Raw genomic sequence first — 116064 nt, 5'->3', positions numbered from 1 at the left:
GATCATTGAGTCAATGATATTGGATAATGTAATATAGACATATGATTCATTTCTTCCTTGATCATAGATTTTTGACATTTGCTGAGAGATTGGATCCAATACGGCCATAGAAATAGGTGTTGCCAGTTATTTAATATAAAAAAAGAGTTTTTAATTTCTTGTTCGTTAATATGTTTCAAATAATGTAATGTAATTATTTTTCTAATTATATACTTGGATAATCTTGCTGAAATAACAAAAAACAAGCCATATTAAAAATGACGATGTCTTTTGACAAATCGAATTCTCTGAGATCTAGTAACCCTGACGTCAATACCTGTCAGCGTTAGCGCTCTCCATTGGCTATTGAAACCACATATGACGTAAAATAGGATCAATGAAATATGATAATGTAATACGCAGATATGATCAAATGATCATATATATTGGATCCTATATATGATCATAGAAATGATCATATATAAATGATAATGTAATACCCCCCTTAGCTGTAGTCTTGACCTACGACATAATATAAAAAAAAAACAAGATGCAATCGACTTCCTAAGCTTAAACACGGCCGTTTGACTCGTTTCTACTTACGAATGCATAATTTCTATCCCTATAATACTTATTTATCATAATATACCTTTCAGGTATTCTTTTGTATGTCAGTTTGTTGACGTTTCAGTTCTAAGACTCGTCAGGAAACATTGTCGGTAGTTTAATACACAATTTTAATTTCCTTTCCGACACTAACTCTACACTTAGTCTTATTACACTGAATATTATTTACACTGTTAAATTACACTGACCTATTTAATTACAATTGTGTATTTAATTAAAATGGCAATAAAATCGTGCATTGTTTTCTTATTTGTTTTACTTAACACCTTTTCCAACACGATCTAACAATTATCTTACAGTTTTAAATAATCGGCCAAGTGCGAGTCGGACTCGCGCACGAAGGGTTCCGTACCGTTATAGAGCAAAAATAGGCCAAAAATTGTGTTTTTTGTATGGGAGCCGCCCTTAATTTTTTATTTAATTTTAATATTAATTATTAAAGTACACATATAATCAAGGCTTTTGGGCATTTTCAAAAAAACGTGTACCCTTGCAAAAATATGTCTATATTTTTTAAGGTCATTTATTTACCTTTATTTGAATGTCATATACAAGGAAAAATATTGAACTAATGGAATAAGTTAAAAATAACGCTGAAAACGTTATATTATTCTGATATTATTGAAACAAAATCGACTTTTCGACGAAACAGATTCCGTTGTGCGACTAAATGTAAAATATAATTTAATACAAAAAAATAAAGCAATAAATGGATTTCTTCGTTTATTTAATCTAGTGAAATGCATATTTAATTGTTTATTAAAAAAAATATAGATAATTTCAAGGATCAACAAGAGTAGCAATTATTTTTAATCCATAGTGTGACTATGTGACCTACCCACTAGGTTATTTTTAATTTTTTTACATGAGTAAGTAATATTTAACATATTTAAAGAAGTTTTTATAACACAAAAACCTTCTATTTAAACATTTTTATTGTTGCACTAATTATAAAAGTAAAAAATTCTTTGATTTCATAGATTTAACTTCATTAATTAGAGGGACGAACATCTCATAATCATAAAGATGTGTTCACATGTCTACGAATTCCTAAGTTATTATTAGACATCGGATTATATGCACGAACAAAGTGCCAAAATATGCATGCAAATATGCACTAGCAGTGGTCGAAATATGCACAATCAAAAGTCACTTAATATTAAAATTTATAATTTTTTTGAAGACTTTTCCGGTAGTGACATAAATGAAAGCGCCAATTTTTATAATTTCATAAAATCCAGGATTTTTAATTTCTTGAAATAAAGACTTTTTAGTTTTTATTTATTTATTATACGCCAATAATAATTGTCTACCAACATTTTCCGATTGCCATCTTAATGCCCATGGAATACCGAAATATGCACTATCGCCTAAAAAGTGACATTATATGCATTTGCATATGCAAGTATGCAAATGCATATAATCCGATGTCTAGTTATTATAATATCAATGACACAAAATGATTTTCAACTTTACTGATAGAAAAGTAGTGGAAATAAAATCAAAATTATTTAAAAAATAAAACTTTTAGGTACTTAAATTTTAAATAGTATATTTGTTATTTTTAAGTAAAGGCGACGCCTATGGCGGCTGTAGCGATATCGATTTTTCAATGACTAAAGCTAAGAAATTAAAGTTCATTGTCAGTATTTATCATGTCTTTGTCTTTGATTTACCCATAGCATAACACGATTGGTCAACTTTTATAACACAGAATAATCAATCAAATAGACCTGTGTAAAAAAAGGGATTCCTATTTTTCCAACAGAGGAGAGTGATTTAAGCTTCCAAAAATGTACATGGATTGGTTCAAGCATACACTTTAATTTGCCCATAGCTTATATGAAATGTATTTGTGGTTTTTAAATTACGCGACAAAACTATTTTGTCGCTTACGCCCTTTTCATTTTTTGCTGTTCCATTGCTTGTTTTCTGTGAGAGGCCGGGTCGGTCTTTCATAGAAAACTAGCAATCTAAAACATATCCAAAACGGTTTTTTACTTTAACGCGGCGTCACCTTAACACATAAGTAATAAAAAATATATTTGTACGTTAATCGTACCAGTTTAAAAATCTCCAATTTTCTTAATAAAATTTGTGAATAAAAAAATAATTTATTTAAAATGTGAACTAAGCCTTATGCTTTCCGGCTGTTGTGACTTGTCCGTTCCATCATATGACCATACGAAAAGTCACAAATCGGAAGTCACGTAATATTACTTTCTTTTACTTTTAAAGTGTTTGTAAATAACCGATAATAGTTATCACAATTTCATTTTTTATACTAAATACTAAGCTAATTTTACAACGTGTCAACAGTAAAAACAGTTGGAGAAAGTATAATAATGCTTACAAAATATGGTCACTTATCTGAACAAATAAACCGTTTCTGAAGAACCGTCCAACCTGCGTCCGCGTCTTGTAGCAGATTTTTAACTACTAAATTCAAATTGGAGTTTCTCGATGTACAATGAAATATAGTGCTATCATTTAGTGCCGAAAATATTTTTCTAGTATGTTTATAAAACTAAAAAAAACGGTCACTAAACAAAACATTCCGGTCGGGTTGTTTTTTCATGATTATAATTTTAATTAATTTGTAGTTAAATTATGTTAGATTTTTCACTAACAAGACATTCGATTGATACATTAAATATTTAGGAATCTAAAATATGTTTTTTAAGCAACTTACTTTAAGAAAAAAAATAGTTATTAAAGATTTTGTTACAACTTCTGGGAAGGGGGACGGGTGAATTTAATAGTTTTCGGTACTTAAAAACCCTTATAAATCTCATACTAAATAAAATTTTATACAAACGTGAATGTATTTTAATACAAGAAAACTTGTTTTTGCTCCTAAATTAAAATTACAAAATGTTAGTATGTAATTTTTTACAAATAATCTGTAGCGAAGTCATGGGTAAAAACCAGGGGTACACATTTTTTTGAAAATGCCCATTTGTGAAAATTACAAGTGCCTACCTGTTGTCATCATTGATACTGAGCAAAAAATGTTTGAAAAATCACTTTTGTCGTATGGTAGCCCCCCTTAAATATTTAATTTATTTTGTTTTTAACTCTCTAGCTATTACCATTCTTAAGTTACAGCCTGGAGATAGACAGACAGACGGACAGACATCAAAGTCTCAGTACCTATTACTGAGACTTTGATGTCTGTCCCGTTTTTACCCTTTGGGTACGGAACCCTAAAAAGCATCTATAAAAATATTTGGCCCCCAAAAAAGTTTGATATAAATAAAAATATGTATTTTATTACTAAATTTTTAATAAGTACAGAATTAAGACTGTAACATGCAATCTAAATTCGATTACGTATAAAAATAATAAAAGGCCTCGGCTAACTTAAACTACCAAAATAATCACAGATTCCACATAAATTAGGAGGAACAAATATTAGTTATAGTTAATATAAAAGATCCATTCAATAATTCGATTTACAGTTCTGGGGTTTCGTAGCATAAATATAATAAAGAAAATATCAGACATGAGTATTCGAAAATAGTAACCAGTTAAATAATTCAATATTATTTTCTAGTTACGTAGCATCATTGAGTTTTTCTTTATATATAATTAGGAAATCATAGTTAGCAATTAGCATAACATGGCGAGACTGTATATTTAGGTATGCAGTTACTCATTAAATACACAAAATATACAGTTTACTGTAAACAAAAAAAATTAAATAAAAGCTTTTAAAAGGGACTTTGAGCTTAAATCTTGTCATGTAAATGCAAAAATTGGCAGCATGCTTTAACAAAATTATAAAAATTTTGCTCAATTGACTGAGAATGAGATCTTTTAAAAATTAAAAAAAAATGTTCCATTCATATCGCTTCATAATGTTACTTTTAAAAAAATTTTTTCTTTAACATAATGGAAGAATCTCTCGGTACACCTAGTGTTCAAAGTAATCATCTCAAATAATTATTACACTTAAGTGACTTACTATATTAATTTGTCTTAAATTGACCATAATATAATTACAAGACGAGCACAACTTTTAACCCACTTGGCAAAAATGCTAAGTATTTGTCTTTTGGACTCTTTAGAAATTAGAGTGGGCAGGATGGGTATCCAAGGGGACATATTATTGAAAGATCAGCAAGTAGACACATTACTGTTAGTGTACACAGAGTTTTGCTGAGCAAGTTTAAAGTTGTGTCCGGCCTTTACTTTAAGAAAATATCTTACATACTATAGTTGTGATATAATATAGTATTCTAATATCTATATAAAAACACTCTATTTTTCTTTTTCAGAATTTCCTCCTCTTTTTTTCTGAAAAGAAAAAAATGGAATTATTTAAAATAAAGTGTACTTATTTGTAAAATTTATTGACCATTAATTTAATTTATAATTATTATTTTATTCTGAACATTTGCGAGCGGCACTGGTTTCGGTGGAGACATCAAAGCGAACACTTTTCTTTTTACAAACATTTCTCTGAAATATAGATATTTAAAAAAATCTTTTTATTAATAGAATTTTGACATCTGTGACTCCGGACTTGAAAAGTCAAGCAAAGGTTTAGAGTGTACGGTTGTGGCTTTAGAGTTTAGAGTGTATGTTTAAATTATTAATACAGTTAGATTACAACATAACTAGTGAGATTATAAAACATCCACAACTCTAAAGAGAAATGTGACTTCTTTTAGTCATGAACTGGCTACATGAAAGTAGTCACTGTCAATTCTATCACCTCATCATAATATTAAAAATAAAAATAAAAGTCTTACTTTGTCCTTAGTTCTTGGGTCAGCATTTTTCGATCGTTCTTTTTCGAGATCTGAATGTAATGTTGCTAACTCCCCAGTGAGCTCTGCCTGCACTGCCCTGAGTTTTTCAACTTCTACCAAAACCTCTGCCTTGTCTTTCACTGAAATTTACGAGTTTAGAATGTATTAAACATAAATTATGTAAAATCTAAATGACAAGTGATTAATCTCAGATTTAAATATGTACCCTGTAATAAATATGAAGTGTAATACCAATCAAATAATGAACAATAATGAACCGACTTGGCTGAAAAATGGTGGAAAGGTAGCTTAGAACCAGGAGACGGACATAGGATACTTTTTATCCTGAAAATGTACGGTTCCTGCACAATAAACTTTTATGATTTTCACCTAAACTATTCAATTTATTTTGAAGGAATTTGGTATGGAAATACTTTGGGTCACGGGAAAGGACAAGGAATACTTTTTATCCCGGAAAATGTACGGTTCCCGCACAATAAACTATGATTTTCGCCTAAACCATTAAATCTATTTTGATGAAATTTGGCATGGAGCTATACTAATTTTAATCATGGTTAAATCGTTATGACAGGACAACATCTATCGGGTCAGCTAGCTGTCCCGGCGAACGTTGTTTTGCCATATAAAGTATTTCACCCATTGCCATATACATATAAATTAGTATACTACGTACTAAACACTTTAAATATCTCAGATTTCGCCCATATTAGTCTCAAGAACGGATGAACCGATTTGGCTGAAAATTGGCGGAGAGGTAGCTTAGAATCAGGAGACGGACATAGGATACTTTTTATCCCGTTCGACCGCGTTTCCGTGAAGTCATATCTATCATGTATCTTATACAATATATAAAATTCTCGTGTCACAATGTTAGTTACCGTACTCCTCCGAAACGGCTTTACTGATTTTTACCTATGTCATATTCAGTAGGTCTGGGAATCGGCTACTGGCTTCCTTTTCTATTGATATGTGCATTTGTTGAATAAATAATAGTAAATTATTACAACTCGAGACTGATGGCGACCATTGTTTGTGCAACGGGATAGCGTTGGACGTTGCCATGGTGCCGTACTTATTAAGTCACTTCAATAAAATAATATGGGCAAAATAGTTTATAAGGCAAAACAATGTTTGCCGGGACAGCTAGAATTAAATGTGCAGTAGACTTGTCAAAAATGACCAATAAATATCAAAAACCAATAAGAGTAAGCCATTAATTTAACCTCTTTATGGATGAATTACAGCAAAAAGAATTTATTGATATTGCTTTTGTATTAATCTGCTTATAAATATATAGCACAGATGTAGATCAAGATAGATACCGCATGGAGGGACCATTTGTATGAAAATGAGCGTGCCACCTTTTTCCTAACTACTGTGAGTTGTGACGTATAACTGATGATAAGAAATGTGTCCATTATCTAGGCCAACATTTCTTTTCGAATTTCTACAGCTCAATATGGCACAATTAGGCATTTAGGCATTTTTTAAATTCCGATTGATGTATGATTCCCATAGCAGACTTTCAAAAGACAAGCATTGCTCATTGTTTGGGAACACGATATGGCATGCGAAGTACATACACATGCGGTATCTACCTTGATGTATGTCTGTGATATATAGTCTGTTTTAAAAAATACTACTTACTTTCTCCCTGTCCAAGTATATTACATAGTTTTTTATTCCTAGACTTCACAGTTAACAGTTCATTTTTGAGGCTTATTATTTCTTCTTTCAGTGCAGCTATCTCCTGGTCTTTTCTCTCTAGGGCATCCATAAATTGGGCTCTCGTGACCATTTCATCTGTTATTGTCGGCTGACGAACTCTTGTAAGAATTTTGTCCCTTAGAATTTCATTTTTAGTTTCATCCTGTACCCGATCAAAGAAATGTGTATCCTTTCCAGAGGCTTTCTTTTCATCCTGTGAGGGTATTTCCTCTACTAGACTGTTTACTGAAAGGTTTAAGTATGTAAAATATTATAATTTGGTCTATAATATAATAATATCTATGGACGCTTCACACCACGTCAGTGGCCCTGTGCTTAGTACCTAAAGGACTTGTGTTACAGGTACCAGACAACGGAAATATATTTAATACTTTTACACTTTACATATATTTAAGATTTTTATTATATCATACACATATTTAATACACATCCAGACCCGGGAACATTGAAAACTTTTTTGTTCCGTCGGCGGGATTCGAACCCACGACCCCTGGCTTGAGCAAACAACGCGCTCACCACTGAGCCACAGAGGTCGTCTGTGGCTCAGTGGTGACATAATATAGAGCTTGTGCAACTGTATTTACAAGAAAGGCAGTTAAATACTTATTTCATTAAACATACCATATATGGGTAAATCTTCATTATTAACCATATCATTAAATTGTTCCAAACTCATTACATTCTTCTTTTTATTTTTCTTGTTTTCTTTTCGTGTGGATTCTACTTTTTTCTCTGACTCTGCTTCTTTCTTCAGCGCATTGTACACATCTTTCTTTTCTTCATAATCAAGCTTTGACAATAAAATAGCCTAAATGGATAAGAAAATTGTGATATTAACCTTTCTATACATAAGTAAAAAAAAATTACCAGATTTTGTTAACCCATCAATCCCCAAGCAGCAGCCGACTGCCGCATAACAATTGAAAATCTATTGTCTGCGATACCCACAATGGAGGTGTACTATAATTGACACTAATATTAATAAATATTTACCTCCTGAAGCTCTGATTCAAAGTTGCCATCAACAATTTCTTCGTCTTTTTGTTTCCACTCCTCCCATTGCTCCTTTGTTGGTTCGGCTGGCTTTTGTTTACGCTTTTTTGGAGCAGCCTAGTTGAATAATAGAATTATAGTGAGTTTTACTAGCTGTCGTTAAAAAATCGTGACGTGATCAAATATTAAGGGTGGCAAAAGTACCTGAGATTTGTTGTTGGCGGTCTTCGATTTTTTCGGAGGCTCAATTTTCTTAGTCGCATTAGCCTTCGCCTTTTTAGATTTTTGATTCTCGCCCGGCATTTCATCATCTTCGATCTTTAGACCGGCAAATCGAGATTGGACAAAGAGAGTGGCCATTTTCTTTCCAATAAAAGTTAGAAAAATCGTTATATAAACCTGCAAACTCTTTAAAAGTTTCATAATATGGAGAACGTTTTGAGCAATAATTGCTATTGGCGTTGGTTTTAATGTGTTTAATGTTTATTAATTTGGTTAAATTTCATTTTCGACAAGTTAGTATTATAGTACAATAATTTCTCACCTCTACTGATTTACAATAATTACAGAGTTAGCTAATTTCGTAATGTTTTAGTTTGCAAATTAGGAATTTTCAAGACACAAAAGCTTTTCATCAGTAAAATACAAATTTTATACCAACTCGAACTCGCGCACTTAAAAATCAAAATATTTTTTCTTGTTATTGTTGTTCATAGAGAATAGAAATCCATAGAGAATAAATTAAATTATTGGGTACTAAAATGAAGAAAGTAAAAAGTGGCAACATCGTATTGTCATCCCTTTCAAATCAATCTGAGAAAAAAGGGATGACACTACAATGTTGCCACTTTTTAAAGAGGCATATTACACTCATCAATATTATCACGATTCCGTGATAATATTGATGGTTATTGGTTTATTTATTTGTGATTTTATATATTTGTGATTCGCGTGATACTAGAATCATGATAATATTGATGCGTGTCATATGCACCAAAGATAAGAAGCATGGAACCTTTGCATGGAACAGTTGGATTTTGGAACTACTATTACAACAGACTATTAAACTTATGAACACAAAAGCAATTGATTAAAGTTATTTAAATCTGTAGACAATTATTATTAAATACCTCGACGAAAAATTTAAATAAAAGCACAAATCACAATATCACTCTATTTCGAAAATTTGGAAAAAAATCCTTTCTCTGGCAACACAGATATTTCCTGCCAAAACTGTCAGAAATATTTTTTAAATGCTTAACAATATCTACCTATGCAAAAGTAGTAAGTAAGTAAGGCCTAGAAATCCAACAGTATTACGAATTACGATGCTTGATCACAGACTTCATGTTTCGGTTGAATACACATGAAAAGTAAAATTTACTTGGTAAATATTATTTTATAGAAGTAATTTTTAAAATAAGAAGAATTACTTTATTTAAGGTTGTCAAAAAAGTCATGAAATTAAAATGTGGCAACATCGTAGTGTCATCCCTTTCAAATCAATCTAAGAAAAAAGGGATGACACTACGATGTTGCCACTTTTTAATTTCATGACTTTTTTGACAGACTGTACTATAATCGACTATCGAGTATCGACTATCGACATACGGCCGTTCCCAATATTTGATCTATCTCTGGTTTTGCCCTACTAGAGATAGGAATAGCTCACAATTGACATAAAATATATGTCTCTAATGTCTAATGTGAGCTATTCCTATCTCTAGTAGGGCAAAACCAGAGATAGATCAAATATTGGGAATGGCCGATAGTTTTTTTTTTCAAGAATGGTTATTTTTACAAATAACCTGGTCACACCAAATTTAACGTCAAACATTTTGAAACAGGTGTTTTCATTTTTCAATGTTTCGCTATAAATTGATATCAATCAATAATTAATATAATTTTATTACATATAATGAAACTACAGTGCCAAGTGGAAGTTGTTAATAGGCTGCATTTAAATTTGAACGTTAAACCTAACACAAAATACTTGAAATCCACGTTAGCGCTAGGCAAGGAACCAAAGAATGACCGCGAATATTTCATACTGCATTTTTCATCAGTCAACAAAAAGGGGACAAAGTATAACGTGAAGGGTATCAAGAAGGCTTTCGTAAAATGCCTTAGCGAGGGAAAAGTTACTCTTAGGTTTGAGGAACCACCACACGATTTGTGTATAAAGTCGAACGAGCCGGAGCTGAAAAAATTTATGAAGTTGTTGCAATCTTGTATCACGGGCGATACTAAAAATGTTAAACTTGGAGAATTATGCTCGCTCGGGGTGGTCAAAGAGAAGATGCCTACGAAACTGGTGATCCTTAACCGGTCGGAATATCCAACAAGTGGGTTGCCTAGGTCCTTGGAGTACCTCTACGTAAATGGCATCAAGCTGTGTAATTTTAGGAGAGAAATATTGTCATTGAACAACTTAAGACTATTGGATCTAAGTGACAATGAGATAGAAAAGCTTCCTCTGGAACTAGGTAAATTGTCCTTACACAACAGAAATTATATTTGAAGTTGGTTGGCAACTTTCCATTTGTAGATAAAGAAAACGATTTTAAATGTCAGAGGTTATTGCCCATACTTAATACCTCGGTCAAGGGAATCACAGACACAATAGAATTTCAATTGTTAAATGTTATGCGACAGCCAGGTGCCGTTTAGGGTATGATGGGTTAAAAGATAAATGATTATTTTGATATTATAAGAAAGTTTATTTTGTAGTATGGTTTCAGTTCCAACATCCAGGATATTGTGTGTACTTGCATCATGTATATAATTTGATGCATACACATTTCATTTTATGGATGTCATGTTTTTCAGGAAGGCTACCCAATCTTTCTGAGCTGTATTTAGCCAATAATAATTTGGGAAGTAAGAGCACAGTGGACTGGAAATGGCTTTTTGGGCCACGGGTAAGTCCTTTTGTAAATTCTGTGTTCCTGTGAAACTCTATGGTCAATTTTGTTTAAATATTGATTATTTGTATTGCTTTAGCTTATTACTTCTTAGTTTAAAAAGAAATTTAAAAGAAACCCACCTAAAAATATAAACAATTAGGTCTTTTCCACATTTCTTATTACTACCTGAAAGAAAAACATTTTATAAATTATGTGCTTGTTATAAATTGAACTGTATATTGTGATTCAATATGTTATTGTCTTATTTTTTTAATTTTCCTGTTCCTTGCAGTTAATTGCCAATTTAAGATTACTTGATCTCAGTGGGAATAAACTAAAAGAGCTGCCAAAGTCAATTTGGAAGCTACAAAATCTAGTATCACTAAAAGTTAATAATAATGCTTTGACGAGGCTACCTGCAGCACTGGGTCGTATTAGTAGTTTAAGGTAGTAATAATTTTTTACTTAATATATTGTGTTTGAATATTAAGTACTTTATAAAATACAACAAATATTATGACCATTAACCAATATGTTCTTTTTCAGATATTTAACAGTGTCACAAAACCACTTACAAGCATTACCATGTAGTCTAATGCAATGCCGTCTAGAATATATTGATCTGTCATGTAATTTATTTAATGTAGAAACAAATTCACTAGTGCCAGAGAAACATTCACACTGGGACTTGTATGTAACAAGCCTACTTCACATTGCAAGCAAAGCTGTGATGAAACAGAAAATATATTACGCTTCTAACATAATACCTTGGACTCTAGTTGAGTTTTTAGACAATGCTAATCTTTGTGTATGTGGCAGACCAGTGTTAAACGATAAATTCTATGTTATTAAGGAATATGAACTGAAAGACTTTTTTAGAATTGTTGTATTTAATAATAATAGAAATTGCAGTGTTAAATTTGAATGTTACTTTTGTTCTCCAAAATGTATTTCAATCAAATAAATAAGTTTTTTTAATATTCTGCAATTTTAATATTTTCTTAGTGCACTTAAGAATTTTTATTAAGCCAATTCTAGTAATGGATGTAGGTATTTTTGTTAAAAGTGTTTACATTTCAACATTCACTGAGTAAACTAAAATTATGGTTTATGAGAAAAAAACTTTTTACGATTTTTTAACAATATTTTAATAAGCTTCTGTACAAATATTATTTTACACAGCAAAAAATAAAATAATTATTTCAGTAAAGATCTTCCAATTTCCACTTTATATTTTGTATAACAGGTGCTATCCTCATATGGGGTGCTGAAAAGAGAAAATGACGCCTTTAAGATTACAAATTAATTTAATATTATGTCTATATGAAAATAAAATGGAAATGTGTTAATCACTTTTCAACTGTGTAAAGCTGGTTTCAGACTACGCTATTATATAAAAGCATATAGTATACTAGCTGTCCCCGCAAACATTATTTGCGGGGACAGCGATTTTACAGTGATTTTACATTTTACAGAACGTCAGGGATTTTATGTAGGTATTATTTAAATTGTGAACAGGTTATATAGGTCTTATAAATGCGAAAGTGTGTCTGTCTGTTACATATTCACGCCCAAACCGCTGAACCGATTAAGCTGAAATTTGGTATGGACTATGGGGATACTTTGAGTCCTGGTAAAGGACATAGGATACTTTTTATCCCGGAAACGGAATCTCCGGAACGAACTGCCAACAACAGTATTTCCGGACCAATACAACCTGCAAACCTTCTAGAAGAGAGCCGGAAGGCCGGAAACGCATGCAGAGCTCTTCTAATGTGTCCATGGGCGACGGTAGTTGCTTTCCACCAGGTGACCTGTTTGCTCCGTTAAAAAAATAATTGAATAGTACAATAAAACTACCTAAGCTAGCCATTCCTTGTGGCACCACACTAACACCTTCAGGGACATTTTCTGCTGCTATTTTAGCGTTGGTGGCTTCCATCACAAGCTCATGCGTCCAAATCTGTTTAAAACTGTCCTCCATTTCCTTGAGTAAAGTTTCTAGATTCGCCTGAAAATAAATAAAGTTTGTATTAGAACAGTTCAGTATTAAAGCACTTGTTGTTTTTGGCAGATTCAGTGAATCATCTTAGAATTAGAAATAAAAATACATCGCCTTATAGAGAATCTGAAATGTTATAGACCTTGCAAAATATTGTTAGATTTCATACAAGGGTTGTGCACTATGCATGTGACACCAATCGAAATCCATGGATTGAGAAAGATAAAGTTAATAAAAAAGAAATAATATTGAAGGCATACCTGAAGTAAACCTGCTTCCTTTTCTCTGTTACAACAACATAAAGTGATTATTAACTCTTGGACTTGAGGCCTTAGTTCAAACGTAGAAGTCACTAAAGTGTGTAAAGTCATGACTAGAGCAGTGTCCTCATACTGTGATCCTTCTTTTAATGACGCCACTTTTCTCTCGTGTTTTCTTCTGTTCTTGCTAGACCGGTAAGATCTCCTGAAAAATGTGATACATAAATGCTACATACAGAGTATAGGTTTAAATACACTATACAGTATACATGTAGTATAATAATTTCGAGTCTCTACAATGTTTACAGGGTGCAATTAAACCTTCCTGCCAAATTTTGATATATTGATCCTTGTTGAAAATAAAAATACACGTATTTTTTCTTTTATAATCACTCAGTACTAAAATGTTGAGGAATAGCTTCAGAAAGTTATCCTAAAAAACACTACAATTAATGGACACGATGCGTCGGCCGCGCGTGACGTGCCCCCGCGCGCGCATCTACCCCCGCGTCACCCCCTCTCATTCCCCCGCGCCGCGAGTGACTGTTCTGCAAGGATTTTAAATGGGATAAAATATGTCATTGAAAAAAAAAACCCAAATTGTTTTGGTTAAATGGACTCTCCTAATGATACCTAAGGGTCTAAACACATTAGGCTGAATTACGCCGGCGTAAATTCCGCCGCGTTTACGCCGCGTTTAAATTGCATACAAAATACGGGCCGAATACGAGGGGTGACACACTATTATGTCGCGTTTTGTATGCGTTTGACATTTGCGGCGGAAATTACGCCGGCGTAATTCAGCCTAGTGTATTTAGACACTAAGCCCTGTAAAAAATTTGGCAGGAAGGTTAAATTGCACCCTGTATATTGGAATTATTATTAGTTTTTGTATGTTTAAGATGAACCTTTCGATCGTGGATAAACCAGACACAATAGCTTATCTATTGTTATCGTGGCCCACCTTGGGACTTGAAGCGTTAAAATCGCAAAATGCCACTCTGCTTGCAATTCATTTCTGTATTTTTGTACTGATTTGACATTTGTAAGTTTGACAGTTTTGACAATTCATTTGCTGAATTGATTGAGAGGAATTGCTAAATGTGACCATTTTAGCCCTGCTGCCCTTCTCACTTTCATTCATTCCAGTTTTATTTTTACTTTTTCTGGCTAACCTTCTCAACATGTGCCTTTATCTAAAACGTAACTAAACCTTATATTATTGACTCAGAAACATAAACTTACCCTGATCCGGATGATGAAGCTATGGTACTACCTGCATCAGAATATAAATCTATGTCTCTGTTGGTAAAAGTATCATACCCTTCAGCTTCTTTCTTGGTTTTATTATCTCTCACAACTTGAAGACGGTTTTTATACTGTACAAAGAGACTTCTATTTTTATCCACTAAATCCTTTGTGTTGGTATACTCCTCTAATAAGTTTGGTATTAGGTGTGTATCTGAAAACAAGAATCAAAATTGAGGGTGGGCTGTGAGCTTGTAACAAACAACTACATAATTGACGACAAAATATTTGGCGACAAGAAATGCTATTTTTAGGTCAAAGTACTCTTACTTCCTTTCTTTCTATGTACTCTCTTATTTATTTGGTAAGTAAAATTTTTATTAGTTCTTCATATTCACCTATTATGTCATCTTTGTCATGTCGAGCACAGAGTCTCATTGCTGTTTTGTACTTGCTGCATTCAATTGCACATTTTATTGTTTCTTCTACATTACTCCCATATTGTTCTAGAATGCTCAAGGCTTCTGTATATCTTTTTTCATCTTTTAGAGATTGCACAAGTTCACTGTAACAAATAAATAATAATAATTTTGTTTCTTTATTTTTAAAAAGGAAAGATATGTTTAATAGATTTTACACATACCTTATTATTGTATCTAAAACATCTCTACTTTTGTTCTTAGCTAACTTAAAAAGTAGTTCCCACTCTAATGCCTCCTTGTAACATTCTATTGCTCTGTCAGTGCTGCCAGCCTTTTCATAAACAAGTCCAGCTTCTACATACTGCTTCTTTAGTTTCAAATACGAACCATAATCATCTGATATTTCTTTAAAAATTTCATCTCCACTTGAAAAGAGTGTTAGGGCTTCCCTGTACAGACTGTGGTATTTGACAAATGTTCTAAGATCAGTGTGGCGAGACTTGCCACACTTTGCCAGACATTCCACTGCTTTCTTAAATCTCTTCAAGTGCTTGTTGATATTAAACTGCCTATAATTTTCATCCATTTCGTTGAGCTCATTGAGCATAGGTATATACTCTTTTGGATCTTTCTGGGATTTATTTGCCACCAACAGAACAAGATCAAAGTCGTACATGCCGAGAGCCACATCAAAAAGATTATCCACATTTACTAGGTACAACAAATACTTTAAGGCTTCATCTGAAGAAACTGGGAGTTTAACTCCCTCGGATTCCTTTACTTTTAGGTCTTTGATAACTTGCAATGCTTGTTCTAAATCTTCAATAGTATTTTTCTTAACATAAGTAGTCAATAGGGGCAAAATCCGCTCAGAGCTATTTTCAGATTTTTGTAAATGAGTTCTGATAACATTACAAATACTGCTTACTTTTGAACTCTCATAAGTGAAAGTATTATGTTCCTTATCCGAGTAACTACTCGAGTACATGGTTTTAGTAACATCAATATTTTCTAAGTCAGCCAAGAAAAGACTAAGCCATGAATTGTTGCTAATAGTTTCTAAAAACACATCTACATTGGACAGAAAGATTTTTGGATTGTGGTCGTAGATCAAGTTGAGATTGATCCTCTGTTTTCTCATTAAATCAAATGCTTCATAATATTTCAATGAGTCCAAATAGTCCCCAATAATTTTCAATGACAATGGTCTGGGTTGTATAGTTTCTAAGTTTCCTCTGGGCATTTGGAAAATAGTTCTTGTGTCATTTGGAACAGCAATGACTAGCTTAGACCCTCTTTCGACTTTTCTTTTATAGACTGAGCTGGATGTCTCATTTCTTTCATATGCTTCCAAATCACTTATACCAAATTTGGAAAGTTCAACACAAATTAAAAGATGCTTAAGTGTTGTGATTAATAGATATTGTGTGTGAACATAATATGAATTAACATTATTCAATACTAACTTTTTGTTAATATAAAGACAACCTTTGTGAGACAATCCAATTATTGTTGTTTCTCCATCAATGGACACCACATCAAAATCAGGACATGCGGCTGGTAAAGTATCATGGTAGCTTTCTAATGATGCTCCCTTATCATCATACTTATACACAGCTATTTCCCCAGATGTATATTGCAGTACTGCGCTATATAAATCTGTAGGATGTTTTCGAATTTTTGCAATAGGTGATGGTAGTTTAGTACCTCTTTTTAGTAATAATTTATCACTATTTATAACATACTGATTGAGTGTATAAACATTTTGTCCATCAACTGACATAGACAATAAAGTATCATTATTAAGCCAATACCAATTGTAATGTTGGAAGGGATACTGATACTCATCAATATCTAATTCTTTAGTAACAACATATTCTAAAGGTTTCTTTTGTTTCTGCTCTACAATTGCTAGTTTGTTGCCATGTGATACTATAAATGAATTTGAATCTGTAGTGTTATCTGAGATAAAGTGTATAGAGTTGATATTGTTGGCAAACTCTAGTTCAATATTAGACATAGGTGGTGGCACTACTGTTTGTCTGAAACCTGTGACGAGCACCTTCTTCTCATCTATTTCTGCGACTACTGCATCATCATCATATGACTTGCCTACACTGTGATCGACATCCCAATTCCAAGCATAGGAGTAGCATTCACCATTTTGACACAGCACATGGATTCTCTTCTCATTGGCAGTATCAAAGTCGCTTTCACATATAATTTCGTTTATCTTTTGGGTACTCTTGAAACACAGAGTTTGCTTCAGATACCAATAATAATTTCTTCTAGTGTAGAGGAATACAATATCCAAGTTAGCTGCCTCATCCCTGCATTGTACTATTAATATTTCGGAATCTGTAGTCCACAAAAGTTCTTTAACTGTTGTTGTAGAGTTGACTGGTAAGGTAAACTCTCTATGTTTTAACCCATTTTTTTCAAAGAAGGAGACGGTATATTTCTCTTGTAGTTTTTGTGTAGCGGCAATGAGGCTACCACTGGGTCTCCAGCTCAGATTTGACTCAAGACCCAGTACATTTTCACTGGTACTCTGCAGGTTCCCATCTCTGTCAAAAACTTTGAACTTCCTTCTACCATTGGCATTATATCCAACACCAAACAAGTTCCCATCTCCCCTCCATGATATTTTAACTCTCTCATCGGTGACTGGTGCATCTGAAAATTAATTACAGTACTTTTTATTAAATCTTCTTTTCTTAGATATAGACACCGAGTCAATATTTTTGTTGACTAAGTAATACTTCGTTTTTTTTTTGTTTAAAAACTGAACCAGTGAACTTAATATTATTTCTAGTTTTAAATCAAACTAGTAAGTAATTCCTTATTTTCTTATCGGAATAAAATTCTATTTATAAAAAATACCTTCAATGTCAGAAGTCTTAGCTTTGGCAGCTTGCTTTCCTTCTGATCCATGAAATTGGGTCTCTTTTTTTCCCCAACCTACGTTTATAAACTCTTTTTCTCCAAATTCATCACTCAGCAGATATGTTTCACTTATTGGATCAAAAGTGCATGACATCACAATAACTTTTAATGTTTTAGTCACCAAGATTAATATCTCTTGATCCGGACTCCATTCCATAGCCTAAAATTAAAGAATTTTAAGTGTGATGAAAAAGCGACCAAATCGACTAAATAATGTATTGTTATTTAAACAGTGCTACATTAGGCATTTTCAAAAATTCATAGTATAATAATTCATAGCAAGTCGTATTTGACATATTTTTATAATAAATACAATGGAGTACTGCTTCTGAATATTAAACTCTTACCAATAATCCATCTTCACACACACCTACTACATCGCAGTTCTTTCCAAAGTCAGCAACTGTTATAAGCTCACCACTGGCTAGTCCAACGTTAAGTGAATTCGATAGCGACAGAAACGATATATTCACAGGTCGAGTTTGTATAGGCACGATCTCTGAAAGGTCTGCGGTCCATTTTACAACGCCGTTGTCGTCAAAATTGAAAACCGATAGGTTAGATGTACACACGTACAGTTCGCCCTTGGCGCAGTCATCGTAATGGCCATAACACGAAGAAAATTTTTCTTCAGTTTGGATATCGATGTTTTTAACCGAAACCTGCCACAAGTTTAGGTTTCTCATATTTATAAAATTCTAAAACATAAAATACACAACAACCATGTGAGGTTAGAAAATTTACAATAGATAATAATATGCACAGATTACTAATAATATGTCACTTTTGACTTTGACATTGGACAGACCAGTTTTTTTTATTTTACAAAGCGATAAGGCTTTAAGCTAATAAAAAAAGGCAAGAAAATGTAACTTTAAGTTTTAACTAAAACTTCTCTATAGCCTGTTAAAAAATTGCCAACATCGTAGTGTCAACTGTCATCCCATGCATATCAATCAAAAAGTCAATGTTAACAATTAATATGGAAACAGACTCTATTTATCACCTGCACAAATTTAGCACCCCATCAAAGGATTTTTGAAATCAAAATGACCTTAATCGATAGGTCTACGTTAGGTAGACGTATAGGTCCATAAAACCATAATTTTCGTTAGGTCCCCTATAGTTTTTTAATATATTTTTTTTTAAATTTTGAAAAAAAAATGGTATCTTAGCACCTCATCTCAACCGAAACTGATTATTTTTTTTATTTTTGCATTCTTTATCGTTAGGTCTGTATAGGTCCACAATAACTTTTGTTAGGTCCCCAATAGTTTTTTAATACTTAAATATTTTTTTAAATTTTATAATAAAAAAATAATTGCATCTTAGCATCTCATCTAAACCGAAACTGATTAATTTTTATATTTTTGCATTCTTTATCATTGGGTCTGTATAGGTCCACAATAATTTTTGTTAGGTCGCCTATAGTTTTTTAATAAATAATTTTTTAAATTTTGCAAATAAAATTGACAGAATAATATGGTGCCAAGAAAAAAAACAATAGATTTATGTTGTTAAAAGTAGTCAAAAAGGTCATTTTTCCGAAAACATTTTCACTTTTTATTTACCTAAAGCACTTATTCCACTTGTCCTATTTAGGAAGTCCTAGCTAGGATCCTAAATAATTTAGTCAAGTGGAATAACATTTAGAAAGCAAGGATCCTTGCTAGGATCCTAAATCGGAAAAAAATGTGGCTCCTGAATGACTAAATCAGTGTTGCCAGATGGTTTCACCTTTTATCTGTAGTGGGAACTGCTAAATCTGTAATAAAGTCAATTTATATTATGTTATAAGATCTGGAATCCATTCGTAGGTAATTTCTTAAGTCTGCTGGTTCCAAGTAGTTCAGAAAGTTCATAATTCATAATTTTACGTGGAGCAAAAATTCTTTCAACCATCTTTTTCGCCTTTCATTTATTTTTATTTTCATTGAGCCAACAGCTAAGCCTATGAGAAGACCAATTTTTTGTTGCTTTGATAGAACTGGAGCCATTAAGAAGACGTCTGACCAAAATGACAACTGATTTAGTCACTAAATTAGGACAAGTGGAATAAGAAGCGAACTAATTAGTCTCCTATGTAGGATCCTACATAGGAGACTAATTAGTTCGCTTCTAGAGCTAGGACTTCTAAATAGGACAAGTGAAATAAGCGCTTTTAGCTGCGTGAGTAAAAGGGCCCATTCACGGCAGGACTGCACGGCAGTCCTGCATTGAATGGGCTTCACTGATTGGTTCACACTCGGTGGTGAATGGGCCCCTTATCGTACAAACATCACTGGGTTGCTATATTAATTTACTTGGTGCGTTGAGCGCATGCGCCGCGAATAAAAATAATCAAATGAATAATATAAAAGCAAAACCATACTGACCTAACGATAAAGAATGCAAAAATATAAAAATTAATCAGTTTTGGTATAGATGAGATGCTAAGATGCATTTTTTTTTGCAAAATTAAAAAAAATATTTATTAAAAAACTATATATTAGGTGACCTAACAAAAATTATTGTGGACCTATACAGACCTAACGATATAGAATGCAAAAATATAAAAAATAATCAGTTTCGGTTTAAATGAGATGCTAAGCAAATTTTTTTTACAAAATTTAAAAAATTATTCATTAAAAAACGATAGGCGACCTAACAAAAATTATTGTGGACCTATACAGACCTAACGATAAAGAATGCAAAAATATAAAAATTAATCAGTTTCGGTTTAGATGAGATCAATGATGAAAAACTTAAAGCAGATATGTTACTACCGCGCGCGATGTGAAGATTCAAATACGGCCCAATTAGGCCGTCTGTTGTTTAGTCTGCATCGAGCGCAGTCACGAACGTGCCACGTCTTGTCTTACCTAAATAAATTAAAAATGACGTCGTGCGTGTATCGAAATGACTCGAAAGTAAACAAAACACATGGAATCTCTTACCACATATTGTCTTGATTGCATTAAATACCTCGATTATTTACATTTTCAATTATTTTTTCGAACAATCTGGAAAAAAATCGAATTTTCGTCATAGCTCAGGCGAAGAAAGAGACAGCGATACGATTCGACGTTTAAAAATAGAACTGTCTCTTTTATGTAAATGGTTTTTCGTATCTTTTGTATCACTTATCTGTCAAATTTGTCAATGTTTGCAATTTTGAATTTGAAAATTGTTCGGAAGAGATTTAAGCCGGAAAATAGTATGGATGTAACATATCTGTATAAGTAGAATATCATTGGATGAGATGCTAAGATGCAATTTTTTTTTTTATAAAATTTAAAAAATTATTTAAGTATTAAAAAACTATTGGGGACCTAACAAAAGTTATTGTGGACCTATACAGACCTAACGATAAAGAATGCAAAAATTTAAAAAATAATCAGTTTCGGTTTAGATGAGGTGCTAAGATACCATTTTTTTTGCAAAATTTAAAAAAATATTTATTAAAAAACTATAGGGGACCTAACGAAAATGATGGTGGACCTATACGGACCTAACGTAGACCTATCGATTAAGGTCATTTTGATTTCAAAAATCCTTCGATCGGGTGCTAAATTTGTGCAGGTCTATTTATCAATGATGGTCATCCCTTTCAAATCCATCTAAAGAGGCCCATTCACGGCAGGACTGCACGGCAGTCCTGCCGTGAATGGGCCTCTTTAGAAAAACTGACCAACTGCGAGTTGGACTTGCCCATGAAGGGTTCCGCAGTAGCAATAAGGTTTATTTTTATGAAATTAAGAGGTTTTTGATTTATTTTCATATTTCAGTTGATTTAATGGAAGTTAAGCTAAGGTTTACCATTCATGGCGTATTATAAAAACTTCTGGCTAGATCTCGTTCGAACTAATTTTCTTTGGTAGTTTTTGTAGTAATGTACCTAAATCATATATTTTTTTTAGACTTATCATGCCCCTACTTTAGAAGTTAGAAGGGGGGACACACATTTTACCACTTTGAAAGAGTCTCTCTCGCAAACTATTCAGGTTAGAAAACTGATATTAGAAACCTCAACATGATTTTTGAAGACCTATCCACAGATACCCCAAACGCATAGGTTAGATGAAAAGAGTTTTTTTTGTTTCAGTTGTATATGTATATGGGGACTCCTTAAATTTTTAATAATTTTTCCATTTTTGTACCAAAATCTTAAAGCGGTTCACAGACTACATCTACTTACCAAGTTTCAATCTTATAGCTCTTATAGTTTCGGAGAAAAGTGGCTGTGACATACGGACGGACGGACGGACGGACAGACAGACAGACGGACAGACAGACAGACAGACGGACAGACAGGCGGACAGACAGACAGACAGACGGACAGACAGACAGACAGACGGACAGACATACAGACGGACAGACAGACAGACAGACAGACGGACAGACAGACAGACGGACAGACAGACGGACGGACGGACGGACAGGCAGACAGACAGACAGACAGACTATATCTTTCTTCTTCTATCTCTTTAAGTCGTCAGTGCAGTCTGTGACTTGCATAATAGTATCTCAATGGTCCAGTCAGTCCAGAAAATAGTGAATAATCCAGGAAGTGGTATAAGTTATAACTATATCCAATGTAATATATTTGCCCGGTGTATTATTTTTCTCTATGATTATAAATTATAATATTCCTCAATGCAGCGCTGGATTGCTACTGGAATATTGTTCAATGCACAGTGCACTAAGCTACATTCTCATTTCGTCATTCGTGTCTGTTTACATTATTCTAGCACCAATTCAGGTCTGGATTCAATCACTAGATGGAAAAATGTAAACCAGTTATAGACTATTTATGCCACATTCCTTTTATAAGTTTCCTCTGGGCATTTGGAAAATAGTTCTTGTGTCATTTGGAACAGCAATGACTAGCTTAGACCCTCTTTCGACTTTTCTTTTATAGACTGAGCTGGATGTCTCATTTCTTTCATATGCTTCCAAATCACTTATACCAAATTTGGAAAGTTCAACACAAATTAAAAGATGCTTAAGTGTTGTGATTAATAGATATTGTGTGTGAACATAATATGAATTAACATTATTCAATACTAACTTTTTGTTAATATAAAGACAACCTTTGTGAGACAATCCAATTATTGTTGTTTCTCCATCAATGGACACCACATCAAAATCAGGACATGCGGCTGGTAAAGTATCATGGTAGCTTTCTAATGATGCTCCCTTATCATCATACTTATACACAGCTATTTCCCCAGATGTATATTGCAGTACTGCGCTATATAAATCTGTAGGATGTTTTCGAATTTTTGCAATAGGTGATGGTAGTTTAGTACCTCTTTTTAGTAATAATTTATCACTATTTATAACATACTGATTGAGTGTATAAACATTTTGTCCATCAACTGACATAGACAATAAAGTATCATTATTAAGCCAATACCAATTGTAATGTTGGAAGGGATACTGATACTCATCAATATCTAATTCTTTAGTAACAACATATTCTAAAGGTTTCTTTTGTTTCTGCTCTACAATTGCTAGTTTGTTGCCATGTGATACTATAAATGAATTTGAATCTGTAGTGTTATCTGAGATAAAGTGTATAGAGTTGATATTGTTGGCAAACTCTAGTTCAATATTAGACATAGGTGGTGGCACTACTGTTTGTCTGAAACCTGTGACGAGCACCTTCTTCTCATCTATTTCTGCGACTACTGCATCATCATCATATGACTTGCCTACACTGTGATCGACATCCCAATTCCAAGCATAGGAGTAGCATTCACCATTTTGACACAGCACATGGATTCTCTTCTCATTGGCAGTATCAAAGTCGCTTTCACATATAATTTCGTTTATCTTTTGGGTACTCTTGAAACACAGAGTTTGCTTCAGATACCAATAATAATTTCTTCTAGTGTAGAGGAATACAATATCCAAGTTAGCTGCCTCATCCCTGCATTGTACTATTAATATTTCGGAATCTGTAGTCCACAAAAGTTCTTTAACTGTTGTTGTAGAGTTGACTGGTAAGGTAAACTCTCTATGTTTTAACCCATTTTTTTCAAAGAAGGAGACGGTATATTTCTCTTGTAGTTTTTGTGTAGCGGCAATGAGGCTACCACTGGGTCTCCAGCTCAGATTTGACTCAAGACCCAGTACATTTTCACTGGTACTCTGCAGGTTCCCATCTCTGTCAAAAACTTTGAACTTCCTTCTACCATTGGCATTATATCCAACACCAAACAAGTTCCCATCTCCCCTCCATGATATTTTAACTCTCTCATCGGTGACTGGTGCATCTGAAAATTAATTACAGTACTTTTTATTAAATCTTCTTTTCTTAGATATAGACACCGAGTCAATATTTTTGTTGACTAAGTAATACTTCGTTTTTTTTTTGTTTAAAAACTGAACCAGTGAACTTAATATTATTTCTAGTTTTAAATCAAACTAGTAAGTAATTCCTTATTTTCTTATCGGAATAAAATTCTATTTATAAAAAATACCTTCAATGTCAGAAGTCTTAGCTTTGGCAGCTTGCTTTCCTTCTGATCCATGAAATTGGGTCTCTTTTTTTCCCCAACCTACGTTTATAAACTCTTTTTCTCCAAATTCATCACTCAGCAGATATGTTTCACTTATTGGATCAAAAGTGCATGACATCACAATAACTTTTAATGTTTTAGTCACCAAGATTAATATCTCTTGATCCGGACTCCATTCCATAGCCTAAAATTAAAGAATTTTAAGTGTGATGAAAAAGCGACCAAATCGACTAAATAATGTATTGTTATTTAAACAGTGCTACATTAGGCATTTTCAAAAATTCATAGTATAATAATTCATAGCAAGTCGTATTTGACATATTTTTATAATAAATACAATGGAGTACTGCTTCTGAATATTAAACTCTTACCAATAATCCATCTTCACACACACCTACTACATCGCAGTTCTTTCCAAAGTCAGCAACTGTTATAAGCTCACCACTGGCTAGTCCAACGTTAAGTGAATTCGATAGCGACAGAAACGATATATTCACAGGTCGAGTTTGTATAGGCACGATCTCTGAAAGGTCTGCGGTCCATTTTACAACGCCGTTGTCGTCAAAATTGAAAACCGATAGGTTAGATGTACACACGTACAGTTCGCCCTTGGCGCAGTCATCGTAATGGCCATAACACGAAGAAAATTTTTCTTCAGTTTGGATATCGATGTTTTTAACCGAAACCTGCCACAAGTTTAGGTTTCTCATATTTATAAAATTCTAAAACATAAAATACACAACAACCATGTGAGGTTAGAAAATTTACAATAGATAATAATATGCACAGATTACTAATAATATGTCACTTTTGACTTTGACATTGGACAGACCAGTTTTTTTTATTTTACAAAGCGATAAGGCTTTAAGCTAATAAAAAAAGGCAAGAAAATGTAACTTTAAGTTTTAACTAAAACTTCTCTATAGCCTGTTAAAAAATTGCCAACATCGTAGTGTCAACTGTCATCCCATGCATATCAATCAAAAAGTCAATGTTAACAATTAATATGGAAACAGACTCTATTTATCACCTGCACAAATTTAGCACCCCATCAAAGGATTTTTGAAATCAAAATGACCTTAATCGATAGGTCTACGTTAGGTAGACGTATAGGTCCATAAAACCATAATTTTCGTTAGGTCCCCTATAGTTTTTTAATATATTTTTTTTTAAATTTTGAAAAAAAAATGGTATCTTAGCACCTCATCTCAACCGAAACTGATTATTTTTTTTATTTTTGCATTCTTTATCGTTAGGTCTGTATAGGTCCACAATAACTTTTGTTAGGTCCCCAATAGTTTTTTAATACTTAAATATTTTTTTAAATTTTATAATAAAAAAATAATTGCATCTTAGCATCTCATCTAAACCGAAACTGATTAATTTTTATATTTTTGCATTCTTTATCATTGGGTCTGTATAGGTCCACAATAATTTTTGTTAGGTCGCCTATAGTTTTTTAATAAATAATTTTTTAAATTTTGCAAATAAAATTGACAGAATAATATGGTGCCAAGAAAAAAAACAATAGATTTATGTTGTTAAAAGTAGTCAAAAAGGTCATTTTTCCGAAAACATTTTCACTTTTTATTTACCTAAAGCACTTATTCCACTTGTCCTATTTAGGAAGTCCTAGCTAGGATCCTAAATAATTTAGTCAAGTGGAATAACATTTAGAAAGCAAGGATCCTTGCTAGGATCCTAAATCGGAAAAAAATGTGGCTCCTGAATGACTAAATCAGTGTTGCCAGATGGTTTCACCTTTTATCTGTAGTGGGAACTGCTAAATCTGTAATAAAGTCAATTTATATTATGTTATAAGATCTGGAATCCATTCGTAGGTAATTTCTTAAGTCTGCTGGTTCCAAGTAGTTCAGAAAGTTCATAATTCATAATTTTACGTGGAGCAAAAATTCTTTCAACCATCTTTTTCGCCTTTCATTTATTTTTATTTTCATTGAGCCAACAGCTAAGCCTATGAGAAGACCAATTTTTTGTTGCTTTGATAGAACTGGAGCCATTAAGAAGACGTCTGACCAAAATGACAACTGATTTAGTCACTAAATTAGGACAAGTGGAATAAGAAGCGAACTAATTAGTCTCCTATGTAGGATCCTACATAGGAGACTAATTAGTTCGCTTCTAGAGCTAGGACTTCTAAATAGGACAAGTGAAATAAGCGCTTTTAGCTGCGTGAGTAAAAGGGCCCATTCACGGCAGGACTGCACGGCAGTCCTGCATTGAATGGGCTTCACTGATTGGTTCACACTCGGTGGTGAATGGGCCCCTTATCGTACAAACATCACTGGGTTGCTATATTAATTTACTTGGTGCGTTGAGCGCATGCGCCGCGAATAAAAATAATCAAATGAATAATATAAAAGCAAAACCATACTGACCTAACGATAAAGAATGCAAAAATATAAAAATTAATCAGTTTTGGTATAGATGAGATGCTAAGATGCATTTTTTTTTGCAAAATTAAAAAAAATATTTATTAAAAAACTATATATTAGGTGACCTAACAAAAATTATTGTGGACCTATACAGACCTAACGATATAGAATGCAAAAATATAAAAAATAATCAGTTTCGGTTTAAATGAGATGCTAAGCAAATTTTTTTTACAAAATTTAAAAAATTATTCATTAAAAAACGATAGGCGACCTAACAAAAATTATTGTGGACCTATACAGACCTAACGATAAAGAATGCAAAAATATAAAAATTAATCAGTTTCGGTTTAGATGAGATCAATGATGAAAAACTTAAAGCAGATATGTTACTACCGCGCGCGATGTGAAGATTCAAATACGGCCCAATTAGGCCGTCTGTTGTTTAGTCTGCATCGAGCGCAGTCACGAACGTGCCACGTCTTGTCTTACCTAAATAAATTAAAAATGACGTCGTGCGTGTATCGAAATGACTCGAAAGTAAACAAAACACATGGAATCTCTTACCACATATTGTCTTGATTGCATTAAATACCTCGATTATTTACATTTTCAATTATTTTTTCGAACAATCTGGAAAAAAATCGAATTTTCGTCATAGCTCAGGCGAAGAAAGAGACAGCGATACGATTCGACGTTTAAAAATAGAACTGTCTCTTTTATGTAAATGGTTTTTCGTATCTTTTGTATCACTTATCTGTCAAATTTGTCAATGTTTGCAATTTTGAATTTGAAAATTGTTCGGAAGAGATTTAAGCCGGAAAATAGTATGGATGTAACATATCTGTATAAGTAGAATATCATTGGATGAGATGCTAAGATGCAATTTTTTTTTTTATAAAATTTAAAAAATTATTTAAGTATTAAAAAACTATTGGGGACCTAACAAAAGTTATTGTGGACCTATACAGACCTAACGATAAAGAATGCAAAAATTTAAAAAATAATCAGTTTCGGTTTAGATGAGGTGCTAAGATACCATTTTTTTTGCAAAATTTAAAAAAATATTTATTAAAAAACTATAGGGGACCTAACGAAAATGATGGTGGACCTATACGGACCTAACGTAGACCTATCGATTAAGGTCATTTTGATTTCAAAAATCCTTCGATCGGGTGCTAAATTTGTGCAGGTCTATTTATCAATGATGGTCATCCCTTTCAAATCCATCTAAAGAGGCCCATTCACGGCAGGACTGCACGGCAGTCCTGCCGTGAATGGGCCTCTTTAGAAAAACTGACCAACTGCGAGTTGGACTTGCCCATGAAGGGTTCCGCAGTAGCAATAAGGTTTATTTTTATGAAATTAAGAGGTTTTTGATTTATTTTCATATTTCAGTTGATTTAATGGAAGTTAAGCTAAGGTTTACCATTCATGGCGTATTATAAAAACTTCTGGCTAGATCTCGTTCGAACTAATTTTCTTTGGTAGTTTTTGTAGTAATGTACCTAAATCATATATTTTTTTTAGACTTATCATGCCCCTACTTTAGAAGTTAGAAGGGGGGACACACATTTTACCACTTTGAAAGAGTCTCTCTCGCAAACTATTCAGGTTAGAAAACTGATATTAGAAACCTCAACATGATTTTTGAAGACCTATCCACAGATACCCCAAACGCATAGGTTAGATGAAAAGAGTTTTTTTTGTTTCAGTTGTATATGTATATGGGGACTCCTTAAATTTTTAATAATTTTTCCATTTTTGTACCAAAATCTTAAAGCGGTTCACAGACTACATCTACTTACCAAGTTTCAATCTTATAGCTCTTATAGTTTCGGAGAAAAGTGGCTGTGACATACGGACGGACGGACGGACGGACAGACAGACAGACGGACAGACAGACAGACAGACGGACAGACAGGCGGACAGACAGACAGACAGACGGACAGACAGACAGACAGACGGACAGACATACAGACGGACAGACAGACAGACAGACAGACGGACAGACAGACAGACGGACAGACAGACGGACGGACGGACGGACAGGCAGACAGACAGACAGACAGACTATATCTTTCTTCTTCTATCTCTTTAAGTCGTCAGTGCAGTCTGTGACTTGCATAATAGTATCTCAATGGTCCAGTCAGTCCAGAAAATAGTGAATAATCCAGGAAGTGGTATAAGTTATAACTATATCCAATGTAATATATTTGCCCGGTGTATTATTTTTCTCTATGATTATAAATTATAATATTCCTCAATGCAGCGCTGGATTGCTACTGGAATATTGTTCAATGCACAGTGCACTAAGCTACATTCTCATTTCGTCATTCGTGTCTGTTTACATTATTCTAGCACCAATTCAGGTCTGGATTCAATCACTAGATGGAAAAATGTAAACCAGTTATAGACTATTTATGCCACATTCCTTTTATACATGAGGGCATGATACGGTAGCTCAAGATAAAAGAGAGGTTTTATTCAATTGTTATATTCTTGATCATAACAAATTACATCTATAAGTACCTAATATTTAAATAGCTTTTGTTTATGATTTAAACTTTAGGATAATATGTCGTTTCAAACTTCTTCTTGTGTCTTGGGTATGGCCTCAAAACTTTGGGTATGTATGTAGGTAAATGTTCATCTAGCCTTCTTTGCATTGGATTGATGTCCAACTCGAATGGTCGACGTCTAGCTTCAAAGAACCTGGTCTTGTGCTGTATTTTGTAAATTTGTTCCCAATTGTAAACCTCCGGTACCAGTAAATGTCTGGGTCTGTTAGCCACCAACTGTTTATATCGGTTTTCCAACCAACATCTCTTTTGGTCATCTTCAATATCAGCCACAAACTGTTCCTCCTTCCCTAAATAAGGTTTCATGTCGTGATCACGCTTCTCAGGTTCATTTAAATATAACTGTACTAGCATTTTTAGAACCCCATCATTTAATCCCTTCACTTTTCCATCTTCTATTGTGTCATACAGTTTTGTTGGTTTCATTGCAAAACATAGGTTATGTTTGGGACTGTCTATTTCATCGATGTTCATTGCAATGGTATTTAATTGATACAGATAAAATGAAAAATCTTTTCCATTTGTGAGTACAGTTTGTGTGACAAGGGGGTATGTTATGTCATTGTATGTGGTGAACCCTTGATAGTTGGCTTGGGCTAATAACCACCCAAAGCTGGCTTTGATGGCTTGGCAATGCAAGGTTTCAAGGTTGTCCTCTTCTCCAAATGTTGGCAATCTGTCAAAAATATGGCCAGTACCATGGTAGGACAGCAGTCCGAACTCGTCTAAATCTCCTGGCCAATACCCTGCATAGAAAAACAAACAACATAATTTTAACATAATTCTACTTAAAATATAAAGTGAGTGTGTGCATTTTTTTAATGGCAAAACTATATCACCTGGAATATTAGTGCCATGCCTATGGGCATATGTATATCCAACATTTTCTGGATGGTATGAGAACTTGGGCACCTTAAATTCTGGATTTTCTGCTTCACTGTATGGGACAATTGGTTTAAGTGGTAGTTGGTGCCTTAAAGTCATAAGTGGAGTACCTGAAAAAAGAAATGTATAATATTTTACTTTCAGTTATAAAGTTCTACAGGACTGCAATTATAATTATGTTTGTTACACACAAAGTAAGTTATTGTTTATTGTGTTTGCTTGTTGTCTACTCTCTGTCTTTTTGTTTTTGCGCCAAAATTTGGGTTTGCTTTATTGCTTATGCTTATTGTGTTGTCTACTCCCAGGTATTTTTGTGTCCTGAAATTGAGTTGAAGGTGTAACCAGTAACCACTGACATACTTTCTTATTAATAGTACTCTATTATGGATTTATATGTATGTGTATATCTACAGTAATTTATTAGAACCCAATAAACCAATTTCAGGTTAAAAATGATGAAACATAAATTAGTAAAAAAATTTCAGTTTCCTAGTGGTAAAATCTAATCAAAAACCCAAATGCTTCAGTCATAGCCAAGAGCCTGATTACAAAAATAAGAAACACAAAATATTACAAGATAATATTGGTTACCTATATACTGCACAGGTCTATCGACTTCTTCATCCAACCTGTACTTCATCCAATGAAACTGCTTCCTCCATTTTTTCACTGTTGGCGGAACTGGAACACCTCCAACAAACCAGAATGCTTCGTGTCTCGGATCAAAGTCAACCTGAAATTAATATGATAACCAATAGGCTACTTGACCTATATTCAATTTCATTGAACAAATACATATTTCTAGTAGAACTTGGCCTAGGAAACCGTATTTCACCCTTATCATCAAATAAAAGCTTATGATTGATAAATAAAGTCGATTTGAAAATATGATTTTATGAAAATAGGATTTGTACTAGGGTTGCTGAGGATTCCTCTTCCTCATAATGAGGAAGTTCCGCAATATTTTGGGTTCCTCAACCGTTACCGCATCCTCAAAGATAAAAATACAAAAATCCTCTTCCGCTATCGCTTCCTCAAAATTTAGGAGGAATTTATGAGGAATTTCACTGCGCATGCGCGTCGCGTATCCAATCATGGCAACGCACACGCCAGATCGCGATGCCGGACCGAACGGGCGAGCGAGACCTCCCCTCTCGCCACCCGCGCTGTTCCTTGCTTGTTTGTTTTAATTTTATTGACATAATATAGCAAGCGTTGTTTTAATAGAAAAATTATTATAGTATTGATGTAGTCTTAGCCCGTCATCGCGTGGCCATTTTGTGCTTATTTTCATACAAGTAGTGTGCACGAACAAGGGATTAATAAACTTATAAATTATCTTTTTAGCTTACAAAAATACCGATTGAAAAGAACAAAAAACGTTGTTCAATGACCGTATTGGATCCAATCTCTCAGCAAATGTCAAAAATCTATGATCAAGGAAGAAAAGAATCATATGTCTATATTACATTATCCAATATCATTGACTCAATGATCCAATATATATGATAATCTAATATCCCCCTAAGTCTCCATGACGATCAAGTGACTACAAAAATAGCACCCTCCCATCCTCTACTATTATATAATTTTTTTTTTATCTGAGGTCGAATTTCGACCATTGTCCATTAGGCGATCCCTAGTTGATATTTTTTTTGAATAATTTCTTAATTTACTATATTTAACGTCTTGAATTGAAGTGTAAAATGAAATAATAGCAGGTGGGACTTGGGAGTCAATATAGTTATCTTATTTGGACTTTGGAGATGATTGCGGTAATAGGCTACTTGACCTCATTTTCTCTTCACGCTTCATAATCATTCATTATTACAAAAAAAAACTAATATTTTACACAGTAGAAACCCATAAAAATGTTAATTGAAAAATATGCCTTATAAATGGCGCCGAAAACACTGTCCGCCATAGTGTGACATCATACGTTTTGTATTTTAAGCTCTCTTTATTGAACATTTTTTTATATGCTAAATGTACGCTTCTAAAAGTGCCCAAAAATTATAAAAGAATTAAATAAGAAATTAGAAATCATTTGTAATATTGAAAACTTTTGGAGAAAAGTTTTGGCCATTTCATTTCCTGTCTACAATAAATGGAGATAATTTATAAAACTGATGTTTTATTTAAATTATTCAAGAAAATATATTTTACAAATCTTTCTAGGCTTATTTTTATTATTTATGTACAAATAAACTTACATATAACGAGCGCGATAATTAAAAAATAAAGTCATACTATTCGTAATTTAATATTTTTTATTTATCGCGCTCGTTATATGTAAGTTCATTTGTACATAAATAATAAAAATAAGCCTAGAAAGATTTGTAAAATATATTTTCTTGAATAATTTAAATAAAACATCAGTTTTATAAATTATCTCCATTTATTGTAGACGGGAAATGAAATGGCCAAAACTTTTCTCCAAAAGTTTTCAATATTACAAATGATTTCTAATTTCTTATTTAATTCTTTTATAATTTTTGGGCACTTTCAGACGCGTACATTTAGCATATAAAAAAATTTTCAATAAAGAGAGCTTAAAATACAAAACGTATGATGTCACACTATGGCGGACAGTGTTTTCGGCGCCATTTATAAGGCATATTTTTCAATTAACATTTTTATGGGTTTCTACTGTGTAAAATATTAGTTTTTTTTGTAATAATTAATGATTATGAAGCGATTAGCATGAAGAGAAAATGAGGTCAAGTAGCCTATTACCGCAATCATCTCCAAAGTCCAAATAAGATAACTATATTGACTCCCAAGTCCCACCTGCTATTATTTCTTTTATTTTACACTTCAATTCAAGACGTTAAATATAGTAAATTAAGAAATTATTCAAAAAAAATATCAACTAGAGATCGCCCAATGGACAATGGTCGAAATTCGACCTCAGATAAAAAAAAAAAAATAGTAGAGGAGGGGGGGAGGGTGCTATTTTTGTAGTCACTTGATCGTCATGGAGACTTAGGGGGATATTAGATTATCATATATATTGGATCCGAGATCATTGAGTCAATGATATTGGATAATGTAATATAGACATATGATTCTTTTCTTCCTTGATCATAGATTTTTGACATTTGCTGAGAGATTGGATCCAATACGGTCATAGAAATAGGTGTTGCCAGTTATTTAATATAAAAAAGAGTTTTTAATTTCTTGTTCGTTAATATGTTTCAAATAATGTAATGTAATTATTTTTCTAATTATATACTTGGATAATCTTGCTGAAATAACAAAAAACAAGACATTAAAAAATGACGATGTCTTTTGACAAATTTGACTTTTGAGTCTTTGACGTCAAAAAGTGTTTTTTTTAAACCTATTTTGAATAAATTATTTTGAAGTTTGAAATCGAATTCTCTGAGATCTAGTAACCCTGACGTCAATACCTGTCAGCGTTAGCGCTCTCCATTGGCTATTGAAACCACATATGACGTAAAATAGGATCAATGAAATATGACAATGTAATAATATGCAGATATGATCAAATGATCATATATATTGGATCCTATATATGATCATAGAAATGATCATATATAAATGATAATGTAATACCCCCCTTAGTAGGTTTTGTACATTAGATAAAACTGCTTAAAAAATAATAAGAGCGTTTTTTATTTTAGTGGTTCAGAAACTGCAGCCATTTTAAAGTTTTGAAAAAGAAAATATATTCAGAAAATTGCTTATTTAAGTCAGTTATAAATATATTTTAGACAGCAAGGACTAAATAATTTAGTTTAGTGCAAAATAAAATATCTGCGAAGCTTAGTTAGGAAAATATGAAGCTTTACTTAATCGTCAGTGCTTTATATGGAAGCTTCTTTGGGGTATACCAAACATCCAGTATCTTAATCTGACAGATCCGATGACATTTCATTGTAAAAAAAAAAAAATTAACCCACCACATGAGAAATCTGATTTCTATACCATGATAACCTGACACATGTCGGAAGCCTATACAAGCTTAATCTGACATGCTGGAGCTACTTCCGAAATCCCCACTTCCCCTCCCCAACTATATATTCTATCGCCAAAAAATTGATTTTTTTTTTTAACATAATTCCTGTGACAGTCTCAGAATAATAAAGTCAAATGATCACAGACTGGCCGTGTAATAAATTAATAATTATCTAACAGTATTTAAGGGTGTCACAGACAGAGCAGGTAATGTATATTAACGTACATTACATCCTGGGATGTATAGCTTTACATTATATTAATGTATCACAATCACAACAGGTAATGTAATGTATCTTTCCCTACATTTTAATGCTAAATGCTAAACGCTTGACGCACATTTCAGCTGCTAAAATGTTAAACAGGCTGTTCTTATTTTTAATGTTGTAATAATATGGCCTTTCGAGTTACTTGCTATTAGATTTACTAGATATAGTTCATCAGAAGATGATTCGGATTGTAATTTTGATGCACGCATTGTCAAAATGTAACAATGCGTGCATCAAAATTACAAAAACAGAACGATGTCAAAAACAGAATGATGTGGATTGAAGATATTTGATTGAAAATATAGGCTCTGGGGAACAGACTGCCTGCAGTTCCTGCTGTGAAGTGCTGTGCTAAGGTGGCAAGTGGCAACACTGTGTGTATCTGTCTATCATACACATATAATATAATCACAGAAATTTTTGAACATCCTATGAAGAGAAGAGATGTATAGTAATATACAGAAACATATTGAGATGTATTTAGATGTATCAAAATAAATGTATATTTTCATATAGCTCTGTATCTTAAGTTACGAAGATGTAAAAATATACATTATAGCTGCTGTTGTGTGTGGTCTCCTGACGATTTCTATAGAAAGATGTATCGAGATGTATCATGCTATAATATACATCTTTACATTACCTGCTCTGTCTGTGACACCCTTAAGAGTACAATTCATATGTATAGGCTTGTCCCTAGGTGTTGTAGTGTGTGTAATGTTTTATTTGTTAAAAAAATGTATGATATAAGCATAATTTTAAAATAATATTAGCTCGATGCACTCCTTCAACATATAAACTATTTAAACTGTGTGAAATTTCATGCACCTAAGTTCCCGATTTTTTGTAAAAAGGGTTACAAAGTTATTACAAATTATGATAATATACCTGAGCAGACAAAATATGTGAGACTCTATCTGTCAAATTATTGCTGATAATCCTATTTATCTGTTTCACAATGTTTTGTGCGGAAGCATCCACTTTTTGTGTCTGTTCTGGTTTCTCAACTGTAGTTACAATATTACGCCTGAAAGAAAAATGAAAATTAAGATTTATGTTTCAATTAATCTAATATAATATATAATAAATGTTTCGTTCATTGCAATAGTGAATTATCTCCATGCTATAAGTTTTGAGAAATTAGAGTTTTGTTAAGAAAAAAAACTACAAATTTTTATTCAATGCTTTATATTTTTTTTTTGTAGATATCAAATGAAATATTATAATAGTATACATATAATTACTTAAAAATAAAAAGAAGTTATTTTAATGAAACGAAAAATGGGAAAATAAAAACTTTTCTATATTATGGAGTAAAACACGATTCGGCTGCCTTTACATTAAGTCGAGCCGCGCGGCTCGTGATCTAATGTAAAGGCAGCCTTACCATTGTAATTACCGACATTACCGACACAAATTTTAATCTACATTTTTAAAAACAAAAATTAAACATAACTTTTTGTCGGCATAGTAATTATTGTAATGTGCTATGCATTTCTTCTTTGCACCCCTAATATTGTAACCATCCATAAAGAGATAAGTGCACAGACAACTGTCTCTTTTAAATTTTTAATGAAATGTGGAAGCATTACACAAATTATTGCAAAATACTTACTCAACACCTTCATTTTCTATCAAAATACTATCTTCCACAAGTGATTTAATATCTTGTACAACTAAGTCTGCAACTTGAGAAGTTTCGTTATAAATATCAGGAAGTTTATCTGTTATCTTTAGGTGCGATTTAGTGTAATGTTGTACGAGAGGCAGTGCATTATATGGTACTCTAGTTTCATTCAGAGAAACACATTTAAAACCGTAATAACGGGGCATATTCAATGCTATTTGTTTTTCTTCGACTGTGTTCAGTGCTTTAATATTATCGTAGGTTTTTTGTCTATTCCTCCTCTTCCTAGCTTCGAGGGACATGTCCAAAATGGGCGGATAAATTGGTTTTTCAGTGTATTCATTTTCGTCCACTAATGGTGCTTGAACGGTGCTATAATTGAGCCTGGTTACAACTTGTTTTAGTCTCGGAAACGTTCTAGCTTTGATCAAATGCATCATTAAAAGCTCGTTACTTTAACATTACTCAATCAAATATATCACAGAAATAGATACAATTTTTATGTAACAAAAATTAAAATACCTAACCTAACTTTTAGCACAAACACAAATTACTTCTTCTTCTTCTTTTTATTTATGGCTCCTTTGTGAATCGCCAACATTGACTTTTATAAGATCGCCAATGAGGTATTTTCTTATTTTTTTTAATTTGATAGTCAAACAGTTTCCATTTAAGTAACTAGATGGCGTATGGGTAGACAACTATCGGTAATACCAGGCAATACCATCAATAATTGCTACAAAAGTGGGCAAAATAATGTAAAACTTTATACATTTCAATTTGAAAAAGACACGATGATATTCCAATGAATAGGCTAATAAAGTAATTATAACGATGTTTTAGTTAAAACTCAACGAAGAAATAGCCCTATTTATCGATATTCACACCAAATGTCACAGGAATTATAAATTTTGGTTTTGACAACATCTTACCTGCACTTTTGCACGATAACGGATATTTAACAGCCAATATTTTACCAATAATGAACATCGAAAACCTAAATAACACGCGTTGGGAAAAATAATAAAAACCACACCAACAATAAAAAGTAGAAGAAGTTTCAAAGTAACATGGCCGCCAAAACCATTGACTTTTATAGATGGACTCGGCGTAATGGTCTCTATTCTACCAAATCAAAATACTGTGGCCGGTCCGCCACATACACTGTCACGGTACATAAACTGTCAAAGTATCGTATTATAGGAATGTCGAAATTGAAAGAAAATATCGATATATCGATACATCGATATTTAAAAAAATATCAATATCGGTCTCGATATATCGCGAAAAAAATATCGATATATCGGTCGAATTTTTCGACCAATTTGCTTTTTTTTAAATTAATTTATAGTCCGTCAAAAAAGTGAAGAAATTAAAAAAAATTGTCCTTGGATCGGTATGTTTATATTTTTATTAATTTTTTTGTTATTTTACCGATGGCTTGACTTCGTATGTGCTAATTTAGTTTATAATTAGACAATAAATAAGATTTGTGATAGAATAGAATATAACATGGCTTGATTTAAATTTTAACCTCTTGAACCCCACCGACACCTTAACGTGCAACCCGTAAAAATACCTCTGTGTACCACCGGCACGTTAATGAGCCACCTGATGTACTCGACCTCACGCTGTTTTGTTACTTATTTTAGTGTGATTAATTATACCCCAGTAATCCGTGTTATAATACCTACATATTTTGTAAATGCTATCATATAATTTTGTGCCTCCTTTTTTAAATGTGTTGATATTTTTAACATATAACATATATATATATATATATATATATATATATATATATATATATATATATATATATATATATATATATATATATATATATATATATATATATATATATATATATATATATTAAACAAAAAAAAACATAGGTACCTTGCATAATGCAGAAAGCATTAATTGACTAAACAAATTGCAGCACCATCTTGACTCTTGTTCTTGACTTGTTAAGTCAAAGTTTTTGTTTTCATGAAAATAAGGGGGCGAACGAGCAAACGGGTCACCTGATGGAAACCTCCGTCGCCCATGGACACTCGCAGCATCAGAAGAGCTGCAGGTGCGTTGCCAGCCTTTTAAGAGGGAATAGGGTAATAGAGGAGGGTAGGGAAGAGAAGGGAAGGGAATAGGGGAGGGGATTGGGCCTCCGGTAAACTCACTCACTCGGCGAAACACAGCGCAAGCGCTGTTTCACGCCGGTTTTCTGTGAGAACGTGGTATTTCTTCGGTTGAGCCGGCCCATTCGTGCCAAAGCATGGCTTTCCCACGTATGTAAAAACTGGTGCTCGGAAGTCAGAAGTTGGGTTGCGAGTGAGATTTGGTGCACGACGCATACCGCATGTAACCTGATACCAGAAAATATCGTTATATTTATCGGTATTTTTATAAAGATATTTTTTGGTTATGTTACTAGATATCGATAAAAAAATACCGTTATCTGGCTACCATTATGAAAATACCGGTACGTAACGATATTTTTTCGGGTATTCCATAACGTTATGAAGCCCTGCATGACATGACTCTGATAAAACTTGGGTAAAACCAATGAATAAGGAAACAGATGGAAGCGACATAACTACAAAAAAGTGTGGCCGGCGCCATATTGCCAAGAACTAAACATGGCGGTCTATAGTGATGGGACATCGATATTCGGTTGATATTTGTCGAGGATATCGATAAGTAAGATGTAGTGAGCTATTAAGGTTAAAATCTTTTAAATAAATGATCAGATTCTTCACCTTATATTTTTTAAATTCGATAAAAAAGTACATCACTAAACGTCAAATCTACTAATTTCTATGTTGATTAAATATTGAAAATCAAGCCATGCTATATTCTATTCTATCACAAATCTTATTGATTGTCTAATTATTAACTAAATTAGCACATACGAAGTCAAGTCATCGGTAAAATAACAAAAATTTTAGTAAAAATATAAACGTACCGATCCAAGGATAAACTTTTTTAAATATCTTCACTTTTTTGACGGACTATAAATTAATTTAAAAAAAAAGCAAATTGGTCGAAAAGTTTGACCGATATATCGATATTTTTTTCGCGATATATCGAGACCGATATTGATATTTTTTCAAATATCGATGTATCGATATATCGATATTTTCTTTCAATTTCGACATCCCTATAATACGACACTTTGACAGTTTATGTACCTCGGAGAACCGGAACATAAAATGGCGGACCGGCCACAGTATTTTGATTTGGCAGAGACCATTATGCCGCATCCACTTATAAAAGTCAATGGGTAAAACTGACAGCAAAACCTACCGTGTAATGGATGCCATAATCCAATCGTTCTATAATCTGTGACAGTTTATTTGTAAGTTTTCTTTCGAGGTGTTTTTTTATCAAAAGTAAAACTAATAAAATAATTTAACAATGATTCTCTTCCGTTAATTAAATACAATAATTGCAAATATTTCAGGAAATAGCACGGCGTACTCAGTTTTGTTAAATATGTGTTTGAAGGTTAGGTTGTATTTGTTTATATAAAAAAAGTTCGTGCTGTAGTTTTTTTGGAAATTAAGGAATTTTATTCAATTATTTTAGTTAGTGGTTGTCTAAAAACAATATCTTACAATGGATGAGCGCCGCGTAGCAGATTACTTCGTCGTAGCTGGATTACCGGACCAACCAGAGCTGCTTGATGACTCTGATTCTGGTCATCTAAAAGGATACACACCTAAAGCGCCTATCACTGATATAGGTACGTAATTACGAGTAGCAGCATACAGTTATAATATTATTGAGCATTCCATTTTAGAACAAATGTAAACAAGTTTTATTATTCTGATAATGCCAGGGGTATGTTATAATAAATAGCAGTCACTTACAGAATAATTTTAGTTATAATAAACTGCAGATTGGTATTTTTTAACAATCTATTATACTGGAGTGTTTGATAAATTTATGTAAACTTTATACATAATATTGTGGACTTGTAATGGATATCAATTTGGTACATAATTACAACTTTAGCATAAAACCATTTGAGCTTCTGGATGGATTTGCACGAGTTTACAAATCAAAACTTTTTTACTTGTGACTGATAAACTGTTTTACTTTAAATTACACCTCTAATATGAGGTCATTAGTAAACAAGTTAAATTAGGGAACTTGTTCTTATCTGTTGTGCTTATCAATGGGATGATTCATATACTATGAATGTGAAACATTTTATAGTAAATGCACCGCAACAACTGAAATAAAATTTCATTTAATGACTAGCCAGGATAGTTCCCAAACAAATGATACGCATCTGTGTTGTTCAATAACTTTTTTCAATTGTTGAGTCTACAACAATTGAAAAGAGTTATTGAACAATACTAAATACTAATCTTTTATAATTTATAATTCATAGTCCTCCTTGCCGTAAGACAGGTTAGAAGAGTTTTATATTACAAGGTAGTCAACATATTCTCTAATGGCCGGTTTACATGTATCAAGTAGATAAGTAAGTAGTAACTAAATTCTAATTGTCATCTAGTTCTTTTATTATTAGCCTTTTTGCTAATACCAACGATATTGCATTTTGTGTCATAATAACAAAGTTTGAGTGTCTTGTTCTAGGTTGGTAATCAGCGTCTCCTGTGACACATAGGCCTCCTCCAGCCTTTTCCATTCATTTCTGTTCCTAGCCACTCTCATCCATGTTACTCCTGCTATCTTTTTTGTCGTCGGCCCACCGTCTAGTTGGTCTGCCTCTTTTCCGCTTCCCGTCTCTTGGTTGCCAGTCTGATAGTATTTTTGTCTATTTTTTTCCTCTCTGTTGTCATGTGTCCTGTCCATCGCCATTTCAGGTGGCTTATCTTCTTTATTAAGTATTCTACTTTTGTTGTGTGTCTAATTTCTGTTGCTCTTTTTCTATGTTTTAGTGTGACTCCTACCATACTCCTTTCCATTGACCTCTGACACGTTCTGAGTTTGAGAAGATGTTCTTGTGTCAATGCCCATGTTTGGCAGCCGTATGTAAGGCATGGCGGAACACATGAGTTAAAAACTTTTCTTTTGGCTTTCATTGGAAAGTGTTCGCTTTTGAGTACTTTCTTCAAGGACCAAAATCTTTTCGAGGCACCAGCAATACATTTATTTATTTCTATATCTGTTTGGTCTTTAAAGGATATGATTTGTCCTAGATATGTGTAGTTGTTGACATATTCAATATTTTCAGAGTAAATTTTAACTTGCTTCTTGCTACTAAATTTTGTGTTTACATGCAAAGTTAAAATTTTATTTAACTACTTATCAACTTAATACGTGTAAACCAGCCATAAAGGAATGCATAAAAGTTTTTTACACCAAAAAAACAATATTTTCAATCAATAAAATATAAAACTTTTCAGTACCATTTCTCCTATACCTAGAATAAATTTAAAATGTATCACCACTATATCTACATGATTTTAGATTGGTTTCTTATCAAAAAATATTATACTGTATTATGGCAGTATGAGAAGCAGAAACATTTTAAGTGTCTTTTTTAATAAATTGCATTGACTTTTGTTTGGAGACAAGGTTTAAAATGTTATAGATCTAAATGACATTCTGATATCTTTATCTGAATACTAGCTGTTGCCCGCGACTTCGTCCGCGTGGACTTTAGTTTTAAATACTTGTTTCCGTACATCGTTTACGCGCAAATCAGAAAAGTATATTGTGTAGGAACCGCACATTCAAATTAGTATCTCCAATCTCCGTGCCAAATTTCATTAAAATTAGATTAAAATATAGTTTAGGCGAGAATAATAAAATACTCCCCACACCGGTTTCGGTGACGGTGGCCGGTTTCATTGAAACCAGACCAGGTACGCAGGAGTAATTTTATAGTGCCCAAGTGTGTGCGCAGTACACAAGAGCACTCTCTATTCCTTTACTCTCATAACCCAGTGGGACGGAAGACCGACACGACTGGCGAGAGATCAGGCGCAGGACCGACTTTTTACATGCCCATCCGACGCATGGATCATCTTACTTGTCAGACAATCAGGTGATCAGCCTGCATTGTCCTAACCAAACTTGGAAATAACATGTTTCCAACGCGGGATTCGAACCCACGACCTCCGGAGTCGAGAGCGATGCTCTAACCACTAGACCACGGAGGCGTTAAATAAAAGTTTATTGTGCGGGAACCGTATATTTTCCGGGATAAAAAGTATCCCTTGGCCTTTCCCGAGACTCAAAGTATCTCCATACCAAATTCCAACAAAATAGATTGAATAGTTTACGCGCAAATCATAAAAGTATATTGTGCAGTAACCATACATTTTTCCGGGACAAAATCTATCAAACAACAAATTCTATGTTCTTTTTCGGGACTCAAAGCATCTTTTAAATACCAAATTTCAGCAAAATGGGTCCAGCCATTTACGCGTGATGTCGTGACCACGCGAAATATAACGTTCCGCGCAGCTTCGCCCGCGTAAGTTAGATATTATTTCACAGAAAAATTAGTCCACAAAAAATAGCCTATGATCCTTTACGCGGTCTACTTCTTGTCTGTGCCAAATAACAGAAAAATTGCTCCAGTAGTTCGTGAGATAAGCCCTTTCAAATAATTTCCCCCGTTTTTTCACATTTTCCTGTATTTCTTCGCTTCTATTAGTTTTAGCGTGATAAAATATAGCCTATAGCCTTCCTCGATAAATGTGCTATCTAACACTAAAAGAATTTTTCAAATCGGACTAGTAGTTCCTGAGATTAGCGCGTTCAAATAAGCCCTTTCAAATAATTTCCCCCATTTTTCCACATAAGTATATCTATTTCTTCGCTCCCATTAGTCTTAGCGTGGTAAAATCAAAATATAGCCTATAGCCTCTGTGGTCTAGTGGTACAGAGCGCGGCTCTTGACTCGGAGGTCGTGGGTTCTATTCCCGCGTTGGAAACATGTTATTTCCAAGTTTGGTTAGGACAATGCAGGCATGTAAAAAGTCGGTCCTGCGCCTGATCTCTCGCCGGTCGTGTCGGTCTTCCGTCCCACTGGGTTATGAGAGTAAAGGAATAGAGAGTGCTCTTGTGTACTGCGCACACACTTGGACACTATAAAATTACTCCTGCGTAGCTGGCCTGGTTTCAACGAAACCGGCCACCGTCACCGAAACCGGTGTGGGAGCTATTATTATTATAGCCTATAGCCTACCCTATAGCCTTTATTGATAAATGGTCTATCTAATACTGAAAGAATTTTTCAAATCGGACCAGTAGTTCCTGAGATAAGTGCATTCAAATAAGCCATTTCAAATAATTTTTCCCGTTTTTTCCACACTTTCTTCTATTTCTTCGCTCCTTAGTCTTAGCGCGATAAAATGTAGCCTATAGCCTTTCTCGATAAATAGGCTATCTAACACTGAAATAATTTTTCTAATCAGACCAGTAGTTCCTGAGATTAGCGCGTTCAAATAAGCCTTTTCAAATAATTTCCCCCCGTTTTTTCCGCACTTTCCTGTATTTCTTCGCTCCTATTAGTATTAGCGTGATAAAATATAGCCTATAGCCTTCCTCATGGACTATCTAACACTGTAAGAATTTTTCAAATCGGACCAGTAGTTCCTGAGATTAGCGCGTTCAAACAAACAAAGAAACAAACAAATAAACTCTTCCTAATTATAATATTAGTATTGATTGGATGCGGAGTGAAAACAAAATGAATAAATGAAAAGTTGTCAAGCCTGTTGCGGCAACATCTTTGCAGATGTTAGCAAATAGCAACATATTTTTCTTTAATAATGTTGTAGAGCAAAATATGATTGTTTGTTTGCGTCAAATATCCTCGTATATTTTGCATCACATTTACCTTTAAAGCTTATAATAATGGTCACTGTTATGCATTTGTGTATTAACCCGTCTATCGTAGGTATCGCAGACACAATAGATTTCAATTTTTTGTTTTGTTTTGAATTGTCATATTATTTTTGGCAACATTGTCTGGATAATGCCAATAATTATGAATTTATTTTAGGTGTTATATTCCCTGGGCTCTCTGAGACGCTGCCAAATGGTTATGAACTTCTAGAGTCAACACCGACAGGGCTGCCTGCAGACTTGAACCATGGGTCAATGCGGTCACCTGAATGCTTTCTGTGCATACGGAGAGGGCGGGACCGGCCACCTCTGGTTGATATTGGTGAGTTCTTAATTTTTTTTTAAATTACAGAATTACCTCCTTAGGTTAGTCTTACAAGAATCAACAATTCTTTACATGGTAGAGCCATGCTTTAGCACGAATGGGCCGGCTCGACCACGAATACCACGGGCTCACAGAAAACTGGCGTGAAACAGCACTTGCGCTGTGTTTCGCGCCGAGTGAGTGAGTTTACCGGAGGTCCGATCCCCTACTCTATTTCCTTCCCTACCCTTCCCTATTCCCTTCCTTACCCTCCCCTATTCCCTATTAAAAGGCCGGCAACGCACCTGCAGCTCTTCTGATGTTGCGAGCGTCTATGGGCGATGGAAGTTGCTTTCCATCAGGTGACCCGTTTGCTCGTCGACCCTTATTTAATAAAAAAAGTCATACATAGGCAGATATTTCGGAAAAATATTGAACTTTTTTTAAAATAAGATTTCTAGCGATTTTACTAAGGGGGGTATTACATTATCATTTATATTGGATCATTTCTATGATCATATATAGGATCCAATATATATGATCATTTGATCATATCTGCATATTACATTATCATATTTCATTGATCCTATTTTACGTCATATGTGGTTTCAATAGCCAATGGAGAGCGCTAACGCTGACAGGTATTGACGTCAGGGTTACTAGATCTCAGAGAATTCGATTTGTCAAAAGACATCGTCATTTTTAATATGGCTTGTTTTTTGTTATTTCAGCAAGATTATTCAAGTATATAATTAGAAAAATAATTACATTACATTATTTGAAACATATTAACGAACAAGAAATTAAAAACTCTTTTTTATATTAAACTAGCTGTTGCCCGCGACTTCGTCCGCGTGGACTTCAGTTTATAGCGCGCGATGGTAGGCGCGATGTCAACAAAATTGGTGTCAAAAGCTTTTATAAAAGAACCCTGGTACCCCTTAAATCAATACAGCTGTGCAGTGTGCACACAATAAGTATTTCATTTTTTTATATTAAACTTTATATTTTATGCCAAATTTTAAAGCTTATTTAGCCCCCCAATTACACAACTTTAGGCTGCGTTTCCACTGAAGCGGAGCGGAGTTTAGCGGTGCCCGAATTGACCAATCGTGCTATTCCAGCGGAATGACAGCAAAGATTTCGAGTATTTTTGAGCATGGTGATTGGTCAATTCGACACCGCTAAGCTCCGCTCCGCTTCAGTGGAAACGCAGCCTTACCCATAAACTATTTATCATTGATAGGTTTAAGGTTACGTCACTGCACAGATAAAGTAGGTACTGAGTTATTTAATACCGTAGAATAGATATAACAATCGAAAAAAATCAAAACTTAAGTATAAGATGATACCACGTCTTATAGAAAGACTTTTGAGCATGCGTTAGCGCGATGTAGAAGACGCACGGCGCCATCTATTATGAATTTTTGGAACTAATAACCCTTTTTTCCAGTAAAAAAGTAGCCTATGTCCTTTCTCAGGCTTTAGACTATCTATATACACTACGGCCCTAAGAGGGGTACCACTTACCAGGGTTTTAAAAAGTTTTTAAATTTGACACAAATTGTGTTGACACCGCGCGCTATAAACTAAAGTCCACGCGGACGAAGTCGCGAGCAACAGCTAGTTATGAATAAAAACAATATATAATAAAGTAGGTATGATAAGTTCTGTTACAATAATGAAGTAAAAAATAAAACGCCATCTGTTTTCATATATTAGAATTAAAATGTTGATTGCATTGATAATATATTTTCTGGATAGAACACGGTACACTCGAACTCCTTTATTTTAGAGCGCCTTCTGCTGTCAACTTGTCACATATATTAGAATTAATGCAATAGGAGTTCTATAAGATAAGATAGATTGATTATTATTATACCAAGTGATAATATTATTAAACATAATATTTTAACGTATTAAAAACTATAAACAAAAACATAATAACTAATAAGTATGATTAGTTCTATGTTACAATGAAGTAAAAAATAAAACGCCATCTGTTGAATCGTATTAGAACTAAAATGTTCATTGCATCGATATATTTCTGGATTTTTTATAATATTATACATAAAATATATTTAAGATTTTTGAAATATTATTTTAATACACATCCAAGACTAATAATCTAATATCCCCCTAAAAAGTAGAAATTATACGATACGTTAATTTTTTGGTGGAAAAAAGAAAGAAATTAAAGATAGGTCGCATTATTAAGTTTATCTAAAAGATTATACTTATTTCTATTAGTTTATAAACACGCAATCGATGTTTGATCCATAGTACATGTAGATCACCTAGGTAGTTATTCAATTACTATTCATGTATTGTTATGATACATTTAATACTACGCCGTAAATCTTAAAGAAGACTTCTGTAAATATTTTGTACATTCCCTAGGCCAGACCCCTGCATAGCTAGCACAAGCACGTAGACAAACGAAAGAAACTAAATTTTGACAGTTTTACCGGAAAAACATTGGAGTAAAAGTTTCTTTCCTATCTCGATATCTTTCGCTTTTGAAAATCTATAAGTCAAGCATGACGATCCGCTTTTGACATTTAGTTTCTTGATTCTGTTTTTATTTTTACTATGGCACTTGGCTATAAAATAATGGCCAGTGTCGAGTAAATGGCGGCAAATTCAAAAAATCGATGTATAGCAACCCTGTCTATAGCCGGAATTATAGTTTTGATCTACAAACTACGAATAATAAAGTTCCTTAGTTTTTATTATTCGTATTTCGTAGATCAAAACTATAATTCTGGCTATAGAGAAGGTTGCTACACGTCGATTTTTTGAATTTGCCGCCATTTACTCGACACTGGCCATGGTTTTATAGCCGAGATGCCATAATTAAAAAAAAAGAACCAAGAAACTATGTCAAAAAAATAATAATTGCCGTTGCTTTAATGGTTGCTATGGAAAGAGTTTCTTGTCTTTGTCCACTGAAACTCAAGTCGATGGGTGGTGCCATGCTCGGGAATAAGATAATTATGTAGACATGGGAAAGAAACTGCCATTACTTTCTTCCGAAGAATCGACTGGGAAACCCCGTGCTAGCTACGCTGGGGGCCGATAAGCCTTATTACGAAGTCGTCAAGTTCCTATAATTAGACTTTGGAAAAGCTACATAATATTATTCTCGTAATGCCGAATCCAGTCCGTAGCGGTCATTGATACTTGTAATTTAATCTATCGTTTTTTATACTTAAGAGCCCATATGACCCTAACTTGACTACATACTTTAACCTAGATCTCAAAATCGGTAAGGTCTAGAAAACTGATTTTTTGACACAAGTAACTTCAGTTCATAAAGATTAAATGCTCAAGACGAAAACACGATTACTCAAAAATTGCTCGATAGTTTCTTGTTTACAAAAAACCTTGTTTTAGACACACCTTGGATCTTCGAAGTTTGCTGTCTTTTCTTTAGTATTTTTTAATATCTAAAAAGGTATTGATAAAACCTAAATTTGCTCAAAACACTTTTTTCATAATCATTATACTTAGTTCGTCTTTTATTCAAGTAAAACTAACTCGGCGATGATTCCGCGCCGTTCTTTTTCACCTGGCATATGAAAGACGGGCGTGGGTGTGAAGAGAGAAGGACGACGTTTGATTTTTAGAGTCAGGTGAGCTCTTAAACAAAAAATATCATTCTAGCAGTGACCAAGAGGTTTTCTGATGAATCAAAGCAATAAGTTAACTGAAGAAAAAAAATTAACTCTTAATTTAACAGGCTAGTTAAATTAAGAGTTAATTTTTTTCTTAAGTTAACTGAATACTGTGTGAACTTTTTAGGGTTCCGTAGCCAAATGGCAAAAAATTCCCTACCCTTATAGATTTGTCATGACAGACAGACAGACACGTCAAACTTATAACACCCCTCTTTTTTGTCGGGGGTTAAAAAGTGAACGAAACCCTTTGCTGTGAAAAATGCGAAATGTATCGTATCATAATAATTGAAGGTGAGCTCTTAAACAAAAAATATCATTCTAGCAGTGACCAAGAGGTTTTCTGATGAATCAAAGCAATAAGTTAACTGAAGAAAAAAAATTAACAGGCTAGTTAAATTAAGAGTTAATTTTTTTTCTTAAGTTAACTGAATACTGTGTGAACTTTTTAGGGTTCCGTAGCCAAATGGCAAAAAATTCCCTACCCTTATAGATTTGTCATGACAGACAGACAGACACGTCAAACTTATATATAACCCTTCTTTTTTGTCGGGGGTTAAAAAGTGAACGAAACCCTTTGCTGTGAAAAATGCGAAATATCATAATAATTGAAGGTTTTTAAGTTGGAAGCCCTAGCCTGTATAAAAGGCAGGGGTTTTGACGGATGACGTAAAAGGTAAGACAAGCCGATGGGATTAGAGTTACAGGAACTTCAAACCACTTAAAATATTACCTTGTTATTAGATATTAATGAAACTTGCCTCATTTTCTCTGCAATATCAATTACCGAGTTTCAAATGATACCTTTTACACGCAAGTCTGTGTTCTAGAAAATTATTGCTGCGGCCTGCGGCGGAGTAAACTGAGCTTGGTGATAGGGAATATTATGCAAAGGTCGGAGCAGAGGGCGCTAGTAGCACATACAGTAAATAATAACACGACCGCAATCAGACATGCTGCAAGTTCACACGTCATATCAGACTCTTGACAGAAACGTTTTCAAACATCGAACATAACTTTTTGTTTACTGTCTTTGCTGGTGGTGCCTGTAGCTGTGAAACTTTGCAGTAATATCCTATTAAGGCGACGCCTTGATAATTTGGCTGTAACGATATCGATTTTTCTCAGCAATGACTACTAGTTGAGGGGAAGAAGGGATTTCGGGAGTAGCTCGAGCGTGTCAGATTAAGCTTGCATAGGCTTCCGACATGTGTCTAGTTATCATGGTATAGAAATCAGATTTCTCACGTGGTGGGTTTTTTTTTTAAATATTGAAATGTCGTCGGATCTGTTACTAGCTATTCTAAATTCGTGGTATAGGGAATGAGGATGTCTGCTCTCGGCAATCGAAAGTCTGTCAGCTTAAAATGGAGATGATCCACTGACTAGTATTCCGTCTCTTTAAGGTTAATGTTGAGGAAACAGAAAAAAAATGCCGATCGTAATGCAATGTCGATATCTCTTGGCCTTTAAAAATCAGGTGACCTAAATAAGACCTACCACTTAAGTACTTGTGAACGATATTTGGGGTTGCATTTGAATTACGCATTATAGGGAGGGGGCGGGGGAGGAGGGGGGGGGGGGGGGTTCCGTCACACCGTAACTTCAAACACGTATAAAAAAAACTACGCATCTCATAGACCCAATCGGGTGTCATTTGAAAGGGGTAACTAACCCCTATAAAATGCCACCCTTTCCCCCCCTCTCCCTACAATGCGTGATTCAAATGCCAACCCCGATGCTATATTTAATTTTTTTTTAAATTTCGTCGTCCTTCAACATTTGCAATCTGTAAAATGTGATTGTTCCCCTGTATAGTCAAGTTTTGTAGATAGGTGTACTAATGTCTACAGTTTGCACAGGCCCTAAATTGTCTTGAGCTAATGAGCACTACCTACGTCCAAAATAGGAATCACCTTTAACTAGAATGTATGAATCAATTATGTGACCCAATTTTGTCTATTGACTTACGAGTGACTTGATAATATATCGATCCTGTGCCACCAATGGGCCAGGGTCAATTTAATAAATAAGGTGTCACCTTACGGCCACTTGTCTCAATATGTGGCAGGGGTTCTCAAACTTTAAAGATAATGAAACCCCTTTTTATGGAACCACGTTTTTAGACTCCTCTTCATATTTTAAGACATAAACCGACAAATATTGGGTAGGAAATTATAATTCTTGTCCTCAGTACCCAGTAAACGGTATGAGTGAGCATTTGTGGAACCACATTTTTTAGACTCCTTCTCAAATATCAATGTTTGCAGAAGCAAAACAGCTACAGATTGTGTAGAATATGATTGAAGACAAAGGATATCTACAGCAAATCGTAATTGTACCCAGTATAGTGTAACAGGCAGCATACATAATAAATAATAATTAGTTGTAAATAATTGATTTATGATTATGAAACATTACATAGTAAAATGATATTAGAGTTTTTTTTATGTTATCCGACTTGCGTATTACAAGTTAGAAAATACTGAAGAGATTTCTTATGGCTTCTTGGGAAAGTACCTCGTAACGTAATCCCGTCTGAAGCTATGGAATACCGCATTGACTTCAAATATGGATATTAGATATTTTCTTTTACTTTAAAGTTTGTTTGTTTTAGCTGCATTTATATTTCGGCCGCACTCAGTGAGTTGTGCAGAGGAATTTTATGATTACTTTACTTTAATTGTTAATTAATATAGAATTAAAGTTAAGTAAGATTTTAATGTGAACTATAAATTTTCTGTCAAATCCTTATTTTATTCATTCAGCTTAAAGTAAATATTCAATCTGCGGCCATAGCTAATACGCATAGGTATTTTAGTTTTTAGGGTTCCGCACCCAAAGGGTAAAAACGGGACCCTATTACTAAGACTTCGTTGTCTGTCCGTCTGTATGTCTCCAGGCTGTAACTCAAGAACGGTAATAGCTACTGCTAGAGAGTTGAAATTTTCACAGATTATGTTGCCGCTATAACAAAAAAAAACTGAAAACAAAATAAAATTAATATTTAACCTTGGCTGGGTTGACCCATAAAACAAATGTGATTTTTTGGCCTTTTTTGCTCTATATCAATAATGGCAACAGGTAGGTACTTGAATTTTTCACAAAGTCTTTAGTTATATGTGTTATTTAATATTTAATAATAATACTTATTAAAATAAAATAAAAAATTAAGGGGGGCTCCCATACAAAAAACACAATTTTAGGCCTAATTTTTCTCTATAATGGTACGGAACCCTTCGTGCGCAAATCTGACTCGCACTTGGCCGATTATTACACATTGTCTTTGAAAGGAGTAAATAAGTAAGACCTCATTGACCATTTGTAAGCGCAGACTAGTCTCAAGGCGACATAATATAATTTGTATTCAAGTGTAATCAATCACAGGAAAGTACAAGGTATTGATGCAGCTGCTACCTTTGGGACTAATGTGTCGAAGATTCTATGCCCCTTAATAATACTATGATCAAAACTGCCTTCAAGCCACAAGGACAAAACATTATTCAATTTCTTTAGCTCGTCATTCCACTCAGATTTGAGATTTTTAACCTCAGATACTAAATATTATGCCAACGTATGTATGTATGCAGTGATCACACAAATAGAAAGTCCTGTATTGAATAACACTGGCCTGAATATCATGGTTAGACAATGGCCGCCAGGTAGCTTCTGCTATGGACATATGGAATCTGTTTGTTTTTAAAAAATGTTTACATACTAAACTTGGTACTGAACTAACGTATTATTTTCAGGCGTCATGTACGAAGGTCGCGAGCGGCTCATGGCTGACGCGGAGATGGTGCTCAGCTCGGTGGGCGGGCGCGTGGCCAACGTGAACAACTCCACCGCCAAGACGTTCATCACGTATCGGCGCGCGCACCCCAGCGCCCCCTGCAACGCGCTCGTCGTGGTCGACATATGCGTCATTGTGGCCAGCAGGGGCGAGACGCCGCCGCACGCCTTCTGCATGATCTCCAAGAACCTGAACAAAGGTGAATAAGACATCATTATTGTCTCAATAACGTCATGGTCATGGCTTGGGATGCGTACAAGCTATGCTCGACATAGGGCTTCCACACATAGCTGCGAATTTGCATCGCATCGCAAATATCTGCGACAAAATTCGTAATAAAAAATGACATTACGATGCGATGCGAATTCTTAGTTTTGTGTGGGACCCCATGATTCCATACAGGATGGTGAAAATCTGTGGGCGACCGAAAAGCGTAAAAAGCGGAAGGGTCAATTTAAATGTCTGTCGTAACATACATTCTTCAACCGAACAAAGCAGAAAAAGGCATCGTTATTACGATTTACGAGAGATTTGTCTCCCTGCTCTCGCGGACGAATCAATTGACAGAACAATAAACAGTTGAACACCCCATAACCAGAATTCTAATTGAACTTAAAAAGTTAATAATGCTGCAATAATATAACAAACGATTGACTAAACTCGACGTGACCACAGTATAAATATCAATTGTCATGCAGTAGACTAGCTCAGCTGTGTCCTTAAAATCAAACTTGCTAAACACATACCAGTCACTAGAGATGCTTCATGCTCTATTATTTTGCTACACCAAGTTATCTGAAATCACGCTACTGTGTGCGTGGTGCGGTCGCAGCGGTCTACCGTCTAGTGTTTATATGCCCTACTGTATGCTCTTTAAATTGTGGCATGGCTGTGTCACACAAATGCCCTGTATATCTTATCGTGCCCTTTTTTAATAACGATTTACAATAGGCCGTTCGGAGCTTCCGGTGACAATTACAATGATCGCCGTCGGGCCTTGAATGCTAATGACTGCATTCAACAAGTCTTTCCCTCTGACTCATGTTGACATTGTATTGATTTTTATGTAAAATAAAGCAATTTTCGTAATATTTGCATTGAGAGCTTACGTTAAAATTTATGAATAAGATCTTTGAAACCTTTGCCTACTGTGGTTTGTGAGTAATTGTATATCGTCGGAAAAAGTAACAAAGTAGAATAGAGTACAACAGCCAAATCAGGTCCTTGCATATAAAAGTGCGAACACGTAAAAGCCAAAGACTTCTATTTAAACTGAGGTAGACATGCCATACTCTACGAAATGACATTTGAAAAGCAATCCTAAAACAATACACTCAAAACATTACACACACAAACAAAAATGTATCTTCGTAGTCAAGGGCGAGATGCCAATATTATTTTGTAACAAGAGTGACAAGGATGGTCTATTGTGTTCGGTTATAATACCGAACGCAAGCGTAAGGGAACATACCCATACTACGTGACCCATTTAGGGACGGGTCTTCAAAATACTACGCTCGGTCACAAGAGGGGGGAGTGGGTCTAGAGTTTTGTCATGTAGTCAATTTCGACGAGAGAAACGTCATACGATTTTTTTTTCTCGCAATTTAATACTTGACACTGGCATTTATTATGGTTACTAGCTGTTGCCCGCGACTTCGTCCGCGTGGACTTTAGTTTATAGCGCGCGATGTCAACAAAGTTGGTGTCAAAAGCTTTTATAAAAAAACCCTGGTATCCCTTAAATCAAAACAGCTGTGCAGTGTGCACATAATATTTCATTTTTTAAAATTAAACTTTATATTTTATGCCAAATTTTAAAGCTTATTTAGCCCCCCAATTACACAACCTTACCCATAAACTATTTATCATTGAGAGGTTTAAGGTTACGTCACTGTATATAATATAAAGTACTGACTTATTAAATAACGTAAAAAAGAAATAACAATCGAAAAAAATCGAAACTCGAATGTATGATACCACCTCTTATAGAAAGATGTTGGGCAAGCGTTAGCGCGATGTAAGAGACGCACGGCGCCATCTAGTATGAATTTTTGGAATTAACTTAATTTGAACAAATTTTCGTATTTTCACTCCCTTCCAACCCTTTTTTCCAGTAAAAAAGTAGCCTATGTCCTTTCTCAGGCTTTAGACTATCTGTATACAAAATTTCATTACAATCGGTTCGGTAGTTTTGGCGTGAAAGCGAGACAGACAGACAGACAGAGATACTTTCGCATTTATAAAATATTATAAATGCGAAAGTATCTCTGTCTGTCTGTCTGTCTCGCTTTCACGCCAAAACTGTCGGCTATAGCATATAAATCTATACTAATAAGTATAGATTTATATGCTATAGCCGACAGCCACTAAAAAAACAGGCACTTCTGTCACTTGTCAGGCATTTTGAAATTTGGTTAAGCTATAAAGCTTGGTGATCATTTATTAAATTTGGTGTTCGATTACAATTTGAACTACAGTCGTGACTAAAATAGCTAGTATGTGCCATCGAGGAAATGGAATCCTAAATCCTAGGTAGTTGACAGAACAACGTCATGTAGTCGGATCTTGTCAATTCAATGTTAATTGTGATCTGTCGGTTGGGTTTAACTTTAAACGCGACCAAATAACTTAGGTCCGCCATCTGCCTAGAAATTAATTTCTCTGATTGTTCTATTGTATTTTAGACTATTATTATTTACATTTTTTTTTTAATCTAAGAGACTCGTTACACTGGGACGCTTGCCCAATGCCCATACAAAAGTAAAAAAAAATTTTGCTCATTCAGCGCTGCTACTTTCACAGTAAAATCACAATAAGGAACACGTAAACATCCTAAAGTATCACATAGTTTTGTTACACCTTGTATAGCATAAAATATAATATTATCTTAAATATTGGTGTCAAGTATATTTTCTTTTTGGCAAACTATTGGGTATCCAAGTATGGTTTGGTGATCGTTTTTTATTCTCATGTTTAATTAAGTAAGTAGTAATAATTATCTATATATTAATATTTAATGCGCAAGCGAAAAACTTTGTATCCCTTTTGACGAAAAATTGGGAAACGTAGGTAAATTAAATTTTGCACAGTTATAGTTTATATAGTGAAGGAGTGCATCGAGCTAATATTATTTTAAAATTATGCTTTTATCATACATTTTTTTAACAAATAAAACATTACACACACTAGGAAAGGTGACAGATTTTTGAGTGACAAGCCTATACATACAAATTATACTCTTTTATTTATGGTTGAAGTCTGTTGACAACAAGGTGACAAATTGAAAATGTAAATTATAGTTTTTTTTTATTGAATCTTAGATACTATTAGACAATGCTTACACGGCTAGTCTGAGATCAGCTGAGTCCTTGAGACAAGAGTTGAAGAAAAAAAATGATAAAGTCAATATTTTTTTTTACAAAATATAGGTAGTAGTCCTAATATCGTTGATACTAAGGTCGAATTTCGACCATTGAGCGATATCTAGTTATTATAAACATGCAAAGAGTCTTTTGTTATAAATAACTTAATAAACACAAATATGAGTCAAGTTATTTTCATTTGCTAGATTACTCTTTCTACTTACAAAATGATTAAAATGATTCTTGTCAATACCACGTGAACAATTGAAGGGGTCTTGGCATATACTACGTGGGGGAGCGGGGGAGTCAAAAAATCTTAAAAAGTAGGTCACGTAGTATGGGTATGCTCCCTAACTCCCCTAAAGATCGTCAAACAAACGCCCGCAAGTACTGACTGCAAAAAAGTGTATTACAAATTAAGAAAAAAAATTCGTTATTAAATATAATGTTTTTAATAATAATATTAATTAAACTTCAGCTACAACTTATTACAATACAATTAACTGGTATTTAATAGCACCTGCAAAGGGCGTGCGGGCTGAGGTCAGTGTGAAGCGGGAGGGTGGTCGAGTGCATATTTGACTTAAGGGGTACCAGGGTTTTTTTATAAAAGCTTTTGACACCAATTTTGTTGACACAGCGCGCTATAAACTAAAGTCCACGCGGACGAAGTCGCGGGCAACAGCTAGTTATGAATAAAAACAATAATATATAATAAAGTAGGTATGATTAGTTCTGTTACAATAATGAAGTAAAAAATAAAACGCCATCTGTTTTCATATATTAGAATTAAAATGTTGATTGCATTGATATATTTTCTGGATGGAATATAGGCCAACACGGTACACTCGAACTCCTTAGAAATGCAGTAGGAGTTCTATAAGATAAGATAGATTGATTATTATTATACCAACATAGCTAGCACAAGCACGTAGACAAACGAAAGAAACTAAATTTTGACAGTTTTACCGGAAAAACATTGGAGTAAAAGTTTCTTTCGTATCTCGATATCTTTCGCTTTTGAAAATCTATATGTCAAGCATGACGATCCGCTTTTGACATTTAGTTTCTTGATTCTGTTTTTACTTTTATTATGGCACTTGGCTATAAAGCCATGGCCAGTGTCGAGTAAATGGCGGCAAATTTAAAAAATGGATGAATAGCAACCCTGTCTATAGCCGGAATTATAGTTTTGATCTACAAACTACGAATAATAAAGTTCCTTAGTTTTTATTATTCGTATTTCGTAGATCAAAACTATAATTCCGGCTATAGACAAGGTTGCTACACGTCGATTTTTTGAATTTGCCGCCATTTACTCGACACTGGCTATGGTTTTATTGCCATAATTAAAAAAAAAGAACCAAGAAACTAAATGTAAAAAAAAAATAATTGCCGTTGCTTTAATGGTTGCTATGGAAAGAGTTTCTTGTCTTTGTCCCCTGAAACTCAAGTCGATGGGTGGTGCCATGCTCGGGAATAAGATATGTAGACATGGGAAAGAAACTGCCATTACTTTCTTCCGAAGAATCGTCTGGGAAACCCCGTGCTAGCTACGCAAGTGATAATATTATTAAACATAATATTCTAACGTATTAAAAACTATAAACAAAAACATAATAACTAATAAGTATGATTAGTTCTATGTTACAATGAAGTAAAAAATAAAACGCCATCTGTTGAATCGTATTAGAACTAAAATCTTCATTGCATCGATATATTTCTGGACTTTTTATAATATTATACATAAAATATATTTAAGATTTTTGAAAAATTATTTTAATACACATCCAAGACCCAGGAACATTGAAAACTTTTTGTTCCGCCTGCGGGACTCGAACCCAGGACCCCCGGGATGACGCGCTGGCCACGCGCAATGCGAATCAATTTTCATCGATATTTTCATGGAAATAAGATATTTTCCCACATCAAAATGTAGCCTATGTCCTTTCTCAGACTCTAGAATAACTGTGTACAAAATTTCATTGCAATCGGTTCAGTAGTTTAGGCGTGAAAGTGAGACAGACAGACAGACAGAGATACTTTCGCATTTATAATATTATATATTAGTATAATTAGTATATTAGTATAGATATATAATGCGGAATATGTTAATGTTCAAATTAACTAGGTAATCTGCAGATTTCCTGATGCCATCCGGTAAAGTGTGAAATTTAAACCAAAAAAGTTATTTTTTGTACTTTACCTAGTTACTTTGCATAGTAACGAATGGTACCATCGAGGAAATTGATTCCTAGGCAGTTTACGGACCTACGTCATATGGTCGGCTTATGCCAATTCAATGTTAGCTGTCATCGGTCGGATGGGTTTGATAAAACGCGACCACATTACTTAGGTCCGCGATCTGCCTAGGTATCAACTACACTGATAGTACATCGTTGAATTGCGGAAGACAGTGAACTAAACACTTTTGTTACGCTCCTTCGCTGGGACTGCACCCCTCTGTTCCTATGTTTGACGATTTGGTCTGTTATATTTTATCATTGGAGTAACATTAACAACAACAACATTGAAGTTAATATTGAATATTTTATCCTTTGTTTATTTTTTTCTTATTATGGCGCTTCGGCTATATAACCATGGCAAGTGTCAAATAAGTAGCGGGAAAACTATGTTCTTGTAACAATTTTTAGCATCGATTTTCTATTTAGTAAAGTCCAAAGTCTAGTCAAAGTCAAAGTAAAAGTCAATGCAGTCAAGGACTCAAGTCGGTCGATTCAGTAAAATGGTAGAAGCTTTACTAAAACTTTCGATTGTGTTTAGGAGGGAACACAAAAGGCACGTTTCTGGAAGTTGTATCACTGGCCTATACTTGTGCATGATAATAAATATCCAATGGTTAATATTCTACCAATAAAACACTTTAAAAACCCAGAACAATCTTAGGAAATTAATAAAAACACATTAACGTCACTCTTTCACATTCTAGGCTAAACTCTTCCTTCGTTTATGTCCTAAAAATTTTTGACTTAAGCATGTTAGCAGCTTATTATTTATTTAACTCAGGCGTCTTGGCCCATAATATAAATACCTTATAGATACAATATACAATAGACATACATACAATTATACTAAAAACTAATACTAACACTAAACACTAAACACGTATTGTCTGCGACGTGGGGCGCGACGTATTCGGAAGTCGTCCTCGGAACCTCCTGTAGACGACTCCAATCGGCCAGAACTCCTCCTTCTCGAAGGTCGGTAGATGGTGCGTCGGGACTCTCACCACAAAGGAGCTAAAATCACTTTGTGGCGGGACTCCAAGCGCTCGAACCTCAAGACGAAGGTTATGGCTACCACACACGCTACGGTCTACCGGAGGGGTCACCTGCAGGTATGCCTGCGCAGGTGTGACTCGAAAGAATTGATTCTCGATTTTGCGCCGGTCGAATGCGCAGGTCCAAGCAATTGCACAGGCCTATTCCCATTTCCCACACACATTCCGATTTACTTGCGCAGGCATACCTGCACAGGTAGACCTCTCCGGTAGACCGTTGCATGTATGGCTAACATTAGACGGTTTTTAATTGTTTATTATTGTTTTTTTCCAGTTGATTTGATCTGTTATATTTTATCAGTGCAGTAATATTTTAGTTACTTAAATTTTAATATTTTATTCCTTTGTTAATGTCCTAAAAATTATATTCAATAATCCCTATACCTACAACTAAATAATATGATTTATTCAAACAAGAACCTCTTTTATGCAACATACCATGCATGGTCGGTAGACTGCCGATTACCTAGATATTCTGCAGATTGTCTAGTAATGTAAGAATAGAATCAATTTTTTGCACTTTAACTTACTCACCCAGAAAATCTGCAGAATACCGCGTGAATTTTCACTCTAACTGGCTTACGTAAATTAACGGTAACATATTTGTATATATATGTACATACATACATACATATCCTGTGACACACATAACTCTTACTTTTTGCTTTGCTGTAGCCAGGTAAAAATTATTCATCTATTGTGAACAACTATGATAGTTATCTGTGAAAGGTAATCCCTGAAGATTTATTTATATATTTTTTACAAAATCTTTTTATTTTTTACACAAGATAGCATTTTGCCCTTTGATTACATTAATTAGTATCTGAAAATAAAACTAAGTTTGTTTTAAAAATTTATTTGCTAACCGTACACACTCGCATACGACCGTCGCGTACAGCGCGCCAGTGAAGACTGACTGCAACGGTGTGAATTAGCTCTATTGGAACGGCGGACAATTTGGTGCGTATGGCCCGTCTACATCTTTAAATAGAAGTCTTTGGTAAAATCGCATTTGTGTGCTACATCAGAATTTTAAAGAAAAAAGTTATCTAAGTCTGCCAGAAAACAAATTCTGGTCAAAGTTTTTTACTCCAAAGTTTGTATAAAAGTAATCCTTATGTCATTGATATAAAAATTCTTTTATAGGTAAAAAGTACTGGTAAAAGTACGGCGGTATGATATTGACTGCAATTACATGATTGCAGTTCAATGTTCATACTTTACCTCGACGTTCAGTGTTAATGATTCAACTGACTTTGACCTTTGTGCAATTTTGTATTCAAACAATAAACCCTTTTTTGCAGCTCGATTGTTAATGTAAATAAAACTATTGAAGTTTTTTGTATAGATGTGACATTCAATTTATTGTTATGTGCTACTGATTTTAAATTTATTGTAAACTTTAAAAGGTCAACCGCCGTAACTTAGGACACAAAATTTGAAGACAGTTTTGTGTCTGTTTTTAATCTGTTCTCTACAGCTTGAAGATTGTTGAGTAGTGTCTAGTTTTCCCTATAAGACGCAATTGTTTCAAGTGTTTAATAAATTCAAGTTTTTGATTTAGTAAAAAATATATTGTAAGAGTTGAGACAAACTATTGCACGGTTACCTTAATTATTTGGTTCTGAAGTGAGCGCTGACCCTTAATTACCACAACAACCACTTTTGTCATCAAATCAAGGATCTATGATTTAAAAGTAATTTTATTGCAGGTCTAATGGGCAGTGACGTATACCTGTGTTACAAGAAGTCGATGAACCGGCCGCCGCTTATAGCGTACAAACCAGAAGTGCTGTTTAGGTATGTACCGCGTAATTTGAATGCATCTGACCTTCTGTTTGTATACCGTGCCATCATCAGGATTAAATGTTTTTTATCTTGTAATTTTGACATAAATCAATAGAAACATTTGAAAATTTGTAATGTTGTAGAATACATACTTAGGTTGTTGTTATATAATATTTTGTTTTTGTCTGATGTTAGAAAAATCGCTCGACAGAGTAAGAACTAAACACTGTATAACTACAGTCTGTATACGAGTACAATGTCTGTACTCTACCTACACACATTGTGGATCCTTTTATTTGTAGAGTAAAAGTATGCCATAGCCCATAACAATGTTAATATTTAGCAAGTAAATGTGTATAACAGCGATTGAGGTATTTTCAGGGTGGCTATTCTAATTAAGTGTTGGAATTTATTCATATTTACAGCTAAATATGTTCATTCAAGGTTTTGTAAGAACCAATGTCCTTCGCATGTTTTATTAGTCTTCATATTTTTGCTATAATAAAAGTAGTTGAAACAACAGAATGCTGTAAAATTCAATTTAAACTTTCTGTCTTAAAATGCTTTCTTAATCGTACTAAATAATTTTATTCATAGAAAGTAGACATTTTAATACCCAGTTGAGTTCATATTACATCCGTTATCTTTGTTAAGCTAGAAATTGCTTTTAATTGCAAGTAACATACTGCTAAAATAATATTTATAAAATATTTTGTGATAAAGGTACAAAGTAATGGTTAATTCATTTATAGATATTATTATAATCAATGCGTCATTGCAATTAAAATGCATTTATAAAATAAGTATATAATCATTTTAACCGGGATTTTGACACAATAATTGTTTTATAATGTTTTTTTTCTGTAAATTGTCATGACGATAAAATAATCATCAAGTGTTTCCAAAAATCATGCGAACTCTTATGATGAATCTATCAAGAATTTCTTGATTAAATTTCTTACTTGGAAAATCAACACAGAAATATTAAAGAATGTGAATTGCTTAAAAGTGGTAAACTAAAGGTAAATATTTCATTCAAAGCTTTGCATTGTGTGAAATATGAAGTGTTTGGTAAAATGCGAAGAATGTTTGAAGGAATTATGATTGTGTTAAGTGACTTTCACTAGGGCAGACTAATTAACACGCCATGGTATGGCTGCAAGCTACGCTGTGGGCCAGTTCAACCTGAGGGTTAAAGTTAAACGAAAAATATTACTTTTCTTTCATAAATACGATATATGAGAGAGATAAAATGATCTATGGTTCATTTAATCTGGTCTGAGGTTATGAACTAAACCAGCGGCAGCGGTTCTTAAACTTTTATGGTGGCCGAACCCCAAAATAAAAAAATAAAAATTGAACGAATAATCGCGATCCACATGTAGAAAAACACTGCTCTATGGTGTATGTATTTTCCAGGTACCCCCTAGTAGACCGGCGGAGTCTAGTGTTCCCAACTTCGGTGCCGCTGTTCTGTCTGCCGATGGGTGCGACTCTCGAGCTGTGGCCCAACCACGCGCTGTCGCCCAAACCGATATTTTCCACCTTCGTGTTGACGGTCGCTGATGCTACTGATAAGGTAAAATCTGCTGTAATAAAGGTTCTTTAACATTGGGTATGGGGTCTAAAAAACACAAAGTTCTGTAAGTATAGGGAAGTGATCAAATTTATTTGAGTCTGTGGCCTCTGTGGGACTGTAGTGTGTCATTTATTTGACGCATCTTTTGTAGTAATGAGACGGGCCCTTTAGTAATTACGGTGAAATGAAATGAATCAGGTAACGATTATGCTTGATGAGAACAGGACACTCGCAACACTAAGGCCGGTATAAATAGTCAGTACTCAAGATGCATCTCAGTCTCAAGACACGGTTCAGGCTCTGTTGGCTGTCAAAATTTGGACCAATCACAGAGTCGAACCGCGTCTTGAGACTGGGTCGCATATTAAGTACTGACTATTTATACCGGCCTAATATGTAATACATGTTTACCCTCTGTGTTTACCAGACAACTTCAGATAATATAAAGATACCCGATCGAAGTTTAGGATGCGTTTCCTGCCATGCGCGTTGTTGTATTGTGCTTACGGACCGTTATCGCAGTCACGTGACAGTTCAACACTCTAAAATACGTTTGTTGTTATATACTTACCTTATTCTCCACCAGGTGTACGGTTCCGCGGTGACCTTCTACGAGCCGTACCCGTCGTCGTCGCTGACGGAGTCGCAGGCGGAGGCGCTGGGCTGGCGCGCGGGCGTGTCGCACCGCACGCACGCCACGCACGTCTCCAAGTGCCTCTGTCTGCTGTCGCGCTGGCCCTTCAGCGACTCCTTCGAGCGCTGGCTGCTGTACGTCCTGGTGAGTGTGTTCAATAAGGTGGATGATTCAAAAGTCAGTTTAAAAAGTATAAACGTCAAAGTATTGTCAAAACATTACAACTGTTTAAATTTTTGTGTTTTAAAAAGTTCAAACGTCAAAATTGCGACCATAAGCAATTAAGTTTGTGTTCATAAAAGTTGCTTATTAAGAAGGCTGAAGCCGTTTAGGCACCACGCAATTTATAAAGAAGAGGCGTAAGTATGAATTAACATCAGACCAGCTACCTATTTTGCAAATCTAATTAACATTATGTATAATATGATATGAATAATTACAGGACATGTCTCGGAGTAAGGAGCCCCTGAACATACCCATAGAGCGATACATCATCCACTTATTGGAGGAAGTTCCTTTCCCCGATCCAAGAATATTATTACAGGTAAACTTTATTTAACTTTAAAATATGAAAACATAATATAAAACTAACGGATCCGACAGACGTTGTCCTGAATGATATTTCTGAATCTGGCTGATTTGTCAATCTCAACAAAAATTACATACATACGGGTCAAATTGATAACATCCTTTTTTTAATTCGGTTAAAAATAAAAAGATAAATGAAGTTCATTAAAACAGGGCTTGTACCATGAAACTGTTTTGAGACTCAAACAATCGGACGAGAATGCCGCGTCCTACTGTAACAAACGTGAAATGACGTTGTTAGAGCAGGACGCGGCATTCTCGTCCGATTGTTTGAGTCTCAAAACAGTTTCGTAGTAGGCCTACTGGTTTGTTGCTTTGAAGTGTTAAAGCGCCGCGCAAGTGTTTAGCGCTGTTTGATGGACACTGATGCGACGTGGCGTCAGGCGTGGTGCGCGCAAGCCGTATTTTTCGTTGATATTGAATCGAAAAATATTATAACTAAACATGTATCCAAATGAGTACACTGTAAAATTTTAATAGTAATCGAACTGTCAAAATTATTTTTTGATTAGATCCCTCATCCCTATAAGTCCTATAAAACTCAAAATGTTTTTCAAATCGACGTTGTTTCTGATTGTTTTTTATCGAGTAAAATTATCTTTATTGTGTTTCTAACTAGAAAAGTCACTAGTTAAAAGATGTATATACGTGTATATATTTTCCAGTTTTTTTAATGATGCTTTCTTTAAAAATTACCTACTTGGAAACGCGAATTTATTATTTTTATTAACTTAAAGCCTTTTTAGTTGACAGGCGGCGGGCGCGTGCTGATCACACGTCACGACGAACAGCCTCTAGCTAGAAGCGCGGCGGGCTTCAGACAGCTCCTACTTAATCTGGGCCCCGACCACTGCCTGCTGTTACTCGCACTGGCCGTGACTGAACAGAAGATTCTAATACACTCGCTCAGGTATGAAAATAAATACACACTTATAATATGTTACATTGTTTTGATTCTCTCTTACGCGTTGTAATAATAATTATAAACAGTACCTCAAAGCTAGTACCTTACTTAAATTTTGATCAACGCAGTTTCATTTCTTGTTTCAATAAGTTGTCTATCCAATTACATAATGTTATTCTCATTAAATGTTATTGAAGTTGCTAGAATAGGGATGATGACAAGGTCAAAGATTAGCGAATTTTGTTAATAAAATAAAGAAATCACGGTAAAAAATAAGTGTTCCCAAAATTTCAGCTTGATAGCATTTGTATTTTTTTTGTTATGCGCCTTCAAAGTTGGATATTCAAGTCGAATTTTTTTTTTAATTAAATTTCTTAATATTTGTATACAATTCGATAACTTATGCAATTAAAAGCATCTTTTGTTATGAAACCACTTTCATAAACGCAATATTTAATATACCTGTCGAACAAAGTTGTCTCCCGATGCGTACAAACTACGAAAGACTGACCTCATACTTTCGTGGCACTTTGTATGGAGCGTTTCGGGCAGGTCTTTTTTTATGAGATATTTGAATTGTCATATCTTGGTGAATTTTTAAGCTATCTGAGTCATTCTTTCAACGATGTTTCTATTTTTAAGTGTCTTTCAATTACCGATAAGAAAAAAAAAATAGTCATCATGCCTATTGAGGAACACGACTGATATTTGATTTATGTGTTTTAGGATACGACCTTTTTGTAGTTACATTACGTGACAGTAATTTTATTCATCACTCGCTTGTCACGCGCTTTTGCAACCGCGTCGCCATAAACTGCCATCGTCGATGCCGTTTAATTTTAAATTCCTAATAGAATTTGAATCTGACAGAATATTCCTTTTACACACGAATCGTTCCGGGTATTTATGTTTCGCGAATACGTCCTTTCTGAACAAGATCTTAAAGCTCAAAATTCGTTGCAGACCGGACACACTGACGGCGGTTTCCGAAGCAGTATCGAGTCTCCTGTTCCCGTTCAAGTGGCAGTGCCCCTACATACCACTCTGTCCATTAGGTAACTTGTGGTTTTCTATAACATTTTATTTAAATGTTTTATATACTTGCTGTCCTTGTCTGAACGATATAGAAACGTCGTTTGAGAGGCAGTGACAGCATGACACAAGCTTTAATATTGTGTAAATAGTTTCGTTAAAAAAGGGGTGTATAAGCTATAGCTATGTTTTCTATTTCAGGTTTAGCGGAAGTTCTACACGCGCCTTTACCATACCTAATAGGGGTTGATTCTAGGTTTTTCGACTTGTATGAGCCACCGCCAGATGTAACTTGTGTAGACTTGGATACTAACAATATCACAGTAAGTAATTGAAATATAATATCTACAATATTAACTAAATGAATATAAAAGTTAAGTATAGAAAATTCCCTCATGGCTTATAACCACAAGTTATAAGATTTATGAGACTTTAAAATGTAAAAGTTGACGCAAAAAAAAACGAACGAACGATTTCATAAAATTTATCTATGGTAGTAGTTTTAAGGCTAGGCTTTGGATTAACACACTATTTATAGACGCTACTACAGGCAAACACAGGTAAAGTAATAACAAAATCGATAAGTGTAACTTTTCAGCTGTTAATTATGTCTTAATATTTCTATCATTTACTTCTAGATATGCGAGTCTCAACGTCATATTTCTCTGAAACTTTTACCAAAACGGCAAGCGAGAATACTTCGACAAACATTGGAGCAACTGTTTGCGAATATTCGCCCTGGTATGCTAGGTATGTAAAAGTTATTATTTTAATAATTAAGGGCCTGTTTAACAATCGCATAATAACTTATTCGGATTTGTCTATGCATAATTTTTATCAAGCAATATTAAAAGCTTTAAATATTTTTAGCGTCTCCAGTTCATTCTAACGACAACAAATACAACGGAGAGCCCACAACAAGTCTAGACAGAGAGTTTCAGAAGAGACGAAAAGAGGTAAGAAACTGTTAACAGTTTGTAAAAAAAATTAGTTTATTTAAGTAATTTAACCGTAATGACAATTTTTTCTTTATGTAGTTGTATAGCAATTGTGCGCTCGAATTAAAATAGTAATTATGTTAACAATCCAACAATCGAACAGATTTAAGTTATTTGAAATAAATAAATAAAAAAAACTGTCAAACTTTTTTTTAGCAAGCCCTAGAGTTGAAGATTCAGGAGGCGTTCCTGCGTTTCATGGCGGTGACGCTGCAGGGGTACCGCAACTATCTCATACCCATCACCAAGGCACCGACCGTCGGCACCACGGACCCCCATGCGTTGTTCCATATGGACTCGTTTATGCGGTCGAGGGAAAAGGTATGTGATATATTATGTAGTTGAGGATGTGAGACAGAGAGAGCTTAGTACTTAAGCTTATGTTAATAAAATAAACATTACATTATTACCCTTTCAGTCGCAGCAGCGGTTTTACGAGCTCATGATGCGAACACAAATGTTCACTCGCTTCATCGAGGAGCGTTCGTTCGTGTGTTCGGAGCAGGGCCTGTCGTTTTTCGACGAATGCACGGAGCGGGTGGGCGCGGACGAGCCGCTGTTGGGAGCGGGCGGGGCTACGGACGCGTCCGAGCGGACGGTATTCGTCCTGCCGCCGGACCCGCCTGATCCACCGAGCGGTATTTCATTTAATATTATTAATGATAAATAATTTATTTGCACATACAGCACATAAAAAGGCATACGAAGTAACAGCAACAATGAAACAAAATTTAAATTATTAAAGTGTGCAAAATGGCAAAAAATTTTGTGAATAAATCGGTAATTGTGCTTATGTATTGCGTACTAAGGATTTTCCTTTGTCGAATGATTAATTAACTGATCGAATGGACATGAAAAATCGGGGGCTACGTCACGGCATTATATTCTAGATGTAATGCCGTAGCGTAGCTCGCTATTTTTTTATGCTCGACAATATTTACTACCTATTGTACCATATTTCACACCACTGATTTCATCCCTAGACCACACATACTCGTACCCCACCTTCGTGCTGGACGAACAACTGGCGGAGCGGTGTCGGGCGAGCGCGCGCGGTGGCACGCTGTCCGCGGCGCCGGCGCCCGCGGTCGCGTCCGCCGAGTCGCTGGCGGACGCGTCGCCGATGGCGCGACGCACGCACCAGGAGATTGCGGCCGCACAGAGGTTAGTATATAGCCTCGTAGTAGACGAAACGACTAAAATAGCATTTGTACTGTAGTCGCTGTACGTATATTAAGTTTATGTGGATTAAACGTCCAGGTAAGCGATAGAAGCGTGATTGCAATATTAGTTTCCTATATATCTAGATACAAATAAGTTACTTATGCTTATGTCATCTTGAATAATTAGTTTATTACATTTTTATTCTACTTTTATATTTTCAGGTTAGCGCGAAAAGCTTGCCTTTTACCCGAAGCCTGGGCAAAATGTCTGTTGGGAGCCTGCTATTCTTTATACTTTCTTGCGTTGCCGAGTCGAATGATGCTGAATAGAGGAAAAGAACACGCCACACTGAGAAATGCCTATGAATTACTAGAAAGAGCTACGAAAATACGAGTGCCCTGCGATGAGGTAAGAATTGAAAGAAAAAATGTTAATGTAAGTTAGATCAGGGAAAATTATTCATAGGCAGAGTCATCTGCGAGATCTTACTCTTATCTTATTTAGTCATGTATGTCAACGTCTGAAGTCGGTTTTGACTTAACTGGCCCAAATTGCAATTACGAATCCGACACAAATCTTATGACCTACATATAAAAGTTTTGTTATATTATAAACCTTGTTACGTAAAAATATTTGAAGAAGAGTGTAGAACAAATAACTAACTTTTGTTTGTTTGTAGGTCTGCTACAGAGTGATGATGCAGCTATGCGGTATCCACAAACTACCGGTTTTGGCCGTCCAACTGCTTTTTCTTATGAAACGCGCGGGCCTCCAACCCAACGCGCTCACATATGGATATTACAACCGATGCGTGCTTGATACTATGCCACAAGATATGCCAAGGTGAGTTTTAACTTATATTGTTTGTGATACGGGCCACAAAATCCTAAATAAACTTTTTCAGTTTATGTTGTGCCCACTACGCAATAATAACACATGTGTAAAGAATAGTAACATTATACAATCACAATAATTAAACGTTAAATGACGGTAATAATATGTTCTTGCTAACGATTTAAGTATCCCTTGCAATGTTTGTTGTACTAAAAGTAACATTCATCCAGTGGTTCCCAACTCTTGTGGAACAAGCTACGTGTGGCGGTGGTCGGCGCGGCGCTGTTCAGACAGGCGGGCGCGCAGCGGGCACGTCGCGCCGCTGGATTGCAGCCAAGTGAGTGACCGCGTATACGTGTACGCAAATGCGGACGCTGTGTGCGTTAACGTATACGCAAATGTGGCCTTTACGCACACAACGGCCACATTAGCGTATACATACGACGTACGTATATATTATTCTTATTTTAATTTAGATTATGCTAATTTAGACTTTACAGGCGCTAAATGAAACATCGACAAAGTTCCAGTTGAAGCAGAAACTTTGCCCTTGCACTAGAATACCTCATGTTTCAAGTTTCAACACAGAATTATGCCGCAATTACTGTGGTTGAAGTACTATTTACAATAGTAAATAGTACTTCAACTACTTCTAGTATATTCAAATATGAATGAGTGTACGCGGCTAGTTATAGAAAATACATATATGCAAATGTTACATTAATAATAATAATGCAAAAATATTAATTTTCGCAGGTAGTGGAACTCTACCTCGCGTGCGAACTGTAGCGGGGGATGGCTCGGAGTTGTCGGCGTTGGCTCTAGCTGAACCCGCTAAAAGTCATTTGAGTCTCGACTCTGGTATGTATAATTTTAATTTACTGAGTACCTACTTATATCACTATTTAACAACGGTTTTGAAATAAATAAGGTGGATTTTTGTTTTAATATAGTAAAACAAATATACAAAGTGCGTGTGTACTGAGTACACGTGTCAGAAGTGAAACTTCTGTCCAAAACCGTGACGGCGTCGTGATGCAAGATTATATTTTTTATCCTCTTTTTTTTATAACGCGACCTTGAAATTTCACCGTCAACGCGCATAAAGAAGTTTTAATTGAACAAATAATTCGAAATTATTTGTTATCCTAGCCGGTGGTCGTGATACATGGGAGACGCGTGAAAGTCGAAGCGAGGCGTCGGCGAACGCGTTCGAGGCGTTATGCCGGCGAGGGAATATCGTGCGCACGCAGCGCCGCCCGCGCGCGCCGTACGCGCCCTCTGCCGCGGGAATACTCATATCAGGTAAATTATATTATTATCTGTAATGTTAAAATATTACATAATACATCCATGCTAATGTATTATTATTTATTATTCATCATGTTAAAATATTACATAGATGTATGATGTACTAATATTATAAATGCGAAAGTGTATCTGTCTGTCTGTCTGTTACCTCTTCACGCCCAAACGGCTGAACCGAACTAAAAAGTCAACTTTTTCACAAAAACGTTCCACCATAAAAAATATTATGTTACGTACGGTTTCATACCAATGTAGGTAAGTCAGGGAAAGTATTACTGCCAGAATTTTTAGACCATACCGTATACGAAAATATTATGTTATAACAGTCATATAATATGTTGTGCCCAAAAGGATAATTAATTATAATATTCATTGCTGTATTGCAGGCCTACCTTCAGATCCAGATTTGAGTGTGTCGACGAGGCACCGAAGGCGTTCACTTGGCAGCGAAGAGACTGAACCAAACGTACCTGTAACAGAAAAAAGACAGGTATACAAATTTAACTTGTTTCGCGTAAATTTTCATCATGGATGACAGCAAACACCTAAATAGAATGTAGAAAGAAAGAATACGCTTTAAGATGAACGTACATACATTTAACAGCACGCACGCGCTGGACGCACCGCATTTCGTGTACGATGCGGTGCGTTCTACGCTTACGGCGCTGACAAATGTACGATCAGCTTTAAACGGAATTTTACGTGCGCGAGTCCGAATCGTATTTTGACGTTGTTTTTTTTTTAATTTTACCAACGCTTATGGTAACAGACAATCCACGTGAGCCCTGAGAGTCCGTCCGACCGGCGGATACTGACGCGCTCCGAGAGCTTCGCCGGGGACGCACAGATCGTACAAAACCTGCAGCGGCTATCGTATTCTAGTGGTGAGTTATCATTATCACAGCATTAGAGTATCGCATAGGTCGTAATTTGGTCGGGTTATGTCAAGCCCAACTGACACTTATGATCACGAATAAAATTTATTATATTATAGTTTTCAAGTCACTATGAATTAATGCAATGGTAAACAGTTTGTAAAATTGATATTGAAAGTAAGAAGGTATAGTCTGAACGCTTTAGAAACTCCTGATTAATGATGGGTTAGCCATGTTCACATCAATAAATTATTTTATGTCGTTCTAAGATGTTACGACAGCACGTTATAGGATATTGTTTTTTTTAACGTTCGTGTAGGAACGTCAAATCCCAAATCTCGGTGTTCTCGAACGCTGAGCTTTCCTGAAGAACCAGAGCGGGAGGCGGCCGCCACCGACGCCGATAACAAATCATCGCCTCTCAAGTACGTGTTAAATCCTACTAATATTTGTAATAATAGCTTTGCGAAGTTGCTCTTAGTAGTAAAATTTGTGATCGTCTGTGTAACGTCAAGTGACATATCCAACGTGTCAGACACAAACAGCATCTTAATTCTCAACATTTAACTTCTTTACAGTAAGTAGTGGCAACGGACTCTGATACTGTCAAAAAACTCTGAAATCAGCTCATGAAATCATGACTGAATCAACTAGCGGAATTCATTGGCTACATGAATTCCGCTTGTTGAATTCAGAATATTGCTCGGACTAATATCGGTATAGAATTATACATTGACTAGAAGACGCCCGCAAATCCGTTGCGCCAAAAGTGCTTTAACGCGCGTGGACCGTACATTTTTCTGGAATAAAAAGTATCCTATGTCCTTTCCCGGGACTCAAAGTACCCCTATGCCAAATATCAGTAAAATTGGTTATGCGGCTTGGACGTGAAGAGGTAACAGACAGACATAATTTCTTACAACAGACAGACTGGAAAGGCAATAACGTGTAAATAGCTAAATTGCCTGCGGGATAATACAAAGTTCTCAAAAAAACAAAAACACTCCGGAATCCGTATCATGCCCGACTAATCTGTTCCATAGTCAGCAGGGATGCTCCTCAGGCAATTGCAGTAGCAGCAAGCCCGTTGGATCTTGTAGGGGCAGGATGCTTTGTCTTCTCTAGCGCGTGGTCCGCTCCGGAGCGTAGCTGAAGTACTCTTGAATTTTGATACACTTTGGTCGGCCGACCACACAAAAAAGTTCACAGCGTTTATATTGAAAACCAAAAGGGAGAAAAACTTGAAATTCCAGCTGGAATTTTTTTTCTGGAAGCCTTTTCAAGGAAAAAATTATCTGAACAAAAATTTCTCGTATGCCAAGCCCGGTACGCGGCAAAAAAAGGGAACCGCCGCAAACACTTGTCATCTGTCAAGTGTCAAAGACATGTCTTCTTCGTCTTCTTCCGACAGTGGTGAATTGCCATATTATGTTAAAGGTTCATCCAACGGTTGATGAACAGAAACTCCCAAACTGAGCTTACATCCCAACAGTGGAAATCAAACACAACACAAATCCAGAGTGTTATTTGAGAACTTATTATTTAATTATTAAGGAAATATAATATATTATATTGTAATAAAATTAAGTGCACAACCCTTTGGAAGTTTGAAAAACTTTCAAAATAATTCTAAATTATATCAAGTATTAGTTGTTATTAGAAGTTAGGAGAACGCCGAGGGGTTGAAGAAATGCATTCTTCGAGTCATCGACGATCAACCGGAGGGAGAGGGACCTAAGCTAATAGGATGCGTCCACAGATCGGGTGGACTTGTCTTCACCTGCGTCGACGCTGCTTCCAAGCAGTGGCTGGCGCGGCTGATAGACATGATCCATCCCTGGGATGGAGCAGCCCTCCGCGTCGTTACGCTACGGCGTGGGTTCCTGACCTAGAGGTGGACGAGGTAGGAATCATCAAGCGACTGACCTCGCAGAATGGAGGTATGGGAATCCGGCTTTGGAAAGTGGTCAGCAGGAAAGCCGATGGAAAGGGTCAAACTTTTACCTTTTCCTTCGACGAATCTGCGGTCAAGCTACTTTCCGAGCGGGATTTTCAGCTCTACTTCGGCTTTAACCGGGTTCAGCTTCGCTTGAAGGGACCAAAACCGGCACTCCTGTCAAACCCTGTCTGACGAAGTGACGGCAACACCTCTGCTGGGCTCAACTTCCCAGCCCCACACCTCACATACAGGACGGCGGCCAGTACCTCTTATCAAGCCTATAGGCTATAGAGGCACGGCGCCGCCCCAAGCTGGCAGCAGCGGCACATCATCTGCCACTGTTACTGCTCAGCCCAACACTCTACACGTGCAAGCACAAAACTTGCACGTGCACACCAGCAGGGGAGGCGGACGCCCGGCTGCTCAGACCAATCCCAGACCTCAAGTTCCCTTGAAAGTGGCAACTGTGAGTAGGGGTAGGCCTGGACAGTCCCGTGGTGGACGCGAACGCGGACGTGGTGGCTCTGGGGGCGCCTGCGCTGTGAGGAAGCCAGCACAGCTGCCCTCATTAGCGCAGGAGCACTCAAGTCGCAAAGTGGCGCGAAACCCCCTGCTCCGACTACCTAACCTGCACCACACAGACTAAACACACACACACACACATCCATCCACATAGACTCACTTTAACACTCTACAGCTACATTTCACAGTAACACTACACAAAAAAAAATGATTAAAGTAATACAAGTCAACTTACGACACGCGAAGGCTGCCACTGATGTACTCTGTCAGAAGTTCAACCGGGAGGCGCTCGATGTTGCTTTAATCCAAGAACCGTGGGTCTACGGGAACACGGTGATGGGCCTTGGACTGGCAGGTAACGTACTTTATTTTCAGCATGGCCAGAGGCCCAGATCCTGCATCCTCTTCAGCAAGAGGATGAAATTTTTGTGTGTCTCTTCTTGTGTACAGATGACACTGTAGATGAAGGCCAAAAAGGTGGCTCTCAGGGCCAGGACGGCGGGTGGGACGAATTGGGTCTCCACCCCATTTCGACAGCTGGAACAGTCTCTCAGTGAATCACCTATCACGGCCATGCCATCAGATGCCGTGATCAAGGTGTATAGCTTTTCGAAGCAGTACCAGGTTTTTATACCTTCCAGGTTTTTATACCGGAGGACTGGGAAAGAAAAAACCCAATCAATGTCCGCCCTAGCGACATAGTTTGGTTCACGGATGGATCAAGGAAAGACAACCGTGCGGGAGCCGGAATCTACGGAGGCAGGCCACCAAAAGGCAAATACGCCTGTTTGCGGGAGTTTGCGACCGTGTTTCAGGCTGAAGTCTTCGCTATCCTCGTTTGTTCACTAGAAAGCCTGGAGATGGCCCTAGTTAATAAAAACGTTTTTATCTTCTCCGATAGTCAAGCTGCACTTAAAGCACTGACTGCCGCAGAAGTCTAGTCCAAATTAGTTCTGGAATGCAGTGAGACGTTAAACATGCTAGGAAGGAACAACAACATCCGCCTAGTATGGGTCCCGGGCCACAGCAACGTCCCCGGCAATGAAACCGCTGACGTACTGGCTAGGCTTGGGGCCGAGAGTCTCATATATGGTCCAGAACCAGTCTGTGGTATAACTCCCAGTACCACAAAGCAAGTGCTCAAGGAATGGGGTCACAGACTATGCAGGAAGCAATGGGCTGAGACCCCTGGCCTTGAACACTCCAAGGCACTAATTCCTGACTTCATCAAGAAACAATCAGAATTAGTGCTCACCTTGGGTAGGAACCAATTAAGAATCCTTACCAGAAGCCTAACTGGGCACTGCAAGCTCAACAAACACCTAAACAGAATGGGTATTTGTAGCATAACGACTTGCAGATTCTGTGAGGAGGAGGATGAAACACCTATTCACCTTCTCGACTGCCCTGCTCTACTACAGAGCAGGAACAGGCACCTTGGTCGCCACGAATACTCGTCCACAGAGGAAATTCGTGGCACCAACCCCAACCATATCGTTCAATTTATGAGCAGTATTGGGTTGGGGATGATACTCTAATGCGAAGGAGTCACAATAGATCCTCATGGGTCGCAGTGACGTCAGGGCTACAGTGACCTGCCTTCTTTAAAAAAAAACGCCTTATTCAATTCTTCTAATAGCTCTTTCGCTCCTACGAAATTTGTGCCATTATCTGAATAAAGACAAGAAACGGGACCGCGACGAGCTATGAAGCGTTTAAAGGCAGCTAAATAAGTATCTGAAGTTAAATCTGACACCAGTTCGATATATGAATTGCCTTAGTGACAAGGCATACGAAGAGGCAGACATAAGCCTTTTGAGCATGCTGTCCACGACGTCGAGCTAGAGTGATACGAAGAGGACCAGCATAATCGACTCCAGTATGGACGAAAGCTTTGGCTTCTTGAACCCGAAATGATGGTAAGTCAGCCATTTTCGGTGTGGGATGTTTTGGATTAACTCTAAAACAAAAGTTACATCGCCGCACCTTAGCTCAGACAACAGTCCTGGCATCCAATATCCAATAGCGCTGTCGCAAGATGGAAATCAACAGCCCTGGCCTAGCATGACAATTCAAGATATGGTAGTGTCTGATGATCAGATCGACAACATGATCATGTTTCGGTAGAAGGACAGGATGTCTGGCCTCAAAAGGTAAATCAGAGTGTGAAAGACGCCCTCCTACTCGAACAATCATCAAAGAAAGCCGAAAGATGCAGAAATTTTTTTGCAGGCAACTTATTATCTTTCAGAAGCGCAATATCTTCAGCAAAATAAGTCATCTGTACTGCACGAATTACAGCTGTTTCCGCAGTCAGAAGATTGCGGATTTTATCCACAGCTGAAATTCTCTTAACAAATCTTAAAACAGAAACTACAGCAGACAATAGTTTATCCCATGTGGATAAACGTTGTGCTAGTTCATGTAAGACATGCGGCTTTCCTTGAGAAATAATGGCAGCAAGAACATTTATCTTATGTTCCGGCAAGTTTTCACAATTTGCAGGAGCGAAGACCTTGATAGGCCACTCTGAAGTAGGGTTACACATCCAAGACGGACCACTCCACCAAATAGGATGGTAAATAATCTGAGAAGGTAATAAACCGCGAGACAGACAGTCACTAGGGTTATCTGCTCCGGCTATATGAAAGAAATATTGTGATGCTAAATTCTCTTGACATTGTGACACTCGATTACTCACAAACACTGACCAGCGATGCGGAGAAGAATTAATCCAGGATAACGCAATCGTTGAATCGGAAAATGCATAAATATCAGAGATGTGAACCCGATCGAGGTACGTGTCACGAACAGACTTAACCAGCTTGGACATCAACAGCGCAGCACATAGTTCCAGTCTGGCAAGAGTCGTTACCTTAGTAGGTGAGACCTTGGATTTAGCACATAAGAGTCTCACTGAAATATCGTCTCCCTCTGTGATGCGTAAATATACCACACAACCATAGCCATGCATACTGGCATTACAAAAGGCCACAATTCTGACAATAGAATCCTTGGAGACACCTACATATCTTGAAATCTTAGCACATGAAAGCAGAGGCAATTCCTGTGTTAGAACCACAAACCGTCTTATGATATCTTCAGGAGGGGTATCATCCCACCCAACATTACTCAGGCATAACTACTTAATCAGAAGTTTGGCATAAAGAATCACCGGAGCAACTAGCCCCAAAACATCAAATAAGCGGGCAACGACAGATAATATATTACGTTTGGTGCATCGGTCACCAACCGGAGAGGTAGTAAAATAGAAAAAATCCTTTACTGGTTCCCATGCAAGTCCTAAAACTTTAAAAACAGTCTGTCCACCATCAGAGAACTCCACCGAGCTGCGATGAGAGTCCGGATGACTATCCAATAAAGTTAATAAATTACTTTTCCACTTAACTAAATCAAAGTTTCCTGCTTTGAACAACAATATTAATTCTTGCGCCAAAGCAGTTGCAGAACCTACATCTGGAACTGAATGAACTAAGTCGTCCATATATAACCTAGACTGCGCAACCTCAGCAGTGTCTGAATAATAATCCGAGGCCTGTTGACGCACATTGCGCATAGCCAGAAAAGGACTCGATTTCAAGCCAAATGGAACACAATTAAACTGAAAAGTGCGAATAGATTCTTTTTCATCAAAACGAAATAAAATCCGCAAATATTTACGATGATGTTCAGGAACTCCAATCCGTAAGTACATTTGCTTGATATCAGCTGTAATAGCTATGGGAAAAAGTCGAAAATGTAATAATAATAAAAACAAGTCTGCCTGCAGGTTAGGTCCAATATGTAGAATATCATTTAATGATAATCCGCTATGTGTCTTAGCACTTGCATCCAGTACAATGCGAGGCAAAGGTTTGTCCGGGCGAACAACAGCATGATGTGGAACATAATATCCACCATCAACAATGTCAGAATCTAGAACTTCAGAAAGAAAACCATTGTCTATGTATTCTTCAATCACCTTCCTATAATTCTCCCGTAGAGTATGTACTTGCTTGAATTTCCTCTCTAGGGCCAGCAGTCTACGATGAGCCATAGAGCGGGAATTTCCTAACTCCTCTGGACACCTACAGAAGGGCAAAGCAACCGAATATCTACCAGTCTCCAAGTCTCGAGTAACCGAGGATGTATAAAGATTCTCACACTCCGTGTCCTCCGGACTGAGAAATTGTCTAGGAGAGATTTCTTCTAATTCCCAGAACCTTTGTACCAAGTCATTGAGACCTAAAGCTGTAAAAGAGCTATGAGATGGAATTACTCCAGTATTAACAGTACTAGGGAGCAGGGACTGAATAACCGGAAAATATAGGTAGAGAAATTTAGCGGTATGACGTCATACCTTTAAATTACGGTAACCTTTAAATAACGGTACTGATATATATCGGTATTACAAAATTACGGTATCGTTATTTTTTTAGATATCTAAATCTGTAAAATAAAGGTTTTCTTTCCACCCGGCTACGCCTCCTGCCGAAATATTACGTCAGGGCTCGCAATAATAATAATTACTGTAATATTCATCCCGTCCATTTACAGTTCAACACACACCACGTGGCACGCGCACATACGCGTACCTTACTCAAATTTCTTGAGTTGCATTTATACTTTCTTAACCCATTTAGACCCAAATGAAACTGAGCCATGGAAACCAATAAAATTATTAGGAAAACACAAAAAAACTTAATTTTTTTAAATGATGCCGTCCTCAAATGGGGCCAATGGGATCATACGGTGTGAAAATTTTCGATACATATTTTATGAATGTACCGTGTTTTCACACATTTCTCAAATTGCCTTTGACCTTTTTCATGACGTGATGCTAGCCCATCAGAACAACGCGATTGTTGCGACAGTTTTTGGGGAAATTGACCCTTCATGCTGCAGGTTTGGCAGTACAGATATGTATTGCTGGTTGCAGGTTTCTACCGCTTGTATGTCTGAAGTAATGGCGAGACCAAATGCCGCCGAAATTGGAGCTGATTCAATTCTTGTTTATATTACTTTGATGATGCAGCCGCCATGCGTTTGCCACTGCTACATCCAGCATGTGCGTAAATAGTACCTACCAGTTACCACCAAATTTTGTTTCGTATAACAGTGTGAGAAAATCGATTGACCAGTTGACTTGACCCCACGCGTATCCTTGTTATAGCTTTGATAAAAATGTAGTCAAACTCGTCGTTTTCTTTTTTTCATATCCTTGACGGATACGAGAGGACACTTTTCTGTACTGCCTTGGCCAACAGTATCAGTTGCACAATAGCCAGCTACCCCTTAGAATAGTGCAAAACTGGTAAAGAGACACATGGTTGCGAAGGAAATACGAATAAATATATCTTTCCACTGTCATCTTCTATCATAGCAACTTCCTGAAGTCCATAGTATTTATCATAGCTATTGAATACCCTTCAGTTCATTGATTATACGACATTGATCGGTGGACAAAAATTGGAATAATTTACATCCAATGTGCCCATTGGCCCTTTGTATAAAACTACTCCTAATCTTATAAAGACTAAAACTTTTCACACTAATATATATATTTTTATAGGTTATAGTGTAATGACCTATTTCAAGTAAAAAAATATAAATGCCTAAAAGAAAAACTTAAAAATAAAAAATACTAACTTGGCGTCATTTCGGATGTTAGAAACAGCTTCAGGAAAATCTTTATAAAACACTGTGAACTATTTTAATATGATTTGTTCCTTTAGGAATAATAAAATACACTTTTAGCAAATTGAAACTTACAATATAAATAAGTATAAACTTGAAAGACAAAAAATTTAAGTAATTTTAAAAGTGTCCTCGTTTGGGCACGGCGGGTCTATATGGGTTAAAGGTTACAGTCAAGCAGGACGTTAATTTTAAAACAATACCTAATAATATAGTGTTGCCACTCCATTCAAGTGCAGGAAGAGTTTGAAATGAATATTAATTGTACCCTCGATTGTACAATATTTTGATATGATAGTTGCGAATTGGCAATGCCGCACCGGTGCGTAGGTACGTCGTCACCTAGCATTATTTCGGTACCGAAATAATTTCGGTTGGGGTAGCAATAAAATAAAGAGATATATCGGTACCGTATTATTATATTTCATTATTTTGCGGTACCGCATGGTGAAGTTCAACCGTTTTGACTCAACCTTTAAATCAAAGCAATACCGTAATTTTATACCGGTATATACCCTTTATAACGGTACCGCTTTCAGTCCCTGCTAGGGAGATCAGTGTTCACCCATAAGTACCTAGCCGAAAGCAGTCATAACTGCAGGAGATGCTTGAGAGCCAGAATCAATCCTACTCCCTAAATAAACATTTGGAAATAGCTGAGCTCCCAACAAAAGATCAATATTGCCAGGGATATTCCATGACAGATCAGCTAAAGGTATGTTATTTAAGTAAGACATATCACACTTCTCTATAAAATGAGAAGGCAATTGGCCGGTGATACAATCCACCACCAAAGCTTGTATAACATATATATATATATATACAAGAATTGCTCGCTTAAAGATATAAGAATTTAACTCATCAATATTGCTCTCGAACTTAGACTTAATTTCGTCTATCGTTTCCGATTCTATCATGAATTGTTCATTAGATCGCGACTCAAACGACGATATATTCGACGATAACTTATACAACCCATTTACCCTTTCGAAATAAATTTCTTTCTTAGAATTTAAGATTGTAAACTTTTGTTCAAATGACAAATCACTATCGTGCGCCATTTTGTGCACGTGTGCACACCGGTGCAACAAGGTACTTATAAGTTATTCATTCGAGTAATAATTCGAGTAATTTACGAAAATAAGTTAATAAGCTCGTTTACCACAGCAAGGCAACTGGCTATCCGGCTCGAAGGACCAATGGAAAGGCAATAGCGTGTAAATAGCTAAATTGCCTGCGGGATAATTCAAAGTTCTCAAAAAAAAAAAACACTCCGGAATCCGTATCATGCCCGACTAACCTGTTCCATAGTCAGCAGGGGTGCTCCTCAGGCAGTAGCAGCAAGCCCGTTGGATTTTGTGGGGGCAGGATGCTTTGTCTTCTCTAGCGCGTGGTCCGCTCCGGAGCGTAGCTGAAGTACTCTTGAATTTTGATACACTTTGGTCGGCCGACCACACAAAAAAGTTCACAGCGTTTATATTGAAAACCAAAAGGGAGAAAAACTTGAAATTCCAGCTGGAATATTAGCCTTTTCAAGGAAAAATTTATCAGAACTAAAATTTCTCGTATGCCAAGCCCGGTACGCGGCAAAAAAAGGGATTCGCCGCAAACACTTGTCATCTGTCAAGTGTCAAAGACATGTCTTCTTCGTCTTTTTCCGACAGTGGTGAATTGCCATATTATGTTAAAGGTTCATCCAACGGTTGATGAACAGAAAATCCCAAACTGAGCTTACATCCCAACAGTGGAAATCAAACACAACACAAATCCAGAGTGTCATTTGAGAACTTATTATTTAATTATTAAGGAAATTAAGGAAATATATTATATTATAATAAAATTAAGTGCACAACCACATACACTTTCGCATTTATAATATTGTATTAGTATGGATAATGGATATGGATTGGAATTATTATTACATTATTGTTTATTAATATTCTCAGGTTATCACCTCGTACGCCAGTCCTCTGCGATGATCCGCTAGGCGCGCTGCAGCCCGAGGCGCCGCCCGCCCCGCCGCCCGTGGAGCCGCCCGTGGAGCTGCCCCCGCCGCCCAAACACGAGCTCAGCGTCAGCCCGAAGCTGTTCCACCGACGCAGCAGTTCGTTCGACGAGCCGGCCGAGGAGCAGCAAGGGTAAACAGCTTCCTTTGTCGTTATTCATCCGAAGCACGTAACAATCCGAACATTGATTTATCGTTTTGTCTCTTTCACTCTCGCGATATTTCGATTTCATCCAATACGATAAGGATGTTATTAATGTTTTGGCACACATGATAGTGACAAGTAGTCATTGGTTAAAATGTGAATTTCTGTGTATACAGTATACCAGACTTTAGAATAAAGAAGAGCTTTAGTTAGCGAATACCTTTGCAATGGTTCACACGTAAAAAATCTTGAAAAGAGTTTCCCCATACAAAAGTGAAAAAAATATTTGGTCTTTCAGCGCTGCTACTTTCACAGTGAACTCTCTACAAGAAACACGTACACACCCTAAAGTATTATCACTTGTTTTTGTTACACCCTGTCTAAAACATCCACACATTTATTTTTAATTTGCACGTAGCAGTAGCCACTCTATTCACTTTCCTTAGTTCCTAAATGTTGGGTGCATACTTGCTTTTAACAACTTTAACTGTTTATAAGTTAAAACTTAAAAGTGATTTAAAAGTAAAAATTTATTGTGAAACCTATTTGTTAAAAAGCAAGTAAATAAAGCTTTATCTTGATTTTAATCTTTTGGACGCCAGTATTTCGTTTATATGAAATCGCCTACTTAGTGACAATAAATACTTACAAAGTTAAAGTGAAATTAGGTTAAGTTACTCAAAGTTTTGTTAACCCATCAATCCCCAAGCGGCAGCCGGCTGCCGCATTACAATTGAAAATCTAATGTGTCTGCGTTACCCACGATGGAGGTGTTAATATAAAAGTTGGCAGCGATTTGCACAAAACCTTAGGGTGTTAAAAATCCTAGTGGCCTAAAGTTTTTTGCCTATGATACTGCAAAGAAAAATAAACTTATCTATGGCGTTCAAAAGACGAGCACCGTAACCGTGTTCCCGCTAACCGCTAGCGCGCCACACACATAGAGCGGGGTAAGCTCGATAGTTTCCTCTGCGCAGGAAACTGCACAGGAGCGAGACGGCGCCGGGCGGGGTATCCGCGAGTCTCGTCAGCCTGGGCAACTCGTTGAAGAACAGCTTTGGGTGAGTAGTACAATGTACAACCTTTTTTTGCAGCACTGGATTTATGTATAGGCAGTACTTATGTATAGGCAGTACAGGTGCCGCCCATAGGCCATGACTTATACTGCCATAGCGTCCTAGAATAGCGGCAGAGTTCGTTCATAGGGGCGGCAAATTTAAAGTACCCTATACACATAACAAATATAAATCCGGCCCTGCTTATTTGTAAGTCGGTTAAAAGGAGAATGGACTATTGAAATTAGCTGGGTTACACCAAGGCCTCTACCGATTATTTATTGCTAATTATTTGTTGAAATGCCCTCTCATTCATAAATTAGATAGAGGGAGAAATTATTAACATTTAATTTCTTAGTTTAATGGAGACTGGCAAAAGTGGGCTGTCATAGTCTGTTCACAACGAAATTATTATTAGAGTATTAGAGTATCGTCGGTTTTAACAAAATAATATCTGTAAAGATTAGGTATAGGGATAAATACATTATTTTATGCATGTCTTTTTTACTTCGTAGCTTTATTGTCACTGTTACATTTTAGTTTTTTTTAAATATTAATTTAGTATAACGCATGATTTCGTAGTAGAGGAATGCTCATGTGTATGTCTTTTTAAATCATTGTCAAGATAATTCATACTTATGTATTTGATACAAAATATAAGAGATCACAATTATTATCATCCTTTCCTATGTCTTGTCTTTGTCAGTTACATTGGAAAATACGCTTAGACAACTGACAGGGACAAAACATTGTAAAGTGTATCCATTGTGATAAGCTCTGGTTTCCTGCAAAAGCGGCGCAGTCATGCAGCGGCCGCAATACAGCGGTGAATGACGTCACTCGAACGTTGTCCATGTAAGCAATATGGCACAGTTTCCTAGAGAACGGTAATTGACACCGTTCTGTAGGAAATCGCGCCATGTATACCGCCCACATAGTGACGTCATTCACCGCTGCATCACGACCGACACACGACGGCACCGCTCTTGGAGAAAACCAGAGCTTTTCAATTTTTAGTAAGGTAGATCTATAAAAGTACCGTACTAAAGATCTTTCGTACAATACGATGATAGAATCAGATTTTCTTCTCATTTTGGCTGATGTCTTGACTCTGATTTGCGCACTGTTGTTTGTTATTCATCATTTGGTCACACATTGCTAGTGCTAGTTTTTTATTTTCTTAGACGCTATTCACCCGCCAGACTGTCGTTGCGTAAAGAGAACATGAAAATTGGCAAGGCAATGATCGAAAATTATTTCAGGTAACTATCTAGGTTATTTACACCATTTTAAGCTACATTTTTCAGTTAATATTACGTAGTTTATGTGTTTTGTTAATTGTTATGCTATAACTGTTAATTTGCAAGTTTCATTAATTAATCGCCTGGGAAAAACATCATTGATGCATGTCAATACTAAACTTGTAACATCTTACAGTCTAAAAAAATAATCAAGTGAAGTTTTTGATATTATTGGGAAATCAATTATAACGTAATGTAACTTACATTTTACGAAGCTATGTGGGATTGAATATTATGATACATTATAATATTATGTCAATGTATGTTTTAATAACGTAGCCTGATATAAATAAATAAATGTTAATTTCACCTACCTGTATATTGTACCTATTCTTAACATCTTGTATCCATTCGAGGAATAATCCCGTGATATCAACTTAAAACTTTACTTAAAAAAGTTAAACGGTTAACTTTAACACGCGTTATACGAATATAATGTAACTGTAATATTTTTTAATTTAGTCCAACGAGTATAGCCGGAAAGAAGTCGAATGAGCTACTACAGAGTGGGCTCAGCAGTCTAAAGTCAGCTGCGACGAGCATGGCCAAAAAGTTTGACGAAATGAAGGAGGTTATATCTGCCAATTCCACGCCTGTAAAAGGTGCCATTGGGAACGCGACCAGCGCACTCACTAGTTTCATCACGGAAGAAGACTCTACTGACGGCTCGTCGGAAGTTAATCCTGATGGTAAGTTAAATTTTTATTCATAAAGGTGCTAGCTATCTTTACTTATACCGTAATAAATACTAAAAGTAGTTTTTAAGTAATATTTGAAAAGCTTGAATTAAAGGTAAAGTTTGACTACGATTTTGGAGCCTGGACAGTTGTCATTTTTCAAGAGTTATCTCACAGTTTCTGTATAATACCTATTAGTTTATCCTCAGTATGTAAAAAAATATTTTTCCTTTAAATGCTTTCTAATTCATGTGCCCTATTTTATTTAACTTAATTTTCATTTCATCGAGATCCCAAGTCGCATCAGTAGAACGTATATCATGATTCATGATGATAGTATCCTACATAAACAATATCAATTGTTCCAGAATGGTCAGTGGGTATGGGTTTCCGTCGGTCGTCGTCGGACGCGGAGCTGGCGTGCTCGCTGGAGCGCGGCGGCTCGCTCGCCACGCTGCTCACGCACCTACCCGACAACCTCTACCCGATACTGAATGTAAGTTTAAAGTTCATTATTAGCTGTTGTCGTATGTGTCGTATATGTACCAACGTGGGAGAGCCATGCTTCGGTACGAAAGGGCCGGCTCGACCGGAGAAATACCACGTTCTCACAGAAAACCGGTGTTTCGCCGAATGAATGAGTTTACCGGAGGCCCAATTCCTTTCCCTACCCTCCCCTATTTCCTTCCCTTCCCTTCCCTACCCTCCCCTATTTCCTTCCCTTCCTTTCCCTACCCTCCCCTATTACCCTATTCCCTCTTAAAAGGCCTGCAACTCACCTGCAGCTCTTCTGATGCTGCGAGTGTCCATGGGCGACGGAAGTTGCTTTCCATCAAGTTGACCCGTTTGCTCGTTTGCCCCCTTATTTCTTAAAAAATATATATGTATATGTGTAATTTTGCATCTCTCTCTATCACCCTCTTGCGGTTTGAGTCGTCAATGTACACTCTGAGAACTAGACATAACTTACGCTGCCCTTAAAGGCGCCTAATATAAGTATTTACTGTCCAACATATCAAATGGAAATCCGTTACGTTGCTTTTTACTTTTTCGCGGTTCGAGATCGCATATTGATTTAAGCGGAATAAAATGACGCGTTGTACGACAAAACATAGTCGTAGAAATTGTATGTGATACGAGGTATAATTAAGGAAGCAATATTACACGAAAGTTTTGGTGTTGACTGTTGACTTACTCTGCTGCTGTGTTGTTCTGTGAAATAATTGCTCCCTTATTTTGACTTAGTACTTACTGTAAAAACGTCATTTACTGTGTCAATCTAAAAAGCAAACATTATTTCTCTTGATGCCATAGGCTATAAGGTAGCACCTTTAATAACTCTTACTCCACAGGACACACGGACAGAGAAGGGCTGCGTGGAGGTTCAGATGACGTCGTGCTCGCAGTGCCACCAGTGCGCCGCGCTGCTGTACGACGAGGACATCATGGCGGGCTGGGCGGCCGACGACAACAACCTCAACACGCGCTGTACCGCCTGCGGCCGACACACCGTGCCGCTGCTCACCGCCCAGGTACCGCCCCCACACGCCCACTAGACAACATAGACACAAAGCAAAGTATATCCGACCCTGACATACTCTTCTCCATGAAGTTAGTTCAGTGACAAGACCAGAAGCCCTTTACCTCTGCTGTGTGCTGCTTGGCGGTTGTCAAATGCTTAAGGACTAGTTTCATAACCATAGTAAAATACTACGGATTTAACAGTCCATAAGCGTTATGACGTTCAAGTAATGTCATCATGACTTGATCGTATTTTTTTTATTTAATAATTTTATTATATGTTTATTGCAGATAATGCGCGAAGGACAAACACAGACTGAAACAGTCAGTGTGCCCTACCTTAATCCCTTGGTGCTGAGAAAAGAATTCGAATCTATATTAGGTAAGATCTTCATGTCTTCAAAACACACTTTACGCAATTTTGGAGGAATTTTTTAAGTGAAAACTTTCTTTTCGACATTAAACTTTAAAATACCTTTTACGCAAAATTTCTTTTACAGGAAGGGAAGGCGACTCGTGTTTGATCGAGCGAGAGTTTGTGGAGTCCCATCCGATCGTCTACTGGAACCTAGTTTGGTTCCTTGAGCGCGCTAACATCGACAACCATCTGCCGGATCTACTTTGTCCGAACTTCTCCGCACGATACCAAAGTTCGGATGCCCTGCCCGATGTTGATAAGTCAACAGGTAGGTTTCAAGTCACTATAAGTGAATTTTTTAAATTTAATTGGAAAATTCATTAGTAAGGATACACATATTTTAGAGATTTAGGTTGATGCGATAAGAAATTATATGGAAATATATTGTCCAACTCCCTCTTACCGCCCAATACTATACTAGTGACACAGGCCGATATACGTTTTTCTTTCTGTAAATTGAATTGTTTATAAAATGTCTTTATTTTTTAATATTTACATAAACTTTTTCAGATTGCTTTTATCGAGTTGATTTAAAGTTTATCAAGTTAGTTTAAGATGAGACGAAAAAATATGTTAGTCAACAAGCCTTTTGTGTCGTGCCGATATTCGTAACCATAGTTATTTACACTCCCTTTTAAATGTCAGACTGGGACCGCACCTGATTGTAAGTGATAATGATGATTTACCCGCAGGTTGCCGCGTCACGTGCTTGTGGGAGGGGCGTGGCGGGGGCGGGGCGGAGGCCTCGGAGGCGGCTCTATACCGCTGCTGGCGGGCGCGCTCCGAGGAACGCTCGCGTCGCCTGCGCGCGTTACTGCTGACAGACCACGACGCGAGGTCCAGCCACTCGTGAGTATTCGGCTCTATCTCTATTCAGTGCTCGAATCTATAATAGCGAAGCGTATAACCTAACTTCTTGTGGTCAGCGGTCTTTGTCTATCATGTGACGCTTTAATTTATGATGTAAGAGTCTGGCATCTGCAAAGTGTCTAAACGAAAAAAAATATTCACCCATATACTATATCGGCAGCGATCCAGTACTATTAAGAGTTATCCGTTATGCAACTTTATCGTAAACAACAGCAGACTCCATGTCACAGCCGCAATATCACTCGAGTGTTGTGCAATTATCGTAAAAAAAACACTAAATTTTTAGTTTTATTAAATTTAAAATGAGATAATATTTGTACAGACTTTTAGACTCAACGAGTAATCAACGCAGTTGGAAAAGATTTTTACTTTTACATTTCGCAGGGTGATGCTGGCGGTTCTGGACGGTTTGGTGAGCAACGACCTCACGGACGCGATCCGCAAGTTAGCGGCGTGGCGGGAGTCAACGTGCGGCAACAAGAGACATTATTCCTACTATAGGTAATTTTTAACACGCTTTCGTAACGAAATCTTTGAGCACGATTTTTACCTACTTCCAGTATATTATTTTTTTAATGAGCCCTTAACAACCAAAAAGACACACAATAACAATATTCCTGTTTTCGTCTCCTTAAGTACTATCAAGCGGAAATATTTTTGGCTTATTTGTAAATACATATCTACAAATAAATCAATGTAAGTACGTTAAAGTAGTAAAATCACAATATAATATGTGGTTTTTTTCAGTGGTTATAAGTTTATGAAGAAACTTACTCAGAACTTAAAACCCTTCAATTGCGCAACTTTGACTGTCAATATTGCCCGTTGCAGACGATGCACAGTAGCTTGCGCGAGTACTTGCGCAGGTACTTGCGCCAGCGTTCAAACGTAAAAAGATCACGCGAAGTAGCTTTGTATAGTGCCAGTGCATAGTAGGCAACCATGGACAAGCGTATGGTTTTGAATAAACTTTTTAAGTGCCTAATTCAAGAGCTAAATGGAGTGATAGCAGAGGAACTGGTGTTTAGTCTGAATTCCATTTATTCATTTTTAATTCACAAACTTAAAACATTAAGACTCAATAAAACAACCAACTCCCCAACAATCTAGTGGTAGGTTTCTACATCTTTACCAAAACAACAAACAGACTGAACTGGCGCTAGTACTGGCGCTAGTACTGGTCAACGCATGTCCAAACGATGACCAGTGAAGTAGCGCGGGGGTGAGGTAGACGGAGCGGGGGCAAATGAGTCGCACTTGCGCGAGGACCAAAGCGAGTGCTACTAAGCAACTTGCACTCGCACTTTCACTAAGCAAAATGCGTTCACACGATGAAAATATATGCTTAGTATTAGTACTTGCGCAAGCTACTGCGCATCGTCTGCAACGGGCTTATGTCTCTTTAACTCGCGCAAGTAACATAAGACATTCCGAGTGCTCTGTCACACTGGCATTGGTAATTCGCTATGAACCATAAAGTTAATATACCTAGCGGAATAGAGAAACAAAGGCCTGAGCAAGAGAGATGTCACTATCAGTAACACTGCGTGGTAAAAAGAGACGTGTGATACATGACAGCAGCACTCTTTTTTGGACGTCCAGTCGGCACGTGCCGCACGTTGACAATTTAATCTCATAGAAATCATGTTCAATCATGCTTGTGTAAGTGTATACGTACACATATTTTTACACACAGATGAAACCAATTTCGGTTACGTTTGACAGCTCGAGATTGTTGCTCTATTCCGCTAGGTATATTAACTTTATGCTATGGAGTCATTTTAAAAAAAGAGGATGAAGTGCTTTGCCACATTACAATAAGTCTCAATAATTTTACCGTAAAAATCCCCAGGGACATAGTATTCTTCGCGATGGAGGCGCTCGGCGAACAGAAGATCGACCTGATAGCCCTGCAGCGCGAGTACCGGCGCGCGCTCGAGGCGCTCGGCCCCGACACGCGCCCTCACGACCTGCCGCCCTCCGCCGCGGCGCTCTGCTGCCGGCATTACTTCAAGCGCCTGCGTCTGTTACCGCCGGGTAATTTAGCCATGTAGTATAAGCCAGTTGTTTGACTACTATCTAGTCGGGTGATTGCAGCCAGCCAGGCTGACGGCTACAGTGATGATAAACTTGTTTTACGCCTTTAGTCCACCGACGCAGTTCGCTGCGAAACAGTGGCGAGACAAATGCGAAACAGGAATAGAGCGAGATGCAATATAGCGCATTGTCGTGTGGCAGATGAGACAGTAAATCGGTTCGCCGTTGTTTCGCAGCGAACTGCGTCGGTGGACTACAGGCGTTAAATGTAACATTTATCTTTCTGGCTATGTTAACATTTAAATAAGAATAATATTTTTTTATTTTTATTTCAGAACAGTAATGGCGAGACATTGACGAAGCTGAAAAAAATCAGTAGGCATCTAGTTTCCCCCAACGCTTAGCAGCAATATTTAGGTATCAAGCACCGCTTATTTTGAGCTTAATTTGTAAGGGATATATTTTAAATGCTCGAATCATTGGCAACGTTACAAAGTTGGACCACCGCGTGAAATTCATGTCAACAAATAATTTTAAAATACTATAAAAGCTTTGTTCCGCTTGAGAAAGTGTATAAACTATAATGTTTGCCAAATAAACCACTTTGTATATGAATGACAGACAGAATAGCTTATCTTCATTATAATGGTTATAATAATTATTATGAAATTATTTACTTACGAAGTAAATTAAATTGTAATTTTTTGAGTCGGTCTTGTTTGTTATGAAAACTTTTAAAATTAGATTTAGAAAAATGTGAAAAATGGGCAGCAATATAAAATTAGCGTAAACTTGTAAAAAATTGATGTGAATTGTGATACTTGAAATTAAATATTAAAGCAATCACAACATTATTTTGTGTGGTGTATTTTGCATTGCTTTTTAGCTTATTATCTATATGATGAGTAATCGTGGTTTGTGACAGTTCAAAATTGAAAAACACGAAAATAATGACCGTCCAATCAAACAACTTAAATCTAACATTATATTTTGATGACCACACGATTTTGGTAACTAGGGTACTTTGTAAATGTGCACCCTAGTAAAAGGTATTTCATATCTACTTAAAAACGTTATTTCCAATTTTGCCAATAATTTTTTAAAAAATAATGAACATAGGATGATGTCTGTTATTTTGAAAAGACATAGATGATGCTTTTAAAATAATAATTTATTAAGTGACAATACAATTGACTGTGGCAATTTATTATAAATTGATGAAAATTAACTTGAACATAGATAAGGTATTCATTATTCAAAATTATTGCTATCACCTTACACTTAAGTCACATGTTATTGATATAAATATCTATATAGTGTAATGGTTCCTGTTCACGTTGAGCCATAATGGATAATTACTATGATTCCGATTGCGAAGTTGATGATGATGACAATGATGTACATGCACATTGGACAATCGACGTCGATGATGTGCAATCATACGACTAACATGACTCTTTACAGTTTACACTACCGCAATAACTTGTATAAAGGTACAGTTACCCCTGCTCAAAAATAGCAAGCCTATCATCATGTTTAAAACAAGGATACTGTTTGAACTCGATACATTTGCTTTTATTAAGCATGCTTATTATAAGCGAAAAACTGATCGATACTACTAGCATGGTAGCATTCTCAATAAGCCAACCTGCCACACGTACCAAGCCCCCGCCACCCGCGCCGCATGTAGCATGCTCAAAAATCGCACGCCTCTCGATTTTTTAGTATGCTCGAAATAAGCATGCTTATTTTGAGCAATACTCGGATACACGTGCTCGTAAGCAGCAACTGCTCGGTTAAAGCATGCTTTCGTGCTTGAAATAAGTATGTGTAACTGTACCTTAAGTCTATCATGGGTCAACATGAAGAGGTTGTCTAAGAGAAACGTACCAATATCTTCGAATGTTTAATAGCTTATAAGTACTCGGTGCTAGCGCGAGTTATTCGAGACGATAATACAATTGTATAAAGAACCCTAATATTCGCTTTTACGTAGTTTAGGAAGGTCATAATGTGATATATTGGTTTACGTAAATTCATTGAAAGTTAATGTTTAACTTCATTTGACTTTATAAGCCCTAAATAAAACTTGAAGTTCCAAACGAATTGTAATTTATAACCCCATTATATATTTTATTGTAAAAGGCCTAATACCTGAAATGACTAATATGAATAAATACTCGTAACGTAACTTAAAACTATTTATATCTAACAGATACATTTCACTTAAGGCCTGTTTCACCACTTCCTGATAAGTGCCGAATAGGCTATCCACCACTTAAAACTTGACAGATGAAGTATGGATAATCTGTCAAAAAAGCTGTGAATAGCCTATTCGCCACTTTATCAGAAAGTGGTGAAACAGGCCCTTATTCTTTTAATATAATAAATGTAAGTCACACTCTTCTGGTGAAACCCCTTGGACATGTAGTCAAAGAACAGTTATTATTATTATAGTGTACATAACAGATAACTTCAAACTTAATTATTTATTTGTAAAATTTTGTTAGATTATTTAAATGCATGAAGTTAGCAACGAGTGCAATTTTACAAGGGAGAATGAATTTTATGGTTTGACATTGTAGGGTAATGGAATTATGTTTATTTTATTTTCAAATGAAGTTATAATGCCATATGTTATGTTCCATAGTAAAGTATATTTTCATATTATAGTTCCCAATATATTTTAATGCTAAAATTATAAAGGACAAGTGTAAGTCAATGTAATCATTTTTGTGATTTGGTTTAGATTTTATGTACAAGACATTTTTAATTCTAGGTGAGATGCATATAACTTTTATATAAAAAGAATAAGGCTTCAACTATATTGTTTTATTTGAAAACTTCCCTACTTATTTACAATGCCTAAAATTTGTAAATAAAAAGATTTGTTGTTTCAATTTGTCTTTACCCTATATCAAAGTGGAAATAAAATATTCTAAGATTTACTCTTTTGCTCTATTGTTACTATCTGTTAAGCCTATAACTCTGTACAAAAACCTGCCATCATCATCATAGAAGCAGTCGTTCACTTTGTATGTCGCACCTTTTTTGTATGCCTTCTTAGGTATTCTTATTCGTTCTGCGTAAGTTACATTGTAAACCTGATCTTCCGGCTCTTTAATTTCGGCCAGTTGTCTCTCATGTTTAGTTTCCTTGATTAAATCTAATTCTGTAGAAACCTTTGCAACATTATCTTCCTTTCTGTGCACAGAATCTACAATTAATTTGTCATTTAGATTCACACTGTGACCTTCTTTAATACGCTTTCGTATATCTGTAGCTAATTCCTCAAGTGTGATGTTGTTATAATTCTTTTCTTCTTTACTATTTGTTTCATTTATTTGAATATTTTTCTTTGTTTTTGTTTCATTAGAGGCAGAATTACTAGTTTCTTTTTCAGCGCATCTTCTTATGATTTCTTCAAATTCTCCTATTTTTTCATCTTTTGGTGTAACATCAATATTGATTGAGCTCGGATTGAGGGGAGGAATCGTTCTATTGGAGAATTTCAAGAAGTGTTGCCTCAGATCTTCAGGTATTTCTAAAGTGCCTTCCTTTAGTTGTTTCCAGTTTCTCATAGCAGAGGCGTCATGTCTTTCAATCCTTTGCAGTGAAGATGGTTTCCATGGAAATTTCAATAATCTCTGAAAATTAATTATTTCATAAATATAACTTCAAAGCTTATGGAAGTTTAAAAAGAAGCTTTTTAAGATTTTATAAATTGTACAGTAAAATCAAAATAAAATTAAACTTATACCTTAACAACTTGCTCTGTAACTGGAAAACTTTCTGCTATTTTTTGGGGTGTCCACTCATCAGGTTCTGTTGTAGCCAAGTGTCTTATTTGCTCTTTCTCACTCCATGTTAACAAGTTTGGCATATTTTCCTTGAAATATTTGTCTTTGACAATGCGATTCCGCAGTTCATGTTTGCCAATAAGAGTTTCATTAATGTGTTCATTGAATGCAGCTCCAACCTGTGAATATAATTAATAGTATTTTTAAGAGTTGCTTATAGCATACATACATAGCTACTTAGAATTGTATCAGCATTTTCTGTAAAGATTAAAATAAAGTAATGGATTAACTAACCCCTACAAAATGTCTGTTTCAAAACGAATCACAATATCGTGGACCTAAGAAATATCAAAATAATATTATTCATAGCACTTGGTGACATTGTTTTTGTTTGATGTTTTTCATATATTTTTATGTTGTACTTACGTTAAAGAAATCACTTTCAGATTCTTCGATGTACTCTTCAACATCCTCATTATCTAGCGGGATTTTTTCTTTTTTAAATGCCTGTAACCTATTTCTTATTCCAGGATCACCTAACCTCTTTCCCCTGCTTCTAACATTCCTCACTATTAGTTTATTAGAAACGATAAAAAGTTGACGGAGTTTTATGGAAAACATTTTATATTAAACTTTATGAATAAAATTATGATTTCGTAAGTAATAATAAAGTTTTATTAGAAAATAAAAAATAATTTGGTACTTCTAAAAGCAAAATGTCATTTTCACATTGACATTGACATTTAACAGAGAGCTTTTTTTTTTGTTTGTTAATTCGTCCCGGTCGTGACAGGCAAAGGGAGCGTTGCCCATACAGCCATTTCTATGTTTTCTCTATTTAATGAATGATAGTGAAGGCCGAAGCCAATTCTTTTATATTAACCATCTGAAATAGAGTTTTCATCAGGCCGAAGCCAATTCTCATGTTTTGATAGTATTGTTTTGTTTAATTAATACTGTCCCTTCTTCAATTTGACATATTGTCGTCATTGGTCATTGTCTTCATTGTCTTGACGTGGTCTTGACTCTTGACAGATGCCTAAAAAGGCTAAAAAGTCTGCTAATAAACAGTTCAAAGTTATGTACATTAAATAATATTTTATTACTAAAACTAAGAAAAACGAGATGAAAAGCAAATATAAAAGAGAATTATTTACAATATATATAAATAATATGAATAATAAGTTTTTTCATCAGGCCGAAGCCATTTCTCATGTTTTGATAGTAGGTATTGTTTTGTTTAATTAATACTGTCCCTTCTTCAATTTGACATATTGTCGTCATTGGTCATTGTCTTCATTGTCTTGACGTGGTCTTGACTCTTGACAGATGCCTAAAAAGGCTAAAAAGTCTGCTAATAAACAGTTCAAAGTTATGTACATTAAATAATATTTTATTACTAAAACTAAGAAAAACGAGATGAAAAGCAAATATAAAAGAGAATTATTTACAACCACAAAGTACTTATATATAATTAGGAAATTTACAACACATAACCGTTACAGAGAACTATCTCTGTGTTACTAAGTATATACAATCTCAAGGTATATAGGTAATGACTGGTGAGTACCTATTTAATTATATATCACCAATGGTAGAAAGGACGTACTCATATATTGGCTTATAACAATCGGGTGTTTTCAGAAGCTGCTGAAGGGAGTAAAGAAAATGTGATCCAAGGTTTGTTCAGAATGATTACAGTAATTATAAACGGGTGAAGACAATATATTCAATCTATGAAGATGAGCATTAAATCGACAGTGACCAAGTCTAAGACGGCAAATAGTAGAATAAAATTTCCTGTCATGAAATGAAACACCTTTAGTAAACCATGGGACTGACAACTCCTGTTTAATCTTAGAATACCATTTTCCTTTGGTTTCCATGGTCTGTTTCCAAAAATTTGTAAATTCGATTTTAAAGGTTTCTTTTATTTTGACTAAAACGTCAGATTCTGGAAGACATATGTTTTTAATACAATGCTCCTGAGAACAAGTAGTTATAGCTCTTGCTAAAAAATCGGCTTGTTCATTTCCCTTATCACCAATATGTGAGAGCATCTGAAGACATATTTTTTTTTTTTTTCATATAATGGCACTTCGGCTATAACCATGGCCAGTGTCGAGTTTAATATTATGGCGGGAAAACAATATTCTTTATACAATTTTTTCTATATTATCGTCAGGTCAGTCAGGTCTAAAGTCTAGTCAAAGTCTAAGTATAAAGTCAATACAGTCAAGAAGTCAAGTCGGTCGATTCAGTAAAGTGGTAGGACGCTTTACTGAAACTTTTGATGGAGTTTTGGAGGGAACACAAAAGAGCACGTTTCTGGTTATTACATCACTTTCCCACACTTGTGCACGATAACGAATATTTAATGGTTAATATCCTACCAATATTACACATTAAAAACCCAGATAACACAATTTTAGGAAAATAATATAAAAACACAACATCACTCTTTCACATTCTTCCAAAAACTCAAGACCACAGATTACTAGTATATATTTGTACTCAAGACATAATTTTGACATTGACAGCTATTTTTGTCTGTGTCAAGTTAAAAAAGCGGGAATATTTCGAAAAAAATGTATTAACTATGGTATTAACATTTTTCGTAACAAGGATTTCGTAAATTCGTGAGCCCAAGACAACTCAGTATAGTGTTAAATGCTTTAATAACAATTTTGATGAGCTGTGAAGTAGGCTATAAAAATAATAATATAATTCTTGTACTTTGAGTCCTAGGAAAGCACGTAGAATAAACGTGAAAGTGCTAGCAGGCTAGCTAGTGCAATTATTCTTTTCGTTTCGTTTTTCCTGCTTACAGCCCAATAGCTATCTTAGATTATAGTAGGACTTGCTACGTGCATATAACTTTATTATACTAAAGTCTAAACAGCTATAGAAGTGGGTCCTCAATAACCTCATTAGAGTTTGGTGTAAATAACAAAATATTTTTTGTTATTTACACCAAACTCTAATGAGGTTATTGAGGACCGACTTTTATAGCTGTTTAGACTTTATACAGTCTGTCTAGAAAGTTAAGGAATTAAAAAGTGGCAACATCGTAGTGTCATCCCTTTCAAATCAATCTAAGAAAAAAGGGATGACACTATGATGTTGCCACTTTTTAATTTCTTCACTTTCTTGACAGACTGTAAGTATAATAATTATTATATTCTACATAATATTATTATTTAGACATTTATAATAATAAAGTTGATAATTATTATAATGACAATATTGGTATAAATAGTTTGAAATCACTGATTATGCCATATTTTATCACTATCGTGAAAGTACAGTTATCGTGGGCACATAGTCACTAGCCAGTGTTACGTTTTGCTAGCCAGTTCAAATCAGTGAGTCGGCGTTAGTCGACGTGGTATTGTGCCTTATGAAAGTGTAGTGTCGTTAATATTATGTAAGTAAATAAATAATAATCAACACAGGCGCGCAAAACTTACCGCTAAAAAGTTTATTCTTCTTTTTAAACTAACATTTCAATTTGTATGGCAAAGGTGTTTTCAAGATTTTTGTTAGTAGAATAATAACAAATTTTTGTAGGGCTGACAAGAGAAGAAAGGTTAATAATTTGTTATTGCTTAGGTACATATTTCACTTTCTATTGCTGCATTCTACAAACTACAGCTGGTACTTTCACTGTAGTGTGCAGCAGTGCAAGTGTAGTCTATTAAGGTGTAATAATATAGGTAATACTGTTAATAATAAAAAATATCGGGGTCTTTTTATATTTAAAGTAGTATGTAAGGTGTACGCTGTAAAACTGTAATGTATCAATAATTATTATCAATGTTTATTGTATAATATTAAACTACTTATTTTGTTAAAGGTAAATAAATGCAATACTAGATAATATTATCATTCAGCATTCTATAGAAGCCTTGGTCATTAAATGATCATTGTGACACCATTATGGTGTCTAAAACGATCTCTCAAAATTATTTCTTAAAAAATAATTTCTGTAAATACTGAAAAAAAGATGTTGGCCGATTCGTAGACCTATTAGATATTTTATCAATATCGGTTTAGCCGTGAGAAGGAGTTATGAGGAGTAAGGAGGACTGTCTCTACTCCTCCTCCTTTGTATTACGATAATTACCTATGTCCTCATATTTTAATTATACAGGGTGTAAAAAAACAAACTGTGAAAGTAACAGCGCTGAAACAATAACTTTTTTCGTACGGGAAAAATCATGACCCTGACGCGCTATTGCATACAAATCACAAAAACAATTTGCATTTTCAGCGCTGCTACTGTCTCAGTGAACTTTAAGGGACACATACACACCAAAAGTGTTATCACTTTGTTTTGTTACACCCTTTTTATAAGATTATGGACCTTGCGTCCACATAATATTGGTACAGTACTGCTCATATTGCAGTAATTTTATTTTTAAACTGCAATCCAGTACGGTATTATAGGCAGCAATTTGTAATTAAAAAAATAATAAACTTATTAATTTGGCGCTAACATACCTAAGGCAAACAAATTATCCTAATGGTACAAAAACTGTGTTATGTAGCTATGTTTGCATAACACTTAAATATTTTTTACCCGACGCGTGACTGCGCAACGGATAAGTATTGTGTTTTCAAAACACATTAGCCAAATTGTCTTGCAGTTGAGATACACTGCACAATTAGGCTTTATTTACAATTCGTTTTGCATAACAAAAATAACAGATACAGCTTACCGAAGAGACTATATTGTTCATTAAAAATAGATTGTTCGTCCGATCTATCTGATGTTGGGTAAAATACGATTCGGGCGACAATGTATTATTTAATTCCATCGCGCAAATTGAACTCACATCCTCATTCCTTATTCGAGGATCAAGCCCTAAACCATCAATATTTAGACGAAGGTAACAACACAAGTTGTTAAATTAAGATGCAAGTAAACTAGATGTAACCATAATTATTATTTATTTATTTATTAATAAATCACTCTTACAATTAATGTCCTCACAGACTTAATAAACTGTGTTCCAAAGTATTCTCCATAAGTACTCCACAGTACTTACTCTAAAATTTTGAGTACGTACCTACGTAACGTAAGGAGAAAAGTGGTTTCATATAATATTTCGTATATAAAATAGAATATTATATGACACCACTAATTCTCCTTACGTTATTTAACAATTGCACCCAGTATAATATTACGTGCTACCTCCTACAACAAGAATTTTATGCCGTGAGAAAAAGGAAAGTTGTTTAGGTACTTTTCTGCGTAAAGGTAAATAAAAGTTGGGCGTACACGAGCCGTCCATCAATACAAATGGAGTGGTATCAGTACTTTTCTACTTGTTTCCTGAATTAACACGTCCATTAGGCTGCGTTTCCACTGAAGCGGAGCGGAGCTTAGCGGTGCCCGAATTGACCAATCGTGCTATTCCAGCGAAATGACAGCGAAGATTTTGAGCATGTTGATTGGTCAATTCGGCACCGCTAAGCTCCGCTCCGCTTCAGTTGAAACGCAGCCTTAACCTTTTTTTTATTTGGTAGAACTCTATGTCATAATTTCTACGTAGAAAATACGACATAGAGTTCTACCAACGATCTGTCTGTCTGACCGTAACCTGTTTACGCTTGAACAGCAAACTGATTTGGTATGGCGTCCTCATACCAAATAATGAGGATAAGTTGATTAACGGGAAATGATTTGAATGAATTGACATACACAAATGTTAATGTGGCAAAGTTACGGGCAACATTCGTTATATTTTTTATTTTGCAGTATCAAAGTGGGCCAGGGCTCGATTGTAAGGATACAAATTCAAATAATATATTTTTATACCAATGTCGCACGATTGCTGATGAACTGATAAAGATAATCTCTGAAAGCCGTATAAAACGGCCAAAGATAGTAATCACACAAAATTACCCAATCTTTTTGTTATACTGCCATGTCGCAATGTCATTTTCGGCATTTTTTTGTAATAAGATAATCTTAAAAGTTTTCATATACTTACTTACATAATTAAGTACCGTACTTACTAAAACTGTGATTTGACTAAATTAAAGTATCACAGAAAACCGGCGTGAAACAGCGCTTGCGCTGTGTTTCGCCGAGTGAGTGAGTTTACCGGAGGCCAAATCCCCTATTCTTTTCCCTTCCATACCCTCCCCTATTCCCTTTCCTACCCTCCCCTATTACCTTATTCCCTCTTAAAGGCCGGTAACGCAACTACAGCTCTTCTGATGCTGCGAGTGTCCGGAAGTTGGATGGGTTACGGGAGTTGCTTTCCATCAGGTGACCCGTTTGCTCGTTTCCCCCTTATTTCATAAAAAAACAGCTTTAGTAAGTACGGTTCTTAAATAATTATATATGTATGTTAAATACCTAACCACTAAGACCTAAGATACGGTAAACACTTACGTACTTATAGTAAACAAAGCTCTAAATGCTCTTCCTCCTTTATGTCAATATAATATTGGGATGTTCAACGTATAGAAGACATTGATTTGGAAGTTAAACTTCCTCCTTTTCGTCAAATAACAAGAGCTTAAAGTTTTTCGTGTAGGTACATTTACGCTGTTTACACTGCTAAGCCCCAATTTCACCAACGTCTGTTAGTGCTAACAGCTTGTTAAAATGTCAAGTCTTCTCTTTCATTCATAAGAAAAACGAAAGAGGTAACGTGATACTAATTCGAGCGTTAACTTTAACAGTCGTTGTTGAAATTGGGGCTTAGTCTATGGAAATGGATGTTGGATGGTTCTCAGACCGATAAGCACACAAAATTTTGAAGGAAATTGGTCCAGCCGTTTCAGAGCAGTTTGACAACAAACGAGAATGACTATATATACTGTAAATAGTATTTTCTCCTTCAGAAGTGATAATAATAAAGAGATAGTCTACTTTGACGTCGACATTATTTCGTTATCAAAAAATGAATTATTATTATTGTTACTGTGTGATAAAATTGATTTATTCGTTTATTGCACTAAGAATTTATTCTTAGTGCAATAAACGAATAAATCAAGGCAAGCTTATTAAAACAATGTTGTAACATAAAACATTGTTTTAATAAGCTTGCCTATAACATAATATTATTCTATCGAATAATATTTTATGTTAGTGCTCCATTTTTTAAAAAGTTATTTCTTTTACCAAACTCTAATATTCTATTTAAGTTAGTTATCAAACGTGGGAGAGCCATGCTTCGGCACGAATGGGCCGGCTCGACCGGAGAAATACCACGTTCTCACAGAAAACCGGCGTGAAACAGCGCTTGCGCTGTGTTTCGCCGAGTGAGTGAGTTTACCGGAGGCCCAATCCCCTACCCTATTCCCTTCCCTTCCCTCTCCTATTACCCTATTCCCTCTTAAAAGGCCGGCAACGCACTTGCAGCTCTTCTGATGCTGCGAGTGTCCATGGGCGACGGATGTTGCTTTCCATCAAGTGACCCGTTTGCTCGTTTGCCCCCTTATTTCATTTAAAAAAAAAATAGTTATACAGGGTGCCATTAAACCTACCGGTCATTTTTTTTAGGGATTAGGTATCATAAGAAAAGTCCATTTAACCAAAAAATAGGGTGTTAATTTATTTACAATAACACATATTTTTATCCCACTTAAGAGCTCACCTGACTCTAAAAATCAAACATCGTCCTTCTCTCTTCACACTCACGCCCGTCTTTCATATGCCAGGTGAAAAAGGACGGCGCGGAATCATCGCCGAGTTAGTTTTACTTGAATAAAAGACGAACTATAATGATTATGAAAAAAGTGTTTTGAGCAAATTTAGGTTTTAACAATACCTTTTTAGATATTAAAAAATATTAAAGAAAAGACAGCAAACTTCGAAGATCTAAGCAAAAATGTGTCTAAAACAAGGTTTTTTGTAAAAAAGAAACTATCGAGCATTTTTTGAGTAATCGTGTTTTCGTCTTGAGCATTTAATCTTTATGAACTGAAATTACTTGTGTCAAAAAATCAGTTTTCTAGACCTTACAGATTTTGAGATATAGGTTAATGTATGTAGTCAAGTTAGGGTCATATGGGCTCTTAAAATCGTCGCAGAACGGTCACTTCGCTGCGGTGGGTAGAGCGGGGGTGACGCGAGGGAGCCACGCGCCGGCGACGTGTAGTGTCCATTAATTGTGGTGTTTTTAGGATAACTTTCGGATTCTATTTCTCAACATTTTAGTACTGAGTGATTTTAAAAGAAATACGTGTATTTTTATTTTTAACAAGGATCAATGTATCGGCCGGAAGGTTTAATTGCACCCTGTATAGTGCTTAACTAAGCATCAGGAAATCCTTAAGATTTGTTATTAAATTGCTACACCATGAATATAAGGAGCACCACATAGTAGGTACCTACTAATTATGTTAGTAGAAATATTTCTAGATCAGGTAAAAATAAAAGAATAAAATATAATATACAAACTAAATATATTTTTATTAAATAGTTATATTATTTTTATTTTCAAAATGTTTGGTCACACGTATCTACCTAAAAATAATAATTTCACTGAAACCACATAATAACCGGATGTATAAACCAGTAAATTAGAGAATGAAAATGATATAAAATGAGCCTTTTCTACGTTAAAATGACTATAATCAGAATCATCTAATATATAAAAATAAGTCGGGTTTTCCTTCCTGACGCTATAACTCCAGAAGGCATGAACCGATTTCCACGGTTTTGCATTCGTTGGAAAGGTCTCGGGCTCCGTGAAGTTTATAGAAAAAAAATCAGAAAAACTTCAAGAGAAAAGCAGGAAAAAAGGGAAAACAGGCAAAACTACGTTTGCCGGGACAGCTAGTATCTGATAAAATTACGGGTAAATGAACATTACTAAAGCCCGTGTCAACTCTCATATTACCCGCCTTGGCTTGACTTTAAACAGCATCCCAAGAACGATTTTAAGTATAATCTTAGCGGTAAGAGCGCGGTCTTCATAGGCCTAAGTGCTTGGTATATCACACAAGGTGATGCTGTATATACCGGCTCCCCTAATATTTCTCGGCAAAATATCACTGAGTCGAAACGAACTTGTGTCTAAGGTGGAGAATTCATTGGAGAAGGTCTCTGAATGGGGTAGACGTAACTTGGTCCAATTCAACCCCGCCAAGACACAAGTCTGCGCGTTCACCACTAAAAAGTCACCAATGGTCGTATATCCTCGTTTCGAGGGCACATCTTTAATCATCTCCCCTAGCATTGAGATACTTGGCGTCAACATATCGAGCGAAGTCCAGTTCTGATATCATCTAGAGGGTAAGGCCAAATTAGCCTCGAAGAAGCTTGGTGTTCTTAACAGAGCGAGACAGTACTTTAGTCCGGACCAACGCCTACAACTCTACAAGGCGCAGGTTCGGCCTCATATGGAATATTGTTCTCATCTCTGGGCAGGGACGCCGAAATATCAACTGCTCCCTCTGGATCGAATCCAACGAAGGGCCGCTCGAATTGTTGACTGCCATAGTGTTTCAAACAGCTTGGACCCCTTGGAATTACGCCGAGATGTAGCTTCACTCTGCATCCTCTATCGGTTGTATCACGGGGAGTGCTCTGAGGAATTGTTCGGAATCATACCACCTGCAACTTTTCGCTATCGTCCCACGCGAAAAACATACCATCCTCATCACCTTGTTAAGTGGCAGTCGCGCAGTGCCGCGCACTGTAAAACTCTGGAGCGAACTGTCACCAGCAGTATTTCCGGACCTATACGACCTGCAAACCTTCAAGAAAAGAGCGTATTCTCTCTTAAAAGGCCGGCAACGCACCTGCAGCTCTTCTGATGTTGCGAGTGTCCATGGGCGACGGTAGTTGCTTACCATCAGGTGACCCGTTTGCTCGTTTGCCCCCTTATTTAATAAAAAAAAAACAATACACAGAAAGTGAAAGCCTGCAAGACTGCCAAGACTGATGGAACTGACCGTGACCGGTGACCGCACATTACAGACGACCCTTGCATCAACAAAATATTATATAGCATGTTCCATTAACACCTTGCATGTGTTAATGGAACATGCTAGCAATCGTGAAAAAACAACATCTTCTCCATACAAACTTTTAAGTTTTATGAGTTAATAGATATTACCCGCAACTTAACGGATATCATGCGATAACCGTACATTTTATAACATAAAAAAAATCGGCCAAGTGCAAGTCGGACTATTCTATAGCGGTACGGAATCAACGGTATAGAACGAAAGTAGGCAAAAAAAAAAAAACCGGCCAAGTGCGAGTCGGACTCGCGCACCGAGGGTTCCGTACAAAGATCTAAGTATTTGATATGAATTTCAACTTGATAGCTCTACGCGTTCATGAGGAAAAAAGTAATAAGTTTATATTTATTAAAAAATATATATTTTGTAATGTAACTAAAAATTTAAGGTTTTCGGAATTTTTCCTTTATGTGTGCTATAAAACGTTGCTTCATGCCAAATTTCAAGATTCTAGGTCGACTGGAAGTACCCTTTAGGTTTTGATTCCCTTGCGAGTACTTGCGAGTTTCAAAATATGCAGCTTAAATTGCTGTTTCTTTTGATTGCGTTGACATAGAAGTTTGATTTTGTTACAGCTTAAAGGTATTATAGACCTGAGTATTTGGTATGAATTTCAATTTAATACCTCTACGCGTTTATGAGGAAATGGGTAGTAAGTTTAAAATTATTAAAAAAAAATATATTATGTGATGTAACTAAAAATTTATGGTTTTCGTAATTTTTCCTTTATCTATGCTATAAGACGTTGCTTCGTACCAAATTTCAAGATTCTGAGTTCACGGGAAGCACCCTGTAGGTTTTGATTCCCTTGCAAGTGTCGAAAATTTGCGGCATAAACGGCTGTATCTTTTGATTGCGTTGGCTTAGAAGTTTGATTTCTTCACAGCTTCAAGGGACAGTAGACCTGAGTAATTGATATAAATTTCAGCTTCATACCTCCACGCGTTCCTGAGAAAAAGGGTCTTGACAGACGGACAGACGGACAACAAAGTGATCCTATAAGGGTTCCGTTTTTTCCTTTTGAGGTACGGAACCCTAAAAAAGATTTTTGTATGGGAGGCCCTCCTTAAATATTTATTTTATTTTAATTTTATAATTAATTATTGAATTACAAATATATTTAAGGATTTACTGAATATTTCAAGTGCCTACCTCATTCCTGTTGCCATTATTAATTACGAGCAAAAAAGGCCAAAAAATCACGTTTGTTAATATGGGACTTGGGAGTCCCCCTTATATGTATATTATTTTTATTTTAGTATTTGTTGATATAGCGGCAATAGAAATACACAATCTGTAAAAATTTCAGAAGTCTATAGCGGCTTAAGGTTTTCGAGACACAGCCTGAAGACAGACAAACAGACAGACAGATGGAAAAACATCAAAGTCTCAGTAATAGGGTCCCGTTTTTATGTAAATTAACTTTTCGCGTTTATGATACACATTAACTGCCGCAGTTAGAGACGAATATTAATAACTAATCTACCTGTAATTAAATGACGATTTTGATATAAGCCCCATACATTATCTGTTAAACTCTTGTTCAATCATCATTAAAATATGTCGACTTTTTGCTCGGCCGCACATTGTCCGAAATTTCTGATACGAAACAGTTGAACGTCCGCGCTGTCTCTTACATTTTGTACTGAGCCGAGTGAGCTCGAACTCGCCGGAAGGATATTTCGGATAGTGTGCGGGGTGGCGGTCCGGCGAAATTCAACTGTTTCTGATCAGAATTCGGACAATGTGCGGCCGGGCTTAATCGACTTTTGGTTAGGACTCAGCTGGACTTAGCACCAAAGAAACCATAACAATTATACGAACTACATAACTAGATAAGTCTAAAAATATGGTGTTTTATTTAAACCTTCATTCGTAACGTGGGAGAGCCATCTTCGGCACGAATGGGCTGGCTCGACCGGAGAAATACCACTGGCTCACAGAAAACCAGCGTGAAACAGCGCTTGCGCTGTGTTTCGCCGAGTTTACCGGAGGCCCAATCCCCTACCCTTTTCCCTTCCCTACCCTCCCCTATTTCCTTCCCTACCCTCCCCTATTCCCTTCCCTACCCTGTTACCCTATTCCCTCTTAAAAGGCCGGCAACGCACCTGCAGCTCTTCTGATGCTGCGAGTGTCCATGGGAGACGGAAGTTGCTTTCCATCAGGTGATCTGCTTGCTCGTTTGCCCTTATTATATTAAAAAAAAATCTGACAGCAAAAGTTATTGAAAGCAGTTTTTATAAGTTAGAAATCATAACAACCTTTTTCGTGTCTGTTGTTATTTACTTTTTTGGTCAGTAGAGCAATTTACCGTTGTGTATAATTGACGTCAATCTTCAAAGGTGTTTTAAAACCGTGTTATCCAGCACACGTGAATAGTAAGTAGGCCCTATCGTACCAATATATCCGTATAAGATGAGCAGACTGAGGATGTTAAGAATGTAGAGTAATTGTCATTATTTTGTTCTTGCCATTTAGCCGAAACTTTTTCGTTTTCGTTTCGTTATAGAATCGCCGATCAAAATGTATGGAATTGACATAAGACGAGTCGAACGTCAACGTCATATTAACGAACGCTTATGTCAATTCCATACATTATCATCTGCGATTCTATAACGTAGCGAAAACGTAAAGATTTTGGCTCACCCCCTTGTCTGCTTAACAAATTTTCTAACGTATCAGACGAGGCCTAATATTATTGCCAATGCGGAAATGTGTCTGTCTGTTACCTGTTTACGCAACTATTAACCCGATTTTTCTGTGATTTGGCATATAAAGATACTTTGAGTCCCGAGAATGGACATAGGATATTTTTGATCCCGGAAAATGGGTTTTCCCGCGCCATAAACAAATCTTGGCTCAACGTAGATGCAGGCGTCATCTAGTAATAATATTATGACTGTAACGTCTGTATTTGGGTTAAAGCTTATGTTATTTATAACATCGAAAAGAATATTTATATCTTTCTTAATAAGTTCACAATAACATGGTAACGATGACGATACATTTTATTTTTTATTTTTTATGTTCGTGTCGATCTCTAATTTGAGACTTCCCATGGAATGTTTTCCTTAAACTAAGCCTCATCAATTATAGCCGCCTTCATGTTTAGAAACGCGTCCAAGAATCAAGATAATATTATCATTGTTTCTTGATTAATATATTTTTATTTTTTATTTCTAAATTAAATGTTGTATGAGATTTTATGTTAGAAGTGACTTATAGCCTATAAGTCACTTATATAAGACACCTATAAGTTATAGGACACCTATCCACGTCGGACTTTAATGGATAAAGATTGTAAAGCAGTCTACAGCATTCACAATCGACCAATCATAAACGAAAATGCCCTTTGGCTATACGTTCTTGATAACTTGAATCGATCCGTCTAATTGCCTTACGTTCTCTATGTTTTAGCAACAATAATTATTATTAATTCTTGGTCGTCATCTGCCTGGACTTAAAAAATATTGGATTTTACTTTTGAAAATGTGTCTGTGAGGTAGCACTGAATGATATTTTGCTCGTCTTTCGTATTCATGATATTTTTTTTAATAAAATAAGGGGGCAAACGAACAAACGGGTCACATGGAAAGCGACTACCGTCGCCCCACGAGTGTTCATACTCGTAACATCAGAAGAGCTGCAAATGCGTTGTCGGCCTTTCATGATAAAAAATATTTTTAACTAGGTGAACTTTGAGTGGAAGTGGCATACGCGCAAGCAAAACTAAGAATGACAATTTCAGGTCGTAGATTAAATACTTAGCCAACATAGTTTAAATGAGTATGTTATTTTCAGAATCATGCCCCAACCGGAGAGCGATGGCTGCCAGGAGATCGCCCCCATCAGGGAGTGGCTGGTCAAGCAGCCGCATCTACCACATGACATCGGTAACATACGCATAAGATATAAGAAATTGAAATACTTCCTACTCATATTTTCTTCTGATTAGATCCTTTACCCCAGGAGTCAAGACAGTTTATCTATATCCCTCGGACTAAGATCACATCAAAGGGCTTTCGTATTTGGATACCGTTGTCGCTCCTGGCGACACAGGAGATACAGTGATGGGAATGTGTGAGCCGAACCCCGTTTAAAACCATAATCCGGCACGAATTCGTGCCGGAGTATGCAGGTTAAAACAAATTCATATCACACAAAACCGGAATAAAAATAACGTTTTTTGATGTATATGTATATGTAAGTGGCAATTTTACGTACTAAGTTACTCGCATGACTAGTGGAAAAAATCCTCTGGTTTTGCGACTCGCGAGAGGCTAAAATATGTAGGTAGTGGCGATCACTTATGTCATGACAGAAATAAAATCTTTTACTTAATTTAATGACCAGTCAGAATCTAAATATATAAAACTCAAAGGTGACTGACTGACATGGTGATCTATCAACGCACAGCCCAAACCACTGGACGGATCGGGCTGAAATTTGGCATGCAGGTAGATGTTATGACGTAGGCATTCGCTAAGAAAGGATTTTGATCAATTCCACCCTCAAGGGGTTAAAATAGGGGATGAAAGTTTGTATATAATAATACATATTAACGCGGGCAATAGCTCCTAGAATAATATTATCTTACTTACCGCAGGAGATCCGCCTCACTTAAAACATTTTAGGGAAGCAGCTGCTAAGAAGAATATAGAGGCAATAAAAGTAAAGTACTTAGGTATAGTACTTACTGAGAAACTATATAAGTAGAAATTATCACGATGTAATATTGTAAAGCAGTGTATTTGCAATTAAAACTGTTGGCTTCTCACGAAATACAAGATCACGCTAATTTTTTAAATTTAAACTCTACACCCATGAAAATAAAATACAAATTGCAAAAGCTGCTTCTTTCCTCGTTGCACTTTTCCGGTTGTTGGTTGCGTAGTCTCGCGAGTCACGCTACTGTGTTGTGCTACGTGTTGTGACTTGTGAAGACAGCATGTGACGGTGTTTAAAATCACTCTCACTGAATTTAGGTAGAGCAAATGCAGCTTAGGTGCCTTATCAAAAACTATTGCACTTGCGACCGCACTCAGATAATTAAATGACGATTTAACTTTAATAGATAATGAAGAGTTTGACAGATAATATTATATATGGGGTTTATGTGAAAATCCTCATTTAATTTCAATTAAGTAGTTAATATATTTTTGTCTCTGAGTCTGTATAGGCCTACTACGAAGCCGTTTTGAGACTTAAACAATCGAATGAGAATGCCGCGTCCTGCTCTAACAACATAATTTATCGTTTGTTACAGTAGGACGCGGCATTCTCGTACGATTGTTTGAGTCTCAAAACGGTTTCATGGTATGGCCCGGTGTCTTTAGTTAACTTACGTTTCCGCGCGAGTATTCCAGGCCCATCTGAAACTGATTTAAAATAGGGTAAAACGACCTACGAAGGTTTCTGTAAAAACTACCTGTTTTTAAATTAATAGAACGCCTGATTTTAAAGAAAAACTGGTAGTTTTTAAAGTAACCTTAATGAATATTATAGTGTTTTTGTGCTCTTTCCAATAGCTAGTACTGTCAAATCACTAGTCATGTTCACCCTAATGCTTGAATTGTATTTCACGTAATTTTTACTATAAAAAGTTGGGTAAAAAACTCTAAAGACAGACCTTGACCCTCCATACCTACTATTTAAAGATTTATACCTCAGTATGTGTTATTTGAAAATTTTATGTTTAATAGCTGATATCTTTTGATCGCAATATAAAGGTGTCTCCGGTCGTGTATTAATAATATAATAGCAGTAGTTTTTATTGCGGTCATAGGTGTAAACTGCGAAAATTGCTATCATAAGTTATAAAACAAGCTCCTAACTCCTAAAAACCACTTATCATGCATCATAATGTCATCACAAGTATTTTAACATAAACATTCCTTAAAGTTAGCGTAATCATAATATTACTAGTCGGTGTTTTGGTAGTATCTCTATTAAATACTCTTTAACCTCTATGCCAATTTCAGGGAGAAATAATTTTTAACAAACGATTACCGCAAAAAGGCACTGTTTCGTAATAATTATAACATTGTTAATCGGTGATATGGTTTTGAGAGAATAACGTTTAGAGAGAATAGTAAAAATATTATTTTCTACTATTTACTATTACTATTACTATTTTTACAAAAGCCTGTATTAAGCAAGCGTTACCTCTCTTATCTTATTATGACCGATGAAGCCTTCTTTTCATCATAATAGCTAGTCCTTCGGTAGAATATCTCGCCAGATTTTGATAAATGGTTAAATAACGTAACAGATAGCTGTGGCCTGTGAGTCATACATTCAAATCTAATAAACTGGCCTTAAAATTATAATTTTTCTATGACGCCCTCGAGTATAGAGATACTCGAGGGCCTTAGACTGCCTTCACATTAAGTCGCGAGCCGCGCGACAGGCAGCGCGGCTCCATACGACGCGCGACAACCGCGCGGCCTGTTTTCGTACAGCAGTCGCGCGGCTGCCGCACTACTCGCGACTCAACATTATACGAGTATATTATGAAATATTTATAAGTACATTATTAAGGATGAAAATCTATTGTTTCATCCTCAATATGAAATAAAATCTAAATTTAGTTTGTTATTATTTTTAGCAATATTCCGCGAAAACTGTTTTCGCGGAATATTGCTAAAAATAATAACAAACTAAATTTAAACTATGGATTTCCGCAAAGTTACGCCTGATTCCATTAACTATTTGAAATAAAATATTTAATATTTTAACCTATATATAATATAATTTATTTCAACAAATTAATGATCCTCGTTGTTACTAACCGAGAATTCAATTTACAAAATAAGTAGTTTTAGGTACCTTCCTAACCTAACCTAAACTCTTCTCTGACCGAGTAGTACTTTAGGAAGGACCATGTATATAATTTGACTTATTGCTTGTTCCAAAAAGTTATGTAGACTAATTTGCTCTATAAACTTTATTTTGTCGCGAGCTAAAGCTTATAATAGGTGCACCGTGCAAGTGATGCAACTGACTGATTCTTCAAGAAAAAAGTAAAAGTAGGTATACTATAATGGGTATATAGTATACCTACTTTCTTGCCAACGTTATGCATTTTGCTTCATTATACAATACTAGATGACGCCCGCAACTCCGTTGCGCCAAAACTGCATTTTTCCGGGACAAAAAGTATCCTATGTCCCGTGTCGGGACTCAGAGTATCTCCGTGCCAAATTTCAGCAAAATCGGTTCAGCGGTTTGAGCGTGAAGAGGTAACAGACAGACAGACAGACACACTATCGTATTTATAATATTAGTATGGATTTAAAAATATAATATAATTTTGTTAAAATTTTTCGTGTTTCATGCGCGTCTGTATACAGAATGTAACAAAAATAAGTGATAATACTTTAGGGTGAAAAATTTTTTTCGTCTTTCAGAGCTGCTATTTTCACAGTGAACTCATATACACTCTATAAGGAACATGTACACACCCTAAAGTCTTATCACTTATTTTTGTTACACACTGTAGATATAATCAAGAGACCAAGTCCACTGGTCATAATGTTGGATAATTACATAAAACATTGCATCATATAGCCTCTGGACTCGGGTGCAATTGTGTTTTATTACAGAGCTAATTATTGTATATTATGTAATACATAAAACTGTAAAATTACGAGCTGAAACACTAAATTGATTGCTTAGTACTTTTCCATGACCACGCCAATCAAAATGTAGGTACATTTTGATTGGTCACTTTTACTAACTTGGCTTGGTTCAAAATTTTACCTTAAATATACTTGATATTTAAGATAACAATTGAATTGATTGACTATTTAGTGTCCATAACCAAAGTTAAAAGCTCATAAGGGATTTAAGAAGCGTCAATTTTCTGCTTTTTGTATCAGAAAATTTTTTTCATAGGCAGCATGCGGACCCTGAATATTAAGCCCAACAGACTAGCATTGAAATTACACTATGAAATAATTCTCTTATGGTTCATTAGCAGTAATATGCTCTAATTTAAAATGATTTCATCTCGAATTTTCCCATAATTTTAACACATTTACTATGATGTTACCATAATTACACCATAATTTTACCACAAATTCACCATGATTTTTCACAATTTCACCATAATTTTACCACAATTTCACCATAATTTTACAACCTTTTCACCATGATTGTACCATAATTTCCCATGAATTCCAGACGACATCCTCCTCAAGCGGTTCTATGCATCATGCAACAAGAGCACGGAGCGTGCTAAGAAGACCCTGGACTTGTTCTTCACGATCCGATCATCGGCACCTGAACTGTTCAGCCGCCGAGACCCCATGTCGCCGGAGATACAGAGGGTGTTTGATATCACGTGAGTAACATACTGTATTTAACAAACTAGGCAAGCACATTTGGAATCAGTTTGGTAAGCAAGGCAATATGAGGCGAAGGTTGGGGAGATATTAGAAACATAACATGATTTTTTTATTGTCTTGCTAGCTGCTTACCTAGAAAATCTGAGCGACTTGAGTTTCATAAAACTTGTTGCTCGGATCCTATATTTTACCATTATATTTTTACTTTACTTTTAGTACCTCGATCTTGGGAATCGCAGACACAATAGATATTCAATGGTTCAGTTGTTTCCGGGTGCTGTTTAAGAGTTGATGGGTTAATAAAGCATGACGATTCTTTTAGATAGAGTCCAAAAGAATCGTCACTAGTATTATATAGAAATCAAAGTAAGAAGTTGAAGGAGTTTTAGCCAAACAGTGGCATTTACACAACTTGTGAGATGCGTCCTCCTATTGTATCGTTGGTTTCATTGTCCACTCCGACTATAACCTGTTCTTTCTATTAGCACCATAGCTATAATGTAATTTTTTTACGGTTGATTAATTTAAAATTCAACGTTTGATTTGAGTACTATAGAACATAGTTATCGACACAAACTTATCTTCTAAGTTAGTAACATATTTTTCGAAACATCACTATTTTAGGTAATTGCACCTCAATAAAATTAAATTTCTCAAAACTCAAAATTTGCGATTTTACCTACGGTACTTAGATAATAATAACAAATATAATAACCCCCTGACGCAGTTTTAAAAAACATCCTTCTAATTTCCAGAGACATGATGCCTCTTCCAAACAAAACTAAGGAAAACTACAGGGTGTTCCTCTACCGCCTCAACAACCCGGACTACGATCTCTTTAACTTCATAGATGGCATCAAGACGTTTTTCATGCTGGCCGACACTCGGCTCACGGAGGAAACAGACATACCTTCGGGGGAAATACCCATATTTGACACCATGAATATCAACCTCAAGTTCATGAGCAAAATCAACTTACCCGTACTGAGGAAGTACATGCTGTATACTCAAGTGAGTTAGTGTGACTTATTATGAGCTTGTATTTGTAATAATATGGCCAATTATTATTATGGGTGACAGAATTTTTCCAATTATGTAAAGTGAAAAGCCAAAGTTCTCTTAAATGGCATATTGATTGCTCTTATACCAATTTTTACCTTATACCAAATTTCTAGAAAATTATATTTTTCACGTAGAAAAAATGTATACTTCATTACATTACTACAAACTACTATCTGTAGCTATTCGACATTAAAAAGGTCTTTAGTGACATAAAAAGGGGCAAAAAATAGATCATACTACGTCGTAGCCATCCAGCGCTACGTCGCGCTACAGCCCTCTACGACGTCTACGTTGTGCTACGATGCTTACAACTCGCTACGAATGCCTACGTCGCGCTACGATGTAATCTGTATGCTCTAGCTGCGATAATATTTTGTGAATTGAATTCGGTAAACTAGTCATTCTAGTTACCTCTATGCTGCGTACGAGCTGGACCTATATTTTTTATGAGTATAGGCCACTTTCATTTTTCCGCCCCTATGTACGAACTATGTCGCTATCCTAGGACGTTGCCGCTCCCTAGGATGCCATAGGATGTTGTTGCCGTGGCCTCATACTGCCTATAGTCTATACAGGGGGCGACTAACCCAAAATTTACGATTTTATAATTCATTTTTATACTTGAAAATAAGCCCCGAATTTCAGATACTACATTATATTTCCAAGAATCCGATCTGAGCAAAAACACGATATCTTAAAATTTTCTCGATTAAAAAAATCACAAAGATACATCTAATTTTCACGAATTTTTCATTTATCGCCATAACCGTGCATTGAACTAAGTTAATATTTTAACACATTGTATAGAATTCTATCATTGAGAAACCGACCTAGCGGATTTTTAAAATGTTGTATATTAATCTAGTTATTGAAAAAAATAATAATTTGGCGATGAATCCGCGTCGTCCTTTTTCACCTGGCATATGAAAGACGGGCGGGAGTGTGAAGAGAGAAGGACGATGTTTGATTTTTTGGGTTAGTCGCCCTCTTAATCGAGAGCTGGCTGCGTAGTATTTAACACTATGCGGTATGCCTTGATATTATTTACGAAACAAACCTTTAATTTTAATAAAGTAATATTCAAAAAATGTTTTGTTTCGCAGGAAGCTCTTCCTATCAGATTAAAGCAGGTGCACATTATCAACGCTCCATCCTACGTCCAAAAGATGTACGCGATGTGCAAACCTTTCATCAAACCTGAAGTTGCTGAAATGGTGAGTGTTTTTTAGTTTAGGAGATATATAAAACATCATATAGAATAGCAACATTATTAAACTTAAAAAGGATAACTCTTTTAACCTAATTGATTATTATTAAACATTTATTATTTTGTTATGGGCCGCTCCCGACTGTTGCAAATATTAAATACACACATCTGCAGAGTTTGATTTTAAAAGACGAACTGTTTTGATAGTGAAATATGCTCAATAGCAACAATAATCTGCAATGGACAGTAAGGGATAATAGAAATTGTTATTGATAAGACGTAATGATTATTATGTTATCGAAGATAATTTAAGACTTACATTGTTATTATCTCCGTACCAAATACATGCGTTTTTGTAACGAAAACTTTCCTTGAAATTTGAAACCCCATTTTGTTATTTTTGACACCCGATTTACCTAGTTCCATGTAAAATGAATGAAATTAAATTAAATGTAAAAAAAGATAAGTTATAGAGCACAATATTTAAAAGGATTTAAGCCATAAACATTTTAATAAAAAATAATACTTTCGCTGTAATTAATTTACAAACTCACCTCCGACAAAACTCTTTGTCATCGAAACATAAGTATTAACAAGACTAGCTTACATTTTATTTTAATAAATTGTTAATAAATCTATTTTAAAAAGGTCTGAACCGAACAATCTTTTTTCTTAATATTTATTTAGAAAAAATGAATCTAATTGCGATGCGTACACGCTTGGTCTTTGGTTGTGTGCAAGGTTATCGTTTTGGATTGAGATAAGACCTCGCCTCGTATTAAAATGAACAGACATTAATCAAGTTACAAACCGCAGACTATGGCATAGTTTAGTTTGCAACGTAAATACATAGGCTGCCAAATTACCCTACTTCTCTACAGACAAGTATGAAATCGCCTTCCTCATATTATATAGTATGTACTAAATGTTAATAATAAATTTCAGATAAAATTCCACGAGCCCGACTCTGATACTCTGTACACGGATGTGCCCAAGGAGCTGCTGCCCAAGGAGTACGGCGGTCAGGCCGGCACTGTTGACGATATCAAGCAGTACTGGATTAAGAGGATTGAGGCTAAGAGGTAAGAGATTATAAAAGAAAACATACTTAGTACGCGCACATTGTGATGAGTGCCGCTGAAAGGACGGGCTGTATTTTTGTTTATATTTTAGTTCGCTTGCACAAATCTGTAATTATTACTATTCGCTGTAAATCTAGTCTAATGAAATTAAAGAGCTAACATGACTATTTAACTCAGGGTTAGCTTTGATCCGGATTCTAATGCAATTTGGATGGGAACTTGATTATTAGTTATTACTATTCAAAACAGTTAAATGTTCATAATGACGAAAAAAAGAGTGCATTACCAATTTACCATTGACTTAAATAATGCCTGTTCAAAATGATTAGCAAACAATTTTCAGCTTTAGAATAAAAATTAAAAATATCATATATTATTTCGCTTAAAATTGACCAAGAGCTACATGATGTGCTCATTATCTCATAGAATGTACAACCATACATTGTATGAGCACATCATGTCGGGCCGCATTAGGGCGAATCGACAACCAATTCTGAGTAATTAGTGCATACCTTAAAGTTAATAGCAATGTAACATATTAACTTTGTATGTATTTTACAGAGAGTGGTTCCTAAAGAACGACGAAAAATGGGCAGTGAACGAAGAGCTGCGGCCCAAGGAGTGTATGGACGACCGCGCCGACCAGATCAAAGGCCTACCTGGCTCCTTCCGGTCGCTGGCGTTCGATTGAGTGTGATGAATAATTCATCACACTCAATCAATTGATATAAATATGTTATAATATTTTATACATGGAATTTCATATTAACAATTCCGCGCCTAGACATGGCCCAGTAGTAAGAATAAAGAAAGCCCATAAAGTTAATATACCTAGCGGAATAGAGAAACAAAGGCCTGAGCAAGAGAGATGTCACTATCAGAACACTGCGTGGTAAAAAGAGACGTGTGATACATGACAGCAGCACTCTTTTTTTGACGTCCAGTCAGCACGTGCCGCACGTTGACAATTTAATCTCATAGAAATTATGTTCAATCATGCTTGTGTAAGTGTATACGTACACATATTTTTACACACAGATGGAACCAATTTCGGTTTCGTTTGACAGCTCGAGATTGTTGCTCTATTCCGCTAGGTATATTAACTTTATGAGAAAGCCACATTTTTCCTTTGCGTTGTGTTTTCGCAGCAGCATCGCATCCGAAGCGACGTTTTAAATTGATGCGTTCTTTCGTCGAACGGGGTGTTTGGACGAAAACATCTTTTTCGTTTTCAAAATTTTGTTTTTTTAATTCTTATTTTTTAATTTTAAATATATCATGATAATTATAATAATAAGTAGTAAATGTTTTTTTATATTTTGTTAATCTTTGCACACAGTATTTATGTTGTAGTTTGCAATGAATCAAAATGTTCTTTTGTTTGTATTTTAGCAGATAATGTGCAAAAAATTATATAACATCTCAAATAAATAGATATAAAAGTCTTGATACATATTAATTTCAATTTACTGTTTTTTACACCATAGTCCATGCAGGTATAAAATTTATGCGAACAGAATTATATTTTAGCTACATCTATATATTGTTCATTAGGACCTAAGTCTTCAATTGTTTGGACGTCAAAAATCATAATACTTAATTAAAAGCAATTGTTTTATTTTTACTTTTATTAGTTTTATTTTTTATAATTTTCTTAACTCTTAAGTTGAAAAAGTTTTATTATTTTGTAGTGTCCGACCGAAACTGCTTTTTCAGCCGAAACCGAAACTGAAACCGAACTTTCGGCCTTACTCTCAGTTTCGGCCGAAACCGAAACCGAAACCGAAACTTGGTAAAACATTTAAAATTCCGATCATTTACTGAAATTTATTGATTTTTGACATATATTAAAACTTTTTAAACTAAAGAAAAAGTACCGCATTGATTTTTTTACTTTTTGTGACATTTCTTAAAATGAATATTATAATCTACTTAATCTTAGAGTCTAATAATATGTTCCCTAGATTTTTTTTTGTACTATATTCCGTTTTTATACGATTCCAAGTAGGTGCGATTTCACCAAAGAAATTGAACGCGCTTAGCGCACACTAAACCGGTTCTAAATGTATAAACACATTTGTAACACTCAATTGCATTTCACTAACATAACCTAAACTCGTTCACAGCAAATCCGATTTTTATCTTCTGAACGCCCAATATTCGAATTTTAACTTCATGAAACACATTTAAGTCCTGTCAGTGTAGTGTCATGACAGATCGAAAAACATAAACGAAAAACTTGTTAAGATGGCAGTTTTCACAGATGCGTTTGGGGA

The 116064-nt window shown here is 35.7% G+C and overlaps 8 protein-coding genes across 14 annotated transcripts; 3 read left to right on the top strand and 5 right to left on the bottom strand.

Moving 5' to 3' along the window:
- Nucleotides 1–4491: 4491 nt before the first annotated feature.
- LOC121734291 (G kinase-anchoring protein 1-like) lies at nt 4492–8787 on the bottom strand. Of its 4 annotated transcripts, none has more exons than XM_042124817.1 (7): nt 8650–8787; nt 8310–8513; nt 8106–8222; nt 7734–7920; nt 7032–7337; nt 5364–5503; nt 4885–5070 (listed from the first exon to the last, which is right to left on the bottom strand). In XM_042124817.1, exons 2-7 carry the CDS (start codon nt 8463–8465, stop codon nt 4993–4995), a joined length of 984 nt encoding a protein of 327 aa, XP_041980751.1. In that variant the 5' UTR covers nt 8466–8513; nt 8650–8787; the 3' UTR covers nt 4885–4992. The 4 variants fall into 4 exon arrangements, with proteins under 4 accessions (XP_041980750.1, XP_041980751.1, XP_041980752.1 ...); XM_042124818.1 differs by having other exon boundaries at nt 8310–8504; XM_042124816.1 differs by lacking the exon at nt 8650–8787 and having other exon boundaries at nt 4492–4905; nt 8310–8623.
- A 1160-nt stretch (nt 8788–9947) lies between these two features.
- On the top strand, nt 9948–11986 carry LOC121734317 (leucine-rich repeat-containing protein 1). Its single transcript, XM_042124848.1, has 4 exons — nt 9948–10591; nt 10935–11026; nt 11304–11458; nt 11558–11986. The coding sequence occupies exons 1-4, from the start codon at nt 10024–10026 to the stop codon at nt 11973–11975; spliced, it is 1233 nt and encodes a 410-aa protein (XP_041980782.1). The 5' UTR covers nt 9948–10023; the 3' UTR covers nt 11976–11986.
- A 184-nt stretch (nt 11987–12170) lies between these two features.
- LOC121734167 (putative elongator complex protein 1) lies at nt 12171–18625 on the bottom strand. The gene is made up of 8 exons (XM_042124616.1): nt 18237–18625; nt 17827–18049; nt 15165–17619; nt 14920–15086; nt 14519–14735; nt 13274–13478; nt 12872–13022; nt 12171–12278 (listed from the first exon to the last, which is right to left on the bottom strand). Exons 1-8 carry the CDS (start codon nt 18573–18575, stop codon nt 12214–12216), a joined length of 3822 nt encoding a protein of 1273 aa, XP_041980550.1. The 5' UTR covers nt 18576–18625; the 3' UTR covers nt 12171–12213.
- Nucleotides 18626–22695: 4070 nt separating this feature from the next.
- On the bottom strand, nt 22696–25155 carry LOC121734464 (elongator complex protein 1-like). The gene is made up of 3 exons (XM_042125077.1): nt 24767–25155; nt 24357–24579; nt 22696–24149 (listed from the first exon to the last, which is right to left on the bottom strand). The coding sequence occupies exons 1-3, from the start codon at nt 25103–25105 to the stop codon at nt 22696–22698; spliced, it is 2016 nt and encodes a 671-aa protein (XP_041981011.1). The 5' UTR covers nt 25106–25155.
- Nucleotides 25156–29273: 4118 nt separating this feature from the next.
- LOC121734255 (28S ribosomal protein S30, mitochondrial) lies at nt 29274–36687 on the bottom strand. Its single transcript, XM_042124740.1, has 5 exons — nt 36121–36687; nt 35394–35532; nt 30847–30988; nt 30210–30365; nt 29274–30116 (listed from the first exon to the last, which is right to left on the bottom strand). Exons 1-5 carry the CDS (start codon nt 36570–36572, stop codon nt 29350–29352), a joined length of 1656 nt encoding a protein of 551 aa, XP_041980674.1. The 5' UTR covers nt 36573–36687; the 3' UTR covers nt 29274–29349.
- Nucleotides 36688–39468: 2781 nt separating this feature from the next.
- Nucleotides 39469–88939, top strand: LOC121734145 (DENN domain-containing protein Crag). 4 transcript variants are annotated; one of them, XM_042124577.1, is made up of 37 exons: nt 39469–39487; nt 39593–39636; nt 39718–39874; nt 44123–44287; nt 51699–51938; nt 60118–60205; nt 61613–61772; nt 62359–62550; nt 62849–62950; nt 63741–63904; nt 64862–64953; nt 65132–65253; nt 65569–65680; nt 65801–65886; nt 66085–66249; nt 66347–66566; nt 66912–67092; nt 67314–67500; nt 67772–67935; nt 68157–68263; nt 68683–68787; nt 69079–69231; nt 69621–69724; nt 70004–70118; nt 70429–70534; nt 80214–80405; nt 81395–81478; nt 82657–82734; nt 83236–83462; nt 83819–83946; nt 84803–84982; nt 85263–85353; nt 85472–85657; nt 86082–86238; nt 86644–86760; nt 88112–88296; nt 88632–88939. In XM_042124577.1, exons 3-37 carry the CDS (start codon nt 39748–39750, stop codon nt 88637–88639), a joined length of 4890 nt encoding a protein of 1629 aa, XP_041980511.1. In that variant the 5' UTR covers nt 39469–39487; nt 39593–39636; nt 39718–39747; the 3' UTR covers nt 88640–88939. The 4 variants fall into 4 exon arrangements, with proteins under 4 accessions (XP_041980511.1, XP_041980512.1, XP_041980510.1 ...); XM_042124578.1 differs by lacking the exon at nt 39469–39487 and having other exon boundaries at nt 39504–39636; nt 81407–81478; XM_042124576.1 differs by lacking the exon at nt 39469–39487 and having other exon boundaries at nt 39504–39636.
- Nucleotides 88940–90974: 2035 nt separating this feature from the next.
- LOC121734308 (neugrin) lies at nt 90975–92756 on the bottom strand. The gene is made up of 3 exons (XM_042124837.1): nt 92523–92756; nt 92057–92275; nt 90975–91943 (listed from the first exon to the last, which is right to left on the bottom strand). Exons 1-3 carry the CDS (start codon nt 92715–92717, stop codon nt 91242–91244), a joined length of 1116 nt encoding a protein of 371 aa, XP_041980771.1. The 5' UTR covers nt 92718–92756; the 3' UTR covers nt 90975–91241.
- A 2703-nt stretch (nt 92757–95459) lies between these two features.
- Nucleotides 95460–114627, top strand: LOC121734170 (alpha-tocopherol transfer protein-like). The gene is made up of 7 exons (XM_042124622.1): nt 95460–95523; nt 105891–105982; nt 110274–110433; nt 111193–111448; nt 112603–112713; nt 113652–113788; nt 114350–114627. The coding sequence occupies exons 2-7, from the start codon at nt 105895–105897 to the stop codon at nt 114477–114479; spliced, it is 882 nt and encodes a 293-aa protein (XP_041980556.1). The 5' UTR covers nt 95460–95523; nt 105891–105894; the 3' UTR covers nt 114480–114627.
- The last annotated feature ends 1437 nt before the right edge of the window (nt 114628–116064 follow it).

This window comes from Aricia agestis, chromosome 15 (genome assembly GCF_905147365.1).
Source record: "Aricia agestis chromosome 15, ilAriAges1.1, whole genome shotgun sequence".
Classification (NCBI taxonomy): domain Eukaryota; kingdom Metazoa; phylum Arthropoda; class Insecta; order Lepidoptera; family Lycaenidae; genus Aricia; species Aricia agestis.
Note: the sequence above shows the minus strand (reverse complement) of the source record. Positions and strands in the feature narration are given on the sequence as shown.

Bases quoted from the DNA above. Each gene is read 5' to 3' on its own strand.
- LOC121734464 (XM_042125077.1), bottom strand. From the start codon at position 25,105: ATGAGAAACCTAAACTTGTGGCAGGTTTCGGTTAAAAACATCGATATC. The intron at 24,580-24,766 runs GTAAGAGTTTAA...CTTTAATTTTAG, and splicing joins TGTGTGAAGATGGATTATTG to GCTATGGAATGGAGTCCGGA. The intron at 24,150-24,356 runs GTATTTTTTATA...ATTAATTTTCAG, and splicing joins TAAGACTTCTGACATTGAAG to ATGCACCAGTCACCGATGAG.
- LOC121734317 (XM_042124848.1), top strand. From the start codon at position 10,024: ATGAAACTACAGTGCCAAGTGGAAGTTGTTAATAGGCTGCATTTAAAT. The intron at 11,027-11,303 runs GTAAGTCCTTTT...TGTTCCTTGCAG, and splicing joins AATGGCTTTTTGGGCCACGG to TTAATTGCCAATTTAAGATT. The intron at 11,459-11,557 runs GTAGTAATAATT...GTTCTTTTTCAG, and splicing joins GGTCGTATTAGTAGTTTAAG to ATATTTAACAGTGTCACAAA.
- LOC121734255 (XM_042124740.1), bottom strand. From the start codon at position 36,572: ATGATGCATTTGATCAAAGCTAGAACGTTTCCGAGACTAAAACAAGTT. The intron at 35,533-36,120 runs GTAAGTATTTTG...TTTTTCTTTCAG, and splicing joins ATAGAAAATGAAGGTGTTGA to GCGTAATATTGTAACTACAG. The intron at 30,366-30,846 runs GTAACCAATATT...TTCTTTTTTCAG, and splicing joins TAGACCTGTGCAGTATATAG to GTACTCCACTTATGACTTTA.
- LOC121734291 (XM_042124815.1), bottom strand. From the start codon at position 8,528: ATGAAACTTTTAAAGAGTTTGCAGGTTTATATAACGATTTTTCTAACT. The intron at 8,223-8,309 runs GTACTTTTGCCA...TTATTCAACTAG, and splicing joins CCGCCAACAACAAATCTCAG to GCTGCTCCAAAAAAGCGTAA. The intron at 5,071-5,363 runs GTAAGACTTTTA...TCTATATTTCAG, and splicing joins ACCCAAGAACTAAGGACAAA to AGAAATGTTTGTAAAAAGAA.
- LOC121734308 (XM_042124837.1), bottom strand. From the start codon at position 92,717: ATGTTTTCCATAAAACTCCGTCAACTTTTTATCGTTTCTAATAAACTA. The intron at 92,276-92,522 runs GTAAGTACAACA...TTATATTCACAG, and splicing joins CTGAAAGTGATTTCTTTAAC to GTTGGAGCTGCATTCAATGA. The intron at 91,944-92,056 runs GTATAAGTTTAA...ATTAATTTTCAG, and splicing joins TTACAGAGCAAGTTGTTAAG to AGATTATTGAAATTTCCATG.
- LOC121734170 (XM_042124622.1), top strand. From the start codon at position 105,895: ATGCCCCAACCGGAGAGCGATGGCTGCCAGGAGATCGCCCCCATCAGG. The intron at 105,983-110,273 runs GTAACATACGCA...CATGAATTCCAG, and splicing joins GCATCTACCACATGACATCG to ACGACATCCTCCTCAAGCGG. The intron at 111,449-112,602 runs GTGAGTTAGTGT...TTTGTTTCGCAG, and splicing joins AGTACATGCTGTATACTCAA to GAAGCTCTTCCTATCAGATT.
- LOC121734167 (XM_042124616.1), bottom strand. From the start codon at position 18,575: ATGAGAAACCTAAACTTGTGGCAGGTTTCGGTTAAAAACATCGATATC. The intron at 15,087-15,164 runs GTATGTGTAAAA...TATTTGTTACAG, and splicing joins GTTTTAGATACAATAATAAG to TGAACTTGTGCAATCTCTAA. The intron at 12,279-12,871 runs GTAGTTTTATTG...TTCTCTTTTCAG, and splicing joins ACAAGGAATGGCTAGCTTAG to CACCCCATATGAGGATAGCA.
- LOC121734145 (XM_042124577.1), top strand. From the start codon at position 39,748: ATGGATGAGCGCCGCGTAGCAGATTACTTCGTCGTAGCTGGATTACCG. The intron at 69,232-69,620 runs GTAAATTATATT...GCTGTATTGCAG, and splicing joins CGCGGGAATACTCATATCAG to GCCTACCTTCAGATCCAGAT. The intron at 83,947-84,802 runs GTAAGTTTAAAG...CTTACTCCACAG, and splicing joins ACCTCTACCCGATACTGAAT to GACACACGGACAGAGAAGGG.